Raw genomic sequence first — 134102 nt, forward strand, 5'->3', positions numbered from 1 at the left:
GTCATTACATGGGACAATCACAGTGCTGTTAGGTTGTCCTATCCACACAATGCATTTGTCCCAAAATATGTGATACAAATACCAACTGTTTGAAACAGTGAATTTTTACTAATTAGAATATGTGTTTCACATCATTAAATTCAGACTTCTTCTGGGGTACTTTCAACTAACAATGTGCTCTCTACATTATCTAACTAGATAGGTAGTAGGTTCAATGCTCAATATGGAAAAATTGTGTGTGTGTGTGTGTGTGTGTGTGTGTGTGTGTGTGTGTGTGTGTGTGTGTGTGCCTGTGTGTGTGTCTGTGTTCAGGAGGCTGTAGTGACATAATGACCTTTAAGTAATACTTAATTGTCAAATGTGCTGTGTCCACTTTCACTTAGGAGACTGCATTTAACTGCACACAACTCCATCTGCACATTAATTTTGAGAGTGCAGTGAGACATAATACAGCTGTATTTGTACATAATAAAGCTGCTTGAACAGAGCCCTCAGATGTTCATCTGTTTTGTCCTTACCAGACAAGCAACATGGTGTCAGAACTGGAATTCCAGAGACTGCTTTTCATAGCTACGAGGTGCAGAATTAACCGTGAAGGTAAATTAAGTGAACCGAGTACACAAAAAAAGAGCCAGAAATGAAATAAAGGTAATGAAAACTTGCACAAATTATTTATTTATTAAAAAGATAAAATGGAGCATTACAAGGGCACAAAATGCATTATTAAGCAAGCGAAAGGCACAAAAAGTGTATTAATTAAATTAAATGTTTGAAATTAAGATATTTGATAAAACAATTATCAGAAAAGCACATAAGGGGTTTGGAATTACCTTAGAATTGCAAAACAAGCATCTTTAAAGTAAAACGAGTATGTTTAGAGTAGCGAGCACAAGAAAAGTATAATGGGGACGAAGAAAGATTAAACGAGCAAAATGAATATAATAAAGGGCAAAAGGGCACATTAAGCATAAATAAAGCAAGGTGACTGCATGTTTTGGGGCAAGAAGCTGTGTTTTAGCATAAACTACTATTTTGCATTGATTGAAGCTATTCAGGGCATAACTAGAGCTATTCAAAGTATCTCAAAGTATGTAAAGTGCTTATAGTGTATGCTTATTACTGTGCATTAGTTATGAAGAGTTTATTTGTGTGCAAAGAGCAACTATTTCGTAAAGTACAGTCAAAATACAGCCATTTCAAAAAGTTTCCTTTGCTGGGTGTGTCTATTCTCAAAGTGCCACCAATAAAGAGTGTTTCTTGCACTGTACAGAGTTATTTAGCAAAGTACAACTCTGTTGGGAAAGTTTCAGTGTGTTGCGTACTGTTTATTCACAAAGTACAGTTACTTTGAAATGTTTTTTACTCTGAGTTTCTTCTGCCCAGTTTGTTTGCACAGAGCAGTTATTTTGAAATATTTTGTAAATTGATGAGGTAATTCTTTACAGTACAGTGATTTCAAGAGTATTCTTGTGCCTCGAAGACTTATTTCTCAAAGTTCAGTTATTCAGAGGCTTATTGTGCTATTGGGCATAGTTACAAATACTGGCATACATTTCTGGCATATATATATATATATATATATATATATATATATATATATATTTATTTATTTATTTGCAGTTGGTTTACCAGGATAGTCCATTGGGCCAAAAAGAACCCATTTTCAATGGAGTCCTGGGAGAAAAGCTCCAAAAACAGGCAAACTAGGTACATACAGAAGACTTCAACTAATAATTATACAAAAACTAATACAAATTTATACAAAAAATAAACTTCAAAAACAGACAAATTAGGTAATTACAAGGATTGCTAATAATAATTATACAAAACTAAGGATAATACATTTGAGTTCAAATTTCAGAAAGCATTCACACTATAGTTAGTGAAAGATAATGTGAAGTGAATATGCTGATATGCATATATGTATGTATATATATATATATATGCACATATATATATATATATATATATATATATATATATATATATATATATATATATGTGTGTGTGTGTGTGTGTTCGTGCATACTTGCAAACGCCTTCACTGGTATGTGTTAATATGGCAGAGGCATTTTGCAGACCAGGTCCACTTGTATTTGATCAGACTAAAGCAGAGAATTAGAGAATATTTGAGCAACAGTATGATATTTTATACAAGCAGCTTATTCTGACAAAAATGCATGCACCAGGGCATTCATTTTGCTAAACCTAGCTGGGTCAGAGGCCATTGAAAGTGTGTATTCATTTGTGTATACACTAGCAGTATATGAAGGAAAAGGGGAAAACTGTTATGTTGTTGTACAGACTGACTCAAGGGAAGCCCCCAAGTGTTTGAAATGCAAATTCAGGGAAATGTTCAACCCCCAGACAATGGTTACATTAGAGAGGCTTTTGTTTTACACAAGAGATCAAAAGCCAAGAGAAACTTTCGCCACTTATATTACTGACCTGAGAAACAAAGCTATAACATGTAGGTTTGGTGAATTAAAAGATGAGTTAATAAAGGACAGGCATGTGTGTGGTATTAATAGTGCCTCATGACAGTGATTTAACACTGAGCAAAGCTATTGAGATTTGTCAAATCCATGAGGTTACAGAAAGGCACACAAGTATACTTGCAAGTGATAAGAGCATGGTTTCAGCAGGCTGCAGGGCAAATGTAGACAGCATGCAACATGTAGCTAGCAGGATAAGGCCTAAGCACATGGCAGCTGTAACCCCTGAAAGTGTGGCATTTAAAACCTGTAGTTTTCCAGCAAGTTCTAAGACTAGTTCAGTGAAAAGGACTTGTGCAGTACAAGGGTGAGTCAAAACCCAAATCAAGCTTTATTGTTAACTGTTGCGATTGTGGTGTCAATCATGAGTCTAAAAGAGAAAAGTACTTAGCATTTGGTCAGCAATGCCACAAGTGTAAAAAATGAAACCATTTTCAAAAGGTTTGCAAATCAAGTAAACCTCACACAGTTATAAAAAGTGTCACTTAAAAAATCAAGTTGATCATATAGAGAGCTACAACCCTACTTTTTATGTAGATGGCAAAGAATGAAGTGTTTTGTACTGTCCAGATCAATGATAAGTCAACCTTACTCAAAGTATAATGTTATGTCAGCAGACACATTTGCCAAGGTGAGAGCTGGTGAGCAACTTAATGTGACCAGTTGTGTGAAACTTGTTGCTTATGGAGGTGAAGAAATTCAAAGCGAATGCTCAGTAGTGCTTTCATGTTATTTGGCTAGGAACTGCTACAGCTTACTATTCTATGTAGGTCTGAAGACCTGTGCAGTCATTACTGGGTCTCAGAGAAATTTTGCGAATGAATCTGCTTTCCTTTACCAAAGAAGTTCATCATATAAGAACATGTCTCTGTTCCAATTTTACTGAAGCTATTTTCTCAGAGTATGCTGATGTTTAGGATGGCAAGTTAGGCAAACTTGCAGTTGTGTATTCTATGAAGATGGACCCAGAGATCAGTCCAGTGGTCAGACTGGCAAGAAATGTTTTGATAGCTATGCAGAATAAAGTCAAAGCTCGGTTGGGTAAAATGGTTCAGCAAGGTGTATGTCCAGTTACAGAACCTACTGAATTTGGTGTCGTCCATGGCATCAGCCCACAAAAAAGGCTCAGATGAAATCAGAATATGCATTGACCCAAGAGATTTGAACAAAGAATTAAAGAGACCACATCATCCTATATGTACAGTTGAGGAAGTTGCATGCCTAATACCGAATGCCACTGTTTTTTCTGTCTTGGATGCAAAAATTTCACTTTGGCAAGTGATACTTGATTACAAATCTTCACTACTGACTACTTTCAGTACCACATTTGGAAGATATAGATTCTTCAGGATGACATTTGGAATAAATTCTGCAAGTGAAGTATTTCAGTGTGCAATGGAGCAAATTGTTTTCAGGTTATTCTTGTGCCATAATAGTAGATGATTTACTGGTTAGAGGCAATGGTGAAGCAGAGCATGACAGAAACCTTAGGAACGTTCTAGACAGAGCATGTGAAGTGAACTTCAAACTCAATCCTCTGAAGTGTAAATTCAGACTACCATAAGTAACATATGTAGGTCATTTATTTACTAGCACTGACTTGCGACTAGACCTGTCCAAGCAAGCAGCCATTATAGAAATGCCAGCATCAGATAATGTTCAAGCTTTACAAAGTTTTCTTGGTATGGTCAACTATTTAGGCAAATTTATACCAGACTTCAGTCAGTTGACAGCACCTTTGAGAGAGCTAATATGCAAAAATGTTACATGGTCTTGGATGGAACAGCAACAGAGAGCATTTGAAGACCTTAAGCAGAAAACTGCCACCCCACCTACATTAAGATACTATGATGTCAATAAACCAGTAACTCTTTCCTGTGATGCTTCAAATTTTGGTCTTGGTGCAGTTATTTTTCAAGAATGCAGACAAGTAGCCTGTGCATCTAGAACACTGAAATGCAATGTGCTCAAACTGAGAAAGAACATTTGGCAATAGTACTGGCATGTTCAAAGTTTCATGATTATATTCATGGTTGAGCTATTCAGGCTGGAACTGATCACCAACCTCTAGTCACTATTTTAAAGAAGCCTATGTATTCAGCTCCAGTGAGATTACAATGAGGTTCCTATTAGAACTTCAAACGCTTGAAATGCCGAAAGTCATATGGTCGACACCATATGATCGACATTTCAAAAATGTCCCTTTTCTGCACTGAAGTATGATCTTGGAGTTGGTATATTTAAGTAGAGGGGGTGTGGGGGGCACATCCCCCCAAGTGGGGGGTGCAGGGGGGCTTTGCCCCCTGCCTGCACCATTAAGGAAATGTTTTTTTTGTTTGTTTTATTATATATTTGAACTTTAAAACTTTGATAATATGTTGTCGAACATATGGGATTCGAAGTTTTGAAAGTTTGAATATATAATATAGACCCTACAAAGAATGATGTTCAGATTGCAAAAGTACAACTTCAAAATGGTCTATACAAAAGGCAAACTTTTTTATCTGGCTGATACCTCATCCGGATCACCCAGAAATACAACGGAACAACTTAATGCAGACAGTTTTGACTTTGGTGTCATGGAAGTGCATAATATTTCTACCATGAGACTTGATGAGCTGAGAGGTCATACAAAGACTGATCCAGTTTTGCAAAAGTTCAACCACTACATTAGTGTTCAATGGTTGTCAAAGCAATCTAGTGTACCACCTGAGGTGCAAACTTATTTTCCTTACAGAGATGAAATGTTGATGGAGGTTGGCCACAGTGGTGCAGCGGTTAGTTTTGTTGCCTCACAGCAAGAGGTTCTCTGGTTTGATCCTCGGCTGGGGTGCCTTCTGTGCAGAGTCTGCATGTCCTCCCTGTGGTCGTGTGGGTTTCCTCCTGGTGCCCCAGTTTCTACCCACATCCCAAAGACATGATGTAGGTGGATTGGACACTCTAAATTGGCCCTGGGCGTGAGTGCGTGTGTGTGTGTGCCTTCCATGGAAGGTTGGGCACTGGGCTGGCAACTTGACACTGTAAAACTCTACTGCCAATCATGAGCAGAAAGGGAATCCGCTGTGGCGACCCCTAACAGGGAAAAGCCAGAAGAAGATGAAATGTTGATGAAAGATGGCATTATTTTCAAAGGTTCTAAAATTGTTGTTTCTGCTTCCTTCAAAGTGAATATATCCAGATTCTGCATCATGGTCACCCAGGTTCTGAATCTATAAAAAGAAGGGTGAGAGTACTAGTATTTTTGCCTCCTCTAGCAAAAGATATTAATAAAGTACTTTCTTCTTGTTCACCATACAATAGTACTAAACCACATTTACAAAAAGAATCACTTCAGCTAAGATAAGTTCCTGAACTACCTTGGTCAACAGTAGTAAATTATATATTTGAATGGAATAATCAGTAATACTTAGTGTTGGCAGACTCTTATTCGAATTGGTTGGATATCGATTTACCACCTAACCTAACAGCCACTGCTGCTATCACAAAGTTGAAACATCATTTCTCAGTCCATGGTAGTCCACACAAGGTTATTTCTGACAATAGCACTCAACTTACAAGTCAGTTGTTTCAGAAACTGGCAAAAGAATGGGACTTTGTTACTAGTAGCCCAGAATACCCACAGTCAAATGGACTAGCTGAATGTGCAGTACAAAGTGTAAAGTAATTACTTGAGAAGTTAAAGCATGATAATACCGATGTCTTTTTGAATTTACTCAGTCTCAGAAACATACCTGTGACAATATACTTGGCTCGCCTACTCACAGACTTCCATCTAGGCAAACCAGAACAACATTGCCTATCAGTTCCAGTTTGTTGAGACCTAAAGCAAAGAACAATAGAACAATCAGAGCCCAACTATTCAGAAAGCATTCTTTTCAGAAGTCCAACTATGATAAATCGAGCAGATTTCTTTGTCCATTGAAAGAAGGAGAGACAGTGAGGATACAGACAGTGAAAGGTTTCAACTGGATTGGTCAAGTAACAGGTATATGTGCCGAGCTGATATCCTACTTCAAAGAATCTGAGGGTGTGCAGTACAGGAAAAATTTCCGAAATCTTCTTCTTGTATCAGAATCAACATCACAGCATTGTTCCTGTGATATAGACTCTAGATCTCAGAGCAATCCAGACAATGTTCTTGTTGCAGAACGTGTCTTAACTTCTACTTCCATTCCTGATGATGTTCCTGATGTCTTCAAAGTTGAACATTCAGCAGGGACATTCCCAGTTACTAGACCTAGTAATAATTTCTATGTCACACGATTTGGTCGTATTTCCAAATCTAGTGTGAAATACACAGCAACCCAGACATAATTGGCTATATATATTTAGTTCTGTATAATTGCATGTCAAATAATTATTCTGTGTCAATTGCATATCAATCAATGTCATCAATAATGCAGGACTCATTTCTCAAAGAAGGAGGGTATAGAATAGTGTCTGTGTGTGTGTGTGTGTGTGTGTGTGTGTGTGTGTGTGTGTGTGTGTGTGTGTGTGTGTGTGTGTGTGTGTGTGTGTGTGTGTGTGTGTGTGTGTGTGTGTGTGTGTGTGTGCGTGTGTGTGTGTGTTGTACCTTTAAGATGCAAATAAATATCAAGCACATGCTAGCTTCAGTGTCATTTTGAGAGTGCAGCCAGAGAGTGAGCATGTATGAGTGTGATAGCTAGTTTGTTTATGTTTATCTAAGTTAAAGTTATTATGCCTCAGTCCTGATGTGTTTGTACATAATAAAGCTGCTTGAACAGAACCCACAGATGTTCATCTGTTTTGTACTGACCAGATGAGCGACAGGTAGGAGGTTCAATTTTCACTACAGGAAACTTGTATGTGTGCCTTGGGGGGGTGTAGCGATAGTTAAGTAGCATTTCACTCTCAGATGTGCTTTGCCCACTTCCCTGAAGAGAACACATTTAACTTTGCACACATCTCCCTCTGCACTTTATCTCACTTTTAACACATACATCCTCTCCGCAACACACTGATGAGTTCACCCTGTCAAATGTGCACTCTCATGCCTTAAGAATCAGACTTCTCTTGTGGCATTTGTAGCTAACATTGTGCTGTCTAGATTGTGAAACTAGATAAGTAGGAGGTTTGTTTCTTACTATATGAAATGGGTGTTCTTCTGGGGGGAGGGTATAATGACAGGTAAATAACACTTCATTGGCAAATATGCTGTGTCCACTTCTACTGAGGAGAATACATTTAACTTTGCCCACAGCTCCCTCAGTGCTTCACCCCAATTTAACACAAGCATCCTCTCTGCAACACATTGATGAGGTCATCCTGTCAAGAGTGCACTCTCTCACCTTAAGTGTCAGACTTCTGCTGTGGAACTTGTGGCTAATACTGTACTCCCTAGATTATGTAGTAGGAGGTTCAATTGTCACTATGGAGACATTCTGTGTGTGGCTACAATATCAGGTATATATAGCTTCCTGAATAAACATTCTGTAGAAACGTCCATTCAGGAGAAACATTTAACAGCACAAGAATTCCACCATCTCCTTCTCCCAGTTCTACCACAAACATCTGCTCTTCAACAAAGTGATAAGATAATCCTGTCAAAAATGCATTCACTTCCATAAATGTCAGACCTCCTGTAGTTATTGCAGCTAATACTTAGTTCTCTAGATTGTGTAACTGGTAGGTAGGGGGTTCGAATCTGATAGTGGTGAATTTGGATGTACTTGTGTGGTTCCCGTGTCATGGAAGTAAACGTTTAACAGCAAGTGTTGTATCCACTTCCACTCATAAAAAAAAAAACTTTGGACAGAACTCCCTTTGCAGTTTATCCCACTTTTAACACAAAGTTCTTATCTGCAACTTAGCAATGAGGTCATCCTGAGAAAAGTGCACTCTCTCCCCTCATTTGTCAAACTTGTTCCATGGCACATACAGCTAATACTGTGCTCTCTAGACTGTATAACTAGATAAGCAGAAGTGCCAAATATCAGGCTGTGGAGTTTGTGCGTCCGGCATCAATGTCAGTTACATGTAGCATTCTGAACAGGTACTGCTGTATCAATTTCCACTCAGCAATAGATTTTAACATGAGACAGGATGCCCCATTCCCTTATCCAACTTTTTTCTTAAACATCTTCTCTCCATCCCACTGCTGAGGTCAGCATGTCAAAACTGCACACTGTGCCCTTACAACCCAGTTTTCCTGTGGCACTTTTGGCTAATTCTGTGTAGTATTAATTGTGTAAATAAATAGGTAGGGGGGTTTGAATTCCTCACTGGGTGAGTAATATCAGGGTGCGTACTGTCATGTACATTTGTGTCCATCTCAGCATCCTTTATGTAAAATTCTATTTAGGTAACATATTTTGCCAGGAACCCTATAGATCAGTATTACCTCAAGGCAATAAACATTTTTGGAAACAATGCTTACATTATGCTATCAAAAAAGAATCACATCTAAGTGGATGTATGAGTTACCCTGAGGTGCTGGCTGTTGATACTGTGCTCTAGACTGCATAAGTAGAGAAGAAGAAGGATATTTGAATCCAGCAGTTATGGACTCCAGTCCTAGGGGGTTTGCCTGTCATGATCTGTAGAGAAGTTTTATAATGTATGTAGTATGTGTATAGCTACTGTGAACTTCAATCACATTCATACATTTTTAAAAGAACATCAACACATGAAAGAATGGTGATGTTATCCATTCATATATGTATGGTCACAATTGTAAAAGAACATGTCATGTGGTGTGTTTGAGCCAGGCAGTATTCTGTACCTTGTGATTTTAAGTAGTCTGTTCAAATCCAGCTATTGCTCCTTAGACTCACTTGTGCCACTATTTTTGTGAATGTGCAAGTTGGTAACACTGTTGTCACCAGCTATCTGCTCTGTACATGTATGAATGAGGATTCCTGTTACAATGATTTCTCCTTCTTTTTTCATGCAAAAATGCTTTCTTTGATAATGATGATGCCATATGATGATGTTTGTCTTTCCCATATGAAATATTAGGGCTTTTCCTGTGGACATGAGGCTATGTTCTGTATGCTTGTTCCTTAGTAAGATATGTGTTTGAATCTATGATTATCCACAAGTGGTACCTGATTGCCATTCACCTGTCACTCTGATGACTATATTACACTCTTGTGAGTCTGGGTATATCTAGCAGCAGGCAATGTGTTGTGTGAGAAACACACATATAGGAACACTGTTTTAAAGTCATGACAGGCACACATCCACCTTGCAGCAATGAAATGATGTCACAGCTTGAAACACCAAAATGTCTCACACTTGTAAGCAGTGGTACCGTGGCACATTAATATTTTCCAATATCATGTAGTTTCTGTTGCCACATAGTCAGGTGTTCAAAACTCACATTGGCTAACTATAAGCATTGCCTGTCTTACTGCTATTACGGATGAATGACATCCACAAGTGTTATGATGTTTACAGTGGGAAAAACCTCCCCCAGCCCTTTTTATCACATACAAACGTCAACACAATGATATGATGCAATGACTTCACATAGGTGGAATCTCACAGTTTTGTTAAGATTTCCACTGTGGTGCATGTGATTCATACACATTTAAAGTCAGTGGGCTTACATAGCTTGCTGTTCAATTTCCAAGCAATGGTAACATTCTATGAATGCACTTATATTCCACAAACCACACTGCATGACGTTATTATTCTTAGTTGTTATTAATTTATTATTAATGCAAATGATGTATGTGTTTGTGTTGTTTACATGCTGTTAATGCAGTGTTCACGTCTTGTGAGCATGCCCAGTATAATCCTGTATTACATGCTCTCCATTTACAAAAGGTGACCTTGAAGTACTGCAATGTCATCAGATGTGTGTTGTCATTTGTCACCTGTGTATTTTGTTTGCTATTATGTTACTGTTTATGCTGCACATGTATATAAAAACATGCTTGTCTAAGAAGTGTCAATTTAATACACCCCCCATCTATGGTTGCCCAGTGACATGTCCCTTTCAGTTGTGCTTGACAGAGTTGTTGTACAGTTCATGCCTTGTTTGTACAGGATGGAGTGGAGGATATGGCAATACAGTCAGTTATCGCACATACATTCCCTGTATATACATGTCATATTCAGTAACTGCACAGTATGCAAATGGCCCCTAATGTATTCACTGTTCTTGTTAGCTAATATCTCAGCTCGCCATGTTATCAACATTAATATCACTTTTACTCACCTTTTCTACAATGTTGCATTGTGTCCCTCTCACATGCATTGTTAACATGTCTGTTTTTAGGGTCTATATCATATGTGCGAATCGCACAAATTGTGAACACTCATAATATCGAACTTACTGGACCTCGAACTTCCTATTTTGGGGGGCTGTGCCCCCCACCCCCACTAAATATATATTCCAACTCCGAGATCACACTATAGTGAGGAAAGGGCAAATATCCTATTCTTCACTGCACCGCGATCTCAGAAAAAGCACTTCGAGGTCTGGTACGCTCGATATTATGAGCGTTTGCAATTTGTGCGATTCGCTCATATGATATAGACTCTGTTTTTAAGTTATGTACACTGACAAAAAGTTGCAAACAGGAGTATTTATTATTACCATCATTATGGACGTCTTCCTTTTAGAAAATGTTTCTTTCTGGCATTATCACATTTGAATGCATTAATGGAATACCGTTTTTCCATTTACCCTCTCCTCATAGTTATCCCTGCACTGTTTACATTATATTCAGTGCAAAATATCCCAGTTATACATCCTGTGCATCTACATGCTTAAAAACCACGTGCCTTTACTTCATATAAGCTGTTTGCAAAAGGACTACATGGCAAGTATTTCTGTTTATATTGTGTGCTCAGTCCTCCAACATCATTTCATGGTCACCAACACTGTTACTGGCTACAAACGGGTACTTGGAATTGTGTTAGCATGATGAGTAGCAAACATATTTAATGAGAGCTACGGCTCATCTCGGTAATGAATTGTAATTGTGTAGGCTTAGTATGAATCACAGGGTCGATCTATACAGTTAGACATGTAAGAAATAACCCAATCAAGAAACATAATGGAAATGCCACAGTAAGAGTGCAAACATTTTAATAAGATGCCATGGTCCACTGTGTGGAATGCCTTAGAGAGATCCAGGAAGACCAACACAGTATAGTGCTATTGGTCTCTTGTCATTAGGAGATTAACTACTCTTATAGCTTGGATTTTCATTGAACCATGATACTACCATCTGGCATGTTGTAGAGCATTCTACGATGGTGACTGGGGGGATCAACAATCTTTCCACAGCCCAACATAATATCAAGACTGTTTCTGAGGGATCCACTAATACATTTGTAGCAGAAAAAAACATCATCCCCTTGTACTCCGTTACAGATATCTCTTATCAGAAATGTAGATGCTAAAATGATGATCCAAATTTTCATACTGTCTTGGATGTCTGATATAACTTAATGTTGCTTCTGCTCACAGCTGTAGATGCAGAGAAATAATAAGGGATTACCACCCAGATGATTACACTGAGTTTCAGCTGGCCTCCTAGAATCAAGGAAATTTTCTTTCACGCCTGTGGTCCAGCTGAATTGGAATGCTGGCTAATACTTCAGCTGATGTTTTTCCATTGGTTGCGCTCTCTGAATGATACATTTTCTAATAACTGGGTCAGACCTTTAGCTTAAGTGCAGATCATCACTGTTAGTGCCATTAACTACTACCGTAATACTCTATAAACACTTCATTTGCCCTGTATAATCCTGGCCACTACCAAGTAAACTGTTCAGTACTGCAGCAAGTAGAAGATCCTGACTGGAATGGAACCATAAGTCCACTAATGTTTACATGACTCTTCAGTAGCCTATACACAACTTTCTAGATAACCTTCCCTGAAAGGGGTGGGGGGGTGGGGTGGTTAGAGAGTGGGTACTAGTTGTTTAAATCTTTCATATCTAAATATGTTTTTGGGGATTGACATAACCAATACCTCTTTCAGGGCTAAAGGAAGCATTCAATCCATCTAAGGAGTATCCAATATCTGAGAAATTACTGGACATAGTATGTTAAATTTAGTCACTGCTAGTTTCACAGGACATGGATCCTGCCTGCAAGTTATTGGCCACAAATCAGAAAATGCAGTAGTGAACTGAGCGGAACTGTGAATATTGAACACTAGCCAAGAACAAGTTAATGGGAATGAAGGACATTCTATGTCACCTTTGGGGGTCAGCTGGAGGAAGAGTGGACCTAATGGAGGCAATTTTGTCAGTGAAAAGTCAAGCAGCAGACTCACATTCAGAGCTTTAGCACTTCTGGGGGCCAGACAGACTGGGATGCACAGTCACTTCACCTGCCAAAAGATAGCAACTAGTCAGTTAGTACCTAAAGAAATTTCCCTAGGCAGAAACTCCATTTTTTTATGGGAAATCTCTGCTTGATGGAGAGCATAACATTAGTATAGACAGTACAGGCACAACCTGAGGCCAAGGAATCCAATGTCTGCAAAATAGATTTATTGTAATCTTCCACTAAAGCATCTGCTGAATCAGAATTAATCTCTGCTGGGAACTGAAGCAGCCCATTAGGAAAAAGGTCAATACTAGCATTTTTATTGTTTTCTTTTTTTTTCTAAATACCTTTATTGAATTATCACTTGTGACATATGCAACCTTATATTTACATAAAATGAATCAAACCAGTAACAAGTTCACATTTACAAATGTTATACATCACATATATTGTTATATGACATATATGATAAGGGTTTGGAGGGTGGCCTAATGGTTGAGGTGTTTGCCTTATAAACACAAGGTACAGAGTTTGAATCTCACAGGGGATAATTGGCTAGGCTTAAAATGGCTTGCAAGGGCAGTTAGCCTAGTACTAACCTATGAACCTATATAATCAAAACAACATTACATAAATTGTTAATTTCCTGCCTTCTCTTAAACTATTCCTCCTCCAAAACATTTGTTTGCATGTATTGTTTCCACAATTTACATTTTTTATATATAATTTACTCCTACCCTTTTCAAAAGATCTCACTATCTGTTATTTTATCTTTATTGCAATATTCACCACATCAAGTATAGTTAGTTTAGATTTTGATTTCCATCTTCTAGTAATAACTTTTTTTGGGAGTCATTGTAATTAAACTTAACAAGGCCTCTGACATGATTAATATTATGGACTACCTTCAATTAAAGATCAGGGGGATTATGACATGGCAGGACCAGCTCAAAGTGTACCAGTAAAGGATCTGACCATAAGACTGATTCCAACACCAGGTACATGAATGCGAAATCCATTAGAAAAGGCAAGTCCAATATATGCCCAAGGTCTTACATTTTGTAAGTAATAACCTGAGCAAACCCAAAAGCTTTTATAGTACAATTAAATTCACAAGCAAGAGACAGTATACCATTGACCTAGACATTATAGTCATACAATATTACAAGATGCTAGTGATCCAAGACTGAGACTATGAGGAAATCAGTGAATTCTTATAGGAATGCTCTCACACTACCAGCTGGATAGTAAATACAGAGAAACCTACAGTTTGCTCCTGCAGCAAGGACATGCTCAACTGAATTATTGTCTGTAATGTCTATCATTGTAAGCCTAAGTTTGTTGTTACTAGAAATTGCAACCCTCTGTAAGAATTGAAAGGACTATAGACTACTAGTATGAGCTGGAAATAAATGGAAGAAAATGGAATAAGGCTGGAATAAATGTCTTTATTTAATTACCCAGTACTGCGCTGAACAGGTGCCTGTCTCTCCTTTATGTGCCAAATCTTCTTGTACTTTTCAGAATAAAAGTCTGCATACACTGCAGTTGGGTTAAGAATGTTTTATTCTGTAGAGTGGAGGTAGATATCCAAATCAAATCTTACTGTCTCCAATAAAAGTGCTAATAAATTGAAATAGACTGAATTATAATCTCCGTAGCTTCTGCACTCATACTCAAAATTATTCCTTTCCTTCTGAATAATCTAATTAAAATTTTTGAATGCTGGATATTTGACCTAACTTCTGCACTCATTCTCAAGTGTCTGCACCAAATTTCTGTGGATGGCACTGCAATGACTTTCTGCTTATCAGTCTGAACTAACTAACTTCCATGTATGTCTGAAGTATCTCTCTTATACCAAAACCCTGTAACTTTCCTACAAGTTCTACATGCCTCTTTAACCTTGGTTCCCAAGCCTGTTTGCACATAATATACTACACATTCTGTTAGCACATTTTATTCTTATCAGTATTCTTTACTGAAGGTTACTGAAACATTCTTTTCTATTGAATCTGCGTGTAAAACGTAAACTGAAGATTTATAGCTTCTTTAATATGGCTGCATTTCTAGGCCAATGCAAAGAGAATATTATATTTATACTTAAACCACATTTAAGTGAAACCTTATCTTACATCCCCAATCTTACCCCCTCATAGGGTAATGTAAAACTGAGAAAATTGGTGGAATAACTGCAGCTAGATGAGGATTGAAATCCTCAAACAGCCATGTCTAAGTTATAAAAGCTAGGATAACATCACACAACAAATCAGAAATAATGCTTGTCTTGTGGTGCATTGACCTTGCATGAGACTGCATAGCCCTAAGAGGGGTTAAAGAAGAATGGGTCCTTGCTACCTATCCATATGATGGTTCATTGAGACCCTAGGTACTGTAAGGATACAAGACCTCTGACTGTTGCTCTCAGGGATGATGTGCCAACCCCCCCCCCCCCAGCTCCTGACTCTAGCTCTACAGAAATGAAGATACTGAAGGGCTGTCACATAGAAGGGAAAGAAATGAGTTCACCAGGAATAAGGGATGAGGCTTGATAGCAAGGATGGAGGTGGGACACCAAAAATAAACCCTACTGCTACATGCTATTTTGGGGTCGACTCAAACATAGGTCAATGTGACTCATAAGTATGCAAGTGACTACATATTCCAACCAAGCATTTACTATATAAAATTAAGTTAACAGCTGAAGGCCTGAAGTATGAAGCTTTATCAAAAACATACTAATAATTAGTGCTAACACAGCTATGTAATCAGTTACATGATTCTTCAACTGCATTACATAATTCACCAATGCAGTCTACATAACCTAATGCATGATGACCATTATGGTAAAGACTAACTCCAAAATGAACATTTCAGTTTACACATTGATATTACTGGCCTAGATATGGTATGTGACATGCATGAAAATTGTGCAGTTATACCCAGCAATGTGAAACATAACACTGCACCTCATTTGAAAAATAACAGCATGCCCATCCCCAAAACTACTGGTACTTTATCTGTTTGCTCTGTTCCTGCATGATGCATCACTGAATTTAATCTACATTAAGTGTTCACATAGCTTTGCATGTTGAAAATATACACAGTATAAAGAAAAATAGAACCACGTGAATGAGAATAACTGCAGCCATTCCCCTGCATAAAGAAGATCGGGTCTATATTACATTTTCGAAAGTTTCAGATATCGAATACCATATGGTCAACACCATATGAGCGATGTTTGAAATTTTGAAAATATAATAAAAAAATAAAAATAAAAAAACTATACTTACCTAAATGCTGTACCCACCATGTCTCCACACCCCCGCTACTTAAATATTCCTACTCCGAGATCACACTGCATTGAAGTTAAGGGAAAATATTCCCTACGGCGATTTCCATGTTACACACGCGACGTTTTGACCAATCGGGTTCGCTCAATACGCATTCGCTGTTTACAATTTTCAATCACGCAATAGGAACCCGGGAGATCCTTCTATAGACTCAAGAAATTACAGAACCATAAGTCTGACCAGCCTCGTATGCAAAGCCATGGAAAGATTTACCATGGAACTAATCAATCAGGACATAGAGAACCTCCAAACACTGTACCTGTTTTAGTTTTGATTTGTTAAGGGCAGGTCATGCTTACTCATCCTGGTGGACCTCTTTTGAAATGGTCATCAAAATAACAGAAAAAGGCAAAATGATACACATCACATACCTCAACCTGACCAAAGCTTTTGACACAATTCCCCACTCAGACATAGTAAAAAAGTTAAATAAACTGGGAATAAACCCCTTTGTCACCCACTAGATTGCCAACTGGCTCACATATAGGACACAGGAAATCAAAATAGGGGAAGTAACCTCCACAAAGAGACCAGTCACCAGTGGAATCCCCCAAGGTTCTGTGCTGGGACCTCTTCTGTTTGGCATCTACTTTTCTGAAGTAAAAGCCAATACCAAAGGGATCTGACTAAGTTTGCAGATGACTACAAGCTGGGAGCATTCATTGAATTCCCATATGAACTGGTCATCCTGCAGGAAGGTTTGTCCCAAATAAATAACTGATGCCAAAATCATGGACTGAAACTAAATGCCAAAAGTGCATTACTGTATCCTTTGGGAAATCATCGACCCCAGGGAACTACCACATTGACAATACCCCCATAACAGCTGACCGAGGCGTTGGGTATTTTGGAACTTATGTGGACAATGACCTAACTTTTGACCGACATGTGTCCATGGTTGTAAAAAAAGTCCTTCTGTATTGCACAGCTTATAAACAAAGGGATTGTGTCAAGATCTAGAGATATCAGTGCCCCCCTTTACTCAGCCATCATTAGGTCAATCTTTGAATATATTCCCCCTTTGGCATGTATCTGTCCAGTTACACACAAGAACTGGAATGCCACCAGAAATACCTTACTAAAAGGAAACAAGACCTAAACAATATGTGCTTCATGGACCAACACAAAGCTCTGTCACTATATTCAGTATCCTACTGACTGCTAAGAGGTGACCTGTGTCTGGCATACAAGGCACCCTCCAATCCAGTACTGATAGATTTATTGCATATCAGTCAGTCAAATGGTATCAAAAATACTTGTTCTAGGGATCTAAACCTCTTCTGTAACATCAACAGAATGGCTTTGAGGGACATGTATATCTCACAGAGGACTCTGTTGCCCTGGAACAGACTCCCCATCCACATAAAACAAAGTTCATCCCTGTCCATATTCAAGTACAACTTGGATCTATAAACAGAAACCTTAACCCAGGGCTACCCTCTGCACTACTAATGGACAGATATTGCTTCTAAATGCATTATCCCATGCATGGGTCCCCTCAGGTTATCTATGATCCCAGTTATTCTCATTAGGGGTAATATATAATTATTGACCATAAGATGGGTAAGGCCAGTGTCTAACCAAATGGAATACTTTAATTCAAGCACAAAAAGAGAAACTGGCTAGATTTAAAATGGTCTGCATGGGCAGCTAGCCTAGTACTTACCCATGAAGCTATGAACCTATAAATCCTCTATGTGGCTTCAATATTCTGTATGAGTCTGCTATGAACCCTTCATCCACTGTCTATCTTGTGCATTGTGGTAGCTTAACATGTCAGAAACATATGTGTCAACATAAAGTATCCGTTTCTTCTACTTATCATGAGAGTTTTAGCATGTTCAACAAATATTGTGTATGTTGTTCACAAATATTTCATGCAAATTTCACAATGCAGCCTCCAAAAAAGGAAGTGCGTGGGTGCATTAAATGCTGTAAACCAAAATCATTTCAACAAACTATGCTGCAGAAAGTTGTAAATCAAAGCCACTTCAATAAACTCTGCCACAACATTAGAATAATAAAAATATTCACTATTGTCTGTATCACCCTAGTGGTATAAACCTGACAATAATTTTGCTGCCCCACACAGACCTCTCAACTGTCCCTATTTTGGCCAGATTTATCCCTGCACAGGAGGTCCCTGTTTTTGGAGGTATGCCTATATTTTCAGTCTTGATTTATCCCTTCATGCAATTTTCTGAATCCCACTCATCATGTGATTTTTAAATCTGTCTAATTCACAGATAGCCATACTACATGACCAAACATACTAGTGGCACCAGTAATTTAAAGTAAGAGGACACACATCGTACAACTCCTTTTTTCTTAAGCAAAAATAAATGAACATGTGTGATAGAATTTTGCAATACAGTTCATTAAAGTCTACAATGTTACACTGTCTCCATGACAATATGATCATATTTTTCCATCATTTTTCTCGCTCACTGATTTTAAGCATATGGTTATGAGTAGTATCCCACAGTCCTATAAAAAGTGTGCAGAGTTATGTGCTATATGATATTCATTTTTTATGCTAATTAGATGTCCAGATTTTTTACTAGATCTTCCAACTTTTAAGGGTGTTTGTTCATATCTGCAATGTCTGTAGGTTGAGAGGTATTTGAGAAAGTTGTCATCATGGTCTTGTCTTGATCTGGAGCCAAATTGCCCCTAAAACAGAGAATGACTATGATAATTGAAATTACTCTTTAAGTATATTGATTACAATAATGACAAGGTACATATATATTGTAGAGAGTAATATTTTACATATATAATGTCATTGATCCCTCGCAAACCCAGTGCATACACCAGCCACAATATCACACAGCAGTAATTTTATTTCTGTGATAAGCAACTGCTGTACTTTTATATTTGTTACCATCAGCATGTCTGAAAGGTCATCACAGAGAGGTGTGCAGTGTTAGACTCAGAAGTGTACTATAAATACCTATGTATTTTAATGCCTGGACATGAATAGATAAACACAAGTCATAAATGCACATAGTCAGTAACAAAGAAGCAATGCAAAACAAACACTATACAACTCACATGTATAATGACATTGTAAAATACAGTCTCCATTATATAATCGTGTTCTGAACACTTACAGTTAAGATGAAGTGATATTGTAATGTTAATACTGAATGCAAAGTTTTTCCCATCAGAGGGATTACAGGGACAAGGCAGGTAGCTCCCACAATAGTACTCTCTTCAGCAGAACTAAGAACCTCATGAAAAACAAGCTCAGAGAGAGAAAATACCATCTTCTCCTTCCTAAAGATGCAATTACAGTGAAAGGCAAATTTCAAAAGAACATGCCCCACCACCACCAGAAAAAAAGAATCCTCCTCAAGGGAAGTAAGGTTATCAGAAAGAACAGCATAGGGGCAGGAAACCTCGTAGCTTCCACTTGCCAAAGACACACATTCAGGTAGAGGTACATTGCCAGTAAGTAAGAAATGACTTCCTGCAGATCAGTTTGTACTTTACTGCTGTTTAAAAGTAGGCCAGAAGAAATATTTTTTAACAAATATGGTAAGCACACTGGTCAGCATCAGCTACAAAAATTCTAGGCGATCTATCCCTCTGCATATCTCATTCATGCCACTCATTTCTGGGCAGGTCTAGCAACTTACTGTTCCACTCAGCTGGGCCTTGGGCTTCAAGGATGAAATTAGAATTTTCAGTGCCAGAGGGATATTTCTATGATGCTCCTGAGCTGTTTTAGTTGTCCTATGGATAGTCTTGACTAGTAACAGCTCTGTATATTTTGGAAATACAGCCACTTTTAAGTTCTTTAAAATGTTTTAATATTTTGTGATGTTACTTTCTGCCTGTCTCTGTGATGACATAGTAACATCTTAAGGCATGTTCCTCTGAGTTACAGCCAATGAATATTGATGAGAGTTATATCCAGTGTCATGAGACTAAACATCGCTGTGTAATTTGATCTTGTCCACAAACACATCTATAGTATATCTAGTACTGGAACTATAGTACAGCTCCCATAAGCAGCCTCACTCATAGAGATAACAGGGACTCGGTACAATGTCTGTTAACCTGTGTGGTAAGTGGGATAGGTTCATAAAGCCAAATGGCTAAAACGCAGAAATATTATGAGATTGCGGGATAGCTGAGGCAGAGAATTTATCCTTTCCATACTGAAGTGCAGTCTTGGAGTTGAAGTGGGGGTATGCATTTGGGCTAGCCAAGTTTTTCGTCTTTTTGTGTTTTGGCGCTTTTTGTTCAGCATAATGTTGTTTGGCATTTTGGACATTCAGCCATGTGAGCGTATTCTGTGGCAAACAGTTTTGATTGCAACTTTTTGCATATCACTGTGGGCCATATTAAAAAAAATATAAAAAGGGCAAATTTTGAACATTGCTCTTCTGTAAACTTTCTCATAAGGCCCCCACATCCCTGAACTTATATATACTATAGCAATAACCCACGCCTGGGTGTGGGTAATGCTAAATTTACCCACAGTTGGCGTGGTTTGGTCCCGAGGGCGAAGCCCGAGGGACCAAACAAAGCCAACCGTGGGTAAATTTAGCATTACCCACACCCAGAAGTGGGTTATTGCTATTATACCATGACATTATTTAAGAAAAGAAACTATTACTTTTCTTAAATAATGGCATAGTATAATGCCTGTTTACTGCCCTTCCGCAGATGTCTGGCATCCGCGGCAGTTCTGATGTACTGCGCGCCTGCGCAGTACATCAGAGCTGTGGCAAAAGCAATGGAGAAAGCAAGATCTCCGTTGCTTTTTTTTTAGTGTTTCACTATGTTAAATGAGTTTAACATAGCGAGACAGTTTTAAAATAAGCAACGGACATCCGTTGCTTATTTTAAAACTGTCTCGCTATGCTAAACTCATTTAACATAGCGAAACACTAAAAAAAAAGCAACGGAGATCTTGCTTTCTCCGTTGCTTTTTTTTAAAACACTGTCTCGCTATGTTAAATGGGTTTAACATAGCGAGACAGCTTTAAAATAAGCAACGGAGATCTCCGTTGCTTATTTTAAAGCTGTCTCGCTATGTTAAACCCATTTAACATAGTGAGACAGTGTTTTAAAAAACCGAGTTATACTAATGGAAAAAAGTCCGGGCGACCGGACCTTTTTCCATTAGTATAACTCGATTTACAACAGGCACGCTGGCCAATCAGCGTGCGCGTTTTGGGGGGATCATGGTATAATAACTATTAGATCAGCATACCTCAGAGAAAAGATAATATCCTGAGAAATGGTCATCTTGAACTTATTTCTTTAGTCCATTCAATCTCTGTGTTTTGGAACTTGTTCTAGCAGGTCTCACCGTTTCAAATGGTTACTGTCTCAAACTCTCTAAAGTGTTACTGTGAACTATACCTGACTCTTTTCACCTCTGTATTAGCCAACTCTTGGACCCAGATCTGCAGTTTCAGTTTTGGACCGGTATGCGATTACACTGATAGATTTGTTCCATGCCATTGGTGGTTGACGGGTGTCAGATGATTTTGGCATTCATCAGGATATGCCTTGTAAGGATTATGTGAGTCATTGATATAGACTGTTATGGAATCATATTATCTATTATTGATGTATCTTGACAGTATTGGAGTATTATTCACATTCTGTGAGTTGTTATAGTGTCCACATTTCACCTGGGGAGAAAAGATCTACAGCTTAATAAATCTGCAGTAGAATCTTGTATTATCCTTTAATTCAGTGGTGTTGTCACTGAAATACTAGAAAATTAACATTTAGGTAATATAAGTAGTGCCTTATTTTTGTTTGGGAGATTGAAACATGAAGCAGGTATGAAATATATAATGAGAAGCAGATATATAAGACATATACTACTGAAAAACATAGTGAATAATATTACACTAAATAATGTATAAGAACACTAAGTACTTAACATCTTAGCACTATTTTGCTTTCCTCTGAAAACATGGTAAACTAAAAGAATATATTCAACACAAAATGCACATTATACAATTCTCTGTATCTTAAAAATGCTTTTTCTTTACATATCAACCAGACCATAACTTTTCTAGGCATAAATAAAAGCACTCTAAATAATAGTAAAAAATAGCATTTGTTTGCAGAGGGCTTAACGAATTTAAACAATGAACAAAATATACACACAAAGGTATATCTGCAATATATGCACAGATATCTATATAAATAAACTAAAGATATACCTTCAGAGGTACATCATAATTCAAAACTGAGTGCTGCTCTTCGGGTGAAATGATAAAATGAAAAACTGTGCAAGACAATGATTTTATAACATCTATGGTTCTAAACCATTCCAAAGACATGCATCTGGAGCGTTTCTCCACGGGCCTCCGCTGAAAACAGGCTCTGTGGAACCTAGTCGGACTTTCCCGGTCAACAAATGTTAAATAAATAAATAAAATAAAATAAATAAACAGTAAAGAGTTTCGCTTGAATGCAAAAACAGTTCAGGTGTGATCGCTACCAGCCCTCCTCTGTTTAGTGTGTGCTTGTGTGAATGACAACTGCTGATGCTCATCAAGAATGAATACATATAGGCAAGAGTGCATGAACAGTGATGATCTGTGCAATCATGTGCACACAGAAGCTACAAAATGTAGAATTTATGTGGCAGCCTTAAAGGACTATACAAAATATATATTGATCTATTTTTGACCAAATTAGAGGCTGGAAATGGGATTATAGGAATGTTGTGAAAAGTGGGTAGGAAGGAGAGTTAATGGAAATTGTATATACACTTACTTATATTTTTTTATTTTGTCTTTCTCCATTTATTTTATGGGTTCATATTACATTATCGAAATTCCAGAAGGCTGAACACCAGATGTTCGAACTTGGAAGATCAAAATGTAATAACATTGAAACATCAGAACAGCAATTTTTTTTCCCAGGGAAAAAGTTCGCTGTTCCGAAAAACACACACACAACACAAGCACACAAAAAACCTTATAAACCTACACTAAACCTTACATACACAATTTTATTTATTTTTATTTTACATTTGTTGACCGGGCTAGTCTAACTGGATATTTGTCCATTTTCAGTAGAGGCCCGGGGAGAAAAGCTCCACAATAATGTTATACAAATTTATATAATGAGTAAGACAAGACATAAGGGGATCATTTCCAAAAAATGATTAAACATAGAAAAAAAATTAGTGAGTATTATCTAACATTATATGACAAAAAAAATGACACAACTAAGCAAGAATGTCTAGCTTAATATAAACAAGGATTGATACTAAAACATAATTAGAGTAGTTAGAACACAGAAGTTAAAAAAGAAACTTATAAACTAGAAAAGGTTGGTTATGTCTAAAGTGTTTCAGTCAGGATTAGTACATGGGCATAGCCATTGTGAATTAAGGGAGGTTTTTAGTTGCTTTTTGAAAAGTGGAGTGGATGTCAGGGATGTTAGATTATTAGGAAGCTTGTTCCAAGAGTTTCCAATGGTGTTAGTAAATAGGCAATCACCAGATTTATTATTGGATTTAAGGGTTGCAACCAGTAACTTATTAGCTGATTGTAGGGTTCTAAGATTTTTATATGGCTTGATAAGGTGAGACAGTATGGGAGTATTTGTGGGATGATACAAGATCTTGTGGGTGATAGTCAATTGTTGAAGAAGAAGCTGGTTTTGCAACTCCAACCATCCTACTTTTTTTAGATTTTGGCAATGGTGAGTTCGGAATGGGGAACTAGTGGCAAATCTGGCAATGTTATTATATGATGTGGCCAGCTTATTGAGATTGTTTTTGGATAGATTAGTGTAAATTGGGGAGGCATAGAGAAGAGTGGAGATTAGGTGTGTTTGGGCGATAGTAGTCCTGACAGTAGGTGTAAGGAAGGGTTTTAGCCTCTAGAGGAAACCAAGTTTTCTATTAACTGATTTGATGGTTAAGTTTATGTGTGAGTCAAAGTTAAGACTATGATCAATTGTTACACCTAGAGGTTTAGTAGTTGTGTCAGGTACTATTACAGTGCCATTATTTGATACAACTGTGAAATTTATAGGGGGAGACTTCTGGGTAGGGGTAAACAGTAGAAGTTTAGTTTTTTTAGGGTTTAGGAGGAGACAGCATTTATAGAACCAGTTCTCAACTAAGGTAAACACTTTTTGGGTGCTAGACTGCAGTTCAGCAGAAAATGCTGTGGCACAGATTAATGTTGAGTCGTCAGCATATTGTATGCAGGTGGTTTGAGGTAGGGATGTTTTCAGATCATTCATGAAAATAGAAAAGAGAAGGGGTCCCAAAATAGAGCCTTGAGGGACTCCCAGGGAGATAGGGAGCAGTGTTGAAAGGTTATTGTCCCAGAGGACTGCTTGTTGTCTCTTTCCTAGATAGGATTTAAACCATTTGACTGCCTGAGTGTCAACTGAAAGTGAAGTAAGTATATCTAACATTCAATGATGATTCACCATGTCAAAGGCTTTGGAGAGGTCTAGAAAGAGAGCAGAGGAGAGCAAGTTGTTGTTACGATTTTTATTAATTGAGTCAGAAAAGGATAGGAGCGCAGTTGTAGTACTATGAAATAGCCTAAAGCCATGCTGGCAGTCAACTACCTATGCACTAACCTTAACCTAAACCCTAACTCTAAGGTCCATCACTATCGCACATCTACCTTACCTGTGCCCTAACCCTAAAGTCCGTCACTATCTCACATTTACCTTACCCGCGCCCTAACCCTAAACTCCATCACTATTGCACACTTATCTTACCCGCGCCCTAATCCTGAAGTCCGTCACTATCGCACACTTACCTTACCTGCACCCTAACCCTAAAGTCCATCACTATCGCATGCTTACCTTACCCACACCCTAACCCTGTCTGTCACAATCACGCACTTACCTTACCCGCACCCTATCCCCAAAGTCCGTTACAATCACACACTTACCTTAACCCATTCGATAACATTTGCACCACAGTGGAGAAAATGTCGAAGCCACAGAAACATCCAACCAAATTCTTTCCCTGGGAAAGAATTCGGACTTCCGTGGGTTCAACATTTTCACCTTTCGAACTTCCAGGTTCGAACTTCTGGTGTTCGACCTTCTGGAAGTTCGATTAGGTACTAGGAACCCTTATTTTACAATTATATACAGCAATAACCAGACCAGCACCCCTGCCACCATCTAGACTTATCACCACCACTGTAAATATGTAACTATCTATATGTTATAATAATTCTCATTTACCCAGGTAAGCCCAATGGATGTACAGTTCCTTTTCAGGGGATACTTGTGATTAATGTTTGGTTAAATGACATGGTAAATGAAATTATACCCTGTACCATAGGAACTATAACTCACAACCTTAACCCTGGGTTTCAACTGCCAACTATAAATGTTCTTATTCGACTTTATGTACTTGCTATATTGATTACTGTACAGTACTGTACTGAGGACATGACTGAAAAGGGGTCAGTTGACCAGTATGTCTACCCTGTTATTAAATGTAATTAAATAAATAATAAATGAATAAATACATAAATAAACAAATACATCAGAGTAGAGCATAAGACAAATAATTAAGGAATAAGCAGTATGGAGATGGAGAAGGATGGATTTTTGTGTGTTGGGTACCCATTTTATATATACTATATGCAGAGAAGGTAAGTTAGGGAAGTAAGAGGAAGATAAAAGAATTAGGATAGGTAGCAGGGTCATACAAACAAACATAGAAGATAGACAAGACACAACAACAACAACAACAAATACAAAACAAAAAAATGTTTTGAGTTGTCCCCAGTATTTTATGACACCCCTCATCCCCTCCACATTTATCATGCTTGGTATATGTATATATTTTTTCTCTTTCTATTATTAACATAACATTAGAATCCCATCTACCAGTCTATAAACCACTTTTGTCATAAACTTTTGCAATGCCCAGCACTTCTTTACAAAAAGTTTTCAAATGTCCTTTTAAAATCTCTCTTTCCACCTCTGTTCAAAATTGTACATGAAATTTCTTTTTTGTTTCCCTGTTAAATAATTTTATCATATAAAGATTCCATGGGTTATAGTCTTGTTTTTTTTTCATACTTTCAGGAGTCATAATAACTGCTTGGATGGCTTGCAGGCACATTGCAGATGATACCCTGTGCATTACAAAATACCTGGCAGTTGATGGAGTGCTACCTTTTGCAGTTCACATTCCTCCTAACCTGTTCACCAGTTTAATGTGAGTACAGTCTACGGCCCTCAATTCCTCAGGCAAATGGGCTACATCATAGAATTTCAGCATGGTGCTCCCTCTCTTTCCTGTTGTATGTGGGATCTACACATGCTCCCCCAATTGCTGAAGCATGGCATGGAGAAACAGATGGTGTAGTCTCAAGTCAGATGTTTGAGATAAATTCATTGTATCTCCAGTAGGAAGATGAAAGGCCCCCATAGCTATTATAACTAAAGCTGCACCTCCCTCAGTATTCACTGGGATAGGTACTCCATGATTCCCACTGGACTGTGGATGAGGTTAGCAGATGTTCATAGTATCTTGCATGGTGTCCCTATCCACATGGTGTTGTGGGGTCCATGAAGTACTAAGCATGGTGAAATGATATGGTGCCTATGGGGGTGATCATGTGCACCTTCTTGCACTACAATAGCACTAAGACCTTCTTGCAGGTACACATTTACTAATGCTCTGGCTACCCTTAACATTTAAATTTGTAGGTTTCAACTTTTTTCAGTTAACAATGAAATGCTAGTTTAGTTCAGAATGGAGATGACTTAGCATTAATATGTGTGGCCTCAACAATAAGCAAGCCCCAAGATACTAACCAAAAATCTTTCTCCTCTGTAGAAACCTAGCTCAGGGAATCAAACCTCCTACTCAACCGCAAGAAAACTAAGTTAGTGCTTTTCACCTCAGAATGTTGCCAAAATCAAAAGCAATTTTTTTAACATATAGCCAGCAAATAATACTGTCACTAAAACTGTTACTCACAGTAAACTTCTAGGTGTTATACTAGATGACCATCTCAAATATGTCTATCATATACTGCACACCATTAAATCAACACACCAGAATCTAGGTTCCCTTCATAGGATCAATAAATTCCTTCTTATTGATGACTCTCTTATACGACGCTCCTATCCTAACAAACTTAAACAATACTCAAAGAAAGAAACTTGCCTCTTTCTACAATAAAATAGCTAAATCTACCACCAGTCTCCCTCATAGGACTCACCATTGTGGCTAGAACTGCATGACTGTCTAACATATTCAGAACTGACTACAACACACAGACTCATTCATCATCCAGAAAAATGCCCTGCACTACGAAACCTATTACTGCTATACTCTCCAGCAAGAGACTTCCATTCTAGTAACAAATTCTTATTAGTTACAAATAAGTCAAATAATGTTGCAGGAGACTTGCTCTACTCCCAGTATGTTGCTAAACTCTGGAATAGTATCCCCATGCAACTCTCTGACAAACTCAGTAGTATTTAACTACTGCTTAAATAACATCCTGGTCCTGTACATGCTCATCGCAAGGTTAAGTTTTGGGTTCACAGTACGATACTCTCCCAATACTCTCCTTAAGCATAATACTCTTAACCTCTTACTAAAATGACAAAGCATTTTTTATACATAACTGCTGCCTGTACAATCCATTAAGTTGCACTTATGCTTTCACTTTAATAACTTCCACCTCTGTAAACTCTTAGAATGTATAAATGTAACTACTGTTTGTGTACAAATGTAAATACAAATGTAATTACTCTGTGTTTGACTGGAATTTAGTATAATGCAATGTAAGCAAATGGAGCTTTTCCCTCCTGGCTTTTGCTGAAAAGGGGCATTACCCAGTTGGACTTTCCCAGTAAACAAAGACAAATAAATAAATAAACAAATAGTAAATAAATAAAATAAAACAGATGAACCAATGATGACAAAACTAGCCATTACAGAACATTTCAACCACAAAAGGCCACTCAGACGTATGTCATTACAATCCACCAATATCAGTTAATTTATACAATCTCTGCAGAAGTAAAAGTTACCTGAATAATTCCATATTAAACAGATTTATAACTAATAGTTTGCTGCTGGCAAACAACTTTACATTTCAATGTTTCATGAACAAATTCAGTGCCTGCTGCCCTTGAAGACTAAATTGCCCATGTTACATTTGAAAAAAATATTGCAATAGGGAATGGCTGTCAAACTGACAACAGGTTCATATTTATTAGGTATCTTGTTTGAATAAAGGCACATGCAGGAGTACAGCACCCCCATCTATCCTTAAAGGGCACTTCAGTATCAACGCTCTATCTACATGGCATGGGAGTAGAAATCACAGCCTTCTGCCTCAAATGCACGTACACTACTCATTGTGCTATTAGCATTGCTTTTAAAGTTTATAGACTTTAAACCTCTCTCTTATATTCTTACTATAAGTTATAACCAATCTCCTCCCAGCTGCTCACTCTTATGTCTCGCTTCCTCTCCTTCATAACTACTTGTAATCTTCTTAACTACTTAGTATTGGATTCCTTCTCTAGCTACCACCCTTCCTGCTATAAAACTTTTTCACAACTATATACTGTATGCAATGTAAAAGAATCATTCTTTTGTTATTTCAACTTGATAAGTAACTTAGGAATATAAAAAATTCTATATGTTATGTACTTGTTATGCAAACCTTTGCAGCTTAACAATATAAACATTATTTTTTAACTTGTTATCTGATAAGTAACTTAGGAATGTGAAAAAAATTCTGTATGTTATGTAACTTGTTATGCGAACCTTCACAGCTTAACAATGTAAACATTATTTGTAACTTGTTATCTGGAGCTTTTCTCCCCGGGCCTCCACTGAAAATGGACTCTCGAGTCCAGTGGACCTCCCCGGTCACCAAACTGGAATAAAATAAATAAATAAATAATATAGCACAAACACAGATGATGGCCATTTGCTAAACAAAACAGTTAGGGCACTGCTGTGTCACATGTTGCATCTTGCTTCCTGCTGAAACAGGGGTTCTGTGCTGTTAAAGTTGTGACATTGTGTAAATGAACTTCAGTCATGGCTGGGTGTGATTCAAAGACATTTTGGCACACTGATTATGACCATAGAATACAGGACATTTACATATACTTAAACTGGGAATTTACTTTTGTTTTCACTCCCATTGCTAGGAAATTCCTGATGTTACTTATATAAATAAAACTAAATATACTACAATTATCTGTAAAGGCCATGGGAGCCAGTCATGTCCCGGATTAGAAGTATCACTGTGGAACTCTTTTCTTTTGCACAGTTCTAGTTGCCAGTCCATGTTAGTGTCTGTGGTGAAGCAAAGGTATTCTTCTTGTCCGACTGCTAGGGAACAAAGTTACTTGCTAGAGAATTTCCTAGCAGGTTAGGTTTGGTCAAAGAAAGAAAAAAGCCCAGAGACAATTCATTCTGGATCAGTCCTTTATTCACTGCAGTTAGGCAGATGAGTATGTTTTGACACAGTGGGCAACCCAGCTGTAATTTATCATGAATGATGTAAGGCAGGCAGTAATCTTAACTACACCCCTTGGGCATGCCTCAATTATGGGAGGGACCAAGGGGTGTACCCTGTAGGAATTTAGGATTGCCCTTCGTCCTTAACCCTTAAGGTGGTGTTACTTATATGGAAGTGGTAGCACGTGTGGTTGTCATGCAACATCTTTGTGCATAGGACTGCACTGCTGTATGTGATTGCATTGTATTCTCTAGTCTGACATTACACTAAGAAGTGTATACAAGACATGCTATAAGAATATCATTTTTCTCGATAAATGTGCAAAAGCAACCTTTAAATCAGGAAAGCTGCAGCAAAAAGAAAACATCAGTCTAGGACAGGAGTGTGATATAAAAGAACTTGAGCAATAGGGAGTGTAAAAATGTTTGGGAACTGATGAAAGATCAACAATAAAACATGAACAAATGTGAACAAAACTTAGTAAGGAATATTTTAGAAGACTAAAATTAATACTGAAAACAGTGCTGACACCTAGGGACAAAGTCCAAGTTATAAACAATTTGCTCTTCCTGTCCTAACTTACAGTTGTGGAGTGATTGATTGGCCCCAAAAGGTGCTGGATTGGTTGGACAGGAAAACAAGAAGGATGCTTCATGCTTATCAAATGATTTATAAAAAACAGTGCATACCAAAACTATATATTCCCCACTGTGAAGGAGGTATGGGCTTCTTTGAAATTGATTACATGTATAGATCTGCAACTGTAGTACTGCATACGTATCTGCTGACCTCACAAGACTCAAACATAGCGAAGGTTTTGAAACATGAAGAGAATAAGTCTAAGATGACTTCCCCGCTTAGTTTAGCAGAAGCATATTGGTATCAAGCAGGAATGGAATTCAAACCAGAAGTAGATAAAAGTCAGGCAGCAACTGAATGTGCCAAAAAACACAAGAAAGAATAAAAGGTGAGGGTTCAGATGAGAAGGCAAGAAATGTGGAATATACTTAAATATAGCTGCATGTATATCATGTTGATCAGGACTGAATGTAGGAATGGTTAATCTTCTTCTCTCTTTTGGCTGTTCCCATTAGGGGTTGCCACAGCGGATCATCTGTTTCCATTTCTTCCTGTCCTCTGCATCTTGCTCTGTCACAGCAACCACCTGCATGTCCTCTCTCACCACATCCATAAAACTTATCTTAGGCCTTCCTCTTTTCCTCTTACCTGGCAGCTTCATCCTTAGCATCCTTCTCCAAATATACCCAGCATCCCTCCTCAGTACATGTCCAAACCAATGCAATCTGGCTGTCTGGCTTTGTCTCCAAACCGTCCAACCTGAGCTGACCCTCTAATATATTGATTCCTAATCCTGTCCATCCTCATCACACCCAGTGCAAATCTTAACATCTTTAACTCTGCCACGTCCAGCTCAGACTCTTGCCTTTTTATCAATGCCACCATCTCCAACCCATATAACATAACTGGTCTCAATACCCTGTTGTAGACCTTCCCTTTCACTCTTACTGGTACCTGTCTGTCACAAATCACTCCTGACACTCTTCTCCACCTATTCCACCCTGCCTTTAGTTTCTTCTTCACCTCTTTTCTACACTCACCATTACTCTGAACTGCTGATCCCAAATATTTAAACTCATCCACCATCGCCACCTCTACTTCTTGCATCCTCACCATTCCTCTATCCTTCCCTTCTGGAATATATATGCAGGAATGTGGAATATATATGCAGGAATGGTTAATGAGAGGTGAATTTAAGCCTAAAGATGAAAGGTTAATAATGGCGGCCTAAGATAGCAGACTACGTACACATTGGTTTATGTGGGAGAAACAGACAAATGTAGGTTTTGTAACACAGAATTGGAAACAGTTGCACATCTTGTTGCTGGTTGTGATATACTAATGGCAGAAGGACTGTATGCTGAAAGGCATAATAATGTGGCAAGACTGGTGCACTGGGGATTGTGCAAACATTATAAATAATGAAGTTTCTGAAAAACATTGGAAACATGAGCCACAAAGGATTATAGAAAATGATGAAGTTTATGTAGAGCAAAACTTTATTGTCATTCAGACCGTACAACCAAACAGGTGAACAGCTGAACAAAATTACATTCCTTCTAGATCATTAATGCACAGCACAAGTAATTTCAACAAAAAAAAAAAAACAGCACGAAAATCACCTAAACAGTCACACACACATATATAACACATATAAAACACAGCACGTAAATCGCATACAGATACACACATATAATACAGAGTCCCAGCAACTGAAGCTTCATCGCTACACCGGTAAGACCAGTCAGTACCAACAGTCCAATAAAACAGACATTCAAAGTCTGGATCAGCACACATCCAAGCTGACACCAGTCACCATCATCCGTCCACTTCCAGGCCAGTGACCATGGTCTTCATGATCACAGTTTCCATCCACCATCCACTCCTCCAACCTCGTCTTTGCCGGCAGCGATCTAATTCCACTTTCACAAACCGTTCGATCCACTACAACACCATCCTGCACCCAATCTCTGCCATCCACTCCACCCAGCTCTCTCCACACAAACACAGGCCCGAACAGTCACTTCCCAAGGTCTACCAATCCACCACTCCAACCACTCCAAGTCACCTGCGCAAATCCACAGTCCACCGTCCAATCGATCCACCGATCCACCGACACCACGGACACCTCTTCTCTACACTCGACCATCAGCGACCAGGAAAAATAAAGGTTCAATAACCACAAACAACAACAGAACACAAAACGAACAATGGGAGCTGAAGAGGCCACTGCCGTACAAGGCACTGACATCTTACGTCTCATATATATTATATCACATCTTATATGTGTTATACAACATGAGATCACCCATTATCAACAGTTCAAAAAACAGAAGTAAGAAAACCATATGTAGCTGTCCAGGAAAAGCAGACAGAAGTAGCATTGATCATTGAAATTGCTGCACCCACTGACTACAATTTCTTATGCACAGAGAGACACAAAGTTATAAAATACCAGGATTTTCCAGAAGAAACAAGGGCAATGTGGAAGGATTCCTACACAGTTCCAAAGGTAGTAAGAACAATGTGTCTAATAAAAAAAGAATTTACAATTGTACTTAGATATGTTACCGATACATATAATGCTGTATAAGTTGCAGAAGGAGTCAGTACTGGGCACATTGCGGGTGCTGCTGAAAACACTTCTGGCTAACATCAAAGACAGAAACAATACTAATTTCATCAGCTTTAATCATACTTTGGCTTAGGACTGGGGTCCATTCCCATCATGGTACTAGAAACCCAAAAGACTTGGAGAAATAAAAAAAAGACATGTTGATATTGTAGCACAGCAATGTGTTAATGCACACAGCATTACAGTCCTGGACACATTTGTGCTGTTGACCCAGCATTAAATTGCAGTAGCTGATGCTGTATGGTCTGTAGTTTATACACTTATGAAAAGCAAGCCTTGGCATGTCACATCATTTGCTGTATACTATTTCCCAGGACTCCTTCAGGTAAGAAGTAGTACATGTTTCTACTTTGTGGGTTTAAGTCCCATTTATGAATTATGTGAGGCTCTGGCATGTGTTGTGTGTTGTGTACCAGTCCTGTGTAGCTGCAGAGAGTGTTTATAAATTGCACACTAAGCCTTTTTATTAGAAAATAAGCTAAAACGTTCTTCGTTCTTAATTTTGTAGCTTGCTTAAACTTGAAGCAATCTTCATAATCTTCCTTCAAGGCCTAAACAAAATAAATAAATATTGGAAATCCGTGGTCTTTTTTGTCTTTTTGCCTGTCACACTAATATTTGGCAACAGTCTTTGGTTAATACATGAAAATGCAATATAAAAAAAACTAACCGCTTAGGAAATAAAAGCAATTACTTTAAGGTAAAACATGAATTGTGCAGTAGAAATTTATTTTAGCAAAGTAAAAGAAGGATAGCATAAAAACCAGAAATGATGGGAGGAAACTGGAGAGAATGTGGATCAACACAGGGTATATTAGGCAGCCTTATGTCTGCTGATATCAGTACCTAACCAGGACAAGACTTGCATTCATTCCTCACAGGACAGATGTCACTGTTTTATCAACATTTGGTTGAGGAAGGTCCTCAAATACAGGTAAAAAACAATGAAATCATTTTCTATTACAGCAGTGACTCTTTTCAAAGAAGATTTTATGAAATGCATTTTGGATCCTTAATCAAGGTTTCAGTGATTGTACAGATATCAACATAAATACTCCAAGCAAAAGAAAGCTTCTAAACCACCTATTTAGTTGTTGAGACTTCCAACAATTAGTAAGGTCACCATCACCTCTGAGATTTACTATATTACTTTTTTCTGTTTTGGCATTTGTACAGGTTAAAAAGGACAGATGTAAGGATAGAGCATTTCCTGTTCATTATTTGCACACTTGTGAGATGAGGTGAAGTTGACTGGCTGTACATGTCACTCCAAGCTGACAGGTTCTCAAGTGCCCATCAATGGCGTGATGTCCTTTGTCTGCAGTGAGCAGTTTTGGTGCCTATATATAACCACAGAGAAATGGCACTTATTCTATAGCAAAAATGCAGAAAAATCCTCTGAATGTACTAAGATCTTTGCATCTGCTGCACAACTAAGCTGACCATCGATGCACGTCACCAAGTACTAGGTGGAAGGTTTTAATCCCCTAATAGTTATATGTTGTTTAACAATGTTTATTTGTCAGTCTTCAACACTGTTCTAACATTCCCTTGAAATGTATGTTTTCTGACAACATCACATGAATTTTTTTGTGTGGCTTCTCTTGTTAATACACTGACATAGAAAATATCAGTAAGCAGCCATGGGTTCAAATCCATTGAAGTCTACTTAATCTCAGTCAGTAAAGCAATCTGTATCATGCAGTAATCACTTGTAGTAAGATATGAAATAAGGCTGACATAATGCATACATGTAACACTTTTGCAGTGATGTGTACAGTGGGCAGAGTGCTTTAATCACTCAAATGTTTAGTATTGTTTTAAAATTTGCATTTTCACTCATCAACACAGTTGTAACATTTCCCTGAAATGTGGTTTTCAGAAACATTTCCTATGAGTGCTTCCATGGCATGCCATGCTAGTGTACTGGTCTAGAGAATATCAGTAACAAAAGTATGGATTCATTTCCATTCAGGTGTATGCATTTTTTCTTGTTATCATGGGTTACATTCCCCTAAAATGTGTTTTTTTCTGCATCCTTTCCTATGACTATCACCACAGCATGCAATGCTAGTGCACAGGTCTGAAAAATGCCAGTAGAAAAGGGCTTGGGCTCAATTCCATTTTATATATATATATATATATATATATATATATATATATATATATATATATACCCATGTATTCCCCCTGAAATTGCATATTTCATTCATCTGGTCATAAATTATATCAGAAGGTTTGATAAAATTAAATATGGATTTGTGTACCATTTTAGAGGTGAGAAGTGGAGAAATATTGGCCTTACCCCCAGCTCCATCCTGCTCATTTCTTAATGGCTCAGCTTGAGTTGTGCCCTCTGTTTGCTTCCCCTTATCATCTCTGTCCTATACTTATACTTCCAACCTATAAGATGGAGAAAAGATGAAAAGAAACAACACACATAACCAAAAAGGTTTATGAGAACAAAAAAAGCCATCTTTCTGCATTTTTAGATAGCGAGACAGTTGGCGGAGAGCAATGGCGTTGCTCGTCTATAACCACAGAGGAATGGCACTTCATGTAATATAGCAAAACCGATATAAAAGAAAACATAGTGTACAGGTAATGATTTTATTCTAACTCCATTAATGGCTCAGTGAACTCATGCACTTATTTTTACTAGTTGTGTGTTTTATATCCCTGGGGTTTGTACGTTGTTGTTTTACAATGACTGGTTTGTAGTCTGCACATGTGCAACATTTTCCTAATATGTATGTTTTATGACCGTGTTTACGATTATTGCTATAGTGGCTCCCCTTGCTAGATAACTGGATATAATGGCACATGAACTGCATTGATGGATGGTCTCCCCTGAGAATATATTTTGCTTATTTAATAACAGTAACATTATAGTGCATTTCCACTGCTCACTCACTGATATTGTCAGGACTGGTGCAGGTTGGTACATCACATTATTTTATTGTATCACACTTCTCCTGTGTAGAGTTCACATTACTCTACATTCACATGCTGTCATACTTCCTTCTCTGGTCTGCTTTTCTGACAAGGCTTTATTCCAAACCTCCTTTTGCACTTTTTTCTATCCATTTTTGTGGTGTCTGTTGCTATAGTATAACCTCTATTCACCCTCAGCCATCAGTGTTACTTTCCCCTCTATGATACATTTGTCTATATATAGATATATATATATATACACACACACACACACACACACACACACACACACACACACACACACACACACACACACACACACACACACACACACACACACACACACACACACACACACACACACACACACACACACACACACACATACACACACACACACACACACACACACACATGGTATCTGTGTGCTGTCAGTGCTTACCTTTGCTGCTCAGACTTAATTCTGGGAGGTGACCTAACATGATATAGACATGGGGCCGTGCTGTAGCCACAGCATAGATCTGCTCATCATGGAAAAATGGTTTGGCTGCATGCATATATTATCAACACTGATGCTCATTCTGTACACAATGTAAATAGCTCAGACTTGGCTGAGATCTCAAACATGGGGTTTATGAATCCCACGTAATGTTATTTAACTACCCATATGCTTCAGTAACTTAAGTCTTGTCTGGACCAAACTATCACTGCACCCCCCCTTTATCTGGGAAGTTATAACCAGATTTTCTCTATTTTTTAATAATTGTATAGCTCCTTCTGCTGCACACTTAAATTATATGAGAAAAAATTAAAGCTGCTATTCTGCTGGGTTTTAAATTAAAACCTCGAAAGCACAAATTATTGAATATTGCAAGATTGAGCCAAAAAGTTCAAGTCTCATAAGACTGAAAGCAAATAAACACTTGCTTTTGCAGGGGTGCAAATCCCACTACATCCACTGCATGGGGGGATGTGCCCTCACATCTTCTGTGAAATATATATTCCATCTCTAGGATTGTTCCACAGTGGGGAAAGGACCAATACCCCGATTCACAGTGTGCAGCGATCCAGCACATTCCAGGTCCTGACAAAAAGAAGCACTGTTCCGTTTCTTTTTGCTGGTTCGATCTTACGAGATTCGAGCATTTGAGCTCAATCTCATAAAATTCGAGTCTTTGGGCTTTGAGGTTTTCAAAGTAGAACCAAAGGCTTTTTGTAAGAATCCTAATCTTAAATATTTGTTTATGCATAATCAGATGAAGCAGGTATTTGATGGATATACGACCACCTTTAAAATATTTGATGGATATACGACCACCTTTAAAATGAAACCTTCCTCTTTCACACACTGTATTGTAATTCTGTAAAAGTCTTTAAGCAGGCTTTACAATGAGCCTCCTGTACAGCAGAATGGTTCTATTGAGTTTCTTGGGCATTATCCAATGCTTGTAACAGTTTGTGAAGGAGACAAGAGGGAACATTAAATATACCCGTCAATCTAATAGTGCAAGACATCAGAAGAAAAAAATAATATTGGGACAAATTCATGGAGGGATTTGAAGTATTTCTGCTAAAAACATTGAAAGTTACTAGATTAACAGCTTTGACACTGCCATGCATTTACTGAGGAATAGGAAGTGTGAAACTCTAATGTTTGGCATTAATGACTGTGACGTAATCATCCATTATTTACTAAAGCAGTGTACAAGGAGACATTGTGGACATTCTGACAACTGAGAGGTTATGGGGTATGTGGTGTATTTCTTTTACTTCCTTCTTGTATGTAAGAGTGGCTGGTGGGGTGCCTGTACTAATACAATGCAGATGCTAGTGTTAACTACTACTGGAAAGGACTGATGTGCATTTGTGAAAGTTAATGAGGATTCATAAACACAGAAATTAGCCAATAATGAGTTTTTTTTCCTAACTGGGACTAAACTGTCTATAAATTGCAAAATACTGCATTGTGGAAACAGTCTTCTTAATGCATCCCTTAATGTAAACAATAGAGCTTTTAATGAATTCTCAGGACTTAAAAAAGGGGGGAGGTATCCAGTAGAAAATCAGATGGACTTGAGCATCAGTAGAATACCAACACTTTGGCAAGTTGTACAGCACAACATAAAAAAGCACAGATGTGCATAAAATGAGAAAAGAACATGGCAGACAATTGTTTTTATGCATTTTTTTAAGTTTTAATACGGTTATTTTAAATCTAAAAACAGAATTTTGTACATTAACACTGCTGGTTATGACATGAGGTTGTCTTTGACAGGCCTTGCATAAACTATGATTAAACTGAAATTTAGAATGTGTTTCCTAATTCTGTTTTACAAGTGACAGGTATGAGTTCTTCTGTTTTATATTAAGCAGTAAAATGAGAGCAAAGGGGAAAATCTTTGACTTAAGTAAATTATGTATTAGAGACACAGAATGTGAAATATTTTGTTGTCAGTTTCATCATTAAAGAATTAGGCAAGAGAGTGTCAGGAAATAAAAATAACTTCAGTAAGGAGTGCTTGTAATTAGCTAGAAGATGGGGTGCTGAAAGTAGAAAGGAGTGCTGGCACTGTGTGCATTGTGTGGGTTTATATTATTTTGTCATTCTTGAATTTTTAAACTTGTGATTTTCATCTTTCCCACTGCTGCAATAGCCTTTAGGCTATATGAGTTGTGTCTTATCCAAGACACAATAACCAGTCAGCTTCAAAAGGTTCTGTCTGCCTCCCACACTTTCATTTTGACTGAAGATTGGTCAGCCCTGAGGAGGGAAAATCAGCAGTCAGAGGGGAAAATCTTCAGGACTTTCTTGCTACCTCATGAAGAAGCAGTTCAGAGGCCTCACAAGAACAGCAGCCAGCCTTCAGCCCCTTTTTGGCAGATAAACTCCTATTGCTGAACCCTTCCATGCAAAATTCTAACTCTTATGTTTATTGAGATATATTAGATAAAAAGTGACATTTTGTTTTATTTTATCAATTCTGTCCCTTAACAAACCCAGTATTTGTCTAATATTAGAAGTTTCTTGTCAAGGAGCTGGTATTTTCAGCTTCAACTAATTTAGGGGCTTATTTATTGACAAAATGTACTGCTTATGTAAACTTTTTATTATTTAAAGAAATGTTTCTGTGAGGAAGTGTTTTACTTCGGCAAAGATGACTAAATGTCATGTACTGCTTATGATCATTTTGTGACAAGTTGCCTGTCATTTTCAATGTCAGGCTAAATTTATTTATTTATTTATTTTTAAATATTTTTATTCATTTCCAAAAACAAGAAAACATGAATGCAGGTTATTTATGACAATGAAGTATTTACAAATTATTTAAAAAGGTAGGCTAAAACCTCTAAACAGATAGCTAAATTTATTTTGCAGGTGGTCTAGACTGGAATTTAGTGTACTACTTATCTATTATGGTGTTTTACGGACTCTGTATGTGTGGGAATCTGTAAGTTTGTGCTTGTGTAAACTGACAACTTATCTTTTGACTTGACTCATGCAAGTGATTCTGAATGCATCCAAAGCATCCTGCTTGATCATAGCATGAATGATTATCTTGCTTCCATTGATCTAACTTTGCGAGCTCAGTCTTCCCCTAAGCCAAGGGTAGGTAACTCTGCAGTGACCAGCAGTCATTGCACAGAGCACTCATTTACCTCTTCTGCTTGGTCTGATGTAGTCCTTTTAACCACCATTTGCAGGGTGTCAGCCATGTCCCCATCAGCTGCTCTAGTCTCTGAATTGGGTGTGGGAGAATCAACTTTACTAAGACAGGGAGACATACGAGGGGATGCTGCTGCATGTGGCTGGGGGAAAATACCTCTTGATGGTTTAGAAGTTCCTTCTTCTAGTTAGTCATCAGGATTACTTATAAAAAATAAAATAAAAGGCTAAAATTTGCTTATCAGAAGACATGGTGTCTGTCAGAAAATATGATTTTCTTACCTTTGCCAAGAAATTATTTCAGGCAGTCAGTCCTGGTAGTCAGAATGCAGTCTCTGTAAATCACATCAGTAGAAACATTCCTGAGGAAGAAATGTCAGCTGATTTTGATATAGACAGGAATTCTTCTTCTAATGCAGATTCTCAAACCTAGTTCTCAGATGCTGACAAAACCTGTTCCCTACAATCTCCTTTGGAGGAAATTTCCATTCCTCAGATTATAGCCAGGATGATTGACTTATTTTCTATGGGAACAAATGGATGTTCCACTTATCTGAGGAGATATTATAACATGTTACAAGTGGATATGTATTGTTCTATTCCTGTTCCTCCACAGTGCCAGACTTGGAGGATGTATATAATGCTGGCTGTGAGAACCCTAATTCACCCCTTCAGTCCTCCGAAAAGTAAACAGGCTTTACAAAGTTTATGAGGCTAACAAGCATTTATTTTCTTCACCTTAAATCTGACCCTAAAGCCATTTCTACATCTTTGCCAGTAGGGAACAGGCACCTGGTGACATCCAACTCTTCCTCTGTAGGAAAGGAGAGGAAGATTTTGGGAAGATGGTAAGAATATTTTTTTCTTCTTCCATTTTGGAGCATAGAATTCTTAACTATCAGACCTGTATGTGGAAGTTAATGTTTTTTTGTATAAACAGTGTGAGAGATCTAACTACCACTCCTTACTTTGAAGGTAGTATGTATTGCAAGTCTATTGTTTCCAATATTTCTTTGGATCTAAGGATCTAAGCATGCTTTAAGGAGTAAATATGATTGTGCAGATAATGTGACTAGAGCTTCTGCTTCTGCTTGTTGTTTTGGGGAGGTAGGCCTAGATATGTAGTCAAAGGTTTTTTAATGAGGTAAAGTCTGAATTGGCTTCCGTCCTCATCACAGCACTACTTCAGCCCTCTTAGCCTTTACTAACACCATAAACCATAATCGCAACAATAATTATATATCCTCATCCCTCTTTTTGGATCTTTCCAAGGCATTCGATATGGTTGATCACCAACTTTTAATCCACACCCTGCAAACATTCTGTCTAGATACTGGAGCCCTCCAATGGTTTCAATCCTACCTGAATGGTCGACAGCAGGCTGCCCTCTGGCAGAACAAACTCTCTAACCTTATACCTAACACCCTCGGAGTACCACAAGGCTCTATACTAGGGCCCTTGCTGTTCTCCATCTTCATTAACGACCTTTATACTGTCATCCCAAAAGTCAGCTGTATCCAATATGCTGATGACTCTATTCTGATTTGCTCAGCCACATCTCCAGTAGAGTTATGGTCAGCTACCCAGACGACCTTTAATACAATAGAAAACTGGCTTTCTGAACATCGTCTGATCCTAAATCCCCAAAAAACTAAAATGCTGTTATTTTCACCAACACGTAGGTCTACCGCTTTCACCTTTACCATAAAATCAAATGATGGCACAATAATCTCCCCTGACCCATCTACAAAACTATTAGGTGTCATCATAGACAGTAATCTAAAATTTGACCTACATGTTAACCAAACTATCAAAACCATCAATAAAAAACTAGGGTCACTTTACAGAATAAAAGCCTTCCTAACCCCTCCAGCTAAAATTGCCATAGCTCGCTCTTACCTTCTTTCAACCCTTCTGTATGCATCCCCTCTACTCTCGAATTTGAACAAGACTGTCCTTAACAAACTCTCAATTTGCTACAACAACATTGCCAGGTTTGCCACTGGGCTGCCTTTTAGGACACATCATTGCATCAATCTAAATCAGCTTGGTTCGCTTGAACTACACAGCCTAATCCAGTATAACCAACTGATTATGGCCTATAAAATCCTCTATAATCCGGACAATACTCCTGCACTTAAAAATATTATCACCCCCTATAACAATCCTAGACCGCTTCGATCCCCTAACAAACTACTAATTCAGACTAGCAAAATTAATAACACAGCCGGTGATTCTCTCTTTACAAACTCTGTAAGTAGATCCTGGAACTCTCTTCCAGCTGATATTACCTTACTTTCCACCTTAGGTCAATTTAAAACTAGACTCAAACAACATTTGTCACTTAACTGGCTATGTCATTGTATCAAGCCTGGCTAACTCTCTCTAGAATGTGTAAAAATCTGTTAACCAGTTTACTGTGTAATTTCATTTAATCCTGACTTGTGCTCAGGATTAACTGTAACCTGTGGAACTTGTTTAACTTGCTTACTTATGTAATCTCTGTAAATAGTCTGTTTGTAATATGTAATTCTGGTATTATGTAATGCTGTATCTGCTTACCCTTGGAGCTTTTCTCCCCGGGCCTCCGCTGAAAATGGACATGCATCCAGTCGGACTATCCTGGTCAACAAATGTAAAATAAATAAAAATAAATAAATTGCTGAATTCAGCTTTAGATAAGGAGGTTTTATTTTGGCCCATTTGCTATGCAGTTCTTCAAACAATTTGTTGGGGGAAGGAAATTAGTTCATGGAGTCTCCCAGATTTTTCATCCACTGCTCCACCACTTATAAATCTCCCAGATCCTGTTTCACATCTAAGAAACAAAACAAGCAATCCCCTGCCTTCTCAAACCAAACAGGGAAAGAAAAGGACACAGCATTAGGGGAACAATAAGAAACAAAGATCCTTTCTTAGAAAAGGGGCATTCTACAACTGTAAAATAACTATATCAGCATTTTCTCCTCATCTCCTGCCCTCCAACCCCCATCTCTCAAAATTTGTCTCAGCAACTGACTGTGTACATTCCCCTTTGGCAACAGATTGGGACAGACTCATGAATGTTAAAGTTGATTCAGGAAGGATGCATTTGGCACTGAATACAAACGTCACTTTCTAGGGGAGTCTCACCCCCACCCTCCAAACCAAACATACATTTTTTTCTAAGGTTCCTCAGCAATTTCTCACCCTAGGAGTCTGATGTCATTAAATCAAGGGGGCTATTCCAGAATGTTTCTGGTAAAATAGAAAGAGTCTTCTTGGAGAACAGTTCTAGATCTTTCCTGGTAGATTTGCATGTGAAAGTTCCTAAATTTAAGATTTGCATTTTTCAGAGTTTGTTACCTCTCATTCCCCAGGGAGGCATTATGCTAACATTGGACTTAAATTCTGCATATTGTCACATTCCCATAACCAAAGGCTTCAGGAAATTTCAGTTCATTCATTCATTCATTCATCAATTTCAGGACATTATCAGTTAACTGCATTACCCTTTAGGTTATCTACTTCAAGGGTGTTTATAAAGTGTCTAGTTTCAGTCATATCTCATTGGAGATTGAATAGCATTCACATTTTTCCTTATTTAAATGACGTGCACATCTTTGCAGAGTCTTTTCCCAGCTATCAAGAGTCATTACTATGGGTTTGATCTTTTCTGGCCAGACTGAGGTTATAGATAAATATTCAGATATTCTCCTTGATCTTGGCACACAGCATTGTCTTTCTAGAGTGTCTAATAGACTCCCAGCAACTAAAGGCTTTTTTGATACAGGAGAAGGTGTATTTTCTGCCTGTAAACATTCATTATTCTTGACCCATGGCATCTATCTTTCTCATAATTCCTCTTGACAGGTTTTACATGAGAAAGCGTTAATGTTTTCTAAAAAAAAAACATGGACCCAACATAAAAACATGGACATGACATTTGCATATTTTGGAATTCCAGATTCTAATATTGAGCCTTGTAAAAAAAGGAACTGAACTGATGGAAACAAAAAATACAAGAAAACGCAGGTCACCCCCTTTCCCCTATAACTCCCAAGCAAATCTGCAACTGTGGATACCTCATATTTCACTTGGGGTGGCAGTTTCAATGGGGGTAAAGATGCTAGGCCTGTGGGATTTGTGCCTACTTTTCAAGAGTCACTCTTCATTCCTTTGATATTTGCAGGTTGAGAGGTGTGGTGACTCAGAGAATTGTAGGAAGGAGCTTGGATAATGTTGTTTGCTACACTTTTACGGAGTTAGTGTTTTAGGTTCAGATCTTTTTTTCGGTTATCAACATGCTGTCTCATTAGGGGTGTGTTCTGTTTTCAGCCATCTACTCTGATTTTTAAAGTTTAGTGCTATGATTTTTAACATTTGAAGGTTGGGAGGTATGATGTGCAGTTTAAGAAGAAGACTCTTCCTTGGTCTAGGGGGTCATGTGTGAGATTTAGATGACTTTCAGTTAGATATTTGTAGGGCAAGTGAAACCTGGGCTGTCAAGATGGCATGTACCAAGTCAGGAGATCAGTTAAATATCCACATAAATACAAAACAGATAGACCTCACAGTTAAAAGTTGGAATTGTAAAATCTAATGTAGAGAAAATCTAGAACAGAGTGTGCAGAGTTACACTGGATAAGTCGGTTTAAAGCTGACACCTTTCCTGGTTTAAATGGCAAAGTGTCTTTGAAGCCCATTTTAAGGACTAGGAACCTGCCCCATTAGTTTTAATGTTTTATAGTCTGTATTTTTATTGAATGTTTTTATGTTCTGTGAGCTGAAAGGTTTTAAGCTTTTATTACAACATTTTTATGGTATTATATGTTTAAGAGGGTGTGTTGTTTTATGTGAATGCTGAATGGTTATTGCTTTCTGACATCACTGTTTGATTGTTTAAATAGTCTTCTGGCATTTTTTATCACTGGTCTGATGAAGCTACAGTTGTAGTGAAAGTGCTTAACTCATTAAATTAAATTTTTTGTATCCCTTCGTGTGGTGGTTGGATTGTTGGACTGCTCAAATATACAAATATATTCCTGTTTGTAATCATGGAGGAAAAAGCCTTTTCTTATCGATTATAACACAGGTTCATTTCATATGACTGGACACTGTGTGACATTACTGCCATGTAATGATTGTGATGATGACAGTGACAAGTTAGCTGGAAATATGCAAATTCTGACATAGTTCTTTTGATGGTATGTATAGTAAAGTGTACACTCTACAAGACCACTGCCCGTGCACTAATTCAGGAGAAGTAATCCCTGCAGTATGCATTTTCTGACTTTAGGGTAAGAATTTCTTGAATTCAGTACATGGTACTAAGCATTTGGTGAAAGCCTTTGGTGATACAGTTAGTATATTTAAGGCATTTATGTTATTGCTAGTCATAACCCCAAGGCATTACCATTTGCGATCAAGATATTCATGCCAGTAATTAATACATATCAGCTAGCTAGGTTGGTATTTCAGTTTGCAATGTGCATAATCTTTGCTTCACTGGTGTTAAGTCATACCCTACCACCAATTAATCATTGTGACAGGAAGATAACTCCAGACTGCAGATCTTTGGCCAGTGTTTTGGGGTCACAGGAAGAACATCATACATTTGAGTAATTGGCATATTGAACCAAAGATGCATTGTGTATGTGGTCAGGCACAGAAGAAAAAGATGGTCAAGGATGGAGCCTTGTGGCACCTCAGAAGAACCACTGTAGGTACAAGCATTGTTTTATTACCAGATGAACAATTTTGTTTTGCATCTAAGATAAAAATGAAATGAAACACAAGTACTGATGCTTAGTTTTTTTGATTTAATTACTGTATAAAGTATTCATGATCACCAGTGACAAATGATTAGCAGAATTCAATCAGGAAACATAGAAGGAACATTGTCTCCCTTGCCAGGGCTGACCCATTGTTATGCGCTGACTGCAAATTGCTGTGCTGGGATTTGTTAAGCACATTGCATTGGGTATGCTAATTAATAAGTAGTCACCACAGTTTTCAGAATGTATGTTAATGAACTCAATATTTGTAGCTATTTCCTTTAGATGGGTTTTTACTCTTGGAAATAGGGATCCGCCTCCTGTTTTAACAAAGCTGAGGCCCCCCTGTCCTCTTTAAGGCTCCCGTTTATTAATATAGTAAGAGATACGATAATGTAAGGACCAGTTTGCTTTATAAAGGCTGATGGCAGAGTATCAGAAGAAGGAGAATCCTTTTTTATAGCAAGCTGATGCTTCACAAACTAATAACATTATAAGTGAAATGAATTAATACCTCCAGTACAGTGTGACTTAATCAACGAGTTTTCCTGTCAAATCCTTGGGTACAGAAGCAAAATTATTAGGAAAGCCATACACAGTATCAAATTCAGTAACCAGAGAGAACATTGTATCCTACAGCAAGACTTCCCTAATAGGTTATTTAATACTTTCCAGATCTTGGTTGTATAATCAGATTATTTTGTCTGATTGTTTTATAAAACACCATTGAATTTAGACTGTTGTTTAACCTTCCTAATTTTCTGCTCATGTTTCTCAAGGCTTTAAAGATATTATGTATATGTTTGCGTAGGGACCTAGACTTCCTCTTAGTTTAACCTCTTTCAGTAATTGGATGCCATTCCAAGAGTTATGCATGGGATGGTCTTATATTTGGTTCTAATGTGTTTGCTGGGACAATGTCTATAAAACAGTCCAAGCAGAACTAGAAAACAAAATACCCTCTAGGCCATTTGGAAGGAATGAATGCAATGTGGGTCAACTAAGTGGATTGGTTTTCTGTTTTACTGTACTGATAAATAGGCTTTGGAAACTTCTTATGTTCCTAATGATGGAAAGAATATTATGTCAAAAGTTTTGTCTTCCCTATGGTGTCTTTTTTTAGGCAATGTCAGTCTTCTAAAGCTTCCAGTATAACAAAATAGATCCAGATAACATAAAGGTATTGTTGCTTCAGAGCTAAGAGACTAAACAAAAAATTCCACTCCTAACAAGCACTCTTACCCTGGTAAACATGAATATATGCATCATTACAGAAACCTGGTTCAAGACCAATGAGAGCAGTTCATCAATGTAAAGATTCAATCACCATCAACATCATCTACAACCCCTTTTTTTCCATTTTCTACATGGGGTGGGATATTGCATCAATTGTCACCAGTTTTCTCAATTCAGTGCCACTCTCCTACATCTTTGACAGTTGTGACTGACTGTTGCAGGTCTACTCTCACAAAATCCACCCATCTGTTTTTGGATGCCTTCAGTTCCTCTTGCCTTCTTCATTTTTCACCAGATTGTCTGTTGCTTTCCTGCATATGTGCCCAATCTGTTCTTTTTGACATTCTCTGCAGTTGGAGCTATTTGGGCTTCAGCTCTGATGCCTTCATGTAATCTGCCCCACAGTGTGCATCCTACCATCCATCTTAGGCACTTCATTTCCATCACCTCTAGCTTTCTCAACTACTCTGTCTTCACTGCCCAGGTTTCTGGAATACAGTAGTATTGGCCACACTACTGTTTTGTATACCTTTTCTTTCAGCTCCTTTGGCATACCTTACCTTTTAGCTCTTTGGCATCTTTTTGTTTCACACAAGCCCTGACACACTATGCCATTTGGCTGCAGCCCCTCAAATTCTAGCTTTGACATCCTCTTTTAGACTTCCTTTCTATTCAACTCCCCCCCCCCCCCGCATTCTCAAAGCTGTTAACCTGTTCTGTTATTTTTCCTTTCTAACTCAACTTTCTTCTTCTGATTTTCCCCATTTGCTGCCATTACAATGGTGTTACCTACTCAGTTTCATCCAGTGTGCCTTCAACTTTTGCATTCCATTCTGTTTGTCATTTGCTGAAGTTCCTGTTCAGAGTCTGTCTGCAATGCCACATTGTCTGCATGAACCAACTTTACTGATCTGTCCCTACCTGTCTGTTTGCTAATATAGTCCTTCACCAGCATGAACAATGATGGGCTCAGAGCTGAACTCTGATGCACACCCATTCCTACTTTGAACAACTCTGTAAGTCGAATAATGTTTCTGTGACTTCAAACCAACACAAAACTGTCCAAATCAGCCTCTTGGGACCTTGTCATAATATTTCTTTCTCCAAGTCTAGGAATGCCCAGTTGGACTCTTTCCTCATCTCTAGCTTCTTCTCAAGTATCTGTTTCACTGCAAACATCAGATTGATTGTGTTGCATCCTAACCTGAATCTGAATTGCCCATTTCCCATCTTATTTTCGGGCCTATATTATATCATCAAAACATCGGATCATCAAATGGCATTTCATCAGAAATGCCATTCATTGAACCCTCCTCATGTGGGGGCACCATCTGCTAATCATATATACCAACTTGAAAATCACACTACGGTGAGGAAAGGGCAAATTTCCCGTTCCTTACAGTAATGTGATCTCAGTAAGAACAGTTTGAAGAATGGCATGTTCGATAAAATGTCATTCAAAATGCCATTCAATGATCTGTTTTTTTTGATTAAATAATAGGACCCCTTATTTTCTACTATTCTGTGTATTCGCTTGTCAATCACCCTCTCCTGAACTTTCAAATAATGTGACAGGAGTTCGATACCTCTATATTACCTGCAGTTGTGGATATCTCTTTTATTCTTGTACATTGGCACTAGAATGCTTATTCTCCAGTCATCTGGAATTTGCCTTTCTCTCAATGCTGCTGTGAGTACCCTCTGGAGCAATATCTCCCCTAACTCAGCCAACATCTTGCTTTTATCTGCTGTGACCTCATCTGAGTCTGCTGCTTTCCCTGACTTCATTTTACTTAGTGCTATTCTTACTTCTTATAGGGTGGGCTCCTCTTCTTCTTTTGAGGTAGGCTATGTCTGGGGCAGTACAGCTTCTGTGGAGTTTTCTTCATTCAAAAGCTGCTGGAAGCACTTCTTCCATCTGCTTTTGATATGCTATCAACTGGTGAGCATGTTGTTGATGGTATCTCTTATGAAAGGTGTCTGATGACTATATTCTTTATCTTTTTCTCTTTGCCTTGCAACCTTTCTTTGTGCAATCTGCTGAGTCGCTTGCTAGAAGCTGGTAGAGTGTATTGCTCTTTGCTATAGCCACTGCTCTCTGTTCTTAGCCTTGTCCATCTTTGCTATCTCGCACTTTTTTTTTGCCCTCATTTTTTTTCGATGACTTCCTGGAGTTCTGCATTTCATCACCATCTCTCCTTATGTACCTTATTTCCATATCTGGCTTGGCTGCTTATCTCTTCTTTAGTCCTCACACATACTGTTTTAAGGGGTTGCCATTCTTCAATTTCACCTATTTCCTCTTCATTCTGAGGTGCTCCATCCATGACTAATTACTTAAACTCTAGTGTCTTCTTTAGAGTCAACTTCCATGTCTTTAGCCTAATTTTTGTTGACCTTAGAGCCCCCTTTGCCACTGTTTGCAGCTGATTATGGCAACTGTTGGTTTATGATGTGGGCTGACTGTTTCACTGTGGATGGCTTTGCAATTGCTGATTCTACCCCGCTGTCCAGCTGAGTTTCATGTTGGTCCCTCTTATATGTGATCTTGTGTCTAAATCTCTTGCTGAATCATGTGTTTGACAATATCAATCCATTTGCCACATAGAGGACTAGAATGGACTCTCCCATGTGGATGCAGATAATCCTCATACCCAGTTCTGTCTGTTTCATGCGTGGATTCAGGTCCCCCATTATCAACAGCAACTCATGTTGCCCTGATTTATATAGTAGGACCTACAACTGCTGCCTGAATGCACTCTTTTTCTCACTATCACAAGCCTGCTGGGAGGGCATATGGTGAGATTATTAATTGTGCTCTATCCTTACACTGGATTCTGATTGCCATACGTCTGTCACTAATTCTGATGATATTCCCCATTGTCTTCTGAAGCATCTCCTTCACCAAAATTGCCACACCATTTCTAGTCTGTCCTCCTCCTGTGCAGTAGACTTTGAATCCCATGACAAGCAGATTTGCTGCGCTGCCCTTCCATCTTGCCTCCTAGATGCAGATAATGTCCAGCAGGTCCTCCTTACCATCGTGTCATCCACTTCCATGGTGTGTGCTGTCAGTGAACCTATATTAAGTGTAGAAATCCTTAGTTCATGCTTGCAGATTGATTGATTTTGCTCCTTGCATTCACTCAACATAGCTGTCGGAAGTAACCCAAGCTGGGCAACTGGACACTGGCCAGCTGTAGCTGTTTGAGCTAGGGTGGCTGGGCTTTATGATAGGTATGCACTAGGCAAATTGGTACATAGCCCCCTCTTACCATTAACATGGGTCTCTGGTCCATGTCAGAGTAGGCTGAGTCTTCAATCCATGTATCACTGGCAAATACCCATTTCCATTTTTGGCGACTAAATTTTTGACATTAGTTAATGCAACCAAATCACCTAGAGCCAATTGTTAGACTGAATGGCTGGCCCTCAAAATATGCACAGTTTGTGATCGATGTTCACCTATCTAGAGGATACTGTGGACCACCATTGATACCTAAAGTGATTGGTTTTTACAACTTTTCCCCTGATAGACACCATCTTGAATTTGTCCTGCTACCCACAACTCCACTGTTTGGTGAATCTGAGGTGGAAATACCCAGCATATTTTTGGGTGGAATTCCACAGAGACACAAGCATTGGCTGATAGTCAGGACTGAATCGTGTACCTTTTGCAGGGGAGGTGAAGACCTTAACTATTATGCCGGCTATGCTCAAAACCTACCACAATTTCAGGCACACCACATTAGATGAAGACAGTAATGTTGCAGTGTCTCCATATTCTTAAAAAAAATTCACCTCCAGACTTATTGGACAAGATTATGGCCTAGAACTCCTTCACAATTCACTTACTGTTAATAAACCCCACTTATAATATCATCGCTAACTATAGGAGCCCCTCTGTAGTTCCCTCATTACATACCTCCTAAGTAACTAGTATGGAGTCCCTATGCATTAAGCAAAATGCCATTCATCAAGGAGACTTCAACTAGCCCTCCATTAACTGATAGACTTATTCAGCCTCAACATACATGCCCAGAAATTTCTGCATTTTATCAACACAAACTTTCTGTATCATCTAGTCTGCACCCCTACAAGGGGCAATAAAATCTTGGACTTGGTCCCTGCCAATATGGGATAGATTTGCTCCCCATCAATGTTTATTTTCTCCCTAGTCATATCGGACCACAAATCAGTCATGTCCACCACAAGACTGAAGCCATAAGTATTCTCCAACTACAGCAACATTCAGAGATTATTCAAATCTGCTAAAACTGAGTGATGATTTGACAAACTTAAAAAATTGCTTCCGACCTGATGACCTGAATGCTTAAATAGAATCCTTTACCTCCAAACTCTATGCACATGTAAATAGTTGCATAAATGCATCTACCCCCTTTCAAAGTAAATATAAAATCATATTTATGAATAAACTACTATCATGCAACCCAAATATAAACAGACTGTATAGTAACAGAAAAATCTTGCCACATGGAAAGATAAATGTATCTCTCAAGATGCTAAAAATACTCTTCATAGGTTCATAGGTAAATACTAGACTATTGGCCCTAGGGCCTATATAAGCCTAGCCAAATGGTACCCTGGTTTTCACCACCCAAGAAAATTATTTTCCTGTGCCCCTGTTGAGCAGAGCCACAGAAGTGATCCCCAGGGTGAATTTCCTATCTCCCATCCAGTCATCAAGATTTTTCTTGAAGAGTGCTAATGAGGAGCTTTGTTTGATATAGACAGGTAGTTTATTCCAGAGTATGGGAAGTCTCTGGGACAGGAATTTATCCCTCCAGCATGTTCTGTTTATTGAGGTGGCAAGGTTTAGGTCCCTAGAGTGTGTAGCTCGGAGGGATTGGGATTTCTTTAAGTGGAGCATATACAATAGCTCTGAGTTGGACATAGCTTTGTATGTTAGGCAGAGATCGCCTCTGAGTAGGAGATATGCGACGGAGTAAAGATGGAATTTTTTGAGACAGTCTGTGTAGGGCATCTGTTTGAGGCCAGTAATCCTCTTTGTGAGGTATTTATGTGGCCTTTCTAGTTGTTATAGATGTCTGGTGAGGTACATACCCAAAGGGGCATTGTACTCTATAATGGGTTTAATGAGTGCTAAGCTATACAAGAAAATCCATACCCTGATTAAATCACCCAAAGCCAGATATGAGATACAAATAGCCACCCAGGTGAAGGATACCCACAAAGCCTTGTTTAACTATGTTAGAAAGCTCAGAAATAATGCACAGCACTGTGGAGACCTAATAGTAAATTATATCACATATTGAATACAGAGGGCATTGACAACCTATTAGCAGACAAATTTAGCTCAAACAGCACTCCCCTCTCCCCTTCTGTATTCCTAGATCACATACCCCATCTACATCTCGTCAAAACTCCCAATAACAAGTCCTCAAGGCACTGTCCAAGGCCAAAAACATTACTTCCATAGGGTTGGTTAACATACTGGGTTGCCTTCTGGTCATTCTGAAACAGGACTTGTCAGACCCTCTACAGAGGTTATTCAATATCAAGCTTAGGTTCATAGGTTCACAGATACATACTAGGCCAATGACCACTGGGGCCAATTTAAGATTAGCTATGCATCTCAAATGTATCTGACAAGTTTAGTTACCTTAATATTATTCTAAGGAGTGTATGTAGGCTAGAGCTTGGGTAGCCTAGCATTTACAGGCTGCCTCTGTCATTAAGCGACATAGGTTCCAGGCTAGGGGTGAATTTCCAATTCTCCATTCACTGGTCCAAGTTATTCTTGAATTGGGTTAGGGAAGAACTCTGCTTCAAATGGATGGGAAGCTTGTTCCAAAAAAAGGGTAGTCTCTGAGACACATGCCAGTCCCTCAAACATGTCCTATTTATGTTGTAAGCAAGGGTAAGTCCCTAAATCAGATAACTCTGATAATATTTGTTTTGCAGGAGGTCCATCAGACAGGATCCAAGGATGCCTTGTATGCCAGGCAAGCTTATCCCCTCAGCAGCCTGTAGGAATGTGAGTAGAGGGCTAAGGCTTTGAGGTGACCTGCTTGTTGTTTACACCCTGTATCCTTTCTATGAGAAACCTCTGTGGATGTACCAGTTGCTGCATATGCCTGGTCATATACATACCTAAGGGACATTGTACCCTATGATTGGTCTGACGAGGACAAAGTATAGTGCAGCAATGACTTCCTTGGACCTAGATGTCAAAAACCTTTTTATAAGTCGAGCAACATAGAATAATTTCCTTACTACTGTAGCCATGTGATGGTCACAGGCCAGGTAACTGCCTACATGTGTCATCAAATCTCTAACTACTGGGTCTGTTCTTAGGGATGGTTATCAATTAAGTAGTTTCCTGAAGTAGCTGACCTCTGAAAGGATATTATTATACATTTCTTGGTGCTGAGTTTTAGACCATGACTTTGGCACCAGTTATTTGTCTGAGTCAGCCCTCCTGGGAGGAAATTTGTGTTTTTGGGGTATTCCTCTTCATACATGAAATCTGGGCAAAGCTTAAAATAATGGGGGAACAGAGACCCAAAAATAGGGACATATTTTAAATATTGCTCATACAATGTTAGAAAGATACAAGAATAACACAATTTGGGCTAGCGGTAGTTTTGAAGGATATGAAATTTGAAACTCAGATGTATGTCATTATTTACTGATTTCAACCATCCGTGAGTTGCCAGAAGACCACTATTAAGAACAGACCAAAAATATGAGGCAAAAATCTGGACATTCTTTGAAAATCTGGACAGTTGAGAGATATGGGGTGTTCTATGATTGCACATAGTTTACAATTGTCTGCAAACTTGGTCAGCTAGAGGCCCTTACTCTTAGTTTTCACCTCAGAGAAGTGGATCCCAAAATGGAGAGGACTCAGCACAGAGCCCTGAGGGACTCTGGTAGTGACCAGCCACTTTGTGTAGGCGGACACCCCTATCCTAACTTTTTGGGTCCTATCTGAGAGCTCTCCAGCTCTCCAGCAGGTAACACAGGGTCTATATCTAATTCTGTGAGTTTGTCTGTAATGCCCCAGTGGAGTACTGTACTGAATACCTTGGCCAGATCAACATAGGCAGCATGCACCATTTTGCCCTTGTCCATTTCTTTAGTGACCTTCTTGAAGAAATTCACCAGGTTTATTAGGCATGATCTGTCCTTGATGAAAACAAACTGGGTAACTGGGTTGGATCAAGTGTTTGAAGATTTCCAATGTCATTTTTAAAAATTCCATGATAATTCTTTCCATGGGTTTTGCATTTGAAACTAGTCAGTCTTATGGGTCTGTAGTTACCAGAGTCAGTTAATGGCAGCCCTTGTGTAGAGGGATAACCATTATAGTTTTCAATTCATGAGGGATGACTGGAGGCTACAGTTAAATACTAACTCTAGTGGTCCTGATAGGTTATGTTTCATGCTATTAGGCAGGCATCCTGAGATATTATCAGGGCCCATTGATATGGTATTCTACGGTCTTCTGAGTGCCTCAGAGACCTGCTCCCAAGTAATAGCTGGAGGGTCATTATGTTTGATGGTATTTCTTGAGGGGTGGGTTGGGAGTGGGAGAGATGGATGAAACTGGAGCTGAATTTCTAATGTCGGATGAATGGATGACAGCAACAGTCATCCCCTTGCACAAAGGTGGGGCATCAACTGACCAAGGTAATTACAGACCCATAAGCCTGACCAGCCTTATCTGTAAGGTAATCATAATGGAATTAATAAATAATGGCACAGGCAACGTACAAGCTCTGATCCAAACCAGCTCAGATTTGTTAAGGGGAGACTTATTCTGGTCGACTTCCTTGAAGAGGTTTCTAAAGCAATGAATGAGGGCAAATCAGTACACACAACATATCTAGATCTCACAAAAGTGTTCAACATATCCCACATTCAAGCATCATAGAAGAACTCTCAGTTAAATGTTAAGACTTATGTAACTCATTGGATAGTAAACTGTCTCACAAATAGAAGCCTGGATATTAAGGTGGGTGACTGTACCTTCTCCAAAAGACCTGTCACTAGTGGCCCCTACTGTAATGCCTTCCCTGGTAAGGTCAGACCACAAAATGGTCTCCTTTGAAGTAAAAATAAAACCTGGACCCCCAGCTAAACTTGGAATATTCAGGAACTATTATAAGCCTAACCTCCTACTATTAATTAATTGAGAACCTGGCAAAATGTCAGGCCCCCATAAACACTGAGAACACTGCTGCCTATGCAGAACTGTTCACAGAAACCTTGTACAAGCATGTTAATAGCTGCATAGAGGCAGCTGTACCCACTAGGAAGAAGTACAGAACTAACTCAAAAAACATGCCACCCTGATGGAATCACAAAATCAATAGGCTGTATAACAGGAGGAAGAAAATCATGGCAAAAATTAGGGGGTGTAGCACCCGGCAGTATAAATGCACTCTCATCAAACTAAATAAACAACACAGAAGACAAAGTCAACCAAAGCCAAATTTGAGGTAAAATTGGCCTCCCAGACCAAGGACAACTGCAAAGCATTCTTTAGCTATGTCCACAACCTCAAAGGCAATACATAATTGTGTGCAGAGCTCATTGTAAATGGAGCCAGCTATACTGAGCCAGAAAATACAGTAAACCTCCTGCCTGATAAATTAAGCTCCAACTTTCCCCCTCTTTCCCCACAACCTTCCCTCAAGAAATATCATTAAATATAACTCCCCCTACTATCACTAGAGAATAGGTCTTTAATGCTCTCTCTAAGACCAAAAACACTGCATCAATGGGCCAAGACAATATCCCAAGATGGCTTCTAAATAGCATAAAACATGAACTATCTGGGCCTCTGGAATTACTGTTTAACTGTAGCTTACAAACAGGCTTTGTGCCTCATGAATGGAGAAAGGCAACAGTCATCCCTCTGCACAAATGTGGGCCATCTACAGACCCTGGAAACTACAGACCCATAAGTCTCACTAGTCTTATATGTAAACCCATGGAAAGAATTATTATGGAGATGATCAATAGAGATATAGTAAGCCTCCAGATACTGGATCCAACCCAGTTTGTTTTTTGTCAAGGGCAGATCATGCCTACTCAACCTGGTGAACGTCTTTGAGAAGGTCACCAAAGGAATGGATGAGGACAAAATCATTCACACTGCCTCCCTTGACCTGGCCAAGGCATTTGACACAATACCTCACTCAGACATTGTTGACAAACTCAAGAGGTTAGTTACAAACACGTATATCACCTGGTGGACAGCTAACTGGCTCACAGACAGGACCCAGGAAGTTAGAATTGGGAAGTCCATCTCTACAAAGAGTCCAGTCACAAGTGGAGTCCCTTAGGGATCAGTTTTTGGACTGCTCCTTTTTGGCATTTACTTCTCAGAAGTCAAGGCCAATGTCAGTGGTCTCTGGCTGACTAAATTTGCAGATGATTTCAAATTAAGAGCTGTCATTGAATCTCACACTGACACACATGTTCTCCAGAAGGGGCTGACACAGACAAAAAACTGGTATCAGAGCCATGGCCTAAAACTAAATGCCAAGAAAAGCATAATAGTATTCTTTGGGAAGTCATCCATCCCTGGTAACAATCATATTGACAACACACCCCTTAGAGTTGACCTAGTAGTCTGGGACTTAGGGATTCACATAGATAGTATTCTAGCCTTTGACCATCATGTGTCTACAGTGGTGAGGAAATCCTTCTATGTTGCACAACTTATAAACAAAGGTATGACATCTAAGTCCAAGGAAGTCATTGTTCCACTGTATTTGACATTCATCAGACATATCATTGAGTACAATGCCCCCTTTGGTATGTACCTAACCAGGCATATCCAACAACTGGAACATCCACAGAGGTTCCTCACTAAAAGAATACAGGGCATAGGTAACATGTCTTGTGCAGACCATCTGAAGACCCTGTCCCTGTATTCTGTCTTCTACAGGCTTTTGAGGGGAGATCTATGTCTGGAATACAGGGCATTGTCAGACCTCCTGCATATCCACAAAACAAGCAGCACCAGAATTACCCATTCTAAAGACTTAAATCTTGCCTGTGATATAAATAGGACCTGCTGGAGAGATAGGTATGTATCCCAGAGACTACCCCATCTGTGGAACAGACTCCCCATCCATGTGAAGCAGAGTTCTTCCCTAACCCAATTAAAGTATAAGTTGAACAATTGGATGGGAAACTGGAAATTCATCCTTGGTTTGGCACCTATGTCTCTAATGGATACAGGTAATCTCTAAATGGTTCATCTCCTAGGCCCATGCTTACACTTATCAAGAGTACCAGAACTTGTCAGAGATTTGGGATACATGGCTAGGCTTAAAAGGCCCTTGTGGTCATGAGCCTAGTGAACACCTACGAATCACATTATTTTTTTTTCTAAATGACATCTCTTACATTTAGCTTTCATCTTCATGAAAAAATTAAGGCTATGCAGACAATAAAGGCATTTTGATACTATTCAAGACAATGGTCCACATACAGTGTGTTTATCATGCTAGTATTATGTGGTGTGGGCGTGCAGTACTATGAGTGCACCAAATCTATGTTACTATATTACCATTGTTTTATGCAATAATACTACACTCTGTCAGATTTTGCTTTTGCTCTTCTATCTATACTGCAAGTACTTTACATTTTAAAGTAATCCACAGCAAACAGGATCCGAAGCAAAATAATCCAAAAGCAAGCAATGAAGTAAAATTCTTTTAATTCGAAAACAGCACACCTTAACAATCCGTAATAGAACAGCAACACGAATAGGCTTTACATTTTAACAACTAAAGTTAATTTATTTCTTCTTTCTCCTTTTTATTCATATAACTGGATACCTTTCATGCCATTGCTCCGGTGGTCTGTTTTTCATTTAATCACATTTAGTAGTCAGTTTATTTCTCTGCCATTTTAATGCTCACTGCTTGACCCTTCTCAATCTCTTCTCCTTTTCCTAATAAAGCAAAATATAACTTATTGGAGAAGGAAAGTATTAACATGTCTGGTTTTCATTTAGGCTTTTGATCAGCAGCTAATATGGATATGGAATTTTCTCACTTGGTACTAAAAACAAACATGGTGGAATGATTGCTAAATATCCTTTGGATGCCATTGACTGAGGACAATGAGGTACCCCAAAAGGACAATGGTACTTGACGTTCTTGCATTTTATTCCAATTTGATTTGTGACTCTCAATTGATGGAGGCTGGTTAATACCATATTTATGTTACTTAAGATGAAATAAGCATAATGCTAAGCTAAGTCAGCTGACTTTAGAGGAATGCTTGTCATGAAATATAGGGCAACCAGAAAAAAGGCAGACAGAATAATCTTGAATGAAAAGGGGCATCAAATACATCAATCCAATTTAATGTGAGGTAATTCACTTAGCATCATTATAGTTAGTTATGACTGCTGTTCAAGTCTGTATTTCATTAAGCTGACTTCAGAGCTGCTTATTTTGGTTGCATTTGGCAAAAGTGAGACATCAAATATCAGAGCATACATAGAAATCAAAGAAAAAATGCACAGTCTATCTGCAGTCATTTGGTTGGAGTATATTCAAAATGAGGATTCGATAAATTCTACACCTGTTTAACAAACTTTTTCTTAGTTTGGTAGCCATCCTGATAATAAAGTGAACCTTTCCAAGAAGAACCTATTTCAACAAACTTACAAAAATATTTCATGAAATCAGGTAAATGTTCGGATAACAATATACCATATAATACAGATATGTAATGCCACTAAATGCCATTACTGTTAGCATAAAACATTATTCCAATTTGTTTAAAAATGTTCTCCTACTATATCATATACAATTACAAGCACACTGCTTTCCATGTAATTATAATATGTACATTAATATAAATTTATGTTTAAAATTTCAGTACCTTAACATTAGTAGCAAATATTGTTTCCTTCTACAAATTGTTGCTAGACTGTTGACACATACAAATGCATGTCATTCTAAGTATAATAGCTTTTTAAAAAAGGCTTACATTTTTCAAAAACAGGTTTCTGTCTGGTTACAGAGAAATTTTGAATTACTTTTCATTATGTGTTATTCTTGTTGAGGTCTACTTGTGGAAAAGCCTTGGCAGCCAAAGCAGCAGTAGAATGCTTTTGAACTCCTGTCTGAAGTTCTGATTGAAGGTTCCATAAATTATACCATTTAAGCAGCTGTTGAAATAGTTAGAAAAGTAGCTTGTAGTAAAAACCCAGTTTGGAATTCTGGGAGTCTTCCCTGGAGGGCTCAAACCTATGACCAGACTGTTTATGTGGAAAGGGCTCCAACAAATGGCAAACAGTACAAAGACTATGAACATGGTCAAAAAACTCTTAATTTCAGCTGATTTGAGCTTCTGCTTCCCATCCTTCCTGACCCGATACTTAACTTTAATGACGAGAGTCCAGATCCTTGCATAGCAGAAAATTATAACCGTCATAGGTATTATGTAATGAATAACTGCCACTGTTATGTCACTAACTGCATTAACAGACTGTGTAAAAGTACATATGTATACTTGTTCATTATAGCGTACAGTGCCAGTGGTAACAATCGGCATCAGTGCAATAACAGTCAATGTCCAGATTAAGCAGAGCCAGAGGACAGTGTTCCATGTGCTGTAGATTTTGCCATATTTGGTATTGTGGCAGATGTAGAAATATCGATTGATTGCAATTCCCATGATGTTATAGACAGATGCAAGCATGCTAATGTTTAAGAAATAGCTGGCAACCTGACACTGCACGTCTCCCACTATCCAACTGTCTTTAAAAATTGTCAGTATAATTAATGGATATGGATAAACTGCAGCCAGCAAGTCAGCAATGGATAGGCTAATTACAAATATGTTACCTAGGGAAGAAACAGAAAAAATAAAATTTTTGACTTGAAAAATCTAAAATATAGGATCACATTACAACATAATAAAGTATGCAGACTATGCAGACTAAATGAGAGCTTAGTATACTTTTACTGAACAAATAGCAGATTTTATAGTTTATTTATAAACCACAGCCAGCAGGCAATTCAGCATCATATACTCCTTCACACCACGTGGCTAAAGGTTTTGCATTTTCTGGTGTTATATCAAACAAGAATTACTTACCTAAATATCCCAAACATCTTTTGGAGTCATAGAGTTCATCTGTACATAAAATATAACATGACCACAAACATAATTCCTTTCTATATAATCTAGCTATGCAAAAAAAATTAGCATGTTCAAGGTAGAAGAAAAACACTTTCTCTATCACATTCAGTTATTATATCCTAGTGTTCTTATATCTAAATCTGATGAGTGATGTTAAAAGACATTTTATGAGTCTGTTGACAATTATACTTTCATCCGTACTACATAGCCACTTCCATTTTATTTCTGTTGATTTTTATTTTTCTATTTGCTATTAATCCATCTCAGTTTTGAAAGTATTATACTAATTTATTTTATGACCAAGTTTGCCTATTAGGCACAAGTGATCTTTTTACATTTGACCGAGATAAATAGTGTAATTAAATGACCTGCAGAGAGTCACATATTTTACAAACAGAGAATAAGGGAGTCAGACCTCCATCCTATGCACTCAGAATGATCTGTTTCAAGTTAATTTCTTTGCAGTATCACACTTTCATTTCTAATGATTTGATAACCATTTATGACATCTTGTAGCTAGTAGATGTGGTCATTATTATTTTGTTGTCCAGGTGACCACTGTGAAGCTTAACCTAATTTTTCAGTTACCCCAGAGCATTGTCTGGTTAACTGACATGTTTAGAATAATAAAGAATGCAAATGGATGTTTATGGAATCAAACCCTTGACTACAGGAAGCAACTTGTTAACAGCTCATAACCTTAAACTTCTGCATTAACATGCAGATAAAGCACATTTTTGTACTGTATTAGAATTTGGTCTTTCAGTTCAAAGCTCCCCATCATTATAAAAACATTTTTAACGATCTAGAGATAGCCTGTGTAAAAGATAATAGTGTGGTGGATGTACTGTGGTTGGGTAGTGGTGAGGAAATTTTCTTGTAATAGATCAGCAAGGAGCTGTTTATGAATGCATTTTTCAAGAATCTTTGATAGGGGAGATAGAATAGCAATAGGCCTGAAATTAGAGGGGTTAATGAAGTTTCCCCTTTAAGAAGGTGAATAACATAGAATTTCTTCCAGATATCAGGAACTATGTTTTCTTGGACTGATCTATTGATTACTATGGAGATGGTATATGCAATAGTTTTTGCTGCTAGTTTAAGGAAAAGAGGCAATTTGTTATCAGCAGAAGGGGAGCATGTTTTGAGTTTACTGAGAAGTGATCTGATTTAAACAATGGGGACAGGCTTAAGAGAGAAGATGTTTGTGTGGGTGGATGGGGGGGGAGACGTAGAGGGGTAGGTACTTGTGTCTTTTTTAGTTAATTTCTGAATGGAGTCAATGAAGAATGAGTTAAGAACTAAGGCAGAGCTATTAGGGGAGGGATTTGGTGCAGAGGGTTTTTCAGGGTGTATCAGATTGTTGACAGTATTCCAGAGTTTTTTGGGGTTAGAGTTGTGTTTTGTTGTGGCTTTCGATAAATGTTTTTTGTAAAGTTGACTTGTTTTTTAGTTAAAGTACATAGTTCTCTATAGCACTGAAGATTGGAAGAGGATTTGTTTTTTTTTGCCATTTTTTCCAGGCATTATCTCCCTTGTGCATGAGGGAGCGAGTGTCTTCAATTATCCAAGGAGCAAAGTTGGATTTAATTCTAATTTTTCTGATGGGAGACAGGAAGTTTAGAGTGTCAAGAAAGATGCTGCTGAATTTTAGAACAGCTTCTTTTAAAGAGAGGTCAAGGAACAGTTAATAGTGGAGAGTATATGAATAAAGGTGTCAAGGGTTGAAGTAAGAAAGTTTGCAACAGTCTTTGTATTGATGGGATATGGACAATTGCAGAGAGTGTCCCCAGATAGAGGTAGGAAGATGGTCACTTAGGGAATCAGGGAGTGTGGAGGGGGATGTGGTAGAGGTAGGGGCTGGATGTGGGGATCCAGCCAAGCATAGTGCTAGTATTAAAGTGTTTATTCAGGTGCATGGGGTAGTGATTAGTTGAGAGAAGCCATAACGGTTAATATTGGCATTTGGAGAGTCAGAGGATAGAGAATTCCAATCAATGTTAACATCACCCAGTATAATATTTTCATAGGAGATAGTTTGTGAGATCCAGGATAGAAAGTGTTCAAGGATGGGGATGTTGTTTCATGGAGGTATATAGATTGTGGCAATGGCTTTCTTTTTGTGATTGTTCAATTTGCAGTTTATTATCACAACATCTGCTATTCCCTGGTAAATGTTGGTAAGTAGGCCCACTTTTTTCTGCAGGTGAAACCCTACTTCCTGTCCCCATTGGAGGTGAGAGTCAGGTGTTTGAGTAGGGGCAAACATGCCAATCATGCAGGCCTTCCCTATCTCCCCTCCTGTAGATGGCTTTAAAAACTCTGCCAGTGCTGATCACAGAGAATTGCATGCATGTATGCATGCACTAGTGAATATGCAAAGTTTCCAGGGAAGTGGCTCAGACCTACCAGCACAGGCTTGTTAGGCTCATTGCTGCAGGTAATTACCTGCATCATGGTAGGAGCCCCCAGTGCGGATAGAGACAATCTGCCTCCCTCCACTCTGGGTGAATGAGATGATAATAACCACTCACTCCTGTACACACCACCTAGTACCTCTAGCATCTGTGCTGCTAACTGAACATGGCCATCTGGATTATACTCAGGTCTACATCTCAATATACCATAGTGCCAGAATATTATAAACAACAGGATGCTTATGGATACAGTTGTGATCTAATGGGCACTACTTATGGTTTCAAAGATAGACCACCAATCTTCCTGTTAAACTGGTTCAGTAAGCAATAGTCTTATTCTGTCACAGTCATTACATAAGTAGATCCAGGTATGCTGGTTTATAATAACAATTCATTTTGTAAGTCCTTAAAGTAAAAGCAATTTTTTCTCTATCATCACATCTTTTGTTAAACTAGTAATTATAATAGTAGGATAGATTATGTTCCCAAATATAGTTTGTATTCTGTGCTGTGGGATATTATTTTCTATCCCTATGAAAACAGACTACTTCAACTGACTTCTTTTTGCGCACATACAATGACCTTAAAAGTGTAATTGTACTGGCTGAAGCTAGTAGTCTGGCAAAACCCTGGCATCAGTGAAGATATTACACATAAATAACTTTGCCATAGCACAATATCAAAAGGTTAACATCACTATTCACACACTATCATTAGGGATATATGCGTCTATCTTTGTTCTAGTTCTTGAACTGTTATGTCAGACATGGCAACTCAGAAGCAGCAATGTTCATATGAGGACCTTCATCAGAAGGTGATGTCAACGTGTCAAAGCTGTCCTTTGCATTAATATTTGAAAGAAACAATATTTTGTGTTGGTTTAACCCTGGCTGTGGTTAAGCTTTCTTTCTTTCTTTTTTTTAATTGAAGTGAAATTCTTTACTTTTCTTCAACATTATTAATTCTAACGTGATCAGTATAATCAATCTTTTTTCTTTTAATTTGAGGATTCTTGGTCCAATGATCTTGTACGCTGCTTTTGTGCATAACAAGTTAGAAGATTCCAATTTCTCAGAAGTATTTACAATTCTTTCAGTTCTCCTGGATCAGAATAGCACAACAGTTATACCCTGAATCCCAGCTCCCCTCATCTCTTCAGAAACAGTACAAAAGCTTGTTTTTTTTCTGAAAAAGGGAAGTTGCAATGCAAATATTGCACACAGAAATTTTACTAACATTTCCAGGTCCCATACCTTCCTCATCATCTTGTCTCTGTTATGGTGATCTAGAAATCATAATATGAATATGCATCTTAGAGTAGCCAGGTTGTTCTTGAATTTAATTTTGTGCTCTGTCTTCAAGACTGAGGGCATGACTTGTAAAGAAAAGCCTCAAATTATTTTCTTATAAATGCAATTGGATTTACACTTTATATCCTTTTGGTCAGTCTGATGATTCATTGGTTATTCTTGCATGCCCTATTTTCCAGACCATCTACTCAACTCTCATCTCAATTTCTTTGGATTACTAGTGGCTCTTACATCTGTAATGACTTTGAGTGATGATTTGAGTGGCAGTTTTAATTTGATGCTGCCGCTTCATCATGAAAGCAATCTTACTGCATTTTACATTGTTTTCATATATCCAATAGGCACATATTTGGTTTGTCTATGTTAACAATCATGTTAGGTGCACACGATTGGAAAGAATAGCAATAAAAATCATATATCAGAACATCACTTTTTAACAACCACCACTCTTTAGAGACCATAATAATTATGGCTGTACTGTCATACAACATCAGGTGTGCTTTGTCTCAGGAAGGAAGACTTCTGCGTACTCTGTCATACTACATTTGCAGCATCTGTTAATTTAATCACACCAGGGTATGTAGAACAGTAGTACGCACATAACAAATATGCAAGTTCTCATTACCCACTGTGCTGTACACGATGCCAAGAAACACAAATGGTGCTGTTTCCAAGTGTGTGACAGCAGTGATTCTTTGTTGTGATAGACTTTTCCCTTCTTTGAGTTGGTGTGAGCATGAAGTTTTTACAGATCAGTTTCAGGGTATTGGAGCTTTACCTCACATCAGGGGGTGGGAGTTCAGTAGAGAATAACATTCACGTTTCAAATTTGGCCCTTCTGTGTTTTGGGTGTTAGTTTTTGCTGTTTTGGTTCCTCTACATTCTGACATTTGAGGTGCTTTCAAAGAACCCTTCTTTCCTTCTGTAGGATTGTGTTAATTTTCTATTAAGCTAAAATTAAATTGGTTACTTTCAAACATTTATCTTATACCTTGAACTGAGAAGGGGAATGACTTCTGTTCTCTTCCTGTCATCAGAAAAATTACATTCCAGGAAGGAATTTTTAAGTTAATCAAGAGTAGTAACTGTTCTTTCCTCAGCTCCCTAAGATTTCTAGGGTGAATCTTATCAGGTGCAGTTTTCCAAATGTATCTATTTGTTATGGAAGTATTTCAAGACAATTTTTACTGAGGAAGAACTGGTTTCAACCCATGTATTCTAGTTATCTTAATTTGTTAACTGTCTTTCCACTTCCTGTATACATACAGTACCAAATAAGTCACATGGTTCTGTTTTTTCATCTTCACTTTTTGCTTTCTTCCTTCCATTTTATTTAGCTTGTCTACCCTCCCTTTAACTTGCATTTCTCCCCTTACATATCTAGAAGTGTGCTTGTTTCTCACTTCCTGTCTAAATTCATTATTTTACCTCATTCTGGATCTTTCCTGCAGTAACCTGCTTTAAGTGGTATAACTTCATTTCATCCAAGTTTCCTTAGCTTATTTAAGTAATGCATGTTTTTCTTCTTTAACTTTTAGTGTTACCTCCCCTGAAACCCATTATTTTCCCTGATTTATAAGTCACATCTTTATCTCACACATTAGTTTTTTTTTTTGTTTGAAAAGACAGAGTCTAATATTTACCTACTTTTTTATGTACCACCTTTGTGTCTGTTTGACATGTTTTCATGAGAGTTTATTGTGTTGTTAAATGTTGAGGCTGTATTGTTTCTTTAAAAAAATGTGAGGGTCTTGATTGTGGCACCTTTTTTGAAAATAAATGCATTGTTGTCAAGCTGTTCTGGGTTCTGATGATGTCATTAATTTGACAAAAGAGCTTAACCTTACAGTTAAGTATAGTGAGTGACTTTGGACTTTGTGAACGTTTTTGTTTCCTTTATATTTGGGTTTACGTTCGTGTCTGATTGTGAATGTTTTGTTGTGTGTTTGTATGTGTTTGACATGAGTCTTTGTGAGTCACTGGCTAATCTTCTCAAAGAGTGTCCTATTGAAGTGTAGAAGGCTCTAACTGATTTATTCTGCTGTACAGTTAAACTGATGACAAATGACATTATCGGCTAATAATTTGTTCTCATATTGCTGCGCATTTTAAGATCTCAGATCATCTCTCCAGTTCTATTTGAAATCAGCTGTTCAAAAAACATTTTTCCCAAACAGCTTCTAGTAATAGTTGTTTTTTTTCCCAAAAATCTCTATTTGAATTTTCAGATATTAACAGTGATACATCCAATCAAACACACAAAACAAACAGTACATACAAAAAGGAAACATTCAAAAAACTAATAACACAAGAAATATATATATATATACATTATATACAATAGAAGTCACTACATCATCAAATGGAGTATAAAAGATTTTTAACATTACTTAAGAAAGTGAGGGTTAGTATAAAGGACATATTTTATGAAGAAGATAAATATAGAAATTCAACCACTTATTATACTTAATGTAATTAGGGAATACAATTAGATATATAAAGAGAAAAACAACAAAAAAAAAAAGAAACTAAAAACTGGTTATAATGCAGTTATTGCATAATATAATTTGTCTTATCATGTCAGTGTACAGACTATCTTTCTTTGTTAAGAATTACATCTAGTAAGTAACCCCAATATTTCTGATAATAGTGTTTCTTTTTTGTATAAACTAGTTTGTGAGATGAGATATATTTAATAGCAAGGTTGCTAAAGCCTTCCCATTTAATTGGAGATGTGACATTCCAATTTTTAGTGATATAAAATGTAATAAGGGCACACATCATGATAAGGACATTTTTTTTATTTTTGGAAGTCGAGTCATGTTAATGTGCAATACAGCTGTCTCTCATCACAGGGATGATTTTTCACATCCCATCTTTTCTAACCTAGCTCTTAAAGAGCACCACAGGTTATGTACCTTGCTACATTTCCACATGACATGGAGAATATCTGCAGTTTGGTTTGGGCAGTGAGGACATATAGGCGAGAAGTTGGAATTGAACTTATTTAGTTTTGATGGGGTATAGTGTACATTGTTATTTATCATAATTTGTGTATATAGCAGCTTCTTAAAAGGAATGAATTTTATCATATTCTCAATGGCCAGTCTCTTATTTTCATCTGTCAGAGATTGTATTTTTCTTGCCAATAGTTTGAAAATAATAGAGAATTCCGATGTTTTATGTTTGTTACATGTTTATATGTCCTAGAAATTGTTTTCCTTTTATCTCGAGGTTTTCTAGTATTAGTTTTACTAAGTTAATATCCTGCAAGTCGACTTGTGTTTGTGAGAATTTAAAATTTATGAGATAATGGATTTGGGTAAGAATAACAGTAAATTTCTTAATAAGATTTAGTTCTAGTCTTATTTGTTGTATATTGGATTCTCTCCATTGGTATATTTCCCATACTGCGAGATCTTTTATCAGAGGGTAATTTGTTAGATTTAAGGGTTTATTGTTTATTAGTAGGTTGGGATTTAGGTGGAGTGGTTGTATAAAGGCAAGAGCATCTAATAATTTCAATGATTTAAATAATTTCTGTGTACTAAGAATCATGTATTTAATTAGTGAGTGTATATTCTTCGTGAATATGCCATTTTGATTCAGGTTTAAAAATGGTAGGGATTTGCTGTTATACCCAAGGGATTTCAGTTGTTCAGACCAGATTTTGGTCCATTGGGGTGTCCAGGTATTTACATACGGGTCATGGCTTATTATCTGCATTAGTCTGCAGGCAGTAATTATACTATAATATAGTTTGAAATCAGGTAACCCCAATCCCCCTTTATCTTTGGTAAGTACAAGTTTGTCATATTTAATTCTAGTGGATTTGGGGTGCCAGAAGAATCTTGATGTAGCTTTTTCTATATCAAGAAAGAATTTTGGGGGAATATTTGAAAAAGTAGCATTTAGTTGAAAGAGTATTCTCGGTAAAAAAATCATCTTAACAACACTAGCTTTTGAGAGTAATGACATATTAATATTCTTCCACCTATTGATATAACTTTCAATACTGGTCCATGTACGCAATAGATTATTCTTTATAATATCCTTAAAGTCAGGAGTAAATATTATTCCTAGGTATTTTATCTGGTAACTTATCTTGATCTCACTCTTGGGAAAGTAAAATTCCTTATGACCTATAAGATTCATGGAAAATATGTGGGATTTGTTTAGATTTAAATTATAGTTAGAGATTTCAGAGAACTCATCTATAGCTTTAAGTATTTTTGGGATGTCAGTAGTGGAAAGTTGAAAATATATAATTAAGTCATCAGCAAAAGCAGAGAATATAAGATTTGTATTATAGATTCTAGGTATGTGATGGAAGGTTTTTTTGTGAAATAAACAGAAGGAGAGGTTCTAGATAAAGATTAAAGAAGTATGGGGAAAGAGGGCAACCTTGTCTTGTACCATATAGGGTTAGTTTTGAGCTTATTTATCTGAATAGTGGTAGAAGCTTTCTGATTTAGAACCTTAATTATCCTTATGAATTCCTGAGGAAAACCATATAATAGCAATATATTAAATAGGAAATGTAAATTAACTCTATCAAAAGCTTTGGTTGCATCCGCCGTGAGGACAAATCTGGGGCATTTGTCACTGTTAAGAAGTCTGATAATAGTATCTAAAAGGAGGGTGTTATCACTTCTTTGCCTGTTTATCATAAAGCCCATTTGTTTTTGGGAAATGATGGAGAGGAGCACATTCTTCAGTCAATTTGCTATAGCATGAGCTAGGATCTTAAGGTCACTATTTATCAGGGCTATTGGTCTATAGTTTGCTGGATCTGTTGGGTCAGAATTCATTTTTGGAATTAGCAGTTTTAGAGTTATTTAAATAATTATCTGTTATTCCATGTTGTATTATAAAGTTGAAAACTTTTAATAATTCTTTGGAAATAGGTTCCATGAATAGTTTATAAAATTCAGAGGTGCACAGGGGATTTACCCGGTTTGAGTTTGTTTATTGCAGCTTTTATCTCATTTAGTTGCAGGGGTGTTTTTAGGAGTTTTTTTTGATCTTCCGTAATTTGTGGAAATTTTATATTATGTATAAAATCACCAAAATTGTCTGTAGATGGTGCTAAGGGTATGTTGCATAGTTTCTTATATATGTCTTCAAAAACATCTACAATATCGTGGTCCTTGTGCTTCACCAGTCCTTCATACACTATTTCTTTAATTCTCGGTGGGCCATTTTTTATGTTAATTTGTCTAGCTAGGAATTTTGAAGGTGTTTGTGCCCATTTTGAATATTGATACATTGACCTTAATTCTAACAGGGAGAAATTTTCTAGATAGTATTTGTGTAATTGCTTTTGCCAGTCTATTACTTTTTCCTCCAGGTCTTTAGAGTATTTTTCTGAAGTTCTAATTCAGCAATATTTATTTGAGTTTCTAGTTCCTTTTTAAACTTATTGTACTTTTTTTTTGAACCATGCAGATTTTTGGATAATTATGCTCCTAAGGACCACTTTGGCAGCTGCCCATTGTATATCATAAGGAATTGAGTAGATATAAAGTAATTTTGAAGTTGGGCTATGTCATTCTGGATATCCTGTGCTGTTTCTTGGTTTTGAATGATTTTAGGATTTAATGTCCAATTATTGAAATAGGGAACATTTTATTTATATGTTTAAAAATTTATTAAGAGACTGATTTTTGAATGGTCTGAGATAGTTCTAGGTGATACAACATAATTTAGTCTGTTTGAAAGCAATGATTGGGAAATTAGAAAAGCATCTATTCTGGACCAGGTTTTATGAGTGGCTGAGAAGAAAGTGAATCTTCATATTGTTTCATCATATTAGAATTTAATATAGGGGTCAGTTAGTTTAAAAGTATTTTGTAATTCTTCAAGTGCTTTAGTGGTATGTTGCGACTGCCTATTTTCATTATGTGATTTATCTTTGTCTAGATTTAATAAAGCATTCCAGTCCCCACCAGTGACATACAAATGATTTGGGTGGTTAGCTAGTATATTAAAGATTTCATAAATGAGATGTTGATTAGAGCAGGGGCTATATATATTAAGAAAGAGTAAAGGTTTATTTAGAGTATGATATTCGCTAATAAATAACACCCATCTTCCATTAGAATCAGCTTTAAAAGAAGTAATTTCCCCTTGGAAAGATTTATTTATTATAATGGCTACCCCCCTAGATAAAGAATTATGGCCTGCAGCTAATATTTGCTTAACCTATTTCCTTTTCCTTTCCGGATCCCACAGTTGATCATCCAAGTGAGTTTCTTGCAGGAAGGTTACATTAGCCTTGCTTTGGTATGTGAGATGCATGATTAAATCTCTTTTTTTTATCCACTACCCTTTAGCATTCCATAAGTCTATTGATAACATGTCTTAATTTACTTATCATGATGTTCATTGCCTGATAAGCAGAGAAATAGTAATAAAACTTGTCTGTTAGTGTGTTAAACTTTAAAATTGATGCAGTGACTTCTAAACTCCTATACCCCAAATAGGTGCACCAATCCCTCTGTATTGATAATTGTGCATGAGTTGAAAAGCAAAGAAAAACATTATTTGTATTAAAGTTATATATACATTTAGCAGAGAGATGTCAAAAGTACCCAGAATGTTCCAAACATGAACAATCATCAGCTACAGACTGAACACAGCCTGCTCCTTTTATTTATTTACAGTATAATGATTTTTCTGACCTCTTAAAATAATATGTTAGTTATTCAATTAAATGGTATGTGTAAAGTAAGAGAAAGTAAATTCTTAGAAAATGTTTATGAGGCAATAATATGTTCTAGTTCTTAATATTTCAAAAGTTATTAAAAAGTTTACTAAACAACATTTTATATAGAAAAGATCTAAAAGAAACTTAAAAGAAAAGGCAGCACTTTGAAGTTCCAAAACAGTTAATTATTTTATAAGCAACTAACTATAATCTTTAAAGCTATACTGGCAATATACATACAACAACATCTGTCTTTGTTATCCAGATATACAAAGAATAAAAATATGACACCATAATCCAAAACTTGAGATAGATCACATCCATATCCACTCATTTGTTTTCAACTAGTCAGTGTCACCTTCTCACATATGCATGCAAGAAATGACTCTATTTACCATTTAGTCATAGACTCATTCAAATACAACCCAGTCAACATGCTATTAGGATAGTGATTAAGCCATGTATAAGAACTTACTAATGTCAAAGTAATATAGTACTTTAGGCTATTATAAAACAAAAGTCACAACCCAAATTGTATCACCCTGTTTCAAAGCATTATACAGACTGAACACAGCCTGCTCCTTTTATTTATTTACAGTATAATGATTTTCTGACCTCTTAAAATAATATGTTAGTTATTCAATTAAATGGTATGTGTAAAGTAAGAGAAAGTAAATTCTTAGAAAATGTTTATGAGGCAATAATATGTTCTAGTTCTTAATATTTCAAAAGTTATTAAAAAGTTTACTAAACAACATTTTATATAGAAAAGATCTAAAAGAAACTTAAAAGAAAAGGCAGCACTTTGAAGTTCCAAAACAGTTAATTATTTTATAAGCAACTAACTATAATCTTTAAAGCTATGCTGGCAATATACATACAACAACATCTGTCTTTGTTATCCAAATATACAAAGAATAAAAATATGGCACCATAATCCAAAACTTGAGATAGAGCACATCCATATCCACTCATTTGTTTTCAACTAGTCAGTGTCACCTTCTCACATATGCATGCAAGAAATGACTCTATTTACCATTTAGTCATAGACTCATTCAAATACAACCCAGTCAACATGCTATTAGGATAGTGATTAAGCCATGTATAAGAACTTACTAATGTCAAAGTAATATAGTACTTTAGGCTATTATAAAACAAAAGTCACAACCCAAATTGCATCACCCTGTTTCAAAGCATTATTCAGAAAAGAAGAGTATCCCCCCCCCCAGTATTAGAGCATTTTACCTATATAGTTGTATAATACAAGAAAGCATAGCTGTAATCATTTGGGAGTGTTTAATACTTAAGAGTTTATATGAGACCCATTGATCCAGATGTCATTTAACAATCCTTGTTTCTTGACATCTGCAGTGACTTAAAGAAAAGCACCTTTAAATCATTTCTTTATGCAGCCAAACTTAGGTAGCTTTTAAGAATTTATAAATGAAAGGCAGTTACTAAGAGACAGTACCTTGGTTTATCCAGTGTAGCACAAGGTTTTGTAATACTGCAGGAAGGGAGGCTGAAATATTTAAAAGCAGCTGCATCCTTTTCTTTTCTAGAATTTTCCAAATGACTAGTATTTTCTTCTAACACATTCTTCTTTGTAATTATAGCAGTGTAGAGGCTTGAAACATACAATTTGAGGTTTCTTTGATGAGAAAAGCAAAGTTTGGTTAAAGTCGAATATTCATTGTTTGTAGAGCTTTCCCGACTTGATTTAGTGTTTTTCCCATTCCCAGAGATGCACTGGGGCTGGAAACAAGTAATTTATGACGTCATTAAAGTTGAAAGGTGAATGGATCATAGAGCTTCCTGATTTGAAGAGGATTATGGGAAAACAAAATGCTGAAATGCTAAAACAGACCTCCAGGGCTGTAAAAATAAAACAATGGTTTTATTTTTAGCTTATTTTAAAATAGAAACATGCAGAATACCTTCCTGAAGCCCTCCAAAACGTTGTTTTGAGTTCAGAGAAGATGAATTGTGTTGTTTCAAGCAGGATTAACTTTGAGGAGATGCAGAAAGGTGGATTTTGCTTGCTCAGGGGTTTCAAGGGATATTTTTTCTTCTTTGTGGTAGAAAATTAAAGATGTAGGGTATTTCATTTGAAAACGAATCTTGTTTTCAATAAGGTAAGCACAATATTTACTAAGTTTATGTCTGTTTTGTTTAATTTCCAAAGGGAGATCTTGAGTTATTGTGATTTTATGTGATCTCCATGTAAAGTTCTTTTTAGCTTTGTATGCTGCTAGTATTTGTTGAACATGTGCTGAATTAAGCAGTCTGACATATATTTGCCTCGGAGAGTCACTTGTTTGTGCACGCCTTATAGCTCTGTGGGCTCTTTCTATTACTATATCATCTAAGAGTTCTTTATTATTCAAGAGAGAGCTTAGTATTTCTTTTATTATTGAATTAAGTTGTGTATTGTCAAAGCTCTCTGGAATTCCTCTTATGATAAATTTATTATGCCTGCTTCTGGCTTTTAGATCTCACATTTTTTGTTGTAATTCTTTAATTGTGTTGTTGCTGGTCTGAAGCCTTTGCTGAAGTTCATTTATTTTTAGTTCATTTTCCATAACTTTGGCTTCACTTTGCTCTAGTCTCAGCATAATTTGGTGCAGAGTAGAGCCAAATGTAATTAGTTTATTTGCAAAACTTTGCACTTCTAATTGTAAGGGTTGCAGAGCATTTTTAAGGTCTTCCAATGTTAAAGATTGTTCCTGTTTTGATTTTAGAGACATCTTAGCAGCTTCTTGTTGCAGCTTGTTAGTTTTTTGTCTTTTGGGAATGACGTCATTCTCAGGAGTAGTAATCATAGACAGTTAAGTTTTTGTGGTTAAAATTTCCTTTTATCTGGTTGATACCCCATTCGACTTCCAAACTTAGATGCTTGTTGATAGTGCAGAATTTTTTAGTAGTAAATCCTGTTCTGAGAGATACTTTCTCCTTATTTTCGTGTTAGGCCTGTTAATCTGGAAGAATCCACACCATGCGGTTCAGGGCTCAACTTCCATCAAGTAGATATTTCTCTTCAAAAAGAAAGTTAGATGCTTTATAATATTGTAGAATTTTTTTTAGTAATAAGTCGTGCTTTGAGAGATGCTTTCTCCTTATTTTTTGTGTTAGGCCTGTTAATCCAGAAGGATCCACACCATGCGGTTCAGGGCTCAACTTCCATCAAGTAGATATTTTCCTTCAAAAAGAAAGAATTTCAGCAAAAATATAGATGAAAAAAGTAAGTACGCGCATTTCTGCTTTAATCCATTGATGTTTTGTTTATTTTCTTTGAGCGATGCACCAGCCTGAGGTCAGATTAGAGTTTAGGTTGCAGGAGCTGCACTGTTAGTATGTTTACAGGCTGTCCACCATTTTGGAAAACCTAGTAACAGTTGTTTGAGGTTTAACTGTTGTACTCCATGTATGATCCTGCCTGTATACATACTACAGCTAAGGAGTCTTGATATTTTAAAGTGTCCCTTTAAATGCATTTACTCTTTCTCCTTAGGATGTTTTCTGTTATTTTAATATCTGACCTCTCCACAAGAGTTAAAGTTCTATGTATAAGAAATCTATTCACTGTGTTGGTATTTTCAGTTTTGAGTATGAAACAAACTGCCTCACTCCATCCTTTATCACCAGGTTTAGTTCTTTGATACATCTCCTTGTATAGAAGGATGCATCCCCTCTTATATCTAGCCTGTTTCTCTTAAATAAACTTTGTGCCTGCCATGTTTCCATCCTAGTGCTAAATGGTCAGGGTTGCTGGACTGAAGTTCATTTGGCTGGGACAGAAAAAAACGGGTCTATATCATTATTTTGAACATTCAGTTATTCAAGTCCCTAAAGGCCAACACCAGAATATCGAACAGCAAGTACACTGAACGTGAAAAACCGTGAAATTCAACATATCGAATTTCCATAGTTGGCCAACTTCACCTCCTGCTGCGTACTGCCTACCCAAACAAAATAAATAATCTACACTTTGCCCATGTGTACACTTCAGCCATGTATCCCCTGTGCTAATTAAATGTGCATAACACTTACATATATGTGAATGTGAACAAACAACACCCAGCTACAAAAAAGTTTAATTTATGTAGTGCGTTCAAACTGTCAACTGTATGTTACACTTTCAACAGTAGAGCTATCGCTCTAAAGTGTTTCTATTGAGCTACACAAATGTATTATTGTATATGCACTTAACTTAACCTTATATTCTAACCCTAAGGTCACTATCTACTGTATGCTACACTTTCAACAGTAGAGCTATCACTCAAAGGTGTTTCTATTGGGCTGCACAAATGTATTACTATGTATGCACTTAACTTAACCTTATACTCTAACCCTAAGGTCACTATCTATTGCACATGTACATTAGTTTCCTATACAGGATAAGGGGAATCTCCTAGTGACGTTTTACGTCAGTAAACATGATGTGGCCAACTATGGAACTGCGATATTCTGAATTTCGCGGTTTTTAACGTTCGGTTAACATGCGGTTTGATATTTTGGTGTCTGCCATTAGGGATTTGAGGAACTGAACATTCAAAATTATGATATAGACCCGAAAAAACAAACGAACCTTCATCAACATAAACATGTACAGTTCTATAATGTTCTTACTGTAAATGTATATCTTTGGGAAGAAGTCACTGTATCAGTAAATAATAAAATTTGGGTTTACCTGTCTCCTGATACTTCTTTTTCAGTCTGAGTTCCTTATTTCTTACAAAGACTAATGCTTGTCTTGCACTAGTTTTCTAAGCTAGCTTGGCTGGTGCATGAGGCACTCATACCATTTTGAATCTTACAGCGAATCACGTCTGCAACCTTGCTTGACCTCATAGTAAAAGTCTTCCTCAAACACAATTCAGTGATACACAATTAGCTGAGAGTAAGTCACAAATCTATGAAGACACTATATCAGGGACGTCATAGCCCTTTTTTCCATGACATGGAAACATCTGCTATGCTTATAGTACATAGAGAGTAGTGAAGGTCACCATTGCATGACATCATTTAGATGTCTCTCGCTCTCTCTCTCTTTCTCTCTCTCTCTGTATGTACATCTAGTTACCTATCTCTATATCTGCATCCATATCTATATCTATATCTAAATCTTTAGCTATATTTATATCTATCTCTCTCACTCTTTCTCTCTTACTCCTTCTATATATAATATATATATATATATATATATATATATATATATATATGTGTGTGTGTGTGTGTGTGTGTGTGTGTGTGTGTATATCTTTATACAAGCACACACATGCATACACATCATACACACATGCACACACAGTCATATTTTTGTATGTTTATACAAGCACACACAAGCATACACATCATACACACATGCAAACACAGTCATATTTTTGTATTGGGTTGGCTTTGATCTTCTGGTCATAAATCACTTGACCAAAGCTCCCTGCTGAAATGTCAGGATGTCTAATACCAAGTCCTGATACATGGGAACAAAGACAAAAAACAGAGAAGAACACTTGAAAAGTGATTTTCAGTCTTCTGGTGCAGCGGTAGCATTGTAGCCTCACAGCAAGCGGTTCTCCAGTTTGATTCTCGGCTGGAGTGCGGAGAGTGCCTTCTGTGTGGTCAGCATCCCCCATGGTTGGGTGGGTATTCGAAAGACATGCGTAAATGGGAGTGCCTTTGTTGAAGGTTGAACGTTGAGCTGGCACCTCAGCGTTCGTGAAAATCTACTGCCAATCATTAGTGGACCGGAGTTCCACTGTGGTGACCCCTAACAAGGGAATGACAACAACAACAACATTTTAAACTTGTTTTAACATATATATGTGTCTATGTGTGTGTATGTATATATATATATATATATATATATATATATATATATATATATATATATATATATATTAGATAAATAGAGACCAAAATCCAAGATTTCCAGAATCGCATAAAAAAATTGAATATTCTGGGAAATGGCAACCTCAGACTTATCATATATGTAAACATGGATTTTCAGTCATTCTTTCTCCACTTCTTGGGACTTGGCATTTCAAGTCTCAATATTTCATATGGTTACACTTTGACTGTTTGTAACATTTTATTAAAAAAAAATATTTTTTGCACTACTTAGCTGAAAAACAAATGCATAGATAGCCAATTACTTCTGTTGTTTGTACATTCAGAAAAAAAAATCTAACTTTGAAATATACCTCTTTTATGGAAGTGAGTACTATATTGTTTCAGAAGAGATTACAGGCATTATTTTGAAGCCATAACTCCATTGTCATTGTGTAGAATGTTTATGTTGTTCAATTTATTGATATAGTAAGGTCCTTTCCATTCTGCAAAAACACACCATGGTAGAATATCAAATCATTATTTGAGATGCAAGATTGCTTTGCTGTTCTATCACAGAGTAATACATCAATTAATTTCTTCTCAGTTTTATGCAATAAATGGTAAATGGCTTCTCCTAAAATCAGACATCCTGAATTTTTTTTCCACTAGTGCTTTGCTTTTAGCTGTTGTAAGACTGTCTCCTGATTTACTTCTCCGGTTATATGTATTTATTTATTTCCATTTGATTACCAAGAGTGTCCGACTGGGCTAAGAAAAGGTCAGTTTTCAGTGGAGGCGCCGGGAGAAAAGCTCCACAAAGTAACCAACAGAAACATACAATATACATTTGCGTGCTATGCAATAGTTATACAGCAAGGAGAAAAATGTAGTTACATATGGGAGAACAAGTAGCAACATTTGCTAATTAACAGAGTTATTGACACTTATACTGTATAAGTAAGTATAATGAAAGGAGTTTGTAAATGCAGTGGGAGCATAGAAAATAGGAAAGAAATCAGGAGAAACAGAGATAGGAAGGTCGGCATGAAGGAAGTGAGAAGAAAAGAAGGGGTACATAGGGGTCAGGGGTTAGCCCAGCCTGACACAGGAGCAAAGCCAGGTATTGTATAGGTGTTGCTTTAGTAGTGATTTGAATTTTGCAATGTCGTTTGTGCTGATTATGTTATGTGGCATGCTGTTCCAGGCTTTGGAAATACAGCTAGAGTATAAGAAGTCCTCATGTCTATTGTTAGATTTAGTAACTTTCAGGAGAGATTTATTGGAGGATCTTAGTGCTCTGGTATTGGAATATGGTTGAACAAAGTTACTTATAGCGGGACAGTTTTCTGGGTAGTGTAGAGTGGTATGGGCTAGTGTAAGTTGATTGAGGGTTAGAAGGTTAGGTAGTTCCAACCAGTTGGTCTAGGAATGTACAATGATAAGATCTAGAGGGGTGGCTGGAGAAAAATCTAGCCATCTTGTTATAGCATGATTTGAGTTTAAGTCACATTTTTTTAGGTTGGTGAGCATGGGAGAGGCGTATAACAAGGCTGACGGAAGGCGTATTCTGGCAATAGAATGTCTGGTAGAGTTTGTTAGGAAAGGCTTAATTCTATATAGTGACCCTAGCTTAAAATGGACCTTTTTAATGATGAGAGATAGATGTTTGTCAAATGAGAGAGCATTACCTATAGTGACACATAGGAGCGTGGTATGGCTTACTGGTTCAATGACTGTGTTGTTAGTAGACAAAATGGTGAAGGGCTGTGGGAGATTAGTTATTTTGCTATTGGAGGTCATAAGTTTGGTTTTGTTGAGGTTGAGAAAGAGCTGGGAGTTAAGAGAGATATTTTTTGATGTCCAGGAAGGATTTTTGGTTTTGTTGAAGGAGGTCAGATATAGAGAGGGCTGAGCCTATGAGGGAGGAATCACTGGCGTATTGGACTATGGATGCAAGTTGGGTGGCTGTGCAGAGTTTACTTGTGAAAATAATGAATAGAAGGGGACCTAGTATAGATGTGTGGAGTACGCCCATAGAGACTAGTAATGGTGAAGAGAGTACATTTAGCCACTTAGTAGACTATTGCTGGTGAGTTAAGTAACTGATAAACCAGGAGAGGTTTGAGTGAGGAGGTTAAGAGAGGCTAGTTCTTCAAAAAGGTTTTGATGTGAAACAGTATTGAAGGCTTTTGATAAGTCAAGAAAAATAGCAGAGATAAGCTGACCATTGTTTCTGTGCTGATTGACTGTATTGATGAAACTGAATAAGGCTGTAGTTGTACTATGTTTTGGTCGAAAGCCATGTTGAGTTGGGGAGAGGAGATTCTTTTTCAGGTGATGGTCAAGGAGTTGGGTGTGAACACGTTTTTCCAGAATTTTGGCTAAGGAGGAGAGAATGGAAATTGGTCTGTAATTAGAGAAGTCAGTGGAGGGTTCCCCTTTGTGCAGAGGAGTACTATAGGATACTTTCCACAGTTTTGGAACATACTGTTCAGAGATGGAACAATTAATTAGGAAGGATATGGGGTAGGCAATAGCATCAGCAGCGAGTCTGAGGTATTCATTAGGGAGCTGGTCAGCAGTAGGTGATGAAGGTTTTAGTTTTGATAGCAGTTATTATGGAGTTGGTCTGGATAGGGTTGAAGGTGAAAGAGTTACGGCTGGGTATGTGATATACGGAGATAGAGATTTGAGTGTTGGTATAGTTTTTAGCTAGGGTTAGAATGGAGTTTATGAAGTGCTTGTTGAATTGTGTGGCAATATTGTCAGTGGAGTTTGTAGGGGATAACTGTGGGGTATTGGCTTTTCTTCTGTGCCAGATGCCTAACATAATACTTCAAATACTACATACATTTACAAATTTAAGACTTACAATTGTGTTTATATTGTTTTCATATTTGCAAATACATCCACAATTAAGCATGACAAAGCTTATGTTTTTTTTTCTTTAAGCACAAATGCTTTAGACTAGTCAATATGTATGCTGGAGAAGCAAAATAAATCAGCTATTTTTAACCACCTTCATTGGCAGCTTATGCCAAGGGGAGATAGACAAAACAATGCTGTCCATTTAGAAGCTTTTTAGTAACAATAATTATTTCATAACTAACTGGTGTGATCTCAGACCCTGCCTCACTTTATAGTATATCCCTCTCCTAGCCTAAGATGCAATCAGCATGACTTTATGGTACATCATCTCATTAAAAGTCCCTAATCCTTATTAGAAATGCAGCACAATGAAAATAATTACATTTTATTAATTTCTGCTATTGAGCTCCCGTTTTCTTGCTATAGTAAATCAGTGAAATCTCTAGATCCACCACACTAATTAAAAAGTGCATTCAGTGTCAGATTTCACTAAGTCAATATTCAAAACAGATAAATGAGGACAGAGAGGGAGAGATACAACAAGTCTGAATCTTTTAACAAGCATTTATTCATCATTTAACATACATGATTTAACAGCAGTGACAAATAAACAAAAAGTGCAAAGGAATCACAGAGAATTATCTCATTTTGCAAACATTGCCCTGTTCCTTCACCATAGACTTCATGCTACCGTATAGCTGACCAGTTAGCTGACAGCAGAAGCAGGTTATAGGAGAATGTGACCATACTGTTTCTCCAGTATATGTTAATCAATCTTTTTCTTCAAGAAAAACTGCTATTGTTTGATTTATGGGGTACTTTCTTTCCTCTACCTGATCATTGTTATATTACTTTAATTACAAAACTACCTCACTGCAATATCTACTTATTTAGACATTGACCGACTGAAACTGCCATCTTACATATTAAATCTCATTTTATGTTAAACTGAATGGCATCAGCTCTAGCAATATCCTTATGTGTCAAATACTGTTTTGCAGTAGGAATTAAACTAAAGCATGCAGAATATTTTTTCAACCTCTATGTTAGTCATACATTTTAATATATATCAACTCTTTATGAGTTTTTGCTATTTTCAAAATAAACTTCTTGTATGGCTTTTCTGTAACATCGCTTTGTGTCTCCACAGTGGTTGTTGTTTTTCTTTCAGCTTTACCCGGTTAGGGGTCGCCACAGCAGAACTCCGGTCCACTAATGGCTGGCAGTAGATTTTTGCATTGCCGAGGTGTTAACTCGACGCCCAACCTTCAACGAAGGCACGCCCATTCACGCATGTTTTTCGAATGCTACTCAACCACAGAGAGGACATGCAGACTCCACACAGAAGGTGCTCCAGCCGAGAATCGAATGGAAGAACCTCTTGCTGTGAGGCGACAACGCTACCACTGCACCACCATGGCTTTGTGTCTCCACAGTGGTATGTTAAAAAATATCAGCAAAAACTGCAAGTTTCTATGAATTACTAAACAAGTCACTGAGTACTTTTGTGTCACCTCACCTCTTTGTTTTGTTCATTTGTTAATCAGGTAAGCCTTGTAGTCACAAGTGTTTCTTTTTATAGGTGTGAACCTATAATATTGTCACATTTACTGCTTACTCACAATCATAGTTGGCAACTAGTAATTGAGGGAAACAAGCTGAGGACTACAGGAGCTTTTTAGGAACCCATAGCTGTACCACTCTGCCCTGAAATGACTGACTATATATATATATATATATATATATATATATATATATATATATATATATATATGAGGAAAATAAGCTCACTGAAAATAAGCCTTCCAAAAACTCTTACTCATTAGGAAGTTAATGTCTGACTATTGTATATCATATGTCTCATAATTCGCACTCTCTTTGTCTCCCCTCTCCCTCCAACTGTATCGCTACAGTCAATCAATGATATAGTCAGTATTAATCACTGACAAGTGATTGCTGTTATCTGTATTCAAGGGTTGTAAAACAGGACTGTTTTTTGTTAAAACACAGGACTTAAGAACTCGTATCTTTCTATTTTTTATAGTTTTAAATTGGACAAGTGATTTTGTAAAGCATTTAAACCTTAATGATTATTTAACACTGTTGCAAAAGGTGTAACAGTTAAACCATTAGCCTACTTTATTTGTAGCATTAGTGCTGAAATTTGCCATCTTTGCCTGTAACAATATCTTCAAGCACTTTTATAAATAGTGTAAACATTTTATTTATTTATTTTACTTATTTCCATTTGTAGACCATGATAGTCTAAAACCCTCTCAGTGGAGGCCTGGGGAGAAAAGTTCTACAATAGATATTGCAAAAAAAATCGTAATACACATAAACAAAATACAAATACAATACATGCCATGCAAGATTACATTTTTGCAGTACAGGGATATACATTTTAAAGAAAACAGAAATTTGCACCATTATCATATACATACATAAAACTAGAACTAGGTTAAGTTAAAGATTAAAGTATATTTTTTACTCTGTTTTATAATATTGATAAGACATTTGTATTCACTACAACAAAAGTTATTGGTGAGATAGCTTATGTGAAAATTGAACAATGTAAGGTTTATATATGGTTAAGTAAAAGGTAGAACAGCTAATTAGAAATTATTTAGAGAAAGATTTCAGAAAAAATTATCAGTGTTAGACAGGGTATCATGGTAATGGTGAAAGGTTTGAACACTGAAATGTATATGGGTAGAAGCATTTGGATTTAATAACATTCTGATGCAGAGAAGTAGTTAGCAATAATGTAAACATGAGTTTTGTGCTTCCTATTTTTGAGTTAGCCAGTGTTTAAGCAAGAGCATATCCAGGTGTTATTTAGATATCATTTTAATTGATTTTTTAAAGTATTAGTTTTTTTTTCAATTTCTTTCAATTGAAGTGGCAGGGAATTCCATAGTTTGGGAATGCAAACCAAGTAAAGTGAGTCTCCAGTAGTGTTCTCTGATTTGCTTGTGAATAATAGTGATTTTATTTTTGAGAATGTAGTTCTGTGACTGGGAAGTAATGCTTTCAGTTGTTTTTTAGTGCTGGACTGTTATCTCGTTTGTATATTTGGTTATGGACAATGAGTAGTTGTGAATAGGTTATGTACTGCTGGAGTCTGAGACAGTTTAATTGTTTTAAGGCTGTGCAGTGGTGAGGTTTTGTAGATAGACCATCTGCAAATCTAGTTATTTTGTTATAACAGCTATCTAATTTCATTTTGTGGGTGCTTTGAAAGTTGGTTAGAATTAGGAAAGGATAAAGCAGAGGTGGGAGTAAGTAGGTTGTTGCAATGGTTTGTCTAGTGCAGTCATTGAGATAGTGGATTTCTTTATAACAAACTGAGTTTCTGGTGTTTTTTTAACAGGTTGACCTTATGTTTTAATCAAATTTTACATGTTCATCAGCTATAACTTCTGATAATTTAGTCTGTTGAACTATTTATATTATAGTGTTGTTTTTGAAGAGCATTTGGAAATATTGCTTTTAGTCAGAGAAATGTCTTTTTGGATGAGCAACATTAGTTTTATTTTTTACGATTGGGAAGGAGAAGTTTCAATAGTTGAGAAAGAATCTTGGGTGAGTTCTTTAAGGTTTGAGGGGGTTGAGGCTGAACAGATGAGGGAGGCATCATCTGCATATTGTATTACCAATGCTTACTTAAAGGCTGTGTGAAGTTTGTTTCTAAAGATATTAATAAAAGGAGTGCAAGAATTGAACCACGCGGGACACCTTTGGCAACTGCAAAGAAAGAAAGATTAAAATGTTTGCTGCCATTCGGCAGCTTATTATCTGTTTGTGAAGTGTATCTACTTTATACAGGTTAAACATCCGACTAACTGCTAGCCTTAGTTAACTATTATATTAATGGAAATAATGAAAATTATAATGCAAATTGGTAGTTGATAATTGCATAGTTTGGTTAATGATGTTGTTGCCTATTAGATGGAGTCAATAACTTTATCTAAACACTTTATTTCATCCTTGGGAGTTTTTTTTTCTGATTTTCTGGCATTTTGTTTGTGAAAACCATGGCACTGTGTTTTTCTGTGTGGAAATGTATAACCAAAATTTAAGAAAAAGAGTACGATGCATGCCAAAGTCCCTTTGATCTACATTTGGTTTATTATCAGAGAGATAGGATCCTGGTTTAGCACTTCATCATATGAAGAATTGTACAAGATGGAATATCCCAGTCAGTGAGTGCAATGGTGCAGAAGTCGATTTGTAAGATGTTGAGACAGAATCCCAGCTGTATTCATTTTATTATGCCAGAAGCATGCATGTCGCCAGCTGATTTTCTGATGCAAACATACATTCAGTGGGAGAAGATGGTACTGGTTTTATTGCAGAATACTCAAATACAAAATAATCTATACAATTCAAGAGAGTGGTATTATTCATAAAAAAAGTATAAAGCAAGGGCACCTACTTTGAAGACATTGTGATAGCTTGGGAAGAATGTAATTATTTTTTCACACAGAGCATTAAACACATTAATTGGATATGGATCAATTCGATATTAGTTACCTAATCCAAAAATAAAAGACATTGGAAAGATTAAAAAATGGCAGCTGTAGGTAAACGAAAGTAAACAGCCATTTACCAAGAGCTTTCAAGACAACTTATTCACTTCAAAGCCAAATGAACAAACAACATGGAGAAGAGTTTATTTATTTGTAGCTGTTCTGTATCATTAATTTGAATATAAATGCACAGTACCTGAGCTAAAATTATTTAAGTGAATTACTACAAAGTAATGAAAAAATCCAACAATTAAGATACGCACTTATAAAGCACAGGGCCTGAAAAGGGTCTATATTAGAACATCAAAGTTTCAAAACTTCGAATATTCTAATATCAAACCCTATTCAGCAAAAGCTGAAAACATCGAACATACAGAACAGTGAATTTTTCCTTGGGAAAAAAATTTGCTGTTCCAAAACACATACACACAACACAAGCACACCAAACAAACAGCAATCCACACACATACACCTAAAATCTTACACCTAACCCTACACTAAACTATACACACACCACTAACTATCCACTTACCTTAACACAAACTCTAACTCTAAGGTCCGTTACTATAGCACACTCATCTCACCCGCACCCTAACCCTAACTCACCTACCCCACCCTAACCCTCACATCCACACAATTGCACACTTACCTGACCTGCGCCCTAACCCAAACTCACCTAACCCGCCCTAACCCTCACGTCCACACAATCGCACACATACCTAACCCGCCCCCTAACCCTAACTCACCTAACCCGCCCTAACCCTCACGTCCACACAATCGCACACATACCTAACCCACACCCTAACCCTAACTAACCTAACCTGCACTCAATCGCACACTTACCTGAACCCGACCTGTAACTTTCCACCACAGCACTGAAAATACTGAAGCAACAGAAATTGACAACCGAATTCTTTCCCTAGGAAAAAATTTGGTTTTCTGTTGCTTTGATATTTTCAGCTTTCGCTGAATAGGGTTCGATATTAGAACATTCAAAGTTTTGAAACTTCAATGTTCTAATATAGACCCCCTGAAAATGGTCACATAAGATCAATGTTCTATCCCAACCAACCAATACAGAAAGCTATGTGACCTTTATCAAAAGCCATAACAACCTGCTAAATGTACAATTTTACTCATGTAGTTATAGTCTCCAAAACCTTAAGACAACACTTCCATATAAGTTACATGTCAATTAAGTATATACATTTTCATTTCTATTTTTCTTTTATGAAAATTACTTACCTGTGTTTCTTAGCTTTCTATTTCTTAAAACTGATAAAATAACCAAGGTGTTTCCAATCAGGTCTGCTATAGTGACAAAGATCAGCATGATAGTCAGCACAATTGTCTTGGTTGCAGACTGTGAAGGATGACATGACAGACCACTTTCATTGACAGCCTGTACCCAACAGTCACTGGAGTTTGAGTTCCTTTGTAACATACTGTGCTTATAACAATGAATAAAATAATTACTAGTGGAAAGCAGCATGCATTTTTATGCTAAATGTTTTTAAATAAATGTTCACTATTAATGCATTAAACAAGTATGTATTCAGTTCTTTTTGAATTCCTCTGGTACAACTTTTAACAGGAAGGTCAGATGAAAGCATAAGCACAGCTAATGTGTGTGCATGATCTCACCATCTTTTCTAAATTTTGCTTCCCTTAGAACTGCTGCAGTATTTGATTGGAGTCTAGAACACTTAGTCATTATGCTATAAACATAAATTAAGGTATTTTATTAATTTGTCAACTGGGTAAACCCACCAGGCACAAGTACCTCTTTTCAAGGGTGACCAGAGAGCAAAGTCTGATTATACGACTTACTCAGAGTCAAAAAACAAGCAGATGTTGACTGTGGGAATAAAATCCAGCACTACAGAATAAAGTTTGTTCATAGCACATATTAATCCTTGGATCTAAACTGCCAGATAGTTGACATAATAAATATTGTAGAAAAGAGAGGAGAAGACTGAATACTTAAAACTCTGAACAGAAAATTGTTTAAATCTTCAGCTATTTTGGTTCACTGCAATCAGATTCTAGTTCAGCAGTTGTAACTCAGGTTAGAGTATTGAACAAACAGTATCTGTGCAGACATACATATAACTCCTAGATTCTGCAACTATGAACAATTATTTTAAAGTTCATGACTTATTCTGTAAATGGCTTCAGCATCTATTACTTTATTAGCTTATAAGGCAATCTGGAAACCAGATTATTTTTATGATATTGCTCTTAATTGTGCATTATTTCTAAGATGGTTACTTACAGTCTTACTTATTGTTTGCATATGACGCATATAAATAAATGAACAGCATGGGATTAATGAACTCCACTGTATATTACTGTTGTATCACCAATCCCTCTAAGTCTTAAATAACCTATATCAACCAACATATCAGAAGAAAATCAGAAAGCCCTACATAATAAATAAAAAAATACTAATGCAAACTAATCAGACAGAGCAAAAGCAAAAAGGACTACACTTTACAAAAATTAATCCTGTAAAGTAACACCAAATTTATGTTTCTGGTATTTGTCTTTTTTTCTATCAACGTTCAGCAGCAGAAAGATAAGGTGCTTTTTATATATACGGTGCAGTATTTGTTAAAACATTATTAATCTCCCAGTGGATTTTTGAGGCTGATTATGAAAACATGACTTAAGGGATTTAATCAAATGGATGATGAAATTATGAAACTACACATGAATAACAGCAGATGAACTGGAAGAATGTATCTCCAGATAGTAATCCACAAAAACTATAACACACACAAAAGTCCAGGGATCATATACCAGGCAGATGAACAATTGGAACCTTTTCCCAGTAGTACAAAAATGAACTGAGTCAAAAACTGATTATACACGGTTAAAAGAAAACGTCTTTATTGCGGTAGGTAAATTATGAAACTACATTAAAATAAATAAAGTTGCAAATGTTCATTTTCCCTCCACTTGCTGCTTCATCCTTTCCAGCTGTTCCAATGTCCGCATCCATCACCAGGTTTAGCTGCTTCTCCTTTCCTTGGGCTTTTTCTCCAAGTGAAGTGGAGTCAACATGGAACTTAAGGGCATCCTGGAGGTGGTGCTGGATAAGGGGAGTTATGGTATTATCTAGCATTGTATTCCACACCTTCCTATACTGCATTCATTGCCAAAATATGATGGCTACTCCCCTCTGTGGACCATGCCTGTCCTCAAGGAGCATCTTTGACAAACGCTCTCAACCAGCACAATGAAACTCAGGTCACCTGGGCTGTAGATAGGGCTTTATCCCTCTCTGTCATGGAGCTGGTTATGATGTTGCAAATGTTGTTAATGTTTTTCAGTTTGGAAAGATAAACTGGACGGACCATTCAGCTGTATAGTCAAATCACAGAAGAAAAAAAACAGTTGTGCAATTTTTTTTATTTTTATTTTTAATCTGTGAATTACATAAATCCACTGAGCTAAAAGATCTATTTTCATGTGTGAACTGGGAGTACTTTCTTGTTAAGTGATCCATCAAAGTCACATAGTAGTCAGACAGAAACAGAATCAAATCCAAGGATGTAGTAAGAAACTCATGAACAGGTCACAGCATTAATACCCTGTTTTAAACTACCCGGCAATATAAAAATACTGCCAGAAAATGAAAATGTTTATTTAAAATATATTTCTGCCCTAAAGCTGTCACTTTCATCATCCTGTCAATATTAATAAGAACCTGAATGGCTCCACTGTTTGATACAAATGATGAACTTTTATTTTAAATCACCGTCCTAAAAGTGTTTAATCACATTACCATAGTACTTGCTACCTTTGAGTTATCTATCATCTTCAATAAACCTCATGTTTTGAGGCAGTTCTGTGTTAACCGTCATATTCAATAGACCTTATGTTTTGAGGATGTTTTTTCTGCTGCCCATGATTCAAACTGTGATTATTTATTATGTTCAGCTATTCAGACACAGTATAGTTAAATAGTTCACTGTATGGCTGCTTTTAAGGGTTACTTTTACAGTTTTATCACTGTACCCATAATCCAAAGGCTGAAAACAGGAAAGATGAGTAGTTTAAAATGAAAACATTCTAGTTGAAGGCCAAAAAGCCTGACAATCAGAAACAAAACGTTTTATGTAGAGTTTTGATCCCAATAACTCCCTGACAGGGAATTTTCCTCTCTATTATGAACAACTCCAAGAACATGACTTTATAGGGAAAAAGTTTTATTCTTCTGAACACAAAATTCAAAGACAAATATTTTGTTTAAGTTAACTATGCCTCATCCAGCTGTTAATTGTTTTAAAAGCACTATTGTACATTTAAGAGTTGGAAACTAGTTGTGGTCCTTTTCTTCATTTTCCTCCATTATCAAGGACCAGCATTCAACTTCATCAGAGGGGACTCCAGTGTAAGATAAACTGATGCCCCTCCAACCAGGCTGAACAAGGAAAAGATAACAGTTGGTTACTTATCTGGGGCCAGGATCCACCAAATCATGCATGTACTCAAGTCATTACAGCTCAGGTACTAGTATTTTTCCTTCATCATCCATGTAGGTGTAAATGACCTGAAATGTACCTCCTGACTAAATGAAGGGAGACATGGAACTTTCAGACTATGTGTCTCGGGCTGTTATGAGCCAAGGATTGAGCAGCATATTACCATCACCAAGGGTGATGTTACAATATGAGCAAAAATGATCGATTTCATAAACTGTCTGTCTTCCTGGTTTCATTCAAAGGGGATCCAATATTTCTCAGCTTGGGGAGGACATTGTTAAAAGACCATGTTGGTTTGCCAAGGATGGTTTGTGCCTTTCCCCTCTAGGTTTTCAAATACTGGCTAAAACTTTATCCACCCCCCCACCCCATAGTGCATTTTTTAGGCAATGCCAAATTGACAAACCTACTGACATAGCAAAATCAACTCAATTGAACTTCAAGGCATTAATACTCAATGTCAGAAGCCTAAATAACATTTAAAAAAAAGCTACAATTCCTCTAAGCCCTCCTCACACTTGAGAAGAGAATATAGACATATGTACCATGGCTGAAATGTGGTTAAAGTGTTATGTCAGCGAGTACTCTGGCAGTGGAAAATTTCAATGTCTTGTAATTTTTAGACCAGTAACTGCACAGACAAGAGCTAAAGGTGGAGGTGTTTCAATACACATCAGTAACAAGAATACCTCTCGGGTGATCAAACAAGATGATGTGCTGGAGTTCCTCCACATGCAGATCACCATAGACAAAATCCTGTACCATATCTAGCCAGCTATAGGTCACTCTCCATGTCCCAAGCTCACAATGCATACTTGGACCTCCTGGAGACACTTACCATCTAACCTAACATCCTACTCATGAGAGACTTTAATTACCCCTATATAGATTGGGAATCCCATGTGGCCTCAAATCTACAGGCACAGAGATTCCTGGACTTTGCAAATACAAACACGCTTGACCAAATAGTAAATATAGCCAATACAGGCTTCAACATAATGAACCTCAAGCTTACAAATATGGGAGAATGCTGCACCTTCCCTCCCATGTCTCGTCCTCCCTGGTAAGGTCCAAGCATTAAGTTGTCTCATTTGAAATCAAAATCAACTCTGTAATCATATTAAAACTAGTAACAGTTCGGAACTATTCCAAGGCAAATTACCTTTTATTAAGTGATGGTTTATCAAAATTCAGTGCCACTCTAAACCCTGAGAACCCAGCAGCCTATGCTGTATTACTTTCAGAAACTCTGTACAACCATGTCAGTTGCTGCATAGAGGCTGCTGCACCTAACAGAAGTAAGCCCAGGACTAGCCACAGAAACTAGCCATTCTGGTGACATCCCAAATTAAGCAGGATATACAACAAAAGGGAAAATATGGCAAAAATCAGGACGTGTAATTCCCATAAAAATAAAAACTCTCTCATCAAACTAAATAGACAACAAAGAGGGCTAACTAGGTTAAGGAAAGCAAACTTTAATGGTAAACTAGCCTCCCAGGTGAAAGGTAACCATAAGGGCTTCTTCAGCTATGTGAGAAACCTCAAGGGCAGCACACAGCAATGTGTTGAACTGGTGGTTAATGTTGCCACATTTTCCAACCCTGACAATATAGCAAACTTGTTAGTAGAAAATATTCATTTCCAACTTTACACCCCTCTCAGCACCAAATATTCTCCAAAAATAACCCCAAACACAACCCCTGTAACTGTAACTAGAGAGCATATACTGGCTGCACTCCCTAAAGCTAAGAACAGGGCTTCAATGGGCCACTATAACATCTAAGGATGCCTCCTGAACAAGCTAAAATATGACTTATCAGTACCCCTGGAGTCAATATTTAACTACAGTCTTAAAATAGGCTTTGTGCCTTGTGAACGGAGGACAGCGACGGTCATCCCCCTTCATAAGGGAGGACCTTCAACAGATCCTGGAAACTAAAGACCCATTAGTCTGACTAGTCTTATTTGGAAAGCCATGGAAATTATCAACAAGGACATAGTAGACCTCCAAACACTGGATCCGTCCCAGCTTGACTTTGTCAAATAAAGATCATGCTTACTGAATCAGGTGGGCTTCTTTGAAAAGGTCACTAAAGCAATGGATGAGGAGAAAATGCTGCATACTGCCTACCTATATCTGGCTAAAACATTTGATACAATACTCCACTCAGGCATTGTCAACAAACTTATGAAACTAGATAACATGCTAAATAGCTATCTGGTTCACTGATTGGACCCAGGAGGTTAGAATCAATGAATCCACCTCCGCAAAGAGTCTGGTCACCACTGGCATCCCCCCAGTGCTCTCTGCTAGGCCAGCTCTTGTTTAGCATCTACTTCTTGGATGTCAAAGCCTAAGGCAAAGACCTCTGGCTAACCAAGTTCTCAGATGTTTGCAAATTGGGAGCCGTCATTGAATCCCCTAAGGCAAGAACACCTCTCAGAAAGGTCTAACATAGACAAACGCTTGGTGCCTAAGCCATGGCTTAAAACTCCATACCTATAAATGCATTATAGTACCCTATGGACGTTGGTAATCCTGGGTAACTACATCATCAATAAAACACTCCTAGAAGTTGATTCACTAGTCAGGGATCTACAAATTCATGTAGATAGTAACCTAACCTTCAACCTACATGTATATAAGCTACTAAGAAAATACTTCTATTTAGTCAACTTATAAGAAAGGGATGGGCAGCTAGGTCCACAGATGTCATCATGTCACTGTACTCTGCCCTCATTAGGCCCATCACAGAGTATACTGCCCCCTTTGGAATGTACCTGACCAGATACATGCTGCAACTGGAACATCCACTAAGGTATCCTACAGAGTTCTGAAAGGTGATCTTTGCCTAGAATGCAAGGTCTTCCCTGGACCATGTTTTGATGAACCTTTTGCAAATCCATCTCTGGAACATGCTCCACATCCATGTGAAACTGAGTTCCTTCCTATCTCTATTTAAGCACAATGTGAACCAATAGATGGGTAATTGGAAATTCACCCCTTGCCTGTCACCATGCCTCTGATGGACAGCAGTTAGTAAATCATTTCTATATAAATCAGATTTGTAGGTCACATTAGGGTTGCATGGCTAGGCTTATAAGGGTGCTTGTGGTTGTTAGCCTAGTATACACTTATGAACCTATGATCCTATAAACAGACAGTATCACTGCATGTATGCACTAGTTTTCTGATAAGGATCAGGTTCAGAAAATCTAAGAACTCTACTGAAACTAAACTTGCTGATATTGTTACCTGCAACTGTACTTGCTAAATCCTGAAGCAATCATTGGATGGACTGTTGGCTATAAACAACTTAGTGATTCTCTCCATCCATTTATTGAGCACACTGTAATGAAGGCATATATGTTATGTGTCAGGCAGCCCTTTATCAAATATATAATTGTCTACATATATAATATATATATACAGACACATACTCACCCACACACACTTTCTTATGCCTCCTGATTCTCTGGAGTAGGATAGCAACCTATATGGAAACCCATTTTCTTTGAGTTTCCACGGTGAAGCTGTTTGTATACAAATTCTAAGGTCACAGACAGTTCCATACACTGTGCACCAGCACTGATAACTCCTACAAATACAGTTTGATGGAATAAGCACTAGGTTTTCATTGCTACCCTGAAGTAGCTCTGACAAAGATGCATGTCATGGTTATCATAAGGAGCCTGGCTTTGTACCCCATTGCCTTTAGGATGACATTGGGGATGATGAGGGTGGGAGGTTCCCAGCTATAAGTAGTGGGTGTCTGACACCTCCTTGATAACAAAGTGCACCTTTCACTTGTACTTGAACTTTATAGCTGTGATTGTGACAGCTAGTATTTTGCATGCTTTTCTGCACAAGGTATATTGAATAATCTACAGTGCAATACTGGAGCCTCTTGATAAAGTATGTTGTTATTGTTTGTTTGCATTTCACTAATCTCTTTTTCCAGGGTGTAGTAACTTCAGTGTGAGAAGCAAAGTAGCATGTAGTGCAGGGTGGGGGTATGATAGGCTTACCCCCTGCAAAAACAGTTATTTGCTGTGCATATATTTTTGTACTTGTGCATGTAAACTTTATAGATTTGAGTATATGTGTTTAAATACTTTATGCTTCTCTAGTTGTAAGTTTATTGCAACTGCAGTTTGGCAATTGAGAATTCAGCAGTATAATTTCAATAAGAAAGATGTCCCTCTATATCTATTTTTATATGTATATGTATATCTATGTCTATGTCTATGTCTATGTCTATATCTATGTCTATATTTATATCTATTTGTCTGTCTGTCTCTTGATCTATCTGTGTATATACATTGTGGCTAAATGCCTGAAAACTATTAAGTACTGTGTTAGAAATGCTGTATGTAGTGTTGCACGTATCCTGTGTAATCTGGCAAAGAATGTCCAAGGGGCACATTTGCTACATCAATGTGAAGCTCATAATGGAAAACAGCTGATTAAGAAACCATGTTAAAAGGAAACACAAGAAATCAGGACATTTAATTCTTTTGAATAGAGACAAATGCCTAGAATCAGGATTCAGGGTAACTTCATTGTGGTTAAAACTCATAGAAACCCAGAGAAAGATCCTACGAAGAATTTTTATTTATTTTTATTTATTTTATTTTTATTTTACATTTGTTGACCGGGCTAGTCCGACTGGATGCATGTCCATTTTCAGCGGAGGCCCGGGGAGAAAAGCTCCAAGGGTAAGCAGATACAGCATTACATAATACCAGCATTACATATTACAAACAGACTATTTACAGAGATTACATAGGTAAGCAAGTTAAACAAGTTCCACAGGTTACAGTTAATCCTGAGCACAAGTCAGGATTAAATGAAATTACACAGTAAACTGGTTAACAGATTTTTACACATTCTAGAGAGAGTTAGCCAAGCTTGATACAATGACATAGCCAGTTAAGTGACAAATGTTGTTTGAGTCTAGTTTTAAATTGACCTAAGGTGGAAAGTAAGGTAATATCAGCTGGAAGAGAGTTCCAGGATCTACTTACAGAGTTTGCAAAGAGAGAATCACCGGCTGTGTTATTATTTTTGCTAGTTTGAATTAATAGTTTGTTAGAGGATCGAAGCGGTCTAGGATTGTTATAGGGGGTGATAATATTTTTAAGTGCAGGAGTATTGTCCGGATTATAGAGGATTTTATAGGCCATAATCAGTTGGTTATACTGGATTAGGCTGGGTAGTTCAAGCCACCCAAGCTGATTTAGATTGATACAATGATGTGTCCTAAAAGGCAGCCCAGTGGCAAACATGGCAATGTGGTTGTAGCAAATTGAGAGTTTGTTAAGGACAGTCTTGTTCAAATTCGAGTAGAGGGATGCATACAGAAGGGTTGAAAGAAGGTGAGAGCGAGCTATGGCAATTTTAGCTGGAGGGGTTAGGAAGGCTTTTATTCTGTAAAGTGACCCTAGTTTTTTATTGATGGTTTTGATAGTTTGGTTAACATGTAGGTCAAATTTTAGATTATTGTCTATGATGACACCTAATAGTTTTGTAGATGGGTCAGGAGAGATTATTGTGCCATCATTTGATTTTATGGTAAAGGTGAAAGCGGTAGACCTATGTGTTGGTGAAAATAACAGCATTTTAGTTTTTTTGGGATTTAGGATCAGACGATGTTCAGAAAGCCAGTTTTATATTGTATTAAAGGTGGTCTGGGTAGCTGACCATAACTCTACTGGAGATGTGGCTGAGCAAATCAGAGTAGAGTCATCAGCATATTGGATACAGCTGACTTTTGGGATGACAGTATAAAGGTCATTAATGAAGATGGAGAACAGCAAGGGCCCTAGTATAGAGCCTTGTGGTACTCCGAGGGTGTTAGGTAGAAGGTTAGAGAGTTTGTTCTGCCAGAGGACAGCCTGCTGTCGACCATTCAGGTAGGATTGAAACCATTGGAGGGCTCCAGTATCTAGACAGAATGTTTGCAGGGTGTGGATTAAAAGTTGGTGATCAACCATATTGAATGCCTTAGAAAGATCCAAAAAGAGGGCTGAGGATATATAATTATTGTTGCGATTATGGTTTATGGTGTTAGTAAAGGCTAGGAGGGCTGAAGTAGTGCTGTGATGAGGACGGTAGCCATGCTGAGTGTCTGCCATAAGGCGATTTTGGATTAGGTGGTGCATGAGTTGTCTATGAATACATTTTTCCATAATCTTTGCAAGTGGAGAGAGTATAGCTATTGGCCTATAATTGGAGAATTCAGTAGAGCTGCCTCCTTTGTGAAGTGGGATTACATAGGATATTTTCCAGATGGTGGGAATTTTAGTTTCTACTATGGTTCTATTGATTAGTATTGAGACAGGGTAAGCAATAGCATCAGATGATTTTTGTAGGTACTCGGCAGGGAGTTGATCAGCAGAAAGTGTAGTGGGTTTTAATTTTTTGATCAAGGTATGGATAAGTGAAGTGGTGACTGGTTGGAAGCTGAACGCAAGTAGGTTTCTAGGGGTGCTACTTTCAGGACTAGGGGAGCTAGGAGGTAGTTGGCTAGCTAGGGCTTGAATTGTCTCAGTAAAGAATTGGTTAAAACTATCAGAAACATCTTCAGGGGTTTTATCAATAGTAGTAGCAGGGATTGGGGTTGAAGTTTGTCCAGGATGTAGTAGATTATTTAAACCTGCCCAAAACTTCTGAGCTTTATTTTGGTTTACTGTTTGTAAATTACAGTAGTATTGTTTTTTGACTGTAAAATTGATTTTTTGGTTTCGTTCCTGGATTGCCTGTATTTAATGTGATCTTGTGGGTCTTTAGAAGAACGCCATAAAGCCCATGCTTTGTTTCTAAGGGTAATTTTGAGTTTAGACTCTATAGAAAGCCATGGTGCAGTTTTTGCCTTGGTTCTCTTTGAACGAACAGGTGCATGCAAATCAAGGATCTCAAGGAATTTGTTGTTAAAGTATGCTACTGCTTCCTCTAAGGCGAGGTGTTTTAGAATAGACCAATTACATGAGTTTAGTTCTTGTTGGAATTTGGCAGGGTCAAAGTTTTTATTGTTTCTAACCTTTCTGAGTAAGGGTTGTTGGGAATTAATGGTTTTGTGCTTAATTACATATGTGAGAAGGTGATCGCTTAGGCCATTAAGAAGGGTACCAGAGGTGTACAGTTGGGGTGACTGTTTATGAGTACCCAGTCAAGTATACTTTCTTTTGGTTGGGTTTACCTATCCTGGTAGGGGTGGATATGATTTGTGTAAATGCATGCAGGTTAATATGGGTGGTTGGGGATTCTAAGGAACAGGTGCCCCAGTCTATGTTAAAGTCTCCAAGTAGTAGGGTTTCTTGGGGGTAGTGACATGATAGCCAGTGCAGGATATCTTCAAATGTAGATATATTGTTACCTGGGGAATGTACATACAGATGATATTAATGCATTTATTTTTATTAAGTTGCAATTTGGTGGCAAGAATCTCCGAGTTATTAATCTGAGGAGGTTGTATTACATCTATGGTGACATTCAACTCAGATTTATAGAGTACAGCTACCCCACCCCCCTTCCTCGAAGCACGATCCAGCCTATGTATGTTGTACCCAGGTGGTAACACTTCATTGTCTTTAGTGTTAGGTTTTAACCAGGTTTCAGATAAACAGAGAATCTCAGGGGAGTGGACATCCAGAAGTGCATGAAATTCATGTACCTTGTTATTAATGCTTCTAATATTGAGATGACAGACTAGGAGAGAGTTAGTTGGCCTATTAATTGTAGGTTTGTAGCTTAGATTACAAGTAGAGGGGGTATGTGTATCTGAAGTGAGTGGGCCAGGGTTGGGGTGAATATCACCACCAAGTATTAGGTTGAGTCCATACTTGGTGATGAACTTCAGGAATTTGTTTATTAGTTTGTGGTAGTGTTTGGATCTAGAGCTAATGTGCCTGGGATTGAGATGTTGATAGACTGAACAAGATGTTGGATAGGATCTGGTACTGTAAGTATGGTTGAATGTGGAAAGATTTACAGCTGGGGTGATAGTATGGCCTTTTTGGACCTGAAATCCCGTGAGAAACTGGTTTTCATACAAGGTAAGGAGATATGGTGTGAACAAGAGGGGTAGTAAAGAGGCGTATATCATTATATGTGTTTAAGCTAGTGAGTGAAGGAACTTTGTTTAACCTGGTGATGCAACACCAGAAGATAGAGTGGTGAGGTAAAGGTACTGGAAGGGGGATGGGAGAATGCCAGATGAAAGCTAATAGGTGCTATTACAATGTAGGTAGTAGAATGGGGGTGGGTGGAATTATTTGTTGTAGAATAGAGTAGCATTCGAACCTGTAGACAAATAGAAGTGGGGTTTCAATGTTTGGGACTGCACCAGGACCAGTCTTGTAGATAAGAGTATTATGACAGTCATTTCCCAAATTCTATCTGATCGAAATGACTTGTAAGTTACTGAACTTTTTTGTTACTGTAAATACTTTACACTAAAGCCAAGTTCACTATCTGGTATTGCTAGAACGTATAACTCATTATTTAACTACATTATATGATTAAGCAATGACACACAGCAGTGAACTGCATTAATTCATAATGGTATTACCATCTCCAACTCTAAAGATATTACTCATGTACCATTAGATAAATTTAATACCAGCTTCCCACCAGAAGCAGTCATTGAAGTTCTATAAATTCATGTGTCTCTTCCTCCCTTCAAGAGTATTATGGAACATTTCCTATCTGCCTTCTCTGTAACTGAAATATTAGTTGTATGGGCACTGACAGTATACCTGGTTACTTAATAAACAATACTAAACACACCCTCTCTGAAACCCTCATAAAAATGTTAATCTTAATAGCCACAGGGTATGTTCCTGAGGTATGAAAAATGCCTGTCATTATGCCACTCCATCAAAGTAGCCCCAAATCAGATCCTAGAAACTATAGCCTCATCATCCTAATGCACTTAATTTGCAAAGCCATGAAACATGTTTTTCATAAGATCCAATACAAAAGTCTCTTGATCTAGATTCACTATAATATCTTTTTGTCAAAGGAATATCATGTTTATTTAATTTAGGAAACTTCTTCATGAAAGTCACTGAAGCTTCAGGTAGTAGCTATGCAGTTCATACAGCATATCTGGAACTGCCTATGGCCTTAGATGTTACTCCTTATACTGGAACTGTAAATAAGAATAAAAGTCTAAATGAGGTCCCTTACATTGTAAGATGGATAGCAAAATGGCTAATGGTATAAAAGTTAAAGTAGCAGGTTCTATCTATAAAGAAAAAAAGGTGACCAGCAGCATTCTTCAGGGCTTAATGCTGGGACCCATTCTGTTCAGCATCTACTTCTTGGATCTCTAAACCACTAATCCAGACATAATAGCTAACTAAATTTGTCGATGGCTATAAACTGGATGTTGTTTACTCATCAACTGATACACTGGTGTTACAGAAACTGCTAAATCATACAAATCATGGTGCATTAGGAAGTGGGTAACAGAAAATACCCCCCTGGGATTACTTCATTTGCTCTTCTTGACAGAGGCTCAGTTAATTAATCAATGGAGTGGTGAAGGCTGACACACTGGCTAGGCTTATAAATGCCCTCAGGCAGATAGCCTAGTACCTACCTATGAACCTAAATGCAAAGATGTATAGCGTTTTTGTTTTTGGTAAAAAATCTCAGTGGTAGCTGTTAGTAAATGGGATCTTATACCATACTGATGCAATAATCAGATATCGTGACACCTTCCTAGATAACTGTCTAAACTTTAACCACTATATAACAAAAGTTGTCAGCAAATCTTTCTACTTAATAGGATTAATTAAAAAATATCACTTCTAATTCAAAAGACGTTTATTATTCCTCTATAGTTTGCCCTGACTAGACCAATTATAGAATCAATGTCTCAATCCAAACACATTGTGTAGCTAGAAAGACCTAGAGATTGTTAAATAAAATATCTCTGGACAAAAGGTCATCAGTTACCAAGAGAGATTTGAAGTTTTATCCCTGTACTCTGTTTCTTATACATTTCTGTGGTGTTTCTGTGGTGTGATGTATATCTAGCACTCCATATTATTAAGGACTGGAGGGTTATCACTCACTTGACACTGTAAAACTCCACTGCCTATCATGAGTGGACAGGTGATCCGCTGTGGCGACCCCTAACCGGGAAAAAGCCGAAAGAAGAAGAAGCTTCCCTCATATCTAAAACACATTTCTGTTGCATATAAACCAGAGTGATACAAAGTATTCCTAAAAGGCAAGCCTTAATGACTGGATAGGTGATATACATTCATCCTTGATCTGACTTCTTATTCTTCTGGGAGGCAGAAAGTGCCCTATGAAAGTAGGTACTGACAAGGTGATTATGGTCCCAGGAATGATACTGCCTTGTAAACTCTATGAGACTGTGAATATGTCTATAGCTATGTTTCTATAAATATCTATATCTATAGCTCTATTTATATCTATAGCTATACAACTACTGAACAACACGCTTGGATTACCCAGCACAAGCCTGATATTCTCACTATAACTGAAACTTGCCTTAAACCTGGCATAAATGATTTTGAAATCCCACCCTCAACTATAATATCATCCATAAAGACAATATAAAGAGGAAAGGCATTGGTATTGCTTTAATATTTCTCAATGACTACCACATTTCCCGTTACAACAAACCATACCAAAATTCACTTCAGCAGAGCTACCTTTTACTTTCCTAAATATAAACAAATATAAGCAAATCTGTATTACTGTCATATTACTGTCCTTTACATTCCTCCTGGCAACAAAACAGCTACACTGGAAGATATCCTACATTGGATATCCACAACAATTCCACAACAAAAAAATAGCATTTGGTGATGTCAATATCATTTGGTTGGATATAAGTTCTAACTTCCCTACATCTAGCATGAACTTATATGGTTTCACACAACTAATTAACAGCTCCTCACATCATAGCAAGACAGCAAATTCCTTATTAGACTAGATCTTAGTATCAGACCATAGGAAATTCTCACCACAGGTACAATGTCAATTTTTCTCAGTAAACAGGGGTTGGGGATTGGTATAATAGTTATGGTGTTTATCTCACAGTTACAATGGTTAAGATGTTTACCTCATAGTCACAAGGGCCAGAGTCTGATTCTCACCTTTGAAAGTGAAATTGGATAGACTTAAAATGGCCCATCAAGGACAGCTAGCCTCGTACTTACCTATGAACCTATGAACATATAAACCATCTCCCAATCTATATGACCAGACATCTCACACATCCACTTAAAAAACATGTTTATAAAATAACATGCTACCTGTCCGAGTTTAACCCAGAAATATTCATTATTACCCTATCATCTATTAACTGGAGCATCTCAAAAATCCTCCCCTTCAATGACACTGCAAATGAATTCAATCAATACAGTTTCATAAATATCCTAAATAGCCTTGCACCTCCTAGAAGGAAGAAGAAATAGAATTCAACTCTTATTTCATAGATAATATAATATAGCATTCATAAACAAGGATTCCCCAACATGTAATCCCAACCCTGTCCTGGGTCTATATTAGCTAAATGAAAACTCTTCTGAGTAAATTTCAGTTGCACGATACATAAAGAGCGAAAACTGGGAATTTTGAATCCAATAAACTAAACATGTAAACCATGTAAACTTTCACTAAGTGTTTTATGCAGGGGGGCAAGCCCCCCTGCACCCCCACACACCCCTACTTAAATATACCAACTCCGTGCTCGCACTACATTGAAGTAAAGGGAAAAATTCCCTATGGTGATCTCCGTTCATTCTTGCAATATTACTGGTTTTCGCTCATTATGTGTCACTCAACTGAGATTCCTCAGCAGTGTTTTCATTTAGCTAATATAGACCCCCCCGCCCCATAGCTACATGTCACCACATCAACTTTCATCTTCAAACCTGTGCCCATAGCCTATATAAAATTATTCTTAAAGAAACTCAAACCATGTTCTACTTTAGCTGATGACCTTCCAAGCAAGTATATTAAAATAGCAGTCAACAGCATTACCTATCCTGTCTCAGTCCTTATAAATAGATCAGTCAAGGAATCATGCATTCCCTCTTTCTGGAAAAAAATCATAAATTATCCCTCTATACAAAGGAGGACATTTAGTAGACATCACTTACTTTAGACCTATAGCAATCCCATCCCTCCTCTCCAAATCTTTAAATATTTCCAAAAACAATTGCTATACTATCTGCTGCAGGAAGAACTCCTATCTCCCACACAACATGGCTTCTGTCTATCCCATTACTAACACTGCACTTCTAACCTTTATAGATAGTCAATAAAGCTAGAGATAATGTCAGTCTGGTCTCCTCCTTATTTCTAGACTTATCTAGGTCTTTCAACACAAGTTGTCACATCAAACTTCTGCTTCAAATGTCCTCACTAGGTCTATCTCAACCCACCCTTCTTTGGTTCAAAAGCTATCTGTACAATAAGTATCAGTCAGTAAAATGGCACTCCATCCTCTCTCCATCCCTCCCATTCACCACTGGTGCACCAGGTGCACCACAAGGCTTTATCAGTGGACCTCCCCTTTAACATTCTCATCAACATCCTCCATGCTTCACACAACAGGAAAACCCTAATGCAATACACAGATGACTCCACACTCATATGTACGTCAGACAACTTAGCACATTTCCAAAAAATTATTCAGAGAACTTTAACAGACACTGAAACATGGCTTTGTAAATCACAACTCATGCTCCATACCCCTAAAATGAGTTCTTTTTTCCCCAAATCCCCCTTTCATAAAAAAAAAAATCCTTTCTCTTTATAATACAACCATTGGAGTCACTGCTAACAGAAAATTATTAGGGATGTTAGCAGATAATAATCTTAAATATGACCTGAATATTTAAAATTGCACTAAAAAAAATCACCAAAAACTAGGGATGCTCTATACAGTCAAGAAAAGTTTCACCAATGCAACTAAAATTACAGTTGCTACTACTTACATCCTCCCCTCACTTCTGTATAGCACACATGTCCTTGCTAACCTCCAGGTGTCACAAAAAGTAAAACTTGAATGATGCTATGATTAAATGGCTCAATTTGCAGCAAATACACCTTTTCAGAACCCATCACTGTATAGCACTAAAAAGTCTAAATTGGTTTAAACTGCACCATCAACCAAAATATACACAGCTTCATACCACCTATAAAATTATCCAGCATCCATCTGCTTGTCTGTCACCAAATACTATTGTATACAACATTCCCACTTGGTAGTTATGATCCAATGAACAAAAACTCTTCTCTGTCCACAAATGTATCTGAGCTGCTGGGTATAGTCTGCTTCATACCATATTGCCAAGGCCTGGAACTCTTTGTCTGAATCCATCAGGTCAGTACCCTCCCTGGAGTCCTTTAAAATATTTTGAAATACTTTTTACACAATATCTGGCTCTGTTCTTGCTCAATATCAGGATAAACTACATTCCTAAATATAAACATGTAGCTATTCATATCTTACTCTTCCTTAGTCCCCATCCTTCACTCACTTCCTTAGTTCAATCAATTTCTCTCCCCTGACCCTCAATCTAAATATGCCGCAACTCTGTTTTTTTCTCCCACATCATATTGCTGTTCTTGTTTGTATTATACTAACTTACATTTAATTTCTCTAAACTGGCTAAAATTTCTCTAAATATTAAAATCATTATAATATAAGTTGTATCTATTCTTAACCAATGTTTTCACGTTATGCCTAATTTAGTATAATTATTTAAGCTGCAGATGTTTTGTATTATTTTTGAAGTTTATAAAATTATTGTTCTTAAAATGTTTTTGTAATACTTTGGAGCTTTTCTTCCTTGCTATCCACTGAAAATAGGCACATAACCTGTTGAACTTTCACAGTAATCAAATGTCAAGAAAATAAATACAAATATATCTATATCTATATCAATATCTATATTTATCCAATTTTTTGAAATAAGTTAATGACTTGACTTTGATTGTGATGGGAAGCTTTTTCCATAATTCTGAAAGATATACAATACATCTGTCTCATTTTTGTCTGCTCTTTATATTTATTTGTAGCATTACTTTGTCTGATTTGATGGTAGCTCCTCTGGTGGAATGTTTCATATACAGACCTTCAAACAGTATTGGTTATGACATTGTTTTAGGATCAGGCAGCAGTCACTAGTAAGTAAATCTCTGAGAAAACAGAAAACAGTTACAGTGCCTAAAGCCTTTCTAAGTAGCTTAATTTTTCCATCCATATAATTTGTCTAGTAAGGAACCCTTATACTTTGCAAGTAATTTCATGTAGTGCGTTTCAAGGTTAGAAAACACTGTAGAGTATTCAATAATCTGTCAGATCATGGAGATTTAAAGTGGTACAGTGATTTCTCTGATATAAATAGACATGCCCTTAAGAATTTGACGGACTACTGAATATGATTTTCTGCCTTAGCAGATCTACATTGGTAAAATCATGGTGGTGGCATAGCTTGTGATTTGAACATTTACTTTGTACTCATAATTCATACCCTTTTTGCTAACACACTGAACAGAAGCAGAGGCAGTGTGGATTGGGCTGCTTCCCTTGGTACCAGATTGCAGAGATACCTAACTCATAATCAAGATACCCCTCCACAGATGGAGAAGTGTGAGATTATGAGCTAAGGTAGCACAGGGTCAGGGATCCTCCTATTTATGAACAAAGGTACTGGTACTTGGAAATTTGGGGTCCTGCTTGTTTTACCAACTCAGGTATGTGTGTTTTCTGGACCTCTTATGAGTTGCAGCCCTTGGAGTTGTTTGTCCAGTAATGTAGAGCTTTATTGTTTCATCTTTAAAAGGAAATCACTTGGGTGTTGGAGGAAATGATCAGTGTTGCCCCCCCCCCCCCCCACACACACACACACACACACACACACACACACACATACACACATACACACACATATATATATATATATATATATATATATATATATATATATATATATATGTATATATCCATATACATATAGTTACTAAACTGAATAAAAAAAATCTTTTGTATCGAATCCAGTGTAGGAACTGATAGCAATGAGGGTGAGCCAAATAGGCTACCATAACAACATGGTACAGAGTTTTGTTTATCAGTTAAAATGAATTTTCACAGAAATCTCTGTGCTTTTGTTTATGGGAGGGGGTGAGACAACACTGAGAAAGCATATATGGTCATTATATAGACCCTGTTAAATGTTCATCACTGTAGTTCATTGTTGGGGCAATCTGTGTGTCTGAGATCATGAAATAGCAGTACATTTCTCTTGCCAATATGTTTGGGTAACTTCGTCACAGTCAAAGATGATATTCTCTCACAAAAAGGATGCATTCCACATGAATGTAATGTGCATGAAAGGAACTAAAGCTAGGACTTCTTGTATTTTAGCAACACACAGTGAAGACACAGTCCAAGTTTTGGATTTCAAGTTGTTACTTTATTATTATTATTATTATTATTATTATTATTGTTTCATAATCTCCTTAATGTCTTCATTTTGATTTTACAAAAAACATGCTCATTTTCATCTATTTTCTTGAGGAGTAGCTAATATTTAAAATCATAAGCATATTTTGCTTTTATGATACAAGAACCAAAATCATTATTTTATTTGTCCCTAAAAATATTTTTTCAGAAATAGATTCTTACAGTTAATAAACCTGAGTTGTTAAATTTGTTTTGTTGCTTTATGTGAGATCCTTGACAGAAATAATGCTCAGCTCTGAAAACTGTGATGGGAAAACAGGGATTGTTATTACTGAACATTAAAAATCAAAACTAGCAATAATATGTTAAAAGCAATTTTGCAGCGGTGCTTAATCACCCATTTTACTGCCCCTGCTAACATACAAGATTGGAGCTCTACATCCCTCCAACTTCTGGTGGTACCTCAAAGTAAAGAGATTTCTTCAAAATACCGTCACAAAACTATGACTACTGCCATTAAACATCAAAAGTCAAAATTAGCAATAACGTTTAACATTTTTGCAGTAAAGGCTTCTTCACTCCCTGTTCTGCACTCCCCATTCCTTATCCCTGATACTTACATATACTAAATCCAGACTGCAGGAATTCTACAAGATACCACAAATGTGTTCTCTGTATACATAATAGACTCCTCAGACATTTGTTATTGCTCATTTCAGTGTCAGTTACTATTGCTTCAGACTTCAACCTGGCAACTGTCACTTGGTCCTATAATATGTACTAGTTCTCATGTAACCCTCATGGGACAACCTTACTTCTGGGGGGTGAGGTTGTTGCAACAATGGGCAGAGCTAGAAAAAATGGATATGCTGCTTAAGGCATCAATCTTTCTATAGGTGTGGTCAAAAGATGTTACAGTAACTGACATTAAAGGCGAGGTCGTTATTAATATACCAGGTGTATGTTTTTTGTAGACCATCTTTCAGAACTACATATTTTACTGAAGTTAAATGTTATGCGCCTTGCAGTTTTTAGCATATTTTGTTATCCATATCCCATATCCCATTCCCAATTTTATATATGAGTAGAAGAGTCCAAAAAGAAGTCTCCCCCATATCCTCATTGGGATAACATTGGTGACCTATTGAGATAGACAGGCAGGTGACATCCCATCTTGGCCTTTGCCAAGTTGTTTAAACAATGCTTTTCACATTGATTTTTTCATGGATTGACAATTAATGCTTTAATATGTCTGTTTCTCCCTTATGTGATATAATGTCAAATGACTTACCAAGGTTAAGTAACTATGCACTTTCAGTCCCTCTTGAAGTGCTGTCATTACCGCTTTAAAGAATGCAACAAGACTCAAAAGTCAAGATCCCCTCTTAACAAACACGTAACATTCCACATGTAACAGAAGTAGGTCTCCTGTCATGTGTCAATTTGAATGAGCTCCATTATGGTCCTGTCCATGATTTTAAATAGAATATCAGTTAGTTGCTTCTTTCACTTAAGTTATTCTTGTTTTTCATTCAGATTTCTGTTGCTCACAGCTCAGTCTTGTTTATTTCTCATTACCCTTTGTTCATCTTTGTAGTTCCAGAATTGAAATATATATCAATACTAATACAGAATATATGATTTTTTTACTTTGCACAGCCATGCCTTTGTCATTTTCTAATAATTTTCGTTAGCAGTATCCCATCTTTGTGTGATTATACAGGTGTATACTTATTAGTTTTCTGCCCTAATTTAGTTGCTCTATAGTTGCTGCTGTTGTTTAGTCATATAATCAAGTCCAACCCTTTGTGATCTCAAGGGCTTTATCACATGATGTCAACAAAGTCCATGAAAATTCATATCCATTACTTCTTTAATGCTATCTGTCCATCTTGTCCTCTGTTACTCCCTTCTTCTTTTGCTTTTGCTATTTCCCAGCATCAGTGTTTACTCTAGTGAATCCTGTATTCACAGGATGTGGCCAAAGTATTTAAGTTTTAGTTTTAATATCAGACCTTCCAATGAAGAATCAGTATTTATTTCTTTAAGCATTGACTGATTTGATCTTCTAGCATTCCACAAAATTCTCATTCATTTTCTCTAACACCACCGTTCAAAAGCATTGATTTTCTTGCACACAGCCTACTTACTGCGTTTGGTGTTGGAAGATCAGAAGGTTGTGGGTGCAATTACCACTCCAGGTGATTGGGTTGCTGACAGTACAATGCATCATTAGGGTACTGCAACACTCCTGAGTGTGCTGTGCTTTAGATGAGATGTTACACCAAGGTCACATCTGCTGGAGTTGGTGGTAGCTCAGGTGGATATAAAAGAGCCCATAGTGCCTATCAAAAAGAGTAAAGGGTCCTTTATTTAACATAATTTAAAATCATTTACATGTTTACAAAATGTACATATTTACAGGTATATATAAATATACATACATACATACACACACACACACACACACAAATATATATATACATATATATATATATATATATATATATATATATATATATATATATATATATATATATATTTATATACGGGTTCAATACATAATCTCAAAATTTTGAAATATCGAATTTCAAAATCTGGAGACTTGTTGTTGTTGTTGTGTCTTTCGGCTTTTCCCGGTTAGGGGTCACCACAGGGGAACTCCGGTCCGCTAATGATTGGCAGTAGATTTTTACATGCCGAGTTGCCAGCTCTGACACACAACCTTCAACGAAGGTATGCCCATCCGTGCATGTCTCCACACAGAAGACGCTCTGGCTGAGAATCGAACAGGACAGCGTCTTACTGTGAGGCGACAACGCTGCCGCAGCACCACCACTGCAGTTGTAGCCAAAACCCGTTAATACCAAAAGACCAGAAGCGTGAAATTCAAAATCCCTAACATACAACACGCATACAGCACACACATACACATGCACGCAACTTCCCCCCACAATTGAACATATCATCCTACACTACAGATAAGCAAGGGGGCATTGTTTAAGATCTGTAATTTTTGTTTTATTGTCTTCTTTTAAAGGAAACTGGGTGGGGGGGGCTTCACCCCCCACCCCCCCAATATAACTATATATACCAACTCCAGGGTCGCACGACATTGGGGAAGGGGACAAATCCCAGTTTTATGCCTTGAATACTTGTTTTCGATCAAATGAACTTTCGATCAAATGGGTTTTGATCAAATGGTCTTTCGATCAAATGAAGTAGACCCTTATATATATATATATATATATATATATATATTTGTATTTTTTTTACTATTTATTATTTTGCTTAGTCTCATTGTTATTCTTTTATAATTAGCCCCACTTCTTTGCCTACATCCATAATCTAATATTTTGCACTGTGTCTGTCAAAATCTATTCCCATTAAACAAAATTTCATGCAATTTTTCATTTCAAATCAGCCATATTACATACAATAAATTATCTACCCTTCTCACATGTTGTTTCTTCTTGTTCTTATAATATCCATACATTATCTTATTCATCTCTATATTGTTTATGTCATTAATATTCTCAAAAAATCTTTTTCACCCTTTTATTCTGAGTTTCATGACTCTATTACATTACAAAATATGCTTTGTTGTCTCTTCCCTCCTAATATATATGTATTATGTCATATTCTTTACTGGTAAGTTATTTATTACCTGTTTCCATATGAAATCCTGATGGTCTGCTGCCTTGGTATACTACCTTTTCCTTCCCTTAATTACTTTAATCACTTCTTCTGGTAAATTTTCCCATGGACTTACAAAATAATATTGTTTCATCACATTATTATACCACATCTTCCTATCTTTCTCTATATCATCATTTTTTTTTATTTTTGAGTATTTTCTTCTTTGATATTTTTTAATTTCTTAATTTACATATTTTTTTCTCTTTTTCTTATTCCCATCATTTTTCAGAACTTATTGCACTTACATTTAGACATTCTCACTATTAATTTCTCATTCTCTTCATTTGCCCACTTTAATACTCTATACAAGTTTAAATAGGCAGGATAAACAACTGGATTTAGTAACATCAGTCCCCCTTCATCTTCACTCATATACAGCATACCTCTTTTCACACAGTTTAATCTTAACCCCCATTTGAAAGAAAACACCAGTTGCACAATTTTCTTTTCATAATTTTGTAGTTTCATATAAACATTTGGCATATATGCTATTTTCTCATTAATACAGAATTCATTAGATAAATCTTTCTCCTAAATGCTAATCTATACGTCCTGCACAGAAGACATATTTCTTTAATTTCTTTTATCAAACTCTGCCGTTGCATCATAACTACATAATTTTTTCCCAAATTTTAGCCCTAGCAAAGATACTTCATTCATTGAAAATACACACCTCCAATTTTCACCATATCACCCAAACCACTACTTTTATCTTTATTTAAGGTCATTCCCTTTTCCTTTAAATATCTGTTCAGGCAAACCAGCACTTCCCTCAGTCATATTTTGTTCTTAGCAACTGCAACTATATCATCTGCATATGTCAAACCTACTGGAATCACTACCTCCTTTTGCATCACATATCTAGCAACTTTTATTTTTACTCACTGTTGTCACATTCATTACCAAGGCAAGCAATATTCCACTTGTGGGACATCCTTGTCTTATGCCACATTTCATGTATATTTCTATACACAGCTGGCCATTTACCAAAACTCACACTGTATTATTTTGATATGCTGACATACACTATCCTCTAAGTCTATTACCTATTCCATACTTCTCCATAACATCCTACATCATGTCCTACTGTATGAAATGTCTTGGTAATATCACCTACCATAAGTTTTACATCCTCCGTTTTAGTTGTAATACCATCCACAATTTCTCTCACAACCAATGGCTATTCTTGACATCCCTTCCCTTTTATACTATACTTGCTTTCTTTCATAATATCATTCATCCTTCCTCCCATTTTCCTCTGTATTATCCTCATAACATTTTATAATCTATGTTTTTTAGTGTGATAGGTCCCCAAATGTTATTTAATTCCTCTCACGTTTCTTCTATATACAATTTAATATCCCACTACATAACGTTTCATAAGCAAACCATTCATTCAGCCATTAAGTACATCTACAAAATATTCTTATTTGCTAATAAATTGATCTCTTGCAAATTCCATGCCCTATAACATCTGGGCTTGATACTGAATCAACATTTACTTTCCTAAGTACTTCATCCAATTCACTAATAGCAATTACTTTTTCAAATTCTTCCTTAACTCATTCTGGATTTTTTTTACTTTCCATTCTATCTTAGTTTCCTTCTTTTTATTGGTATCCATATTTTCCACATGTTGCACTATAATTTTCATAATTTGCTCTTGTGCTCCTTTTACATTTCCTTTTGCATTTTTCATTTCCTTCATTATACCAATATCATCTTTTGCCATTTTTCCAAATATAGAACTAGCTCCTCCCTTCTTCCTTGTAAATAAAATTTCTGAATAAACAACAATGCCTTATTTTTTTCTCAATTTCTTTTGCATATTGCTTTTTCCATATTGTAATACTCTCTTGTACTATTCTCTGAATTCCCTAATACATTTCTATACATTTTTCCATGCATCACATTCTATTCCTTTCTTACATCATCCTGCCATAGTAAAAATCACTTTTTGTACTTCTTTTTAAATTCAGTCCACCATTCAGATCTGCTTTTATGGAAGTCCTTCATGGTTATATGATTCTTTCATAACTGCAATGATTCCCACTCTCTAGTTTCATCACATTTGTCATTTATTCTTTTATTCCTTTTCCTGTTTATTATACTCCCTTTCTTCCTTTACCTTCAGCCATTATGTTAAATGGCCTGAAAAACCTGTCACAACTTTATCACCATCTGCTACCCCAAAACCTTCTGATAATACAAAATAATTTCAGATTCAAGGGCATGCCTTCTATGAGTCTACTGACTTTTGTTCCACAAAACTAATTTACCACATTTTATTTTTTCCTGCATGTTTACAGCTGTTCCTTAATTTTTACTTTTTCCTTGTAAATCACAATTAAAGTCCCGTGTAATTATAATTTCCATGTTAACCATCACATATTCTAATGTTTGATGAAACAGATTCTCTCTTTCTTTGCTGGATATATATGCATGTAATGCTATAACTCTATAAACACATACTCAACACCTCACATGAACAACAAGTAACCTTCTCATCCTTAATAATATTACAGCAAGTATTTCCCCTGTTTCTTTACATAACACAGCCACCCCAGAACAATGTTCACTTCCTAAGTTTCATATATTTCCACCCCACAAGTTTTATATTTGCAGTCTTTCTTCACTTGCCAGGAATCTTACATCTTTTTTACTCTGTTAATAATACTGATCACATTTACCGAAAGTACTCTAAAAGTGTTCTTTTTCTTTCTTTTTAATTTTAAGGGAAATGTTTTTAAAGTTTAATTTTCTTATTTTTACTCTTTCACCAACTGAGTATTTTTCCTAGGTTTATATACAAATAATCTTTGATCTTCAGAATCAGATTTTTCACTGGCTAGATCTCCAAAAAAAGTTATTTGTACCAATCCCTTCTCCTGACCTCTCTCCCTGCATGCACCCCTCCCATTTTCACCTCTATATTTTTTCTTCTTCTTCTGCAGTTTCTTCTTTACCTAGTTCACCCTCTCTGCAATCCTCTTGTCCTTCCTCATGTATGTTTCCTTCTATTTCCCCCTTCTTTTTCTTTGTTTACTGTTTGTACTTGACAATCCAAGCATAATTGTCCCTTTTGTACACAACCTGCATGCAGGCACACATCTTTGTGCTGCATGTCTTTTCTCCACACACTGGTTACATTGCACCTTGTCACAATCATTAATCAAAAGAGAAATGTCCTCACAAAAGAAAATGATTTGGACTGGTCAGCATTTCTTAATACTCCTCTATGACCAGTCAGAAAAATAACACTTGGCATATATTTGACCACACTTTTTTTTTTTTTTACAAATTTCAAAACAGCTTCTAACCTCCACCCTCCATTCTGTAACTTTCTGTCTTCTCTATCTTTCACCATATTGTCAAAGTTCATGCAAACTCTGTATGTATTTTTTTTTAATTGCCTTCTTCCAGTTCTTCAGTTCTAAACTGCAAAGTAACACTTTTTTAACATTTAAGTTACTACCAGAAAACAAATAATTGGTCCATAGATAAATGTCTAGGAATTTCGTCAGTCAATTTGTCAAGTCTCAAAACTCTCTGTCCCAATATGTATAAAAGACCAAATTTCTTGAACTTTAAAATGCAGAGCAGTAACAAATTGTCCTATACACAGAATTTGTCAATGCAGTGTCATCTTTTGTTCTTTCTAAAAACAGTTTTACTTACAGCTTGTTGCTGCTTTCCTTTTTTGCTTGCTGTCAGTGCTGCATATGTTTTAGTTACTACATTATTTGCTGCCACAAAACCAGACACCTTCTCAGTTTGTGGCTGCTTTCCTGTTTTTACTTTCTGTCACGGTGACATACGTTTTAACTGATATATTCTCTGCTGCCACATCACCTGATTCTTTTTCCACATTACCATCCTCAGCGCTTTCAAAAAAGTTATCTGTCATCTTACCCCATGAAACAGTAGAACTGTCATGTACATCATCCTGCTTCATTATTTTTAACAGAACATCACCTGCAAGGCTAGCAGATGCCAGTTCTGTTATCTGTGCCACTTCTACAGACTTCCTTGCTTCCTTCGCCATGTAGTCTGCTAAACACTGCTCATTTGTACACTAACACAAAGTAAAACCGCAGTGCATCGGTGCGCAAACGGGATCACAATGAAAATATATTTAGATGTCATAAAACTGAAATGTAACACAATTCATGAATTCCCCATAATAGTCAATGGCATGCATGCTACACCACAACCATGGTGCAAGGGTTGCTAAGGGTCTGTGACAGTGTTCTGTGCAGTAACTAGGAATTAGTAGTCAATGCCATGCAAATGAGTCAAATAATACTGAATCGCAAACTCCCTGCCGGCGTAAGGATGTACCACACAGCTTAGCGGTACAACACAGAGGTGTGGCCTGGAGGTAAACATGACATCAAGAGAGGGGTGCACCACCATAGCTGTAAGCACATTGGAGCATTGCTAATCCAGGTTGCCTGTTGCTAAGCAAATCTGCAGGATAGGGGTGTGGAAGTAGTCATAACTTTGCTTAGCCAAGAGCACACAAGGTAACTGAAAGTGCATGTGAACGTGGATAAAAACACGCTCAAAATCTGGTAAATGGCTGTGTGTGGCACACACCACAGCTGAAACAGGAAGGATACGGGAAGACAATAAGGAAATGCTGCAGCATGGTAATCGGAGTACAAATGAGTAATTAACACCTAGGAACTCAAAGTGGGCCATTGACAACAGCTAACAAGGCTGCTAGCAGCTACCTGCAGAACAGGAATGGGGAGGTGCCATACTGCAAAGAAAAGAGAACTGTCACAGCAGAACAAAGCAAACTTGCAGTAGATCAGCTACATAACACATTTTCCAACACAATCCTGGGTTGTGAAAGTACAAAACAAGAAAGCAGGCAGCTGGATACATGCCTGACAATGGGAGGGGAATCGGGTTGAAAAGTGAAGTAAAGGGCAATAGATGAATCACGGCAGCCAAGCGTAAGTCAACACCAAAGGCCCCACAATAGCAATACTTGCTGTAAAACCCATAATTAATATACCCCACAGATGGAATTGCACATACACACCCAATTACACCAGCATCATCCATTGCACAATAGTATAAGGTGTGAAAGCCCCACACACACACTTGTGTATTCCCAGACACTCTGCACCATTGATGTATACAGACGGGGAACTTTTAATATGTACATGTTAGGGGCTGCCATAGTTTTGATTCACTAGCATGTGTTGGAGACTGATGGTGGTGTGGAGGATGATGCTGACAACCATCTCAGGCACCGGAGGAGGAGAAGAGTGTTCAGACTCAGGGTAACCTACCAGGGGCTACATGACCTGGAGATAGTAGAGCATTACAGGGTGGACAGGGACACCATACAGCAACCCATCCCAGTGGACACAAAGCTATGTGTAAGCTTGAGAATACTAGCCACAGGTACCTTCCAAAGGCCAACTGGAGATCTCACAGGCATCAGCATCCAGGGTACTCCACCAGTTCCTGGATGCAATGTTACCACATGCCAATGAGCACATATACTTCCCCCGAATGCAGGAGGAGTTGGCCAGCAATATGCGTCTCTTTCACCGTGTGGCAGACTACCTGGAAGTACTGAGTGCAATAGACTGCATGCACATACACATCAAGACACCACCCGGTGAGCAGGGTAGGCGCTACATAAACCGCAAGGGATACCCCTCCATCAACTGCCAGGTCATGTGCAATGCCCAGGGCATTATCATGGATGTGTGTGCTGGCAGCCCTGGAAGCTATCATGACTCCCACATCTGGCATGCCTCACAGCTGTATCAGGTATTTGCCGGGGGGGCATCCCATATGGCCACCTGGTGGGGGGTGCTGCCTATGTACTGAGACCGTGGATGATGACTCCCATCAGAAATGCACACACAGCCATGCAAAAATGCCATAATGAGGCGCACACAGAAACCAGAATCATCATAGAGTGTGTGTTTGGGATGCTAAAATCACAGTTCTGTTGCTTGGACATATCTGGTGGAGCCTTGCAGTACTCTCCAGGCACATGTGCCCACATCTTCATAGTATGTGCCATGCTACACAATATGATCCTGTGGAAACAGCTGCAGCAGGGACAGATTGGTGAAGGCCCTCACAGCCCACCACCATTGCCAAGGGCCCCAAAGGCACAGAGGGACTCAGACCACGAACACCCTGTGCCAGCCCCAATAGGCAGATGGAGGCGTGCCCAGTATGTCCATGCCTTGGCAAAGAGGGAACGTATAGCACACACACTGACAGTGTAGGCACTTATGGACTGACACCTTTTTCCACCTGCACACACAGCAAACATGGATGGCACACACACACGACCACCTGTAAATTGTCATGTATAGGTGGTCTACTGTGTGAATCCTACACAGGTAGCCCTCAACTATTGTACACACAACTGCCATTGGCACAAGGTAAGTCAATACCTGAACAGTAAATTAAGCTATCAGCATGTGTCCATACTGTATGCATAGGTTCATAGATACATAGGTAGGTACATGCCTAACTGCCCGAGGTCACTCATAAGCATAGCCAAAATGTGTCTGCTGTTGCCACCCCATTGATTAACTAACTGTCCCTCTGTGGAGCGCCAATTGCAGGATCCCTGGGGTGTATCCACTGTTCCTCACCCACTCTGCAAGGATTCCCTGGAGTGTTAGTGAGGGGTTTTGCATAATGTAATCAGGGATGTAGTTCCAAATAATGGGGAGTATCAATGAGAGGAATCTTCTCAGATGATTTACATGTTACATGGTATACCTTAACCACAGCTTGCATATATAGGTAGTATTGCACAGAATAATAAATATGTGGAACACACAACGCTGAAATGTGCGTTAATCACCCTTGCACTACCAGTGCCTGCTCTGAGAGGTAAAATTACCACTGCCAGGATTAGAACACACAGCCATGTACACAATCTTCACAATACATACCACTAAGCTACCTGAGATGTACCAATGGCAGTTGTGTATACTGACAGGATAAAACACAAAAGGTAGTAATGTGTGGAAATAGGACAAACCGGCATGTACCCAATGAAAGGTGTATGCTATATATATATATATATATATATATATATATATATATATATATATATATATATAAATCAACATATATATATATATATATATATATATATATATATATATATATATATATATATATATATATAGAGAGAGAGAGGGTGAGAGAGAGATATATGTCGATATATGGGGATATACATATATATGTAGATATATAGATAGGTTAACAACATCTACATAACCATGGAGGTACATATAAATGGGATACCTACCACATACCGACTACTTGACATACCAACGTGTGTAATCATGAAGCTTAAAGTCCGAAAGACCACAGTACCAAAACACCAGAAGCACAAGGTTTAAAATAAAAATGTTAAGGGACATTTAGTCAGTGCTTCTGGTGTTGCAGTTCAGGTAGGTTACTGTGTGTAAGTGTGTTCCTGAGGGCTGTAGTGTGTGTGTTCTGAGTGTGGTGTGTGTTCCTGGAGGACTGTAATGTGCGGGTGTGGGTTTGCTTTATGCATCTATTTGTGCGATCTAGGAGGTAGAATATTAAAGTGGGGGGTGTGTGGAGGGCACAGACACCCACATGGGGGGTGTAGGGGGGCTTGCCCACCTGCTCCTACGTAGTGTAGGATGGTTTGTTTGGATGTGGTGGGTAGCAATGTGTCTGTGTGTGCATGTGTGTGTTCCATGTTTGTGTTACTTTCGCAAGTTACTGTCGCTGTCGGTAATGTGGGGTATGGGAGTCTGGGCCCTGTACTGTGGGCATCGGAATTGTGTGGTTTCGGGATTCCATAGGTATCCCATATACAGCAGTTGAAGTGTTCATATATGAGTATAACATGGACCATAACAATCACACATTCCGCCACGACCTACCTTTATGAACAAAGGATATGGAGAGTATATGCCTATACACTATTACAAATATGTGCTATGGACATGAGCCAATGATAGGGTTACCACCTGTCCCACTTTGCGAGGGACAATCCCTCTTTGGGCGGTTGTTTCCTGTCCAAATATATTAAATGTGGCAAATATCCTGAGGTTGTAGGACATATTTATGTCCCATATGTAATGTAATAGTTGCATACAATAGTTCTTTCTGTATCTAAAATACCTACATGTTACAGGAAACAGGATAAGCAACTAAACTGATACAAGAATAAGCTTATATTTAGGCAAGAAAGGAAAGTTCTATCCCTTGTACTTACTGACTGTGGGTTTGTGTCAGCCTGTAAAATCTGATGTGTGTCCCGAAAATGTTCCACTATGGCCATATGAAAAGGTGGCAACCCTAGCCAAAGAGGGTCAGTCACCAACACAACTCCAATGACTGCAAATACCTATGACAGAAATATACAGCTTTCATGTAGCAACGCTTTATTGCATTCCAATGTATTGCCGAAAGGATTCAAGGACTAACATCACCTGCATGCTATACAGGAACCACTTAACAGTGCCTTAATGAATCAGCCTGCAATTACCATAGTATTAGTCCACTAAAGGATAGGTGTTCAAATAGGGAAGGAATCCTCACGCACATATCGATTATGTATAAAAGCAGTTCCTACACACCTGCATCTGCTATGTACACCCACCAACATCACCCCCACACCCAATAAAATTACAGTACAAACTGTAATAACATCACAAATCATTCACTCACTGTACGACATCTGCAGAAGGCTTAACATACCTTGTCAGAGACACACTAACATGGCCCTATGTGAAATAGTTGCTGTTATATAATGGAACAGCTGCTGATGTTACAGGGTTTGTTTGCACTAATCCCGTTTCAGAGGGTTGTGTGTACACCGGGAAGTGTTACCAATTACTGATTAGCAGCACAGTATGATACACATGTACACCAAATCAAGGATGTCTGGTGAGCACACTGTAAACCACATAACAGTTCATGCATAGCCATACAGCCTTGAGCTGCCCAAACATCCTTGCCAGACTGAAACATCTGCAGAAGTATCAGGTACAAACAAACCCTGCATAAGTAGCAATGTTCTGAAATATAACAGCTGTACTCACATGTAGAACAACATCTTCTAGCCATCACATACAATCCACGGGAGTCATGAAGCTAATATATCTCTGTCTATCTCCATATAGCTGTTGAAATACATCACAAACAACACATCCAGGCCATCTTCCTTGAAAGTAAGGCAAAGGGACAACGCCCAAGTGGAGTACTCAATTATACACCACTGTTGTCATGGTATTGGCTAATGGAGTAGCTGCACAGCTGATGTGCATCTAATTAACTACTTTGGTACACCAATTGGTGGTCAGGATAGCACATGTTACCGATATTTAACTAGAAAAGGATGGCTTATCACACATTCAAATCATCTGTCTATACCAGCAGAACATTACAAAGAAGATTGAAACACAAACTGAAAGGGATTGAATTAACAGTCAACGACACCTCAGGTTACTAATAAGGTATGTAGAACACTCAGTATGTCTGTGTATGTAGTACCTGTTCTGTAATATTTAAAGTGCATGCAACCCATATAGTGGAAACAGTTATCTTGTAGTGATGTATTGCTGAGCATAGTAACGCTTGTAGTATTTATGTGTGTACTGCTGTAGGTCACAAGGCAAACACCGCATATACTACAAGAGATGCTATATAAGGGCTTTGAACACAAATATTCCTCACCAGCTGCTGTCAGTGGCAGGACTGGTCCAACAAGTTTGTGCTATAACAGGGGATGGTATATATTGATATATTGTAACAGTAGGCATATGTATGGGTGTATTACTGAGAATAACATGTCGAAGGTTGGCCCACTGTGCAATTATGATTTGCATTGTGGGATATTGTGCCAATAACTGTGTAATGTACAGTATTGTAGGCAGATATGTATTACAAGTTACATAGCATTACTGTTATGTTAGGCAAACATTAGTTATGTCTATTGGCATTTACAATACACAGTAACAGGATACATATGACTTGTCACCTGACAGTTTATCAGCATGATAGCAAAGTAAAATGGAAGAGCTAGTTAACTATCCATGCACATAAGACATGTAATAAGTGCAAAGGTAGGTATTAGGCTGTCTTACCAAGGGTATTTATAAGCCTAGCTAGAGTGTGTTGGCTTTCCCCACCCCCATAGGTTAGTTCCCTGTGCCTCTGAATGGCAGAGCCATTAGTTCCCTGTACCTCTGTCCAGCAGAGCCACTTCAGTGATCCCCGGGGTACATGTCTGTCTCCCATCCACCCGTCAAGGTTTCCCCTTGAAGAGTGCTAGTGAGGGGCCCTGCCTGATGTACATTGGAATCATGTTCCAAAACATGGGGAGTCCCCAGGTCAGGGATCTATCCGTCCAGCATGTCCTAGTCATCATTGTGGTTAGGTGTATATCTCTAGAGCATGTGGCTCTCAGGGGCCTCTGTTTAGGTGGAGCATATTCAGCAATACTGGGTTGGACATGGGCCTTGTATGTCAAGCAGAGATCACCTGTGAGTATGCGGTATGCAACCGAGTACAGCTGGAGTTTCTTAGGTTGGGCTGCATAGGTCATCTGTTTGAGGTCAGTAATCCTCTTGGTGTGGTACTGTTGTGGTCTTCCAAGCTGTTGCAGTTGTCTTGTAAGGTACATCCCAAATGGGGTGTTGTATCCTTTAATGGATCTAATAAGTCATGAGTAGAGAGGCACAATGGCCTCCTTTGTTCTGGATGTGAACCCATTAGAGATTAGGGGGGCCATGTAGAAGGATAGTCTTACCACCTTGTCATTATGGGTATCAAAGGAGAGATTGCTATTTACTGGGGTTCCCAGATCCCTTATTACCTTTTCTGTATGTAGGGGACTAGCACCTATGTGGTAATCCGCGGGTAATTAGTTATATCCAAAGGGGATGACTATGCACTTTTTGGCATTCAGCTTGAGGCCATGATATTGAAACCAGGTATCTGTCTCAGTGCGACCCTTCCAGAGGGTGTCTGTAACAGCTGGGGAAACAATTATGTCCCCTAATTTGCAGTCGTCTGCAAACCTTTTCAGCCAAAGCCCTCCTGTGCTTGCCTGTACATCAGAGAATTATATACCGAACATGATGGGTCCTAGGATTGAGCCCTGGGGGACGCCACTTGTAATTGGTATACAGTTGGACCTAGGGTATGCAACTCCCACCGTGTGGGTTCTGTCCATGAGCCACTTTGCAAACCATCAAATGACGTAGGGGTTAATGTTCAGGCGGATGGGTATGTCGATAATACCAGAATGAGGAATGGTGTTGAAAGCCTTTGAGAGATGTAGGTAGGCTGTGTGGAACTCCTTACCCTCATCTAATGCCTTGGTGATTATCTCTAAGAAGTCCACCAGGTTTAGGAGGCATGGTCTGCCCTTAACAAAGCCAAACTGGGAGGGGTCAAAGGTTCGGATGTACCCAATGTCTCTGTGACTGAGATCCATGATGATGTGCTCCATAGCCTTGCAGACCAGGCTAGTCAGGCCTATAGGGCAATAGGTCATGTGGTCTATTGTGGCGCCACCTTTGTGGAGTGGGATAACTGTTGCTGTGCACCATTCAGGGGGCACAAAGCCTGATGCATGGCTATTATTGAACATGGTGCATAGGTGGGGAGCCAGTACGTTCTGAAGTTCATGTAAAATGCAGCCTGTGATGTTGTCCGGTCCCATGGATGCTGTGATATTGGCTTTAGAGTGTGCAGCTTTTACCTGCATAGTTGTGAGTGCAGGGACTCTGCACTCTTCCTGTATAGATATGGGCCCTTTAGGGGGTGAGAAGGGGGAAGGTGGCACTGAACCTATCTGCCAGGATGTTGGCAATATCAGTTGGTTCTGTAATGTTCATGCCTTTGTGCTGTAACTCAGAGCAGATCTGGGTGTTGACATTGAGATATTTGACATAGCTATAGAATGCTTTGTGGTTGTTGTTGGAATTAGTGGTGGTTTTATTTTAGTAGCTAGCTTTGGAGGATCTTATAAGGGATTTCATCTTCTTACTGAGGCTGACCCGGGAGCTCCTCCACACATGGGATTGTACTCTCTTTTGCAACAGTGTCTTCCTCCTGTTGTACAGTTTGTTTATGGAAGGGGACCACCAGATTGGCTTCCTTAATTAGGAGTATAGCATCTTGGTACTGTTTGGGATAGCACGATCCATGCACTCGTGTAAGTGCTTATAGAGTGCATTTGTGTAGGATTCAGCAGTTGTAACAGTATTGTCCATCTGCATGGGTGTCATAACGTTCACCACATCTGTCTTAAGAAGCATGAAGTTGGCTTTGTAGACATATTATACTGTGGTTCCCTTAATAGGGGGTGGGGGCGGGATGTGGATATCAACGGTGTTCAGCATATGGTCGGATCGGACCAACGAGGATTTGACTTCAGGTGTGAAACACCGGTCACTCATGTTGGTAATGCCTAGGTCTAGGATATTGTTGCCCCTGGTGGGTGTGTGGATATGTTGATCCAGGGCATTGGTGTTTATGAATTCCAGAAAGCATTGAGCTAATGAGTTGGTAATTTTCCCAGTTAATGGTGGGGTAGATTCAGTGAGACTATGTGATGAGTGTAGTGTGGTGCGAATGTTTACCTTCTCCACATGACTGTCAGGGTCAGGCTTGGTTGGAGAGAGCTTTACCTCCAGTTTGGCTAGATAAGTGCATCTCTCACAGGTTGTAGTGCTGGGTGGTAGGCGGAGAGGGTTGTCTGTGTACATGAGGCAATGTCTACATTGCCTCAAGATGTCCAGATTCATCAGATAGACAGGAGAGAACACTGGCCTCTGACTCTTGGACATGCCTGAATATAAAACTAATTTCCCCTAGATAAGTGAAGAAAGTGAGTACAAGAGCTATTTTACTCTAAGCAAGTGAGAAAAGTATGTACAAAACCTGTTTACCTTTAGGTAATGAGGAAGACTGAGTGCTATAGTAATTAGTAGCTTACATAGTGCTTACAAGTTCTGAACAAGAGCTGAGCATGAATAAGCAATCCAGATAGGGTCTTGGATAACATAACCACACTGTCCCCCCAACAGGTACACAATCATATATTCATGTACACTACAGAGCCCCTGTACCCACAACTATGCAGGTACAAGCTGCACGGGACCTGTCCACATCACAGGTTATATCATACACATATGACAAAACAAGTTTCTCTCCATGTACACATCATGTAAAACATAGCTTCATGTCAGGCTGTGTACACACTGAATGGTGCACATCAACAGGTATCACAACCCACAAAGGAGGAGACACCACTGATAATGGGAAGTACTGCACTACTACCCTGCTGAGTCTGGTCTGAAAGGCCATGAACCTTGATCAAATTATTTGATGTCAGCAGTACATATGTAGATGACAGTAAGGTTGATTTCACACTGCATATCATAACCTTGCCAGATCATAGGACATCATCACCCATACTGTGTTCCACCTACACTCGGTATACTAGATGTACATTCCTATGTCACAGGAGTGTTTTGCAATGGGACTGCTGGCAGAACCAACACTACAGAAGGTGTCTGAATAAAACATGCACATCACACCAGTGCCAGCTACAGTAAGATAGGGTTAATTAATTGTATTCCCCCTCATTGTAGTCCATACCACACAGACAAACAGAAGGCATCTGCCTATTGAAGTATATGAATGGCTATGACCTAGGAGCAATAGCTGACTCAGAGTGTTGTGGACAACATACAGAAGGGGCTTTGTAGGTGAGGTTTGTGTGTGACATATGGCCACAATCAGACAGCTACATATTGCATTGTCACCTCTATGTTAATAACTCTGTACCCATGAACTACCACCAAGGCAGCGGTCAACATAATGGACACTGTGTGTAAGGGATGCAGCTGGGCAGTTGTCTTTCCTGTGATAGCTACATCACCACACCTGTCAGGTAGTCATATGTGGCAACCCTAATCATGACAGGGTGCCATCCATGAATATAGAGATCATTGTCCAGCCATACACAACACTCAAGTGACCCATATCAGATCACATATTTCCTTTAAGGGGTATTGGCCATGTGCAGATGGCCGACACCAGCCTTCCCATTCCCCATCTCCACTATGTAGCATGATGCATACCCTGAATAAATCCATGTACAACCCAGTGATGTTGGACATGCTACATGTACACATCCTGATCTCAAACACATACTTCATGGACATCCACCTTTCTAGTACTAGGATCACCACATGCTGGACAGATCCTTGTCCCATACACTTTACACAGTCCTGCCATACTATGCATTCCTGTCCAGCAAAGCTGCACATCGCTCCCCTCTCAGACATGGTGTAATGACCGCATGGTAAATGTATCATTAACCCTGTGGATCAGTTATGTGGCACTGCTCCACCTGGCCCCAGAAACCCACCTGTCAGCTACAGCCAGGTAACCTTTCATCCTAGATTCATACATGGCCCATGGCATATAGCCTACTAGTTGACTTTGACTGTACATGCTATAGTTGATATCCATCCCTGCAAATACCATCTGGCTAGCCAGTGTCCCATGTGTATTACATGTGCAACACAGGTAATACATGGCAGGATGTTGAATTGCTGTACAGTGCCATATAGATGTTTATGGCAGAACACATACATGTAAAACCTTACATGAGCAAGTCTGCAGGGTCACAGGTCATGTATGTGAAGGCAGTGTAAGTCTTTATATGTGACATATACACAGCATCAAGGTCGACTGCATTAATGTGGACACATCCAGCCATGTGCTGATAGGTAGGAACAACAGTACAGGCAAACAGACATGCCCACATCAAGACAGCATCCACATGGAGTATGAGCAATGTAATCAGGTGACACATACACATATATGGTGATAATATCCACATACAATTGAGTGTCACATGTGTGTGACACAAACATGTCAGTGGTGTCAGTGTCATGTAGATTTGCAGATACAACTATTTAATTGTAATAAATGCGATACACATGTATGTTCAGCTGTAGCTCTGTATGTCTCTGTGAGTTACTGTGACCTGTCTCCATCATTATGTCTTCTAGGTATGCCATGTACAAGACTTCCCCCTTATACCCACTTGGAGGATGAGGGCCTCATCCCATACCTACATGACAATCATGATATCCTGTTCAGCCATGTGCCACAGGATGCACAGCAGTGGGATGCCCTGTGGATGGAACTTCACAGGAGGGTTAATGATGTGGGTGGCCACAACCGCACATACCAGCAGGTGCGCAGACACTGTACAAACCTCATTAGATGGGTGAAACAGTGTGCGAATGCAATCATCAGGGAACAAGGTGCACCAGGTGGTGGACCACCAACCCAGCCCCCACTCACACATACCGAGGAGCTACAGATGAACCTGGGGACACCTGCAGAACAACATCCACAAGCCTTAGCCAATATTGTGAAGGTGGGTGTCTCTCAACCACCAAGCCTGGAGTTGCCTGGTAAGTCACTACTGCACCTATAACAACTATATTCCATATAGTTGCATGTGTCACTGTACAATATGTAATGTAACATCATATGCAAGGCATCTATACACACATATAGTATGCTACTCTGTGTATACACACATGTGCATACACCATAGTATAGTCTAATGTACTGATGTATGTGTTAACATGCACATTACACCCTGTAGCTATCATATAGGCGTGGATAATGCTCATACTGCTGTGTTACTCCTATTTAGGTACCTCTGGCATTCCTCTGTGACAGCAGCCCGTTGCAGGTGAGACTGTTATTATTTATCAGGCATCGTAATGTACAAATCTATCTGCCATGTGGCCATTTACCACATGTACATATAATGTATGGTCCTGTCACAATATACAGGTTGGACCTGCAATGCATCACAATGCCTACCCATGTGCAACACTTGCAAACTATGTGAATCACCAACTTGAATCCTCACAAACTGTCATTGCCAGATGTGTGGACAGCTGTGCATACAATGGTGGAGGTGCTGTTCACTGTAGGGACATGTACTACAGATCAGAACTACACATGTGGGGAATACAAACAGTACTACATAGTGGGCTGAAGTATGGCCAGCCCACATGATTCACTGGTGTGGATCATAGCTCTGCTATGAATGTCACACAATGTGATGTGCTATCCTGACATGTCCATGACATCTAGTGGCCTGGCTGCAACACTGCCTAACTAACCTGAAAAACATATCTCACATACCACCCTTTGTCTGCATAACCCTGTCGTCAGTGAAGCATATGACATCTATGGGCGTATGTCATATGGAACAACCCAGACATGTGAAATAGACACCCGTCACAATAATTTGGCCAACACATATACACACATGGCCATGGAGGATGGCCAGAGACATGAAGCAACACACACAGTAGACGTGATGTGCTTGTGTGTACACCCTGTCATACAATGGCTACACATGGTCCATCTATGGTCTTTGTGTAATGGTTATATTGCAGATGTGGAACACTAGACATCCTACAGGCCTGTGCACATCTTGTGTTGGTGTGACATCAATCCACAACATAAGATGTGGTGAACACCTTGAGGGTGTCACGACATGACAGCAGTCACCTGTACAGTATCCACATCAGCCCACAGATACAGTACATTCCCCTTGCTGGTGTCGGACATCAATGTCATACTTGGTCCTTGTGTGTGTGTGTGTGTGTGTGTGTGTGTGTGTGTGTGTGTGTGTGTGTGTGTGTGTGTGTGTGTGAGTGTGTGGTACACAGATGTCATGTGGGACATGGTGTACCGACGTGTTCACCATGTCTGGCCATAGTTGCCAGGCAGCAGCAATATGGTTGCAGATGTGCAGGGGTGTCATCCGTATACCCTTCAGTGACCTGTGTCACACATTCCACATCATGGTTTAGTGTGTATACACCTTAGTGACGTGGGTCACATTCCACAGTATATATGTATTGTATCTGAACACAGTCATGGCTATGAACTGTGTCTGTAACTCACACTGTATAGCAATAGAGACACCTCATGATTCCCTGCAATGGCCATGCACATCAGCTAAATGTGCAGTATATCTGTAGGATGGACAGACAACACTGCATTGGGACACCATTACCCCACTGTATATTTGACAGGACACCATTGTGATAAACATGTATGCATGTCATTGCACAGTTCAGCAGATCACATGTCATACTACATGTGATTGTCAAGGTCATAATGCAGGGGTGGGAGCTTGGCATAATGGTTAAGGTGTTTACCTTACAGTTACAAGGTACAGGGTTTGATTCTCACATGGTGTAATTGGTTAGGCTTAAAATGGCCCAGAAGGGCTGTTAGCGTAGTACTAATCTATGAACCTATGAAAACTCCTCAACCTCGAAAAAGGGCATAGCAAAATGTATTTAAAATGGGTGGCGAAAGCCAAACACACTCTGGCTAGGCTTATAAATGCCCTAGGGCAGATAGCCTAGTATGAACCTATGAACCTATGAACCTATATGCCAAACATCAGGCAGGTGTACTGTTAACCTGTGCTGGTCTACATGGTGTAACACAGGGATGTATACTAACTACTACCATGATTGTGTAATTTGCATGCAATCTGCTATAACACATGCATGCTGTTGAGTGCAACTCAGGGATGTATGATAACTATCACTATTATTGTCTGCGCTGCATGCCGTCTGCCGTATCACATGCATGTTGCATGCTTTCTGTCATATCACATGCGTGTGTGTCTGAGCGTGGTGTGTGTGTGTGTGTCTGTGTGTGTGTCTATTGTATAGATTGTAATGTACAGTTCTTGTCTGCCCTCACAGGTGATATAGGTGCGTTGCCCTCTTGCGGTCCATCTGATGTTAGTTTCCCCACAGACTCTAGCAGTGATGATGAATGTATGATTGAGGCACAGGCAGGGTTGTCAGGGGCTGAATCTGTGCCATTGGTTGCAATTCCACCTATACCCCCCTCATCCCCGCACACAGATCCCATGCCTGCACATACCCCATCACCAGTGGCCATAGAGGAAGGACAGTTAGCATGTGGTAGCTTGGAACAGGAAAGTGTGGGGGCTATGGAAGGTGTGCCTGCACACCATGGTGTCAGCTAACTGACTGGTGGTGCCCTACACAGACACGTGGCCAGTGCTGCTTGTAGGAGGACCTCTGGCCAACATGCTCCTGCAAGACAGAGCGCAGCAGCTGGTGTCACCAGACGCATGTTTCAGGCTGTAATGGAGGCACAGGCACGTGCTGAATGGCACAACAGAGAAGATCAGAGGCTTCAGAGGGCTGCTGTCCGTTATTTAAACAACAACATCCAGGCAATGGTAAATGCTCAACAGCAGATTGCTGAAGCTTTGTATAGACGGTTGGGTGACATGGTTGGAGTCCTTGACCGTGACATGACAATCTGCGAGCATGAGCTGTCTGTGTTGGAACATCTGGTAGGAGTGAGGCATCGGGCACATGGACATAGGTCTGTTACATCACCTGTGTCAGGTCTATGTGTACGAGCTACCTCACATGTCCGCTCCCATAGTGGCGGTAGCAGCAGGAGTGTATCTGGTGCTGTGCTGTCCACACCATGACACAGCAAGCCATGTGAACGTGGCCCTGGATGGTCAAAACAGGGACACAGTTCCAGTGGACAAGTGTCATCAGACAGTACCCAATCTGCACCTCTGCCTGGTAGTGCCCGTGCAACCCCTGGGAGGCACAGGTCCTCCGTGGCCGGACACCGTGAACTGTAAAACCTGGCCTGTACAGTCTGCAGCTGTCAATAATACCCCTGTGTAGGCCAGACACATGCCAGAACTGTGTGCATACATACACGCACACACTGGAAACATATGTAGGACACCGCAACACACACATGCATAACATCCACACACGCCCAATTAGATCAAAGGCCCTAACCCACACACATGATGTCATCCAATGGTGCAACCTAGGCCTCTGGCAAACATTATCACCCTGTGCATATGATGCCTGTGCTGCATCCTTGACATCCACACCATCGGTGCAGGGACGTACTCATATGGTCTGATGCACAGGGTGAACAGACTAGGAAGATAAGTGTAGTTTACAATTGTTGAGTACTGTTGACAGGCAGCAGAAATACCATGTACTACAGGTGTACAATGCATATCGTACTGTTAACAGTATGTGTCTTGTGTAACAACAGTAACTGCATGTTGGTCATGATGTTCTGCTTTCCTCCTTCAGATCTAATTGCACGTGCCGGTGGATGTCAGTGTTTGCAGTTAGTATCCCATATGTCAATGTGGACTACTCACAGGTATGTATGAATATACCATCATGCACCGTGTAGCTGCCATAGAACAGTGAGAATGTCCCATGTTCCAAACATGTATACTGATCCAAGAGCATGATAGCTGTGTATTAAGCTACTGTGGCTATAGACGTGACATCCATACTGGGTGACATCACAGGTACGGTTACATGAAGTGGTGAGGTAAGAGAGGATCTAGCTGATTACAAGGGTAGAGGCCAGTGGGAAGTGTGATGCCTCATTGGGAAGCAGTAATACACGTTCCCATGACAGGATGCCAACACACAACTGCACCCACACACTCAGGTACTGACACACATGTATTCAGTGACACAGTAATACACCCACACACTCACGGATTCAGCAACACAGTAACACACTCACACACAGTTGCTACTGTTGAGGTGAGGACCCCTGCCTATGTGCAAATCATCATTACAGTACTGTGCACCTACATGATGTGCCACAGAGAATACACATGTACAGGTAGTCAGTATGGCCTAAGATGGGGGACATCAACACGGATAGTAGATTGCATTGCCTGGATGGGGGGAGGGGTCTTATCAGTTCAGTATGGTAACATACATCCTCACTCGAGGGACCAGACAGCCATACATACACACACACACACACACACACACACACATACAGACACTGTGGTATTCACTATTGAATACACCTATGTCACGCACATAGAGATACCTCACATGTGTGAGATACACGCCCCTGCCTATGTCCTGCTTTCTACATTGCAGTCTGTACAGATGTGTACACTAGTGTACAGGAGAGTGAGTAACAATTGAGATGTATTCCCCACCATACGTGACATATATGGACACACATGCAACCACACATGCCAGAACTGTGAATCAAAAACCTGCCTAGCTCATGATATGTATGACAGACTTACAGCAGTATCGCACATGTTACAAAGTGTACTGATGCATCCTATGGCAACAGTGCTGATATATGCACATGTGATGTCTTAACTGTTAACAGGTGTGAAGTGAGTTACCTTCGGTGTCACCCTGACCGCTGTCTAAGTTGTGTGTTATGTCCTTCAATTAATGAAACCATTGCTTACCGGTTACACAGGTTATTGTAGGACTGCTTGTGCCACACCTGTGTGCTACCCTCAGCAAACATCCATCTGCAAAGATGCCCCACCACTTAGTTATTTCCACACATCTGTCCATACCTGAGGTACATCTTTCCATACATTCAGCATATCACCATATACAGTTGACAATGTTGAGGTTGCATTGCAACTGCATGATATACTAAGATACACATCACCTGCATACATCAGCAACTGCACACACATGGTATCTGAATGCACACCACTACATGTACATGTGTGTAGGTCCTACAATCCTGTCATTTGGGCATGTTTGTAGGCATTGCAATTGGTGGACATGTGTAATGACATACATGGCACATGGACTGCTGTATGATATGATAGGTGTAATGGGTGACCGGTACAGAGGGAATGTTACCTCTGTCAACAATGATATCACACCTTATGTACTGTTAGCATTCAGCAGCCATGGACCTACATTCCATGTGCATTTGTGTAATGGCTGTAGCCACCTGTTTGCACAAAGGACAACAGCTATGCTTTTTACATGTATGTTTTGTGTGTGTGTGTGTGTGTGTGTGTGTGTGTGTGTGTGTGTGTGTGTGTGTGTGTGTGGCATGTACATACCCAGGGCAGGTACATGTATGTCATATCCAAACATGAGGGTGTGTACTGGTGTACAGCAACAGTCATCTGCTAATGCTGTAAATAACCGAGGACCCCTGGTATGTGTACAGCTGACCTGGTTACAGACACTGGTATCATTGCATTGCATAACACATGATGCAACTGTGTCAGTACATGGGTACTCTCTACAGTTGATGTACAGCTTGGTACAGTCCACTGGTTAAGGGTCACATGGTGTCCTTCAACATGTATGGATGTGTGTTGGCAGTCCAAGGGCATGGTGGTGTCTGAGGTTTCCATCCTAGAATGCAGCATGTGGCACAGTGTCCTGCACATGACTCATCTGTGATGCCTTTCGTGGGGGTACCGGTCAGTACATGTGAGTGGCCTCTATGTATGTGGGGACACCACCACCACCTGGAGCAGTCCATACCTGTGTTATGGCCCACATGTCTGGTTCTGAGGTATATGGTAGTAGTGCTATTTTGCATTACAGAGCAATCAGCCAGGTGTTCCTCACTGCACAGATGTCAGTACTCCCCATTGTTGGATCTACAGTGAGCAGCTGTGATTATGGATGCTACACATCTAGCACTGGTTAGCATAAGCATACAATGTAGTTGTCCTCTAGGTGTCAGGGTGTTATCTTGTCTTTAGGACATTTGCCTTGGAATGACACTATATGGGCGGATGCGACTTGGGTATTATCCCCACTCCCTTGAATCATGGATGCATGTGATAAGTGTCAAAAGCCTGTCTACTGTCAGTCATGTCATCCCAGAATGGCAAATACTGGACAACCTCGTACTTACAGCAGGACATTGGCTCATTGTGTTTGTCAAGCAGTTGCCACTTCTAGCAAGGCTCATTGTGTTGGTCAAGCAGTTTCCACTCCTAGCAAGACATCACTGCGAGTGGTGATATTGTGCTTGGTATAGGATGGTACATCTAAGGTGATGGACAGCAGCAGACATGTAAAAGACGTATATCAGACGTATCAGATATATGTAGAGCAACGTTCCTGCTAACAATGACAACTACTAACACCAGAGCCCATTACAATGTGTTCTTTATGTCTACCTTAATAGCATGGCCACTGTGGCCTTCCGTGTTTAGAATCAGAGTGCATTCCAGACAGCCCTGTGCTACTAAGTGTATGAGCATGCCCAGTAAAACCTTGTGTAGATGGACACATAGTGCATTCTGAACAGCCCTGTGCTACTAAGTGTGTGAACATGCCCAGTGACACCTTGTGTCGGTTATGTGCCTCTCTGTATGGGCATGGCCATTGTAACTCTGTATAGCGATAGTAGTCGTCCATTCCACAGATGGGCATACTCCAGGTCAGGATGGATTCCTACTTTAAACACAAACAGGTTCACAGGTATGTACATCTTAACTGCAAGCATCCCTGTTGATGTCTGCATTCCTAGAAGGTCTTAATGACAGCCTTGAAATGTGTAGTCTGTGTGGCGCGACCCATAACTATGTAGTATTGTAATAGTGATCTGTAGATAGGCAGGTGTTCCGTTCCCACCAATGGTGTCTGTGTGTGTGTTTGTCCCCATTTGCCTGAGGACTGAAAAATGCTTTTAGACTGCTCACACGCCATACATTTCTTATACCCACCTTTGGCAAGGCTGATGATGTCATCCATCTACAAATACACCTCTGGGAGTGCTGTGTCCCAGTAATCTCGGTAGAACGTTCTGTAACTGCGTAATGCTATAGTGTAATAAAGTAGTTAGGTCAGTGTTCTAATCCCAGACTTGCTCTGTGTGTGTGTGTGTGTGTGTGTGTGTGTGTGTGTGTGTGTGTGTGTGTGTGTGTGTGTGTTTGTCCCTATCTGCATGAGGACTGAATAATGCTTTTAGACTGCTCACACTCCATACATTTCTTATACCTACCTTTGGCAAGGCTGATGATGTCACCCATCTACAAATACACCTCTGGGAGTGCTGTGTCTCAGTAATGTCGGTAGTGCATTCTGTAACTGCATAATGCTGTAGCGTAATAAAGTAGTTAGGTCGGTGTTCTAATCCCTGACTTGCCGTGTGTGTGTGTGTGTGTGTGTGTGTGTGTGTGTGTGTGTGTGTGTTTGTCCCCATCTGTCTGAGGACTGAATAATGCTTTTATAGACTGCTCACATTCCATACATTTCTTATACCCACCTTTGGCAGGGTTGATGATGTCACCCACCTACAAATACACCTCTGGGAGTGCTGTGTCCCAGTAGTCTCGGTAGCGCTTTCTGTAACTGCGTAATGCTGTAGGGTAATAAAGTAGTTAGGTCGGTGTTCTAATCCCAGACTTAACACGTGTGTGTGTGTGTGTGTGTGTGTGTGTGTGTGTGTGTGTGTGTGTGTGTGTGTGTGTGTGTGTTTGTCCCAGTTTGCCTGAGGACTGAAAAATGCTTTTATAGTGCTCCCACTCCATACAATTCTTATACCCACCTTTGGCAAGGCTGATGATGTCACCCATCTACAAATACACTTCTGGGAGTGCTGTGTCCCAGTAATATGGGTAGCACATTCTGTAACTGCGTAATGCTGTAGTGTGCTAAAGTAGTTAGGTCAGTGTTCTAATCCCAGACATGCCAAGTGTGTGTGTGTGTGTGTGTGTGTGTGTGTGTGTGTGTGTGTGTGTGTGTGTGTGTGTGTGTGTGTGTGTGTGTCTGCCTGCATGAGACAAGTACAGTGCTTTGCAGAGTATGCACTCTCTGTACAAATCGCATGACCACCTTTGTCATTCCTGCTGTTGTCACCCACCTAGGTATACACCTGTAGGCATGCTGCAACCCAGTATTCACCATAGCGCGTGCCCTAAAAGCATATTGCTGCAGTGTGATATGGTAGGTAGGGGTTTGCATACAGGACATTGCAAGTGTGTGTTTGTCTGTCAGAGCCTGTGTAGAGGTGGCCGTGATTGTGTTACCACTGGACATGTTTGGGAATGGATTTTGTAGTTTTTCCTATATGGTGTTCGTCTTATAACACATTGGCCACCTCATGAGGAGTACAGCTGTCAGTCAGCCACGGGACTGTGTTGGCAAGCCATACCCATACATCTGGCAAAAGGCCTGGTGAACGAAGTATGCAGCGCTACTAGTACCCGGTATATGTCCTGCACCCATGTGCCATGTACAAGCAAACTTGCCTAGGATATCCTGCTATGTTGCTAGTACCATGCACATTGATGACAGATAGTAGGCATGGTGTGAATGCAGTGGCCTGCAGAGGACATGGCACCCTGTACAGTGGTACAATAGGCACATATATGCGTACATTGTGCCTTCACTATGTTCTACACTAGATGCCTGCAACATATGTGGTGACATCAAATGTGATCCACAGAGGCCAGACAATGCTGTACACATGTGCCCTGTATGGACCCATGCCACTGACACCATGGAATACCTGTATCATACTATCAATGCAGGTGCTGAGTCGACCTGCTCACTATAAGCAGGTTTCGCCACACCAGGCCAGTACTGGCATATTGGGGGATAACAGGCTGTGTACACAACATGTGCCTGCCAAACCAAGTACACCTGTACATGTCACTGTACAGTATTGTGGGACATACACCTCCCAGGCAATGTCCATGTGAAGGACTATCAAACACAGACATGGCATGCATTGCAAAGCTATGGCCATACACATTGGTAACCAGGATGTCAGGCCAGATCATGCAGTATCCATCTGTGTGGGACATTGCAGACACTACACCCCTGCACTGCACACCATTGTCGGGTGACGCGATGCCAAGGATTACCCCTCACCCAGCCTTGTACAGCCAACTTGCACAGCCAACCACTACACACCCATGAAGCAATGTATACCTGCATGCCAGTACTGGCACCTTGTGTCTGCATGTGGGTTGTGATGCTCCCAACCACAGTCATTCCCAGTATAACCCTCATTGGCATACCAACAGATGTCAAGCACTTTCACATGCCCTAGCCCATTGAACCTCCAGATATCCCCTGTGGTGCATGTAGTCCTGTGCATTACTGCAGTGAGGCACACTAAGTAGTTAGGTTGTGTATTTGTGGCCCTGGCAAAGTGTGTCAATGCATGTCCATTAGAGAGTGTGGTTGTGGTGACAATGGCATCCATTCATGTGGACAGCCATGTGTGCCACACCTAATGTATGTCTACTATATCTCTGTTGCAGATGTCACTCACCTACACACATATATGTTCTTATAGCACAGCAACCTGTCACTGTTGTGACACATGTAGTAACGTCATGCACATGTAATAGTAATGAGTAGTCAGTCAGGGGTTTGACCCCTGTACTGTTAGGCGTGTGGCAGAGGATGCTTAGGGTTAAGTCTTCAAGCCCTTCCCTGGTGTACTTTGCCTGTCCCACCCACACATTCTCTGGTGGATGTGAAGGAGTACACCTGCACAGCAGCAGCATGTGTATTGTAAGTGATAGACATGGTCAGGTGATGGCCTCTGCACCTATTGCAGTCCTCCTTTAGCTGATTGCATGTGGTGCAGCTGTGATGGTGTTCCAATAGCCATCCGCATGATAAACACAGTACACTATCTAGGGAAAACATGTTGTTATTTGGCCATGACAGTCGCTGTGAGTGGTACCTGGATGTGGTGTTCTGACACTGCATCACAGATGATATCAGGATGTACCTCATACATTTTACACAGTGGGAAATAGCCTAATGACAGGAGGGTGATGTGCCACACATGACTACAGCATGTAAGTGTAGCTTAACATGTGTGTGGTAATGGCTATTCTGCATGTTATAATACAGACATGACAGCACTCTGTTCATGAGGGACCCCCATCTATAGGACCATCTGTGAACTGGTCAGTGTGTGCAACCATTTGTTTCCTGTGTTACATACTGAACACACATCTGTGCACAGCAGAAGCATGGTGTGAGGATTGCGGACAGTACATGATGATAGGGATGTGTTACTGCCATCGCATCCCTGACTGGACATGTGTTACATGAGACAGTGATATGACAGACACTGTCTGGGGTTCCCACTGACAAGTCAATAATGGGCAACTTGTCATAGCTGCGGTCACACGTCTACTACACATTGTACAGATGGCGTGCAGTATATATGCATGTGTTGTGCTCCCTCTGCAAATGTATACCATCTGTTGTGTTGGGTTGATGGTGATATTTATGCCTACTGTTGTAGGTAATCCTGTATGCTGTTGTGTTGGGTTGATGGTGTTATCTATGCATACTGTTGTAGGTAATCCTGTATGCTGTTGTCTATCACTAAGCCATATGTGGGTTTAAACTGCAACACCATAGGCTGAATGGGTTGGGAGGTCCAGGCAGAACCTCCTGTCCAACTTCAGCTGACCATGGCACCAGGCACTAGCATATCTGGGGCCCAGCCTGAGACATCACCCTCTGTTGGCTCTGCACCACCTTCTGGTGGTACCACCACTGAGGATAGAGCATGTCCCCCCTGGGAGTGGGACCAGACAGGTACATGTCTGCTGTCGTGCGGTCCTGGATGTGTTGCATTGGTGGCTCACTAAGGGGTTCCGAAGCAAGATACGCCAGCTCAAGGGCTGGGTGTCACATTTACAGGGTGATGCTGCCCCTCCTGGACAGCCCCCAGCACCGCCTCCTTTGCAGCTGTTTAAGTGCAGTGGCAGTTGCCCATGGCTGGGGACCTCCGTCCCACTGTTCCCATGGGCTTGTGAATGCCAAACACCAATCCCCATCCGGGGTGTATCCCCCCCACATGTGTCATATACCAACCCTGTATGCTGTCTTTTCTGTGATCCTACCTATCCTCCATGGCCATATCTACACTCTTTCCCCTACATCCAACCCTCACCTACAGACACATAAGGCCAATAGGCTCCTAGGACAACATCTGCCCTATACATAGCTGTCCATTACACGCGTGCCCACTGGACACATGAAACCCTTGTAATATGCATCACAACATACTCCTGTTATCCTCACCCCTGTCCCTCAGGCGCACGATCCTGGTATGCACATCACTCCTACATGGTCCAGGTACATGTGATGAGGATGACCCCATTGTACACACAACACTACCGTTCCCTCTATGGTTACCCCATTTACCTTTATCATGATGATGATGTTGCACACAGCACCTTGCAAGAGTACTGTTCACAAATAATGATTGGACAGGTACTGTTGTGTTAATGTACATTACATGCACAGAGTGATGTATACAGCCAATGTACAAC

At 38.6% G+C, this 134102-nt stretch overlaps 1 pseudogene; it reads right to left on the reverse strand.

Moving 5' to 3' along the window:
- Window positions 1-58442: 58442 nt before the first annotated feature.
- LOC122808249 lies at window positions 58443-110921 on the reverse strand (annotated as a pseudogene).
- Between the last annotated feature and the right edge of the window lie 23181 nt (window positions 110922-134102).

The sequence above is a fragment of the Protopterus annectens genome, chromosome 8.part0 (assembly GCF_019279795.1).
Source record: "Protopterus annectens isolate FY-2018-M chromosome 8.part0, PAN1.0, whole genome shotgun sequence".
Taxonomy (NCBI): Eukaryota; Metazoa; Chordata; order Ceratodontiformes; family Protopteridae; genus Protopterus; species Protopterus annectens.